The sequence below is a fragment of the Xyrauchen texanus genome, chromosome 35, assembly GCF_025860055.1.
Source record: "Xyrauchen texanus isolate HMW12.3.18 chromosome 35, RBS_HiC_50CHRs, whole genome shotgun sequence".
Lineage (NCBI taxonomy): Eukaryota > Metazoa > Chordata > Actinopteri > Cypriniformes > Catostomidae > Xyrauchen > Xyrauchen texanus.
Window position 1 is genome coordinate 6,388,483 of NC_068310.1, and position 117,223 is coordinate 6,505,705.

At 40.5% G+C, this 117,223-nt stretch overlaps 1 protein-coding gene and 1 pseudogene across 1 annotated transcript; one reads left to right on the top strand and one right to left on the bottom strand.

Moving 5' to 3' along the window:
• Positions 1-12,551: 12,551 nt before the first annotated feature.
• LOC127629325 (syntaxin-binding protein 3-like) lies at positions 12,552-33,522 on the bottom strand (annotated as a pseudogene).
• Positions 33,523-50,382: 16,860 nt separating this feature from the next.
• LOC127629326 (fibronectin type III domain-containing protein 7) lies at positions 50,383-74,960 on the top strand. The gene is made up of 13 exons (XM_052106490.1): positions 50,383-50,410; positions 57,304-57,567; positions 59,487-59,747; positions 62,097-62,354; positions 63,337-63,588; positions 63,718-63,972; positions 65,286-65,543; positions 65,776-66,033; positions 69,991-70,245; positions 72,154-72,414; positions 72,576-72,605; positions 73,373-73,434; positions 73,858-74,960. Exons 1-12 carry the CDS (start codon positions 50,383-50,385, stop codon positions 73,393-73,395), a joined length of 2,403 nt encoding a protein of 800 aa, XP_051962450.1. The 3' UTR covers positions 73,396-73,434; positions 73,858-74,960.
• The last annotated feature ends 42,263 nt before the right edge of the window (positions 74,961-117,223 follow it).

A 117,223-nucleotide genomic window follows, 5' to 3' on the forward strand; every position in this document is an offset into this window, starting at 1 on the left:
TGGTACTTCTTTGGCACTTCGTCTATAAATTAAGGTTTTTAAAATGACCCTACTATTTTTAATATTCGTAAATACATAAAAATACAATACAATCTAATTAATAATTCTCCTATTTAATTGCTGTTTGCTGGTTCCTTTGTTGGTCATTGCAATGCTGCATCATTCAGACCTTATTCACGCTAACGCCATCTTTTCATCATTTTTAATGTGAATGACACAAAGGCTGTGAAGGATAGAAGTACAGTCTCTTCAATGGTCTGTATTGCAGTTTTTTTGTATTAGAGACAAAACACTGACAACATATCTGTCCAAGGAACTAATTTAAAGAACTTTAAATTAGATGTGATCTAGAAGCTTTATATCATTAGTGTCATTCAGGGCTGGACTGGTTATCTGGCATAGGCTACCGGTCATTTTCCAGGTGGGCCGACCGGACTGGCCATCGGGAGAACCAAGCGGGCCGGTAGGTTGGCCCCGAAAAGCTAAAATGACCCGCCGTTTTATGTAGAATGGACCACAAAATGGTGGTGCGATATGCAGAAAAGGACAGTGAACACCCCCCAAATTTTGGTCCAGTTGCTATATAAAATCCCGGCCCGATTTCTCTTAACAGTCCAGCCCTGGTGTGGCATGCATAAGGTCCATGGGGTTATCTCTACAGGTGTAACCAATCTCTGAAACTCTTTAAAATCTAGCCAATTTTAATTTGATAGACCTTTTTGCTCTGTCTCCCATCGGGTGTATACAACAGCACCCAGCACTATCTCATAATTTCTGTGCTAGAATTGCTATCAAGAATAGCACTCTTCACAGCAGATGAATCAAAAATGTATTCCACCCCTGTGATGCTCCGGCGATCACCGATAACTACTCTTTGCTGTTTGACGACGCTGTGTGGAATTTTTCCTCCTGTGTGTCAGCAGACAGACGGGCATTTTAGGCATTTTCACTGCTTCACATTGACCAGATTATTCTATGGCCTGTGGGCCTGAACGGAAAGTATCCTTTGAATCAATTTCTAATTGAAATATTGGAATTTGCTGTAGCATGTACCATAAGAGCTAGTCTGATTGTGTTTATTTGTATACTGTGCACTAGCGTAAAAGAACCGTTGGCTTAGCGACATCTTTGTAAAGATAAAGATGCAAATGTTTCCACAAGCACATGAAGACAAGCATATTTCCCTCTGTCTGGCAGGCATGAGTGCCGTTTTTATGTACAACAGTGTTCGTTGAGTCTAGTGTTGTCAAAAGTACCGACTTCGGTACCAAGTCGGTACTGAAATTTTAAAAATGTGACGCTTTGAGCGCTGTTGAGCGGAATCGTAAACACCTCTGATTGGCCATTGTGTTCTCGCGCTCATCGGATATGTCTGTGATTGGCTACAATGATCAACGCACGGGAGCGTTTGAGAATACACGAAAGTGTTTGAAAGTTTTTTTTAAAAAACGGGAGTGGGAGCTTTTGAAAGCAAAAGCAGCAGTCTATCAGCAGACCGGTCCTGCTTTCAAACGCTCCCGTGTGTATCTGTGCAAGCGCTGTGTGAAGAGCGCCATTGATGTATATTTACAACATGTTTTGAAGCGCTGATCATTGTAGCCAATCACAGACATATCCGATGAGCACGAGTACACAATGGCCAATCAGAAGTGTTTACGATTCCGCTCAACAGCGCTCAAAGCGTCACATTTTTAATATTTCAGTACCGACTTTGTACCGAAGTCGGTACTTTTGACAACACTAGTTGAGTCTGTGTTCACATTGAATGCATGAAACAAAACGCTTTGCTCTCAGCTCATTTTTCATTCTGAAAGTCACAAGCCGCCCCCCTCTACTCCCACCATACTCCTTCTACAGCGTCCGAGGAACCGCACAAGGACCGGGAATAGAGCATGTAGATTTGAGGGGAATTTTTTGTCGCCTCAACCTGCCATGGTTCCTCACCTATGCAGTACATCAGGCATCTTCACCACTTAAGGGAGGCGAAGCACAAAGTGGAACCAATTAAATCAATTAAAATTGGCGAGATTTTAAAGAGATTTATAGAGGTAATCCCATAGTGTCAGCAATAACAGTTCCCTGTCAAATAGGACTGCATAAAATGTACACTGTAATGAACTGGCCATGGAGAAGGTGTTAGTATCCATGTGCTGGAAGTTTATTAGAACACAAGCAAGCAATCCAAATCGGCAGGCAAATGAAGGTAGACATTATGAAGGCGGTATAATCCAAGAAACCTAAAAGACAGTCAAACAATGTAAACAAAACAAAGGGATATCCAAAAAGCAGAAATCCAGGAAAACAGGCAATGGTTATAACATGCAAACAATCAACAATAGCAATGGAATAACACTTGGTAAGGCAGGGTGAACTGGCAATACTTCGCAATAAGACAGTGGAAACAGCACGGTATCTATATAGTTAAAGTATAATTCTGAACCTTTAACTAAAAATCTTGGATCTTAATACACAGGTTGTGTCTCCAACTTCTGATTGGCATCACCAGCAGGTGGGTGTGTCTTTAAGACCAAGCCTATATTATCTAGAGGGGGTCCAATAAAATCTATGTAAAATATAAAATTGCATAAGGCAAACCCACGCATCTCTAGATGCACACTTGATTTTTTTTTTTTAATCCTAGTCCACACTCCTTCCTCCAATACCAAGTTCAAATCTTTATCCCATAATCTCTTGACAGAAGTTAAAGCTCCATCTCCCAGGCTCTGAATTAGCAGGGAGTAATACACTGATGCCTCATGACCTTTTCCAAAAGCATTAATCACCTCTCCCAATGTATCTGCCGATTTAGGGGTGTGTGTGCTACTCCCAAAAATGGTACCGATCATGTGGCGCAGCAGTTAATACCTATAAAACTGAGATCATTTTGGAATCCCAAAATGAGGACCCAAATTCTCAAAAGATATCAACACTCCACTCTCATACAGGTTGCCGAATGTATTAACCCCCTTACAATCCACTCTGACCAGCAGAAAGAGGAATTGTTAATTCATAATTTGGGGTTCAGCCATATGCTTGAGGCAGTATTTAAATGCTCTGGCCAATCTTGTCCAAATCACATGAAAATGTGAAATAAAGGGTTGTGACTTAACTTCTCCGGTTAGTTTGATAGAAAGGCTTTACAATGGTGAAATAGGAGCAAGGACGTCCTGTTCAATACAAAACCAATGAGCCAAATGCGTGAGACTGAACACATAATAATAAAACAAGATCTTGGGTAGGCCTAGCCAACCTTTGTCAATCAGCCAATGTAATTTGTTGAAATGTAGTCTGGGACATTTACCATTCCAAATGAAGGACTTCGCTATGCTATCAAACTGCTTGAAATAAGAGAGGGGGACATCTATAGGGAGTGTCTGTAGCAGGTAGTTGAATTTTGAAATAAAGTTCAATTTAATAACTTTAACCTTCCCAATCATCAATAAATGTAATGAATCCCACCTGTACACATCACTCGAAAACCTTATTATTAAAGGGTCAAAATTAACTCAACTTAATTTTCTGGGAATAAAATACCCAAATACTTAATGCCCTGTTTTGGCCACTGGAAGGCGCCCTGCTGGAAGGCCATTACTGGACAGTATGCTCTTAGAGCCAAAGCTTTGGATTTAGACCAACTGACTTTGTATTCTGAGAACTTGGAATTAATAAATTCTGTGGAGGCAAGGATAGAGACGTATAATAAAATATAATCTGCGTAAAGCAGAAGTTTATGCGCTACACCTCCCGCCATCACCCTTGGAAAATAATTATTATTTCTTATCGTGGCTGCTAGTGGTCCTTGTGGTGTAGTTGGCTAAAGCACATAACTGTTAATCAGAAGGTAGCTGGTTTGATCCCCACAGGCACCACCATTTTGTCCTTGAGCAAGGGACTTAACTCAAGGTTGCTCCGGGGGGAATGTCCTTGTAATAAGTGTACTGTAAGTCACATTGGATAAAAGCGTCTGCCAAATGCATAAATGTAAATGTAAATGGATCTAGGGCAAGACAGAACAATAATGGGGAAAGAGGGCAAACCTGCCGAGTGCCCCTATTCAGAGTAAAATATTTTGAAATGAATGCATTTGTTTGTACCGCTACTACAGGGTGTCTATAAAGTAACTTAATCCAACCAATAAATGTACTACCGAACCCATACATTTCCAAAATCTTAAAAATCTAATCCCATTCTACTATGTCAAATGCCTTTTTGGCATCAAGTGAGATGGCAGAAACCAGAGACTAATCATTCGCTACTGACCACATGATATTGTTGAAATGCCTAATGTTATCAGAAGAGCTAAGGCTCCGGATAAACCACCTGATCTATAGGTGTAAGAAATGTCCTAACTTTACTTAACCGGTCATAGTTTTTTCTGGTGTGTGTTTACATCGCTCCAAACGCATCTGGGAATATAGCGCTGCAACAGCTGGCTGATCAAATCACAGACACCGAACAACAATACCCAGACTCAGTTATTATTATTCTTGGGTATTTTAACAAAGCAATTCTCACACGTGAACTGCACATTACATGCCCCACCAGAGACAGGAACCCTGCTACACAACAATAAAGGATGCATATCGCTCTTTCCCACGTGTAGCTTTGGGACTCTCTGATCACTGTCTGGTTCATCTTCTTCCGACCAACAGGCAGAAATTAAAATCAACAAAGCCACTTGTAAGGACAGTAAAGAGATGGACCACTGAAGCAGAGCGGGAACTACAAGCCTGCTTTGACTGCACTGATTGGAGTGTTTTTTAAGCTGCAGCTACAGACCTGGACGTGCTCACAGATACTGTTACATCATATATCAGTTTATATGAGGAAATGTGCATCCCTTCTAGGACTTTTTTTTATCATTCAACAATGATAAACCATGGATTACAGGAAAACTCAGACAGCTTCATCATGCCAAAGAGGATGCTTACAGGGGTGGGGATAAAGTTTTGCAAAATCAGGCCAGGAACTGAATAAAGAAATCAGACTGGCTAAAAGAAGCCACTCTGAGAAGCTGGAAAACAAGTTTTCAGCCAACGACCCTGCATCAGTGTGGAGTGGCCTGAAACAACTTACTAATTACAGGACTCCTACCCCCAACCCCGTGGTGGACCAACGACTGGCTGACGACCTGAATGTGTTTTACTGTAGATTTGAAAGGCCCAACATCACACCCCACACCAACTCTGACCTTCACTACACACAAACACCAACACCTCCTGCAACCCCCCCCCCACCCCCCCCGGAGTCATTCAGGTTCCTGGGCACTACGATCTCACAGGACCTGAAGTGGGAGACACACATTGACTCCATTGTGAGAAAAGCCCATCAGAGGTTGTACTTCCTTCACCAGCTGAGGAAGTTCAACCTGCCACAGGCGCTGTTGATACAGTTCTACGCAGCAGTCACTGAGTCTGTCCTCTGCACTTCAATAACTGTCTGCTTTGGTGCAGTTACAAAATCAGACATCAGAAGAATTCAGAGGACAGTTCAGACTGCTGAGCGGATTATTGAACTATACACTTCCAGAGTGAGGAAAAAGGCTGTAAAAATCACTCTGGATCCAACTCACCCAGCCCATTAGCTTTTTGAACTGTTAACTTCTTGCTGACGCTTCAGAGCTCTGAGCACAAGAACTGTCAGGCACAGGAACAGTTTTTTCCCTCAGACTATCCATCTCATAAACAGTTAAAGCCACCCCATTGAGCAATAATTAAGTGCAATACACAGTTTAAGTCTATTTATATTATCTATCATAGCCTCTTCTGCCATTACATACAAAGGAAAAAAAATAACTTTTTGCACTGTACATAACATACTGTATTTTTGTACTTTATACAACAGATATGTTTTAGATTTGCACTACATATGTGTATGTATGAAGGTGTGTGTATGTACGTATATAATTATATATTTATTTTTTATTATCTATGTCTTGCTGCTGTTTTTGTATTGTTTTTTGTATTGTTATGTACTGGATGCTCCTGTCACCATGACAATTTCCTTGTATGTGTAAGCATACTTGGCAATAAAGTTGATTTTGATTCTGATAAACTTCCGAAAGTGGAACCAATTCTGTAGCATGAGATCTAAACAATTAAGTGGCAAAACCATCTGGCCCCAGAGCCTTGCCTGTAGGTTAGACCTTAATTACCTCATCAAGCTCCTCCAAGTTTATTTCAGAATAAAGTTTTTTCTCAGTCGTCAATTTCAGGAGTTCTAATGGATTCACAAATTGTCTAATATCATCATCAGTAGACGAAGACGTGGAACTATAGAGATCAAGATAGAACTCTTTAAAGGCATTATCAATATCAAGAGGTTAAAATGTCACCACCAGCAGATTTCACTGAGGGAATGATAGAAAAAGACTCTGCTTTGCCCCCCGATTCAAAGTATGACTGTCTTGCCCTGAATAACCAAAACTCCACTTTCCACGACAAAATAGTATTATATCTGAATTTCAATTGGGTCAATTCTCTGAGGCCATCAGACGACATTCGGTGCTTCAGCTCTGCCTTGGCACTTTTAATATTCCCTTCCAACTCTTTTGGATTTTTTGGTAGATGAGCCATACTGTATGATCTGACCTCTAATAACCGCCTTAAGTGCCTCCCAAGCCACGCCCACAGAAGATATTGAGGACCTGTTGGTCTCCATATAAACATTGGTTTCAGTCTTTAACATTTGTTGGAAATGAGGATAATGAGGAGCAGAGAAACCGTGGGAAACAAATACAGGTGCATTCTGGGCCATGTGTGTGCCATCGCATCCAGACCCAGGGGGGGGTTGGGTGACTCAGAGAGAAGTAGAGGGGACATTGCGCTGTCTGTTGAGAGGCGAAGAGGTCCACTTCTGCCCTGTAAAATCTCACCCAGATTTGTTCCACTACCTCGGGTGGAGTTTCCACTCCCCCATCGGTATTTTCTGTCTGGACAGTAAATCTGCTCCCACATTCAGGCATCCAGGGATATAAACTGCCCTGACTGACAGGAGCTTGCCCTGGGCCCAAAGGAGAATCTGATGTGGCAGTCTGTTCAGCTGGCATGAACGTAGACCTCCTTGATGGTTTATGTAAGAGCCTACACTGTCTTGTCCATCTGCACCAAGACATGGCAGCCTCTGGAGGAAGTATTTCAGGGCCGGAAATACAGCCGCCAACTCGAGATAGTTGATGAAATAATCGAGCTGATGACCCTCCCATTCCCCTTGAGATGGACGACCACTTAAGACCACTCCCCTGCCCATCAGGGAGGCGTCTGTTGTTATCAACTTGCGACGGCAAGACGCACCTAGAGTGGGACCCAAAGGAAGGAACCGGGGTCTGAACCACATAGAAAGGTACGAAGCACGCAGCGCGTAAACCTTATCAGCCTTAGGGGACTGGCCCTTGGATGAAATCCCCTGGCTTTGAGCCACAACTGAAATGGTCTCATGTGCAGAAGGCCCAAAGGGATCACAGAGGATGCAGATGCCATGAGACCTAGTATTCGTTGATTATGACTAACAGTGCAACCTTGGCCTAGCCTGACTTTGCTCAGGGTGTTCTGAATGGACACGATTCGAGCGGAAGACAATTGTGCTCACATCATGATCGAATTCCATACAACGCCCAGATAGGTAATTTCCTGAGTGGGAGAGAGAACGCTCTTTTTGACGTTGAGTCTCAGACCCAGAGAAACCAGATGAGCTAAGATGATATCCCTGTGCTGAACTGCCAGTTCTTGTGACTGTGCTAGTAAAAGCCGGTCATCTATGTAATTCCGAATGCAGATGCCCCGGAGTCGCAAAGGAAACATTGCATGAATGTGCGAGGTGATAGGGCTAGGCCGAATGGAAGAACTTGATGTTGGAAAGCTTCGCCCCCAAAAGCGAACCTAAGGAACTTCCTGTGTTGTGGCAGAATTTCTACATGAAAGTATGCATCCATGAGATCGATCGTGACCAACCAATCGTGATGTTGGATTTGGGACACAACCGTCTTGACAGTTAGCATCTTGAACTTGAATGCCCTGGCTGAGCGTTTTATGTGCTTGTAAACAGGACACAGGAGCAGATGAAAACGATGATGAAGTAAACCCAAGTGCAGTTTATTTAAAAGATGAGTGAAATCCAATAACCATAAATTCAAATGTGAAATCAAACATAAACTTGACTAAATTTGAAAACCAAACAAACATAAACGACTTGACTTTGACTTGAAACACTCATGAAACGACATTACATCAACAATACTCGATAAAGGACAATGGCAAACACGAGGGCTTAAATACATGACATGGGGGAACATTAACCAATGAACAAACATAACTCCAAACAAGATAATTAAACAATAAACCAATGAAAACAAGACACATGGACATGGAGGGAAAACAGGACATCACATGACTAGGAAACAGGAACTTAACTTTTCAAAATAAAATACATGGAAAACAGGAACCAACAGAATAAGTATGACAGGACTAGAGGTCTGCTTTCAACCCAATAGAACCCAACAAAATGTCAGTTTTCAAGCACATTAGTTCATAAAAACAAGTCTTAAGATGGTTATTTTACATCTGATTATGCTTTAGTGTTTCAATAGGAAATATGCATTTTAGATTTCAAAAACATTGCTTATGCAAATAGAAATGATGTAGGAGGAGGAGACATGCAACAGATGATATGATGGTATAATGAGACAGAAGCAACCGAGACAGCCTAAATACATTGAACTGTAGCAAGTTCTCTAAAAAGCTCAGAACATCTTTGAAAAACTGTACTCAAGTATACCAACGAGAACTGGTGTTGTTTTAAAAGGCATAGGGTGCTCTACACCAAATATTGATTTAGTTTTATTTAGGTTCACTGTTTTATGTTTACATATGTTTAAATGTTTTTGGCTAAAGTGTATGTAAACTTTTGACTTTAGCTGTAGGTAATTTTGTGTTCAGATACATTCACTTCTAAAGGCAGTTCACATTGACAGTGATTAAAATGCTGGAGGTTGCATGATCTCTGTGCCGCTGGTTGATAGTAGGTGTTTCTTATCAAAAAAGTATCCAACTGTACAATATCAGGCAGATTGTGATGTGAACTTCACTGTCTGCACTCCCATTGGTAGACACTGCATTGCGTTGCTGGGCATTTTCATAAAGTTGAACTCAGCTCAGCTTAGTTGGATTACCAATGGCTGCTGTCAGTGTGAACATCCCTATAAATTATGACAGTTCAGGCACTTTTCTGCAGGTGTGGTTTGGGCTTCAGCTTAATACCCTTGCAAACCTCTGCAATGTGCACGAGGCAAGAAAAAAAAAGACAATGTAAAAGGTAAACCATTTAAACAATACAAAAGCACATAAGTAAAAAAATTGCTGGTTTCATTTCAATATCATTGAAAATAACCCTATTACTGACCTGATTCCATCTGTACTATTTTTCATTGTTGGTCTTTGTAATCATGCGCCAGACAGACGCTTTTGGAGCGTTTCACTTTAGCTGTGTTGCGTCACTAATTTTCAGCATCTCTAGTCACAAATGTTGTTTGTTTTTTAAGATGAGAGTCAAGTTAATTGTAATTTGAAACTTTGAAAACGTGTACAGAGCCCTGCATTTTGTGCTCAGTTGCTTGCTGCTCTTGTTCTTTTGATGAGACATGTGAACTGTACAGTTGGCGTGCTGACTACCCCCTACTGGTACATATTCATAAAACATAAAGGTGGTACATCAAGCATGAATTGCTCCGATGGTAGGAACTATTGAAAAAGTAATAAACTAGTAAAAAGTACCGGTTCTTTGGTGAAAGGAAATTTGATAAATTAAAATAAAAAAGGTGCCACGATACCAGTGTTTCCGCAGTACCGGTAGAACAGAGGACCAACTCAATTCGGTACCCGCATTCTGTCTTACACAAAACTGCTTTCAAATGCTCACGGCTATTTTAGTGTGTTCTCTGTTACTACTTTTACACTGAAATTGACATTTAATCAAATTAAATCTTGATGTCCTAGAGTGATTATTACATTGTGAAAGTCTGACTACTTATTTATGTAATTAAATCACAGCATTTGTGCTTTAACGTTCACACTGGGCAATGTAGCGAACTGTTTAACCAGAGTGAAGTGAAGTGAAGATTCTAAGAAAAACACATGTCAAAAAAGCTCATTTAAAAATACAAGCATCGAGAATAGATTTTTTTATATATATCTAAGTCCCTTATTTCATCTGTTGTGGATTGCTCAGTTGGAAACATCTTAGTCTCAGATCATGCCCTGGTGAGTTTAGAGGTGTTGCCACATACAGAGAAAATAAATCATATAGTTGGTGCTTTAATGTATCCTTGTTGAAAAATCCTGATTTCCAACCAGTTTTAAAGACTGAAATCAATGTTTATGTGGAGACTAACTGGTCCTCAGTATCTTCTGTGGGCGTGGCTTGGGAGGCACTTAAGGCAGTTCTTAGGGGTCGAATCATACAGTATGCCTCATTTACCAATGAGGGAATATTAAAAGTGCAGAGGCAAAGCTGAAGCGCCAAATGTTGTCTGATGGTCTCAGAGAATTGACCCGATTGAAATACAGATATAGTACTATTTTGTTGCAGAAAGTGGAGTTTTGGTTATTCAGGGCAAGACAGTCATACTTTGAGTCAGGGGACAAGGCAGGGAAGATTTTGGCTAGATATATAATGCAGATAGAATCTTTTTCTACCATTCCCTCAGTGAAATCTGCTGGTGGTGAAATTTGTACCTCTGCCATTCCTATTAATAATGCCTTTAAAGAGTTCTATCTTGATCTTTATAGTTCCACGTCTTTGTCTACTGATGAGGATATTAGACAATTTGTGGAACCATTAGAACTCCCTAAATTGATGACTTAGCAAAAAATTATCTTGATTCTGAGATAACCTTGGAGGAGCTTGACGAGGTAATTAAGATGTTACCTACAGGCAAGGCACCATGGCCAGATGGTTTTTCTACTTAAGTTTTTAGATCTTATGCAACAGAATTGGCTCCACTTTTGTTAGAAGTTTACACGGAATCATTAAAGAATGGAAAGCTTCCCAAAAACATGACACAAGCCCGGATCAGTCTGATTCTTAAAAAGGACAAAGATCCATGTGAGTGTAAAAGTTACTGTCCGATTTCCCTGATCCAGTTAGATGTAAAAATTTTGTCATACAATCTTACCGATTAAGTAATGTTATGACATCAAATATAGATCAGGTGGGGTTTATTCGGGGGCGTAGCTCATCAATATTATGTGGTCAGTAGCTAATGATCAGTCTCCAGTCGCTGCCATCTCACTTGACACCGTAAAAGCGTTTAATATGGTAGAATGGGATTATCTTTTTAAGATTTTGGAAATGTATGGGTTCAGGAGTACGTTTATTGGTTGGATTAAGTTACTGTATAGACACCGTAGAAGCGGTACAAACAAATGGATTCATTTCAAATTATTTTACTCTGAATAGGGGCACTCGGCAGGGTTGCCCTCTTTCCACATTATTGTTCTGTGTTGTCCATTAGCAGCCGCGATAAGTAAGGAGGATGGTTTTCCAGGGGTGATGGCGGGAGGTGTGGCACATAAGCTTCTGCTTTATGCAGAAGATATTTTATTATTTGTCTCTGACCCTACTAGATCTACTCCTTGCCTAACAGAATTATTAATAAATTTTCCAAGTTCTCTGGATAAAAGTCAATTTGTCTAAATCCGAAGCTTTGCCTCTGACAGTGTGCTATCCAGTAACGGCCTTCCAGTGGCCCAAACAGGGCATTAAGTATTTGGGCATTTTATTCCCAGCAAATTTGTCTGATTTAGTTAGAGTTAATTTTGAACCCTTAATAAAAAGATTTTTGAACGATGTGGGCAGGTAGGCTTCATTAAATTGATCTATGATTGGGAAGGTTAATGTAATTAAAATGATTTGTTCAATCTCTCCCTGTAGATGTCCCCCTCTCTTATTTTAAGCAGTTTGATAGCATAGTGAAGTCCTTCTCAGAATACATTTCAACAATAGGCTGATTGGCAAAGTTGGGCTAGGCCTACCCAAGATTTTGTTATTATTATGCACTCTTTTGAAAGTATTTACAGCTGCGCCACCTACTCTGCACTGTTTTTGGGAGTAGCACACACTCCCCTAGAGTGGCAGATACTCTGGGAGTGTTGATAACTGCTTTTGGGAAGGGTCATGATGCATCAGTGTATTACTCCCTGCTAATTCAGAGTCTGGGGGATGGAGCTTTAAATTATCTCAAAAGATTATGGGAGGAAGATTTAAATTTGTTATTGGAGGAGGGAGTGTGGGCTAGGATAAAAAAAAAAGAAGTAAAGTCTACATCTAGAGATGCAAGGCTGTGCCGTATGCAATTTAACATTTTGCATTGATTTTATTGGACCCCTTCTAAATTGTATAGGCTTGGTCTTAAGGACACACCAACATGCTGGCGATGCCTTTCAGAAGATGGATTCACAACCCATGTGTTTTGGACTTCATCATAAGGATGAATATCACATTTATAAATTATTTGAGTTGGATGACTAAATTGTTAGTGTGAACGAAACTCTCAAAACCTACTTTATAGCACATGCGCCGTTCCATGCAGACGAGCATTCAGACTGATACAGCCAGTCTTTGGGGTCCAGTTTGTTTTCGATTGCCTCCTACCATTCACAAACTATTATAACAGTACAGATTATAAGTACAAAAAGCTGATCATTTCAAAACTCACATAAGCACGGATCTCTTGCCTTGTCAGATTAAAAAAAAATAAGCAGATTTTTGGGAGTAATCAGCGTATTGGTGTGCAAGTAAACAGACTCAATGAGGATTTGCTGCAACTGCGAGAATACCTTGCAATAATTTTGAAGGCATCCGTAAGAATAGATTGAAACAAACCAATCAGTAATGATTTGCATTGCACAGCTAGTTTTTTTTTTATAATGAAAAAATAACATTTAATTAAAAATATAAATACTATTCCTGGCACCTACATACAAAAATAAATAAATAAATAAAAATGTTTCTTCTTTGTTTGTGGTGGGGCCAGTAAAACACATATATAAACTACTGGACCAGCAGACAAAATAATCCTCACAGTTGAGCCCTATCATTGCTAAATAGGCTTCATTAAAGTTACATTTACTTTAACATATTTGTCAATGAACCAACTACTGTCCGACTGTTATACCAGTTTCGTGTGTCTGGCTTGTTATTAGTGTGACACTCTAGTGTTCACTCTTCCGTGAAAACCCAACCGAACCATGCTGCATGGACCAGTTCTTACCATAGAAATACCAGTGGGCATGAGTGACCGCAGAGTACAGAGCCTATGCCCTGAGTGGATCAAATATCTGGACAGCACTGCATAAACCACACAACCTGTGCGACCCATTTCAGTTCATTTAATCATACAATCAAAGTTTTCTTATTTAAAAATACACTTATATGAAGAATTATTATGCATGTAATTGAGCTGTATTTATTGTGCCATTTACTGCTAACAGGAATGTAAAACTTTGGATTTCTGGGAATATGACATTCAATCTGTCAGTCAAAATCTGGGTCATAATGTTAATGGCTTTGTCCCTGAGCAACACATATAGCATGTATCGGGGTCTCATTCCAGCACATCATACTTGTAAGGCAATATCCATTTCTATTGTTTGTGTGTGTGTGTGTGTGTGTGTGTGTGTGTGTCTATACGCATCTTATTGCATGTGTTTCCTGTGATCTTGAACATACAGTGACCACATATAGATCAAGAACTGATTGCCCATTTACAGAGAGGTGGGGTCTGAAATTTAAGTGTCACATTATCTGTCCAGTTCTTGGAATACTTACTAAACTCTTTAGCTGTTTTAGCTCTGTGCGAGCTTTCCATGTCACTCCGTTCATATTTCTGATCTTTTAAAAGGTTTTATGGATTGATAAATCAAGTATTTCATCAGGCTTCATAGAGGTCCGTTTACTAGATTGCAGAAACATAAGTATCTCAGCAAAGAAAAACAAGGTGACAGCAGGTGTCTGATGTTTATGAGTGTGTGTAACCCACCTCCATCACATCTTTGATAACAGGTGTCCACACTTTATAAGTCTCCTCGTCTGAACGATCTCACCGGGATGGTTTACAAAACAAAAACAGACTTGACTGTTGTGAGGAGAAATGAAGATGAAAATAAAAGTGAATAACTCCTGAAATAAAAACGTATCACTTATTACCTGTATTTTATATGTTCAATTAAGAATTTCAAAATTACTTTTCTACCAAGTTGATACTAAAATACAAAAATTGTATTATACTATTTATTTTACAGTATTAGAAAAAGCAGAAAGAGGGCAGTTTCTTATTGTTTTTTCACTGAGTTGCTTATTTGTAAGTCACTTGGGATAAAAGCATACACTAAATTAATAAATGTAAATGTGCAAAAACTGCAATTCAATTAGGGCTGGGCGATATATCAAATATTAACTATATGATCATGTTACTTTAGCTGACGATGACAAATTAACCAATACTGTGAATATGTTATTACTGTGAATTATTTTAATGTGATTTTATATGGCCATTATGTTTCATAAAGTAAACTAATTTCACGATCCTTCTGGGCTGCACAATTAATCAAAATTAAATATGAATCACAAAAGTCTGTGGACTCACTCAGGAGATGATGGGAACTCTCAGATGTTTCCAGTTCAGAATGTACATGCTCTCACCCTCGATCTTCACATACTGAATCAGTTTTTTAAGGTTCTCCTCAGACGTACCTGCTCATCACACACAAACACACTTTCAGCTGAAATATACAAAAACAACAACAACAACAAAAGAGGATTAACTGGATAGTAAAAGGTGCACTAAGGGATTAGTTTTTTCTTTAAAAAGTTATACTCCTAAAGAAATGAATAACAATTTTGACACATGTATACAATCATGAGGACTAACATGAGATGAAGACTCCAGTCACATCAATAACCTTATACAAGATGTTTATTCTATATGGTTAGGGTCCTCTCATGGGGGCCATGTTAGAATCACATGACCACCTAAATAAATACTACTTGCTTAATGTCAGTAACTGCTCTGTTATTGTACATTTTCACTATAAGATTACATTAATCATGTGTTTAAATTATGCTTCATCCCAAACTCTTGGTGTCACTGTAAGCCCAAGATGACAAACAAAATAAATACTGTGTGCACCTTTAAGATGTCTGGAAGTTTCCAAATGACAAGAGCAGAGAAAGATTCACCGTTAAGGCTAAAGATGTAGAGTAGAACGGCCCGGATCTTATCATGGGTTTCATGGGGATGTAACAACACAGGAAGTAATGTCCTCATGGGGTCCTTAACCTTCTGACCTTCGGAATCTGCACCTACAGACAGATCCTATGTACAAAACAGCAATCAGTGACACAAGGAGACAATGGGAGACATACTCTGACCAGAAAAGCCTAGAAAGAATTAATTAAATAATCCAGACATATTATGTTCAGGATTTCCCCTCTTGAGCTGTGAGAGCATTTTTTTTTTTGTTGAGTAAAATTATTTGCAATTTTAGTCAGATTAAAATTGAATATATTTAATGAATATGACATGATGAAACACTGACTAAATATAAAAGGCAAAATAAAAATTATGACTAAAATAAAAATTGAAAATGTACACTATGAACTATATTTTGGTGCAAATAAGAACAATATTTAAGTACTTTTTAACTATAATCCAATGCTTCACGAGAGGGTGGAGTTCAAGCGGTCTCTTGTGTGATGTATTCACATTGCCATGATAAGGATGTAATCTCATGTTTTCCTCTCAGTTGAGACATCCAGGATGAGCAAACAAAAGCATCATTGTAAGGAAAGAAACATCTCGTGCATTGTAAGTAAGATAAAAATACAGCTCTAAAACAAACCAGTCAATCTACTGTACAGCGTTCCTCCTTGCTTGTAAACAGCGCTGCTCTTCCGGCTGTGACTCACATGTGTCAGTTCTCACATGTTTCAAATGCCAATGCGATTACGTTACATGGGCATACCTGATTGGAAGCATGATTTAGAGTTAAAAAAGTTCTTAAATATTTATCCTTTTCGCACCAAAAGTGATCGTGTTGCTTTAGAAGACATTCATTTAACCGCTGGATTCATATCGATGTTGTTTATGCTGACTGTCTGTGAGTTTGAGCTTCAAAAATCGGATCACCATTCACTTGCATTTTAAGGACCTACATAGCTAAGATATTTTCTTCAAATGTGTTCTGGTGAAGAAAGAAAGTCATACACACCAGGGATATCATGAGGGTGAGTAAATAAGAGAGAATTTTCAATTTTGGGTGAACTATTATCCACAGACAACTATAAGTAAGCCATTAGCCATATGTACATTTTCTTAAAACTGTGAACACGGTCTCTGCGGCACTATGAAAGTTACTTTAGTTTTAAAGTAACCCGTCTATGGAGACACAACATCATTGACTCGACCCATAGCATGAGTTGTGGGCAGGACTATTTGTTTGTTTGACCATGGAAGATTTTTTTAGAAAGCTGTTTTGAAAACAGTTTATTTTTGAAAATCCGTTTGGTTGCATAAAAATTACTCACTTCAGCTTTAAGATCTAGTTTCACTAAAAATGTTCCAAACATTTGCCGATACTTAAAATTCTGCCGTAATACGATTTCGATTTGATTTGATTCAGGGCCCTGCAATCGCTATTCCGATATTATTTGCCTATTTTTCACAATCAATTAAAAATGTTTTGCCCTCAAATGCAACCAAAATATACTTGTAATATTTTGAGTTCTCTGAAAAGTGCACAATTAGTATCCACATTGTGACATCCACAATAAAATAAGGTACTTTAGATGTTGAAAACAATTATACAGATAAATAATATAAAAAATAATGTCACACACAAGTGGATTACGCCTCTGGATTACGCTCCATAGTGCTTTTTGTGTTTTTGTTTATTAATGCTGTTTTCTGCCGTCCGTCTCTGGTAACATTTAAGAGAGAAGAGCTCTTAAATATTGGACTTTCAACTGCTCATACTATTCCACCGCTCTTTATCGAACCCGGAACTTTCCCGGAGTTATTAGTTGGAGGAGCAGCAGCTCTGTTTGGGATCCTCCGGAGACGCCGAAGGGGAAAACGTGCAGGCGCACTGGTTAAGCTGAGACAGCGGGGTTTTCGCAATGCTCCCTTCTATCCACCTGGCGAATGTCCACTCTCTGGCCAACAAAATGGATGAACTGCTTCTCCTCAACAGAACTAACTCAGACTTCTGCAGATCTGCCGCCCTCTGTTTTACCGAATCCTGGCTCACCCCGCACATCCTAGACAGCGCACTTCACCTACCAGGATTTCATCTCATCTGCGCGGATCGCGAAAGGGAGCTCATGGGAAAAACAAGGGGAGGTGGACTCTGTTTCTATATTGTGGCAGCGGGGGCGTGGTCAAGCGCCCGTCCGGGAGAGAAAAGCGGTAAGGGCGCTTACACCTGAGCTAAATTATACCTAACACCTGTGTCTAATTTCAGTGAGCACGGGGAGAGCGGGATAAAAGTGGCAGCCACAGAACCTTTAGGAGGAAGAGTCTGACACAAGGAAGCCTACTGTGTTCCTTAATATGTTTAACAGAGTGTGTGTAAAGTACTGTGTATGTGGGAAGTGTGTACATTTAAAGTTGCACCTTGAGTTTGAAGAACTGTCTTCTCCTGTCATCCTTGCTGGAAGGTTTTACATATATAAAGGAAGGTTGGTGCACAGATGTCACAGTGTTGAAAAAATCATGCAGCCCTCACTTAGAGACATTATTTATAAACTGTAAACCTTTTTATTCACCGCAGGAGTTTTGCTTGTTTGTTCTGGTCGCTGTTTATATTCCACCTCAGGCCTGTGTTAGTGAGGCATTACTACACCTGGCCGACCAGATAACTAACGTGGAGAAAAAACATCCAGACTCCCTGCTCATTGTTCTTGGGGACTTCAACAGAGCAAACCTCAGCCATGAACTCCCAAAGTACAGACAGCATATTAAGTGTCCCACCAGAGACACTAACACACTGGACCACTGCTACACTACATTAAAGGACGCTTATCGCTCTGCTCCCCGTGCAGCCCTGGGACTCTCTGATCACTGTCTGGTTCATCTTATCCCGACACACAGGCAAAAACTGAAATCTGCTAAACCTGTTGAAAAGATTGTGAAAAGATGGACCAACGAGTCAAAGCTGGAGTTACAGGCCTGCTTTGACTGTACTGACTGGAGTGTTTTTGAGGCTGCAGCCACTGACCTGGACGAACTAACTGACACTGTGACATCTTACATCAGTTTTTGTGAGGACATGTGTGTGCCGACTAAAACCTTCTGCACATACAACCACCAAAAACCCTGGTTCACAGCGAAACTCAGGCAGCTTCGTCAGACCAAAGCGGAGGCCTTCAGAAGCAGGGATAGAGTCCTGTATAACCAGGCCAGGAACACACTGACTGAAGAGATCAAAGCTGCAAAGAGGAGCTACGGCGAAAAGCTAAATAACAGCTTTGCAGCCAGCGATCCTGCATCAGTGTGGAGAGGCCTGCGGACACTCATTAACTACAGGACCAACCCACAACATTGCTGGTACTCAACAACTGGCAGACGAGCTGAATGGCTTTTATTGTAGGTTTGAAAGCCCACAGTCACACCTCTCCCCCACTCCACAACCATCTTCAAACAACCACCTTCCCTCTCTGACATGCTGTCACCCCCCCTCTCTGACCCCTCATCTGCGCTTAAGATATGTGAAGAGGATGTGAGCCACCTCGTCCAAAGGCAGAATATCAGGAAGGCTCCTGGCCCTGACGGTGTGTCACCATCCTGCCTGAAAATCTGTGCAGACCAGCTGGCCCCCATCTTCACACAGATCTTTAACAGATCACTGAAGCTGTGTGAAGTTCCCTCCTGCTTCAAACGCTCCACAATCATCCCGGTCCCCAAAAAACCCTCCATCTCTGGACTAAATGACTACAGGCCTGTCGCCCTAATATCTGTAGTCATGAAATCCTTTGAAAGACTGGTTTTGGCCCACCTGAAGGACATTACAGGCCCCTTGCTGGACCCCCTGCAGTTTGCCTACATGGCTAACAGGTCAGTAGATGATGCAGTCAACTTGGGACTGCATTACATCCTGCAACACCTCAAGGCTCCAGGGACATATGCAAGGATCCTGTTCGTGGACTTCAGCTCGACGTTCAACACCATCATCCCAGACATCCTCAGCACCAAACTCACCCAGCTCACTGTGCCAGCCTCCACCTGTCAGTGGATCACAAACTTCCTGAATGACAGGAGTCAGTAGGTGAGACTGCGGAACATCACATCCAGCACCCGGACTATCAGCACTGGCGCACCCCCAGGGGTGTGTGCTCTCTCCACTGCTTTTCTCCCTCTACACCAACGACTGCACCTCAGGAGACCCATCTGTCAAATTCCTGAAGTTCGCTGATGACACAACGGTCAACGGCCTCATCCGGGACGGTGCTGAGTCGGTCTTCAGACGGGAGGTTGATCAGCTGGCTCTGTGGTGCGGTCAGAACAACCTGAGCTTAACATGCTCAAAAGTGTGGAGATGACCGTGGACTTCAGGAGGAGCCCCCCACTTTGCCCCCCATCACCATACTCAACAGCCCTGTGTCTGCTGTGGAATCCTTCAGGTTTCTGGGTTCCACTATATCCCAGGACCTGAAGTGGGAGCCCAACACTGACACCATCATCAAGAAGGCCCAGCAGAGGATGTACTTCCTGCGCCAGCTTAGGAAGCTCAACTTACCTAAGGAGCTGCTGATCCACTTTTACATAGCCATCATCCAGTCTCTTCTCTGCACCTCCATCACTCTCTGGTTTGGACCTGCCACCAAAAAGGACAGGAGCAGACTACAACGGAGAGTCAGGACTGCAGAAAAGATCATTGGTTCCAACCTGCCCTCCATTCAGGACTTATACATTTCCAGAGTCAGGAAACAGGCAGGAAACATCACTGCAGATCCATCTCACCCCGGACACAACCTGTTCCAGCTTCTCCCCTCTGGTAGGCGCTACAGAGCAATGTACGCCAAAACCAACAGACACAGAAACAGTTTCTTCCCACAAACCATCACTCTGATGAACAGCTGATTTTTGACTCACAGTGTCAGGAACAATTCCTGTGCAATAACCCAGTAACTCTGTCTCTAGCTGTTCATACTGTTCATATTGTATATACTGTATACCAATCCACCTACCTCAAGTCACAACTCCTGCACAAAATACTTATACCATTTATTCCAGCATCCTTTGCACTATGCTTCATCGCACTGTGTACATGTATGCATGTATGTGTACCTGTATATCGACCTCCGACATGTACATAATAATGATAATAATAATTTTACTCCTGCATCCTTTGCACTCTGATCACTGCAATATCTGTCAATATGTCTATATTGTTTTTGTTCATAGTGTGTATATTTGTGTTGTCTACACTGTAGCCTGTGTCTGATTTTATTTTATTATTGTATTTTTGTATGATTAAGCACACCGTGAGCAATGTACAATCCTGAGTCAAATTCCTCGTATGTGTACACATACCTGGCAATAAAGCTGATTCTGATTCTGATCATCACTCGTTTGATTACAGCTCATTTTTCAGTTTAATCCAGTTTAAAGTACTTACATACCCATGACTTTTTTAAGGAGCGCTTGGTTGATGTGCTCGCCCTGATCCTGTCACTGGTCTGGAGCTTAAGCTTGGTTGATGCACGCGCACGGATAGCAGAGTGCAATGTGGCTTCACAGACACTGCGCACATCCTTGTCCCACATGAAAAGCGTATTTAAGACTCATAAAGTAAAATGTATGTAATAAGGTTGCTTCATTGCCTGATAGAAATGCGCACGGACGTGGCTGACATGAGAGTATTAAAATAAATGTACATCTTAAATTTTTTTCGATGTATAGATATTTTTGCATTGTATTGATAACATTGGATTGTTGGTTATTGGATCGATGCATAGATCCAGATCCTTGAATCACTACACCCTACCCGATAGAGCAAGAGACAGTTCAATCAACTGGCCTGAAATGCTCTCTCACGTGCCGTGGGTCATTTTTATTGTTAAACCCCAGAACCAAAGCTTCACCTGTTCAGCTTTGCAGAGTTTTTCCACATTCTTCTGGAAATGACCCATCAAATCCTCATCTAGACTTAAGTCAACATATTTCTGTGAGAAAGAACAGGAAATGTAAAACTGCCTTCCACAGAATTTTAGACAATCTTTGTCTTGAATACAAGATTAAACACTATCTTATGGCGAACAAATCTTCAGCAGTAAAATATGTTATGTGATACTGTGCCTCTCAGGGCATAAAAAAAGGCTTGATTACCTTAGACACCTGCTTGCGGAAGGCTGGCATATTTTTCATGAGATTTGATAGGGCTCCAATGTAATAGAGGTGAAATATTACATCAGCATGAAACTCCTGACATGAGGGATCTCAAATGAGAGAATCTGTAAGTGGAGACTGGGAATGTTTGGGTGCTGTAATTAACTGTAAAGACACACTGTACCTTCCTGTTGGCCTGCTGTTTACTGGCAGAGATTTCCATCACAAGTTTGGGAATTTGTCTCTGGACTAAATACATAAGTATCGGTCACATTAAAAGATATTTTTAATTTAACTTTGGCTATATTATTGTTGTTTTGATAACTTAAGGGCTGCATGGTTTGCTTCTACTTAAAAATCATAATTAAATAGAGCATCAGCACAATACAAAGAAATTGAAGCTGTTTTAAAAGCTAGTGAGCTTCCTAACAAAGCAGCAATTAAAAGGGTCATGACATGAAGAATCACATTTTCAGTGAAATTGTATATGTATTAGAAGACATTGTTACGGAATCTCAAAGAGGCCTTGCGTTATAATAATTTTTCTGTCTAGTTTTCTCGTGATCTCGACATAACAATAAGTTGTTTTCTCGTGATCATGACTTAACTTTCTCGTGATCTCGACATAACAAAAAGTTGTTTTCAATAAGGCTATCTGGAGGCAACAGCTAAATGCACTGTATGAAGGACAATGAGAGATCCTTGGCAGAAAAGTAACATTTATTATATGCAATATGTAAATGTAATGTTATGTTAATTCATTACACTTTGGTTATAAAATATTCACCTGCCCTATCCAAGATTCTTCTAAACCAGTCACCTTTCACATAGGCTAAATCAAACATTAATAAACACCAGAACGTCACAAACACTTAATAAACACTTTTTCATCAATATAGGACGACTTGCTTTCTTCTGCACTCAACAGGGGTCAAGAAGCACGTCTTTCTGTGCTTTCCACAAAGTACCATCATTACTGCAATATGTGCACACTCAGATCTAAATCGCGGCTGGCTTGACCGCAGTCATGCAGACGTCCCGGTCCCTCAAGTTGGCTGGCAATGAAATTGACCAAACGTACAGGGTCACTGTATTGTCTACGACAAAGTTGTAGACGTGATAGTCTTCTTCTAAGGTGTCTGACACTAATCTGGAAGTTGTCAATGACTGAAAGACATACAGCTATTTCAGCTTGAGTCAGTCCTTGATCAAAGTAATGACGTATTCGGTCAACCGTAATGCAAGAGTGCGTTTAGCTGTTTCCACCAGATAGTCTTATTGAAATCAACTTTTTGTTATGTCGAGATCACGAGAAAATTAAGTCATGATCATGAGAAAACAACCATTGTTATGTCGAGATCACGAGAAAATTAAGCCATGATCACGAGAAAACAACCTTTGTTATGTCGCGATCACGAGAAAACAAGACAAAAAAATTATAATAACGCAAGGCCTCTTTGAGCTTCTGTACATTGTACAATGAAAACATATTGTAAGTTACAGAACTCAAAACTTCCTCTTCAGCTTAAACAGAGCATTTATTGTTTCCACCTATCAAAAACAACTCATTTTGTAATTGGCCAAATAGTGACATTACAATGTGGTGTTCATTTGAATAGCCCTGCCTCCACAACATAGTCAATCAATGCAGTGACTGAGCATCTGAGATACTTAAATACTGAAAGAGGTACTAATTTCACTGTATTTTGCTTTTAACTAATGAAAATGTTAATGTCATTTAAAGTTAATGTGTTCCGGGTTATGGAAAAACTGTGAAAAAGAGGCGTTTGCTCTGTAAAGATGTTAGTCAACCACAATAGCCGTGTCTAAAAGGTGAGTGTGGCATGGGGGGCGTGGTCATGTGTCGGTCTGCGGGAGAGAGAGAGAGCGGTAAGGCTTGTCACCTGGTTTGTAATTATCTCTAACACCTGTGTCTTGTTATAGTCATACGGAGAGAGACATTTAAGTGTCGAGAGGGAGAGAGAGAGAGTGTCCAGAGAGCACGACAGCCCGAGTGTGCTACTTTTGTGTTAATGTTTCATTTTAACGGCGGTTACCGTCGTATGTACCGAGAACCTCAAACTCAGAACCACTGTCAACTGGTTGGTTTGAGCAATGGAGGAGTCAGGAGACAGCGAAGCAGGTTCTCTCTCCCTCTCGACACTTGTCGTTCCTTAAATGTCTCTCTCCATATCACTATAACAAGACACAGGAGTAGTAAGTATTATATACCTTGCGACAAAAATGATTGATGGGTTATGATTGATGACATAATTGGTGTACCTTTGACCTTTGCTTCAAAAATGCAGATACATGTGTTAATTTCCTACAATATCTCGACATTGGTTGATGTTGGTGTTTCTATTTTAACTATTTAAGCATACATTTTGCTGTGTGATTACCCCTGATTTAAAATAAAAGGAAATTATAGAATCACTGTTTCATTATTTAGGTGGTGTCTGATCTGATAACATGACCGAGCAATTGCATAAGGTGTACTACACACCATCAAACCCTGGCTCTTCAGGGGGTGTGAGTAGATTAAAACGTGGTGTATTAGAGGAAAGTGGTGATTTGCTAAGTGATAAAGAAGTTTCAGACTGGCTAGCCAGTCAAGATGCTTATACGCTCCACAGACCACTACGCCATCATTTGAAAAGGAATAGGGTCATTGTTTATGGTATTGATACACAGTTTCAAATGGACCTGTTAGATATGTAAATATATTCTATGGAAAATGACAATACTAAATTTCTGCTTACATGTATAGATGTGTTTAGCAAATATGCATGTGCACGTTGTATAAAGAACAAGACTGGAATGGTGGTGGCCAATGCATTTAATTCAATACTACAAGAAGATAGAGTTCATCAAAAATTCAGACTGACAAGGGGAGGGAATTTTTTGACAAGCATTTCCAACAACTAACTAAAAAACACAACATTTACCATTTCAGCACAGGGAGTGAATTGAAGGCAAGCATTATTGAACGCTTTAATAGAACATTAAAAGGACAGATGTAGCGGTATTTAACAGCTATAAACTCTAAACGCTATATCAATGTTTTACAAGACATTATTCAAGGATACAACAGTAGTTATCACAGAAGTAATAAAATGTGGCCTGTAGCTGTCAACAAAGAAAATTAACCGGTCGTCAATGACAATTTGTATGGTAATGTGTGTAAGAAGACACCTGTATTTAAATACAAAATCGGCAACGTGGTTAGAATATCAAAGATGAGGGGGTCTTTTACCAAGGGGTATGAACAAAACTACACAGATGAGTTCTTCACTATAACCGAATGTATACCATGTCAACCAGCAGTCTACAAACTATCTGATTATGATGCCGATATTAGCGATGGCTCGTTTCATGAAGAAGAGCTACAAAAAATTATTGTGGACAAGGACAAAGCTTTTAAAGTGGAAAAGATATTAGAGAAGAAGAAGCACGGCAAAAGAACCATGGTGCTCGTACTGTGGGTGGGATGGCCTCCGAAGTTTGACAGATGGGTTAATGAAAAAAAGGTTGTGGATCTAAAGAGCTCTCAAAGCATATAAAAATATACATTTGTCACCCGAGTTCATTTTCTGCAGTAAACGGTCATGGATGAAGCAGGGTTTTATTTCACATTGCCATGCAATGCTTCATTAGCTCTTTACCCCGAAAACCAAATTTCAAATTACAGAACAAGATTAGCCAGACCTATAAACTTAAAAGGCAAGTGGGAGGTGGGTCTAGCGGAAATTTGATATCCTAGATCATAGTACACTATTGCTGACGATGATGCGAAAGACCACTTCAGAGAGGTTATCGACAGAAACAGCTATTTTGAGACCATGAATCTGAAAAGCGGATATTATGATGAAGTGTTGTTTGTAATTAGGGAGATAAATGCTTTGCTACTGCAACATGTACGTCTCGGTTATGATCATGTGAAAAACAAAGTGTACGTGACAGCGCCACCAGGAATATCCTTAACATTCCACGTAAACTAGCCATTCTTTGTGTGTAATACCGGAGATACCATTGGAAGCTGCAAATGAGCATATTGAAAACAAATTTACATCAGTGTACGCGCCACACCAATCCTACATAAACGGAGGATTTTACACCATGTACCTGTACACAGATGTCATCGAATACCAATCTGTGGGGGATGGACACGCTCCGCTTTTGAGATGTGTACATATAACTGGATCAGATCGTGAAATGGTCAGTGTGGCATATGACAGAGTGCACTACGTGTCGGTGAATACAAATTATATTGGAGAGATTTGTATTGAACTCAAAGACGACAGAAACAGGGGAGTGCCGTTTTCTTACTGTAAAGTTGTCGTTAAACTACACTTCAGACCTGTGAAACAACCGATTCTTTAAAAATTGTTTATTATAACCCGTACCAAATGGATCCCACTCATAATGTAAACTATTATATAAATCAAGCAGGTGGAGGAATGCCGGGGTATGCGGGCGGAGGCGTTATGTGTGGGGCGGGGCTCGTAGGACTTTTCAAGGGTTTGTTTCGAATGGCTCTTCCGTTGTTAAAAAGAGGTTTCAGTATAGCCAAACTACACATTACAAATGCTGCTAAAAATATAGTCAGCGACGTTGTCACCAATGCTATGACACATTCCTTTAATAACGATAAATCTCAAGATGGCTCGGGTTTAATGGTTATGTTACGTAAACGGAGGTCTAAACCACCTGGAGTGAGGAGGGGGAGGAGTGGTCAGGCACTAAAGAAAACCAGGAAATCCCCTAAGAAGCATGCAGTTACACAAAAAAGACGAAAGAGTGCTGTGAAGCGTGTCTCATCTGGATCGGCTAAGAGATCTGTTAAAACTATATTCTAAACCATGGCTCTGCTACACACCATGTCCGAAGAGTGTATTAAATCTGAACTGGATCTGTTTACAGTACACATACATTGAAATCCCTCCTCTATCTGCAATATCGGACAGCGCACCACTGGAGTTTTTAGTTGGGAATGGTGAAGATTATATATATTTGAATAATACTCTACTTTACATGTGTGTTAAAATCACAAATCCGGACGGTTCAAATATCAGAGATGGGATGCCTGTTGGACTGGTCAATTATCCAGGAAACACTATTTTTTCACAGGTTGATGTATAACTTGGTGATAGGTTAATTTCACAGAGTACAAACAAGTACCCTTATCGATGCATTATAGAATGCCTTCTAAACTATGGTAAAGATACACTGGAAAGCGTTTTCTCAGCAGGTTTATTTTACAAAGATTCTGCAGGACATATGGATGTAGGCGATCCGGCAGGGGCTAACAATGGTCTGACAAAGAGGGCCTCCTTTAGCAAAGAAAGTGCAATAGTTGATTTTTTATCACCTATATACAGTGATATTTTCTTTCAAGAAAAGCTAATGCTTAATGGGGTGGACATTAAAATCCATCTGACAAGAGGCAAAGATGAATTTTGTCTAATGAGGAGTGATGCTATAGCATGCAAAATAAATATTTTTGTCAGCATCCCTGTTTGTCAAAAAAGTGTCTGTATCACCAGGAGTGAGACTGGGACACACTCAAGCACTACTCTCAATCACTGCCAAATATCTCATTGATAGGGTCTGCATGAAAAATTTCTCCATACCAGCTGGAGGCCGTGTATCAAACCAGGAAAACATATTCTTAGGCACACTCCCCAAATCTATCATACTGGGTATGGTCAATAATGATGCTTTTACAGGGGCATACGATAAAAACCCTTTTGCATTTAAGCATTACGATCTGGAGTTTCTAGCTGTTTATGTGGATGGGCAGCAACACCCTGCCAAACCATTACAACCTGACTTTGGAGCAGGCATCCGCCGTGCGAGAATTTTACCAGCTTGCACTTTCGTCTGGAAGACATCTAAAAAACCAAGCGTCGATAATCGAAAGAGAAGATTTTCTACAGGGTTATACCCTTTATGGTTTTAACCTCACTCCTGACGAAGATTGTGGCCAACACATCTCGCTTGTTAAGTCTGGGAATATCAGACTAGAAGTACGGTTCAGACAACCGCTTCCAAGAACCATTAATCTGATTGTTTATGCTGTTTTTGACAACATCATTGAAGTTTCTAACCGAAGGCAGGTGCTTGTTGACTACTATTAATTGAAAACATGAACACCATACAACTTACCGCGGCTATGGAGAGAATCACACAAAACACACATTTTCTTGGCGTACTACTGTGTGATCATTTACCAAAGGATCCGTTAAGAACACTACCCACGGCTGCCATAATCAACACACATCCTTCACAACTCCCCAGGGAACACTGGCTGGCTATTTACATAAATAAGGATGGTTCAGCATTTTTCTTTGACAGTTTCGGTAATAGTCCTGATTTTATTTGTTTTCCTGTATCAATCATTGACTTTCTAAAAATGACTTCAACACACATTCAATATTCAGCTAAACAAGTTCAGCATTTTATGTCTGTCACATGTGGTCATCATTGTGTTTTCTTCCTATATCATATGATTCGAGGTCATGATTATGATGATGTTATGATGCTTTATAGCGATGATTTAATAAAAAATTATGAATTTGTATCACGCTTTTTGAAAAAACTAAGGATAACTCATTGTAATAGTACTGCATTTAAGTGTATTCAATGTGTGCAAATGGGTGAAACGTTTATGTTAAATACATGATTTGTAAATGGATGTTTCTAATAAATAAAAAGAACACAATACCAAAACGTACTAATGCCATAGCTTTATTGAACATCACATGATTAATTTGTACAAAAATTTTTTTAAAAATAAAATAAAATAATATTGACATAAAAATTATACAACATCAAAATGACAACCATACGTTTTGATCAAGAGACGGTGATTTAAACGCTGACGACTCTGAACCCTTAGAAGAAGGAGTACTTAAATACATTCTTTGTACCATAGTGGGCGATGTAGACGGTTTGGTTTTTAATTAATTTATTACGCGTCTAACCGTATGGTTTGGCACTGTTGAATAGGGGATGTTTAAGGTAGCAATTGCCTGCAAAAACTCAGTCCATCCATGAGGTCTACGGTCATCCCTAATATTATATGGAGCCGTAATACTCTTTACAAGATCCATCACGTATGACCCCTGTATAGTAATACCTTTAAATACAAACTATCCCGAATCATTCCAAGATGAAACTTCTTTGGCTTTAGACATTTTATCCATAATGTATCTTGCGTTTTTCACACTTCTCAATGGTAAATTTTTCAACACATCGGCAACAATATCTTCAACAGGGGTAACAGATGGCTCTTTGTGAGGCGCATCGGGGGGTGGGAATGCAAGCATTATTGTGTTACTATACCGATCACCCTGTTTAACTACTGTTAAAAATCTTTGTAAAGCTGAGGTGTAAAGCTTAGCCTTCTGATGAGTATCCAAATTGTCTTTATACAAAATATTTCTTATAGCAACATCCAGTTCGTCTTCCACGGTTTGTTGAATAGATTCTCAGGTATTGGACATCTTCAACCTTGTTCAGACATTATCAGATTGGTTATATAGGGGACTGCTATGCTCAAGAGCGAAAGAAGAAATCCTCCGTTCTGGTTGATAATGCATTTTTTTCTGGACACACCAATCTTTTTATTGGCTATGCATTTAATTTCAGTCCTCCTCCTCTTCAACCGGCGATGTTGCTGGGTCGTTAGCGGAATTGTGCCATAGAGAACATTAAGCGCAACCTCACACGATGTTAAAATGAGCTCGTCAGATGCTGATTGCATAATAAGATGCCTTTGCATCGGGGTCGCTTTAAATAGCATTTTTAACAGGGTAGGTTTCTAGATAGTCTAGCAGACGTTTTACCAAAATCACTGTTTTATTTTTTGAATGTAAACTACTGGCTGGTTTGAAAGTAACCCCGTTCTGAGACGAAAATGTTCAGGGTTTTTGCTTTATAGTCTATCATGAGGTATCCAATAGGCGGGTTGGTAGCATATTGATAGCATTCCATAAAATATTTTGTATTTCCGGGGTACATTTGTTTTCCCAACACTTAAACAATATTTAATAATTTGTATTCAAACTGATGGTTCTGCTGGATTTACCTTGTAAAAATAAATTCTGCACAATATAAATAGCGCTGAGGTTTCTATGTTGAACGTATTGCGTGAATAACTTTTCCACTTCAGAGTTTCCACTCGCCTCCTTCATCAAGTCATCAATTATCAACAGATTCATTTTATTGACAGGTAATGAAACATCATCATTCAGAGATTGCGGTAATCCTTCCACAAATGTAATATTATACATTTTATACAGTTCATGCAATCATATATGTACACAATGTTTTCAATCTTTTTAGAAATCATATTTACAGCATTTTCCAACAACATTTTTACAAAATAAGACTTTCCAGAATTTGAAGGTCCACTTATTACACATGAAAAAGGATGTTGTCAAAACCTAAATCAAAACCATCAACCTCCTGCACACTGCGGTGATTTAAAAAATGATCAGTAGCCATATGGTAGCATTGTATATTCAGGGAATAGCTGCCTTTTATTATACATGTCACGATTCCCTCGTTGTCTGCCCCGTGTTTCACTTGTCTTTGTCTAAAAACTACACTTCCCACAATTCCCGGATCTCATCACTGCCATCATTGTGTCATTGTTCGCACCTGTTTGTCGTTTGTGATCCTCCTGTGTCTGTGTATATAAACCCTGTTTGTTCTCCACTCCTTGTCGTTCGTTAAATGTTGATGAATGTTGTACGTGTTCCGGATGTTATGGATGTTTCTCCTGTGTTTCGCTGTTCCTGTTTATGCCTTGTTTCCCCAGTCCGTGTTCCTTCGAGGTTTTCTTGTTTCTAATGTTTACATTTTTGTTTATCCCCTTGTGGATGTTTTATTTGTTCCCAGTGTTTTGTTTTACTCGGTGTTTTCTTGTTTATTTGAGTAATAAAAACCGCGCATAGATCCAACCCCTTGTCTGCCTCCTCCTGCATCATAACAATATACCACTTGAAACTTTTTAACAACTGACTTGTTTTGCAAAGTGAAGTTCTTTTTATTCCTCATGATTTTGTCTGTGTAGGCTAGGATGTGTCTGGCGTCATGCAATTTTACATAACTGTCAACAAGACCGATCAAAGTGTCTAATCTAATTGCCATGGAATTTTCGGCATTCAAAGTAATATCCTTTGCTTTCATACATACTTTACCTTTCAAAGTGCGATATCCATATGTTTTAGGCCCTCCTGAGCAAAACTCTGTGATGTGATCATCATTGCCTATTTCATCAGTTAGATCTCCTAAATAAGGACCCAGAGGAGGTTCCCAATCACCGTCTCTAGAGATAAAGTTAATGCTGTCTGTCGCTATACAACAATCTGTCACCCAGTTTATCCATAAGGCTATACAATTCTAACCGTGCGTGTTCTGTTGTAAAGGCCCCCAGAAATATATTCACATCCTGTGTGTTGTACATGGCGCCATTGTCATGTCTGTACTGTGCCAGCGCAATTTCATCAGACACAAATGTGAAATATTTAAGGTCATACTGACAGGCAAATATGATGTGAGCAAAAGTCTTCTGGGTCTTTCAAAAGTCTAGAAGTGGGTAGATTTTCTCTACCCTACGCCCCACAGACTATTCAGCAACAATTTGTTGATAGATCTCTGTGCAGGGTTGTGACAGATCTTTGCAGGATCGAGTTTAGTCCCTTCTTTTTTAAGTGACTTTGTTGTGTTTACCACCTTGATACAATTTGTTTAAAATACGTATTAGCCTCTGGTAAAAAGTAAAATAATCCTTTTGCCTTTGTTAACTATTTTTTCATTATTTTAAAGTGAACACACATCTGAATGAGTTTGCTTCAGTCACTGTTTAGAAACACATTTTAGCCTCTGGTAAAAGTAAAAAAGTAAATCCTTATACCATCATTATTTTAACATCTCAGTTTTGTCACCAAACATTATTTTAACATCTCAGCTTTGTCATCAAGCATTGCGCCCCATTAAAGACACATCATTTAAACACATTTTAAACGTAATACTACTTTTTATGTCCTGCAATAATAATAAAAATAAAATGACCCCACACACATTACTTTATCATGTTTTTGAAAAAACATCTCAATGATTACATCAATTAAATATTTAAGCAATCACTATTTATTGGTCTGAGTTGAGAGAAAACAATTTTTATACCATTATTTTTGGCATCTCAGTTTTCCATTAAACATTGTACATCATTAAATATTAATATTTTGTCTACTATTTTTAAATACACAGATGGGCTCTGCTACAGCATGGGGATATCAGAACAGCTAACCAAACACTTCATACTACTTCCTGTACAGAACAGCTGACCAAACAATTCTGTACAACTGCCGGAGTTAGGGTGGGGAGGGGAGGAGGAAAGTAAGCAAAGGTCAAAGGTACAACAATTATGTTATCAATCATAACACATCAATCATTTTTGTCACAAGGTATATAATACTTACTACTCACAGGTGTTAGAGATAATTACAAACCAGGTGACAAGCCTTACAGCTCTCTCTCTCCCGCAGACCGACACACAACCACGCCCCCCATGCCACAGTGAGGTACACAGAAACCGAGCATTTCAGACAGAGGGCCAGAGACAGGGTGGAAAAAGGTAATGTAATACAAGATTATGACTGCTTTTTGTGAAAAAAAAAATAAGAATTATTAACATTATAAGTGAACCTCAAGGAAAATAATAATAATAAAATATTGCATGACATGACGCATTTTCATAGATAAGTTTCCATCATAAATGTTTTAAAACATCTTACAATTCTTTCTTTTGTTTATTTTGTACAAACAAAAGGGGAATCTGAGAATGCAATAATGGCAACCAAAAAGTATATATATATATATATATATATATATATATATATATATATATATATATATATATATATATATATATAAATACATTACATTCAATACAGGTGAATTTAAAAAAAATATTGTTCAAGCTCATTAAAAGGCACTATTTCTCCCAATATTTGCATCTGATATGTACTTTTACTACACAGCTCTCTGGAATAGTTGATTCTGATTGGCATCTAGAGGTCATATATTTTTCAGTAACAACCGCACATCCAGGGATTAAGACATATCAGACCACTTATCCGGGTATTGCGAGCAGGAAAATTTGGTCTGTATATTATCCCTTACTTAATGCGTAATACAGGGTTAGGTGTGTTAAGCATTGTGTTTTGGCTTAGCAACATGCTATCATAAAACTCCACCTATGGGGTTCTATTTTGAGTTATAATGCTCCCTTAGAAGGCAGCTGTCTATACAGACAGTAGACACTGAGGAACAGAGCTATCACATGTGACTTCTAGGATCAATTTCCAGGAATAATTACTTAATAGCAAAAATCAAGACATATGAAGCAATGACATCTTGCTGCCTAGGATGTCCGATGGTTCATATAATGAACTCAATACTAAAAAAATTCTACTCACTCAGAGACCTCAGCAATGTGCATGTGACACAGTTTGACCCATAATTGATCATCTTTATTCAGCAAGGCATCTTTTTTGGAAACTTACTTCCTCTGGTAGCATCTGGACCAATCAGACACACAATTATTCATTATTTAACATAACAGTAATATTATTTAATAACAGTTGTCTCAAGACTGAAACAAGCAACGGTCCAAGTAGGCTCAAGCCGACTCCGTTATGTCTGCTCCCCCACCTATCATTATCAAACCTTTACACTGTCTTTACAAGGTCAAGCAAACACACACATAGGACGGACAGCTGACCGTAAATTTATTCTCCCTCTCGGAGGCTTGATTAGCATGATAAGAGGCCGGGTGTGTAAAATCACGACCCAGCCCAACCCTGTCACAAATACCCAAATACTTAAAGCCCTGTTTGGGCCACTGAAAGGTGCCTGGCTGAAAAGCCGTTATCGGGCAGTACATTGTCAAAGCCAAAGCTTCGGATTTAGACCAATTAACTCTGTATCCCAACAACTTAGAAAAGGAATTAATAATTCTGTGGAGGCAAGGCAAAGATCTAGTAGGGTCGGAGACGAATAATAAAATATCATCTGTGTAATGAAAAAGCTTATGCGCCACACCTCCTGCCTTCACCCTGGAAACTCATCCTTCTTTTTTATTGCGACTGTTATTGGTTCCGGGGCAAGGCAGAACAATATTAGGGTTAATAGAGTAACCCTATTCAGAGTAAAATAAACTGAAATTAATCAATTTGTTTGTACCACTTATACAGGGTGTCTATAAAGTTAATCCATCCAATAAACGTACTCATGAACCTATACATTTCCAAAATATTTTCTACCATTCTACCATATTAAACGCCTTCACAGTGTCAAGTGCCAATTCAGTTGCATAAGATCTAAAAAAACTCAGCGTCTAAGCCATCTGGCCCCGGAGCCTTGCCTGTAGGCAATGCCTTAATTACCCCTCCAAGTTCCCCCAAGGTTATCTCAGAATCAAGAGAATGTTTTGCTCATTCATCAGTTTAGGGAGTTCTAATGGTTCCACAAAGTTTATAATATCTTCACCAGTACACAAAGACGTGGAACTATAGCGATCAAGATAGAATTCTTTAAAAGTATTATTAATATCAAAGGCCAAGGTAAAAAGTTCACCACCAGCAGATTTCACTGAGGGAATGGTAGAAAAAGACTCTTTGCTTTATATATCTAGCCAAAAGCTTCCCTGCCTTGTCCCACGACTCTTGCCCAGAATAGCCAAAATTCCACCTTCCGCGACAAAATAGTATTATATCTGTAATTAAATCGGGTCAATTCTGTGAGGCCATCAGATAACATTAGGGACTTCAGCTCAGCCTCGGCACATTTAATTTTCCCTTCCAACTCCACGAGTTCTCATGCTTTGGATTGTTTGATGAATGAGGCATACTGTATGCTCCGACCCCTAAGAACTGCCTTAAGTGCCTCCCAAGCCACATCCACAGAGGATACTGAGGACCAGTTGGCTTTGTTTTTCCTGCCGCTGAAAAACACCCCTACAACATGATGTTACCACCACCATGCTTCACCATTGGGATGGTATTGCACAGGTGATGAGCTCTGCCTGGTTTCCTCCAGACATTACGCTTGTAATTGGGGCCAAACAATTCAATCTTTGTTTAATCAGACCAGATAACCTTGTTTCTCACAATTTGAGAGTCCTTTAGGTGCTTTTTATGTGTCTTGCACTAAGGAGAGGCTTCCATCTGGTCACTCTGCCATAAAGCCCAGATCGATGGAGTGTTGCAGTGATGGTTGTCCTTCTGGAAGTTTATCCTATCTCCACACATGATCTCTGGAGCTCAATAAGAGTGACCATCAGGTTCTTGGTCACCTCTCTTACCAAGGCACTTCTCCCCCGATTGCTCAGTTTAGCTGGGCGGCCAGATCTAGGAAGAGTCCTAGTTGTTCCAAACATCTTCCATTTAAAAATTATGGAGGCCACTGTGCTCTTGGGAACCCAGCCAAAATGTTTTTGTAGCATTCCCCAGATCTGTGCTTCAATACATTCCTGTGTCTGAGCTCTGTAGGCAGTTCCTTTGGCCTAATGGCTTGGTTTTTGCTCTGATATGGATTTTCAGCTGTGAAACCTTATATAGCGTATCGTCCAAACCGTTCAACAGACGACGCCACCACCCTCCATCTGGCCCTCACCCACCTAGATAAAAAAGACTCGAAATACGTTCGAATGCTGTTCATAGACTTCAGCTCAGCATTCATTTTCATTTCATTTATTTATTTATAAAGCACAAATAAACACAACAGAAGTTGACCACTGTGCTGTACAAATGAAGAAGTATAAAACAAACCACACACAATATAGTAATAACAGAAAATAAAACACTAGGTTAGGGTTTACAGAAACCAAAGTTATGAATAAAATGCAAGAGTAAAAAGATAAGACTGTAGCTTAGATTTGAATTCATGTACAGACGTTGCAGACCTCACAGATAAAGGAAGACTGTTCCATATCCTAGGACCGGCCACTGAAAATGCACGATCACCTCGCAACTTCAATCTTGATCTTGGATATGACAGTATAATGAGGATTGCAAGCCTCTTGTTGACTTTTTCACATTTACAAGATCTGACAGATAGGATGGTGCCAGACCAGTCAAAGCCTTAAAAACTAGCAGCAAAATTTTAAATTCAACTCTATAACACACTGGCAACCAATTTAAAGACAATAATATCGGAGTAATGTGTTCTCGTCTACGAACCCCAGTTAAAAACCTGGCTGCGGCATTTTGGACCATCTGAAGCCGTGACATGGAGGATTGGGGTAATCCAATATATAGTGAATTATAATAGTCCAAACGAGATAAAACAAAAGCTTGTGTGACAGTTTTAAGATCATTAAAAGATAGAAAAGTTTTAACTTTGGACAGAAGTTTAAGATGGAAAAAACAAGACTTTACTACAGAATTTATTTGTTGATCAAACTTGAGAGATGAATCAAAAAGAACTCCCAAATGTTTCACAGTGGGTTTGATATAAGAGTTTAAAAAATCGTAATCAGTATTCGGGTTTGCTTTTCCCACAGAGGGGCCAAAAACAATTGCTTCAGTCTTACTCTCATTTAAGTGCAAGAAATTCAAGGACATCCAAGATCGTACATCAGTTAAACAGGCAAGCAAAGTTTCTAGGCCATTATGTTTCAAAGGGAGATAGATTTGGGTGTCATCTGCATAAAAATTAAAAGACACTCCATGCTTCCTAAAAATTGAGCCTAGTGGTAGCATGTATAGTGAAAATAAAATGGGAGCCAGAATAGACCCTTGAGGAACACCACAGGTAACTTGTGCTACAGATGATACCAATACCCACTGAAAAGGTTCTATTACTAAGGTAAGATCGGAACCAACTAAGGGCAGTTCCTTGAATGCCCACACACTTTTCAAGACGCGATAAAAGAATGTCATGATCAACTGTATCAAATGCCGCACTCAAATCTAATAGCACCAAAATTGCTGAGTTCCCAGAGTCAACGAATAATAAAATATAATTTAAAACTCTTAGAAGTGCTGACTCAGTACAATTTTTTTTCCTAAATCCAGATTGGAATTTTTCTGCAATATTGTTTGTTTCCAGAAAGCTCTGCAATTGCACAGATACAGCATTCTCTAAGATGTTTGCAATGAAAGGTAAATTTGAGATTGTTCTAAAATGTGATAAGATAGTTGTATCCAGACCTGGCTTTTTCAACAATGGTTTCACCATAGCATGTTTGCAAAAGGATGGAACAATCCCAGAAAGAATGCTCTTATTTATAATTGCTAGAATCCAATCCCCAACACAATCAAGTACCAATTAAAAAAATTGGGTCGGAACAATATCACATGCAGAGGTGGTAGGCTTCAGCTTAGCAACTGAATCCATTAAACCCAGCAATGTGATCGGCTCAAATGAGTTTAAAAGCTTAGTGGGAATTAAAAAATCAACAGGGTCATCAGTACAAGGAATAATGGACTGTCTAATTGTATCTATTTTATCCTTAAAAAATATCAAAAAGTTTCACACAAAGTTGAGGACTCCGCTAAACAAATTTTGCCATTTGGATTAAAAACAGAATTCAAGATATTAAATAAAGCCCTGGGACTATTTGTACTTTTGCAAATTATCTCAGAAAAATAGTGAGATTTCGCAGCTTTCACTGCTTTTTGGTATGTCATTAAAGATTCCCGTAGAATGTCATAGGATACTTGGAGTTTATCCTTTTTCCACCTGCGTTCTGCCCTTCTGCAGGCTTTTCTCAAACTACGGGTATTGCTGTTTAGCCATGGTTCTACTTATGTTTTTTTTGTTTCATAGGGGCAATAATATCTAAAACACTAGTGCATAAATAATTAAACGTATTAAGAAGCTCGTCCACATTTAATGCATTAGCAAGATAATTTGAGGAAAGCAAATCACAGGTCTCTTTGAATGCTACTGAAAAATTTTCCACCGAGGTTGAAGCAAAAAGGCCAACACATGACCATTTTTCAGGTCTAATAATTTCAGTAGTGTGACAAGAAATATCAGCAGTAAAAATTATAGGCTTGTGATCCGAAAAACTTAAATCACCTATATGCACATCTGAAATAGAAAGGCCATGTGTCAACACCAGGTCTAAAATATGACCTTGTGCATGTGTTGGTTCTTTCACCCACTGGACAAAATCACACGCCTCTATGAGACTAAGAAACTATTTCACTAACACTGTGGAGTCACATCAAACCTGAATATTAAAATCACCAACAATTAAAATTCTATCAAATTTAGGGGTAATATCCCCTAGAAATTCTGAGAACTCGGAGATAAAGTTTTTATTTGTTTTTGGTGGGCGATAAACCACTGCCACCAACAACGAGTTCATCAAGTCCAATGCAAAAATTTGAACTTCAAAACTTGTGAAAATGTCGGTTTCTAAGATTCGGCAACAAAAACTGTCTCTAAAAACAGATGCCAGTCCTCCACCCCGGCCAGACAAACGGGGTGAATTAAAAAAATTATAATTAGGAGGGTTAAGTTCAGAGAATGGAATATTATCTCCAACAGACAGCCAGGTCTCAGTCACAAATAAAAAATCTAAGTTGCCAGAGTTTATAACTCATTAAAAATAAACGTCTTGTTTCCCAGCGACCTTGAATTTACTAAAGCCATTTTAATCGAAGATGAGTCACAGACCTGTTGCGAGTAGATGTGCGATGCCCGACAGAGTGGACGAAGATGATGATAATCCACTCCACCGCGCCGAAGACGTGGGGAGCGGCGACGGCGAGGTGGCACTGACGAATCCGCTGACAAATGTACAATCCATTGATAAGGAATTTCCAGAGAGCGTCTTGAGATGTAGAGGCCGCGATCCAACTCCGGCCACACAGCATCCAGACGAGATTGACAGACCAATCGAGAGGAGGCCAGGCAAAATCTTAGCCTAACAGCAATGCCCCAGCGCTTTCCTCTCCTCCTACGCCGTTTCCTTCAGGAAAACGCACGGCACCCAGCGCAACCATAGAGGTATGTTCATCAAGAGGGGTGGAGGTGGTAGGCTGAAACTCGGACCAGTCGTATCCTTGGTGGAGTAAAGCGCTATAGTAGATCTAATATTAAGCAGCATTTGGCAATAGTATATTAACGATGTGGCCTCATTTTGACTTATTAAAGACGAGAAATGTATAAACACAAACAAACCAAGAAACAAACGAAAATAGCAGAGGAGCTGACGGCATGCCATTTCAATCGGCACCATTTTCACTCATTCATCCATTCGATGAATGCCATTCATTGAGAGCCATTCAACACAATAATTCCTCAGCACCTGATTGGAAAGCTGAACCTGCTGGGCCTGGACACCTCCCTCTGCAACTGGATTCTGGACTTCCTGACTGGGAGACCTCAGTCAATCCGGATTGGGAACAGCATCTCCACCACACTGAGCACAGGGGCCCCCCAGTGCTGTGTGCTCAGTCCACTGCTGTTCACTCTGCTGACTCACGACTGTGCAGCAATGCACAGCTCGAATCACATCATCAAGTTCGCCGATGACACGACCGTGGTGGGTCTCATCAGCAAGAACAACGAGTCAGCATACAGAGATGAGGTGCAGAGGCTAACGGACTGGTGTAGACCCAACAACCTGTCTCTGAATGTGGACAAAACAAATGAGATGGTTGTTGACTTTAGGAGAGCACAAAGTGAACACTCTCCGCTGAACATTGACGGCTCCTCTGTGGAGATCATCAAGAGCACCAAATTCCTTGGTGTTCACCTGGCGGAGAACCTCACCTGGTCCCTCAACACCAGCTCTATCACCAAGAAAGCCCAGCAGCATCTCTACTTTCTTCGAAGGCTCAGGAAAGCACATCTCCCACCCCCCATCCTCACTACATTCTATAGAAGGACTATTGAGAGCATCCTGAGCAGCTGCATCACTGCCTGGTTTGGGACTTGCACCGTTTCGGACCGCAAAGCCCTGCAGAGGATAGTAAGGACAGCTGAGAAGATCATCGGGGTCTCTCTTCCCGCCCTCAAAGACATTTACAAAAAACACTGCATCCGCAAAGCAACCAGCATTGTGGATGACCCCACACACCCCTCACACAAAACCTTCACCCTCCTGCTGTCTGGCAAGAGGTACCGAAGCATTCAGGCCCTCACGGCCAGACTGTGTAACAACTTCTTACCACAAGCCATCAGACTCCTCAATACTCAGAGACTGGACTGACACACACACACACACACACACACACACACACACACACACACACACACACACACACATGTTGTGTTTCCATGTTTTATGGGGACTTTCCATAGACATAATGGTTTTTATACTGTACAAACTTTATATTCTATCCCCTAAACCTAACTCTACCCCTAAACCTAACCCTCACAGAAAACTTTCTGCATTTTTACATTTTCAAAAAGCATAATTTAGTATGATTTATAAGCTGTTTTCCTCATGGGGACCGACAAAATGTCCCCACAAGGTCAAACATTTCGGGTTTTACTATCCTTATGGGGACATTTGGTCCCCACAAAGTGATAAATACACGCTCACACACACACACACACACACACACACACACACACACACACACACACACACACACGTGTCCTGAGTTGCACTTTAATTATTTTCACTTTATACCTGTCTGCTACCTCAATAACTGCTATGTGCATAGAACACTCATCTCATAGTAGGTTATGTTTACATTTGGCATTTTTAGAAACGTAGTCATCTTTTTGCACTACTGTGTACTGGTCAGCACCGCACTGTCTCTCACTGTGCCTATTGTCCTGTTCATTTTTAGTAATTTATTGTACTGTCCCGTACTTTTTGCACACGTTTGCACGTGCAGTTTATATAGGTATGTTATTTAGTCTGTGTAGTCTCATGTGGTTCTGTGTTTGTCCTATGTTGTTTTTATGTAGCACCATGGTCCTGGAGGAACGTTGTCTCGTTTCACTGTGTACTGTGCTAACTGTATATGGTTGAACGACAATAAAAACCACTTTACTTGACTATAGACAGGTGTGTGCCTTTCCAAATCATGTCTAATCATTTGAACTGATTGATCCACCGGAGGACTTCAATCAAAGTATAGAAAAATCTCAAAGATAATCCAGAGAATTTCAAGTGTCACGCTAAGGCTCTGAATACTATGTTAATGTGATATTTTAGTTTTTTATACATTTGCAAAGTTATCAAAAATCTGGTTTTTGCTTTGTCATTTTGGGGTATGGAGTGTAGATTGATGTAAAAATAAATAAATAATTAAAATAAGATATGACAGAAACAGATAAATATTTAAATCCTTTCTTGATCTAAATCTTCACTTTCTCATCTGAAAGAAAAACTTAACCAGTGCCACGTGTGACTTTTAGATGTGAAAGTAAAACTCTCAAAACTATAGTAAAAAAATAAAATAAATATTGATGTGTTTCTAAATTTTTCTCACCTTCACAGTCATTTAACCACTGGAACCATATGGATTACTTTTATGCTGTATTTATGTGCTGTTTGGAGCTTCAAAGTGTTTGTCACCATTCAGTTGCATTGAATGGACCTACAGAGCTGAGATATTTTAAGTATTCTGGAATCGCATGGGACTGAGCAAATGATAAGAGTATTTTCATTTTGGGGTGAACTTTCCCTTTAAATGTTATTTATAATTCTAGTGTCTATTACTAAATAATACTTATGTAAGGAATTCATTAAATCAATAAATGTATCTATTTGCAGGCCTGTTTTGCAGAGTCTAGGATGTAGGGGAATAAGGCCTTGACATCTCAGCCTGCTGGAGGTACTCCATCAAATTTGTTCCCACCTAAAAGACAATAAGAAAGAAGAGCAAAAAATTTAAGAAAGATATCAACCCATAATGTTAGCAATCCCTTCAGTCATCAGAATAATGGAAGCATGGTTAATAAATGTAAATGTTTCTGTTCAATAACAGGTCAAAGTTTTTAAGTACAAAGAAAAATTCAGACTTTGATTCGATATGTGATGGCTCATAATTTATATGAAGTTAACAAGTTAACTAAAGTTTGAGACCAGGCCACGCCACAACCAATAAGCTACTTCCCATCAACACAGTTATACTGAACCAACTTCCTCAGCTCCGTTTGTCTGTTTCTCGACAGACTCACTTAACATGGATCCCGAGCTTCAGATCAACCCTTCTGCCTCAGACGATGATTTATTTAGAATAAATTCTCCTTCACCCAGGAAATCATCTCAACAGTCCTCACACAGCCAAATTCCACACCAGCTGTGTTCCGCCGTTCTTATTTTTCAAACCTGCGGGCATTCTCATCCAAGCTCACTTTCTGAGATTTCTCCAACACCGTCTAGATCACAGGATCACTTCTCCACTCACGAGAACTAAAATCAGAGATCGCCACAGGCATGGAAGCCGACGTGATCGATCTCCTCGTGAACAGCGTTTCTCTCATCCATCTGCCTGCAGTCCTCCAAAGTGAGTTTGCGTTCATGTTCACTGCATGTCTCCCAGACCAAAGAACAGCATAAAGGATTGGACCATGGCTCACCTTCAGCGAGCCCTTAAGGATAAAGGCATCCACTTCAGCCACTCCGACAATAAATCAAGATGATTTCAACTTTACACAGCATCCAACAATACGTCTGCATCTATAAACTCCAAGCTCTCAACACATCCGTCATTCTCACTCGATCCTCCCACCGTAATTTGTGACGTCACCACGCATCCTCCACAACGGCCACAGTCAACAGCATTCATGCCACCTAATTCAAGCATTATCTGCTCCTTCAACCTCAGACTTATCCTAGATCATTATATCCTTATTTTCATCCCTATGCTCGCAAACAGCTCCAAATCCTCACGCATTTACATCCTTTCATCCCACCATCCATTCCTCTACCATTCCTTCAGCCATAAGTAGCAGCATTCCTATTCCTCCTGTCATTCCTAGTTCCTCTCTATCAACCAATCCAAATTAAGTTTCCTTTGCAGTAAACCCAGGAAATGTATCTCTCAATGGATATTTTCAACCTCATCCTATTTCTTCTTTCTTTCCAACTAATCTATCCCTTTTCCCCACCCTCACCTATCCTAACCCCTTTCCTTCCCAATACCCTCACATCCTGCCAATAAACAGTAGCCGATATTCCCTGGCTACAGCAGCACCACCTCCTTGCCCAGCTTCATCAATTAATCGGCCCTCCCTCATTTCTTCATCCTTACATCTACAAATCCAATCAGGTAACTACACTGACCTAGCCCAACTTCTTCAGCCATCCCTCTTAAATATAAGCCAGCCCAGAGAGCTGAAAACCAGCCAAGGCCTAATGCAGCTCAGCCACACAATAAATTCCCGCTCTAAAGAACTCACACCTACCGAATTCACTTTAGCTTTCAAGATTTACCACAACATAATTTGCTCTGTCTATCCAAATCGAAGGACCGATCTAGATGATTACCTTTCAATCATTCTAGACATGGCTGTACATGTTAGAGGGACAGGCTTCTACAACTACCACGTTCTTTTCACCACTCAAGCAACAGGTTGGTTATAGCAGTTCAACCAATGAGCATACTTGGGGCACCCTTGACGCTGAACTCTACTGCCGCATTTTCGCAGCCCGTACTTCACTCTCCTGCGAGCTATGCGGAGCACCATCACATCCAGCCTCAGTGTGCACTGTCATCACACACTTTCACTCTCAAACCTCCTCCTCACGCAAAAACTCTGTACTCAACTGACTATATACAGCAGCCCCACCTCCTCCTAGTATTCCGAAACCCCTCGACATGTGCCCCACAGTTAATGTTACCATACCCAAAGGCATCAACAAAAGAGGATGACCAATCCTCTACCAAGGAGGTAGAATGGTATGTAACAACTTCAACCATCTCGGCAGCTCCCTTTCCAACTGCAGACTTCTTCACACCTGCTCCTTCTGCGGCGGCACCCATGCAAGGAACTCTTGCCCCCACAACCCAACAGCTCTACCATACTCACTACTTAAGTATTTCAGCACACTAGTTAAGGTAAAAGCCCTAGCCACCGCCATACTAGATCATCCCGGCAGAGAATTCGTCAACATCCTTATCAATGGGTTCAAAAACGGTTTCCATCCAGGTATAGAAATAAATCTGGAAATGTTTTGTTAACCTATAACCTCCAGTCCGCCCTCTCTGAGCCAGACACCGTTGACACACTAATAACCAAAGAAGTCCAGCAAGGCTTCATGACAGGCCCATTCAAAAAGCCTCCGTTTTCTACAGAAAAAAGACTTAATCGTCTACCTCTCTTCCCCACATGGCACTAACGTTCCTAGCATCAATAGCATTATTCCAGCTCCTGACTTCTTTATGCAACACGCAAACATCGACCATGCCATCACCCTCATCCTCAATGCAGGCTGTGGAGCATGGCTCTCTAAAGCAGACATCACCAATGCTTTCAATGTCATGCCCATTCGCCAGATTTCTGGCGTTACTTCGGAATATTCTGGAAAGGAGCTTATTATTTCACAGTGCACCTCACCTTTGTCTGTAGAAGTAGCCCCAAGATCTTCGTTCTTCGATCTTCAAGGTCTTATGCTGGATCCTCATAAATAACTACAAGCCTCCCTACATCCTCCACTTTCTCGACGACTTCCTCATCATCCCACCTCCATCAGCACCTCCTCACTCAGGGCTTTCCACCCTCATCAAGTCTTTTCCAAACTAGGTGTTCCCCTAACTTCTATCGAATTTCTAGGTATCACCTTAGACTCCGTCTCCTTCCAAGCATACACACAAAAATACATCGCATATCTCTTATCAAATTATCTTCTAGCAGACATGTGTACAAAGCAACAACTGTTAGCGCTCCTTGGTCACCTTAACTACGCCATCAGAATAATCTCCCAAGGAAAATCTTTCCTTTCCAACCTCCTAACAAAAGCAGCAACAATCCCCTCCCTACACGACAAAGTCACTCTGGATGAAGCTTGTAAACTGGTAATGTACCTCTGGCATAAATTCCTGTCTTCATGGAATGGCATATCCTTCTTTTCTAATGACTACATTACTCAACCCGAAGACATTCAGCTGTACACAGATGCAGCGCCTTCCACCGGCTTCGAGGGATACTACAGCAGTCGTTTACAGTCGATACTATGCTTCCGAATGGCCTGCCGAGTTTAGATGCTTCATCCAACAATCTGACGTTCCCTCATCATCCACACTCTACGAAATGTATCCCGTCATCATAACAGCTATCCTTTTGGGGCACGAATGGTCCAGACACTCCATACTCATTCACTCAGATAACTCAGTAGTTGAAATCATAAATAAAGGCCGATCTCGTTCCCAAGCCAACACACCATTCGTTCGCAGACTAACAATAATATCTGCCCAACACCAGTTTCTCATTCAAGCAGCTCACATTCCTGGCTACCACAATACCATAGCTGACTCTTTGTCTCGTTTTTCCTTCCAGAAGTTCAGAACCTTGGCTCCAGAATCAGACATCCACCCCATGCCAGTTCCACCGTTTTCAGCCTCCATCTTCAACTAAATCCACAATTGGAACATCTTTCAAATGCTTCACGAGAAGAAATCCTTGTAGGCCTCGCCCAGAGTACCCTCTCTGCTTACCTGTCTGGTTGGAACTGTTTGAAGGCATACCACTCTTTGTTTGGTCCATTTGCAACTTCGTCACTCATGCCCATTCCATTCAAAAAATCTGTGCATCCTCCATTCAGACCTACAGTACCTATCCGGAATCAACTTTATCCACAAACTTGCTACCGGTAACCCATGCCAGTCCATTTCTCATTCTCATGTGTCGATGCTCATTAAAGGTCTACGGAAACACAAACCAGTCCCCATCACTAAACGCTTGACATTAACTTCCGACCTTCTTAGTCAATGCATCCTCACGTTACGCTCAGGCTACTTGGGTCCTTCGGTCGAGAAAACACTGGAGCCCATGTTTCTCCTCACATTCTTTGGCTTCCTGAGGTGCTCGGAATTCGCCCTATCTACCTTTGTCTTCAACCCCGCCATTCATCCCAGCCTTTCAGACATTACACCTCATACTTCGGATTCTCTCATATACACACCGAAGAAAAGTAAAACTGACCAACTTGGAGAGTCATTTCCCATCTACTTTTTTCGCCTCAACTCCTTCCTCAGTCCATACGAGCCACTTTCGGAATACATACTTTCCAGATATGCCAACCATTCATCACCTCAAGAACCACTCTTTCTCGCAGAGAAGAAAAAATTGGCTACACGGTTCTGGTTTAAATATTCAAAATATCCTCAGCATCTCCGGCATATCTCCCGAACACTACTCCATCCATTCCTTCCGGATCGGAGCAGCCACCATGGCCGCCAGCACAGGTATAGGTAGAGTCCTAGGTTGCTGGTCATCCGAAGCATCGTTCATACATCCACAATAATCTCAATGATCTCCGTCAAGCTCAAGTCCCTATCTGCTCATTCAAAAACTTGGGGGTTTTCTAGTCACCTGGCTTGCTACCTACCAAGACGAAGCCCCCAAACAGAGTCTTCCTGGCCAAGACTCCCTGATCAGCCGGATCGATGACCTCAACAACCAATCAGCTACTTCCCGTCAACGCACTTATACTGAATCAACTTCCTCAGCTCCGTTTGTCTCAGTTTCTCGACCCCATCCAACCCTCCCCTCCTAACTCACCCTTCAACCCCTCTCTCCTATCTCATCCCCCCTCCACGCACACACACTTTCCTCCCGTCTTTAAACATCCCCTCTCTACTCCACAGTCTGCATCACTGATCAGCCGGATCGACGACCTCAACATCCTTTCCCTCCCTATTTCATCCAAACATGACAATTTCAATAAAATCCTTTACCTTCATCGTTGTGGCGTGGTCCTTGCTAGTGAATTATTAATTAATAGTTGCCTTTTTTCTACTCAAAACTCAAATATGTTTTCATTGTTTACCATGCACACCAATGCTTTTCATGTGTTGGACAAAGCTCCCATGACACGAGTGTTGTGAAACAGCCTTCGTATCAGCGACGCACCGCTCGTGTAGACAGGTTGATACAGTGTTTGAACTAAATTAATCATGTTGGTGATATATTTTGGATACAAAACTGCAAATTTCGCCGAAAGGAGACATTTGCATTACTATAAAAAACTGAAAAAGTAAATAAACCTATTCTGTATCCAGTGGGCAATACAGGCTAGCAAAGTCAAAGCTCATGAAGCTAGCATGACATCTAATAACAGTTGATGTCATATGAGCTTGCCAGTTCTGATTATGGAATGGTGCCTCTGCATTTTCTGTTGTACAGTAATGATATTATTGATAAAAACACTGACACAAACCTTATTTCACTGAACTAATCCTCCAATTTGTACAAGCTGAGAACAGCTCACTCTTGAAGACGATCCATTCCTAAATGTAACTCATCAGCTGGGCTGTTCTAAGAGAGAAAATAACCCTATAAAATTACCCAACCCAGCGTTTGGGCTGAAAAAAATAACCCAGCCTTTTGAAAGTGCAAATATTAAGTCATAATGGCAGAGCAAAGGTATACGGTTTTTTACTATTTTAACTACATAATTAAATACATAGTTTTGTAATTATTTTGGTGCTGGAGGCTAAGATCTACTCTTTTTACACAATCACTGCTTTGTTGATCAAATGTGCATTTGCAATGTTTCATTTATAATCTGTGGGTTGACCATTGGGGAGAAAGCAATAGGGCAGTGGAAGCACAAACATAAGGTAAATGTGCAAACATTAACTGATTAAGTGGAGATCTGGCTTTGCACCCACACTGATACCAGTGACATCAGTGCATAACAATGTGAGCGTGACAGCACCCTTCGGTGTCAGACAGCTCTTTTCTATGCAGACATTTAATGGCCACAGCAGTGTTCACAACTTTTATATTTTTACAGCATTCAACAAACATGCAGGTCCTCTGTACACGCCAACACTAGACTGACGCGTCTGCTCTATTTCTCCTGTCTGGAGGTTCTATGGCCGTCTTTATGCCGCTCTCCCCATGCTCACTGAAATTAGAGACAGGTGTTAGACATAATTTGGCTCAGGTGCAAGCGCCCTAACGCTTTCTCCCCCGGAGGGGCGCTTGAACACGCCCCCGCTGCCACATACCCCCACCGCACAACTCAGGCCGGGGCGCCATCCGGCCTGCCTACCACTCCCCCCCATTTCTGGAAAGGAAGTCAGCGACAGCCAGCACCCCCGGTCTGTGGACCACCTCGAATTTAAAGGGATCCGAGCAGAGAGTGAAGGCGTGAGGACCACCCACTTGATGGCTAGACACTCCTTCTCTACAGTGCTGCACTTGGTCTCCCTTAAGGAGAGCTTCCGGCTGATGTACAGCACCGGGCGCTCCTCCCCCGGACGGACGTTTGACCACGCCCCGCTGCCACACTCGTTATACAAGAAAAGGCACTCTGCAATGCTGAAGTTTCTTAGTAGAATTTAAATTAAGGATAATTAGACTTGTTCTGGTCAAGAATTACTGCTTTTAATTCAATGTAATTACTTAAAAGGACATTTGGCACCATCTACAAGCGCAAAGGCCTGGTCAAATATGGTCATTGCACGTATCAATGATTGAATCTGAACAAAGCTTTTTGGTGAATGGTATCTAAAGAAGTCACTGAAATGAATCAAGCTCCACCACTAAAAAACACCTCTTGCGCGACACAAGCGTTTGAGCCTCCTCTGCATAGATATTCATATGTAGATCCCATATTAGCAGCTGTTTGGACCGCAATACTGTTTATGCAGTGGTCTGTGGCATCTCCTGCACTAACTTTCATTCAAACTGATTCAAACAGCTCTCTTTGTTGACTGTTCCAAGATGGCGGTGCAGTTGACATATCCAAACCAGCCGAACGAGGCATGTATGATTATCTATGCTCCTCTGTTGTAAACAACACTGCACTTCAGTTGTTTTCCAAGTATTTCATACATCAGTTCTCACGCACCTTTAAAAAAAGTTTTAAATATTGATCTTTTCTTATACACTGAGCGTTTCACTTCAGAAGATTTTAAAGGGCACCTATTATGGCATTTAAAATGTTCCTAATATTGTTTTGGGAGTCCCCAACAACAGTTACATTACATGCATGCAATGGCAAAAAACACTTTTGTTGTCATATAATATGCATTTATGTTTACCTGATTTGCTCACCGACTCCCAAATGATTCGTTCAACGACTCATTTTTCCAAACCCCTCCTTTGCGTGACGCTAATCTGCGGTGATTGGTCAGATGACCCGGTCAGCTGTGATTGGTATACTCTGTGCAGAGATTGTCGGAAACGGAATGCCCATCACCGCTTTGTAGTAAAAAAATCAAAATCAGAGAAGGAATTTGAGTTGATTTATGTTAGCGATCATAGCCCAAAGTTTGGTGGTAAACACCCAATTAGTTATTGTTTGCGTTAGCCCAACGCATAAACATATTGGTAAAGCACTGCATTACTACAAGTTATTGCTCTATTCTTTATGACAACTCCAATAACATCGACAAACATTTCACATATTTCAACAAAATTGACATTGGAGACCTAGAAGCTGTGCTGAGCGTAGCACACACACAAATACTTATTAAGCATGCTAAAAAACACATAAAAGCAACAATTATTAATAATACTTACAGGTTGTGATTCGGAGGAGGAAGCTGATCCAAATAAACTTGGTACTGAACCTTCCTTCAGTATCAACCGACTCATGAATCCACACTTGAAAGCATTCATGTTCAGTAAAGCAATCGTCATTAAAATGACGCGAACACAGCACAAGGTTCGGGCTATACTTGTGTGGTATAGTTGTAAATATAAACTCTAGCCACTGATTCTTCACATGCTCGTCCCTGGGCAGTGAAAAAAAGGTCGCTTTTGATATGCACTTCAGAACACAGCGTCTTGTTGACGACATGATGTTTTCAAGTTTTCCCTGGTGTCTGCGTGCGCAATGAGTGGGCGCGGCCAATTTGATAATTTTTCATCTTGACGTCACAATGAAAAGGAAAATGACTCATTGGAAAAACGATTCATTAAATTGACTCAGAGTCGACTCCTACTTTTGAGAGATAATAACTTTTTTTACGGTGAACTTTCATATATAAAACTTTGCAGGATGTTTTTGTTCACTTAAATCTGTTACACACTATATGAAAGGTAATTTTCAAAATTCCATAATAGGTGCCTTTTAATATAATAGTAAATTATAGTAAATAGTAAATGATGTGAGAATTTTCATTTTTTGGGTGAACTATTCCTTTAAGAATTATTTGGACACGTAAATGTGTTGCATTAGATAACCCTTTTAAGCCCAAAAATACTTTGGTCAGATGTACAGGATGTGTGACACAAATTTCCTCATCAGCACAGTGCTCAAGCACATCCTGATTCTTTTATCTGTGTCTCACGCATCTAAAAAAACTTTTAAATATTGATCTTTTCTTATAAACTGAGGGTTTAGCTTTAGAAAATATTAATTTATCCACTGGAGTTGTATGGATTATTTTTATGATGGCTATATTTGCTTTTTGGAGCTTCAAAAATTTGGCACCCATTAACTTGTATTTTATGGACCTACAGAGCTGAAATATTCTTCCAAAAGTCTTTTTTTAGCAGAAGAAAGTCATACACATTTGGGATATAATAAGGGTGAGTAAATGATAAGAGAATTTTCATTTTTGGGAGAATTATTTCTTTAAGAATTATTTGGACACTTAAATGCGTTGCATTAGATAACCCTTTTACGCCCCAAAATACTTTGGTCAGATGTACAGGACGTGTGACACAAATTTTCTCATCAGCAGAGTGCCCAAACACATCCCGATTCTTTTATCTGTTTGTCTTTTACATGCAGAATGTGCATGCTCCTGGAACTATTTGCGCTAATAAGTTGGTCCACAAGGTGGCAACACTCACATTTAAGCCATTGCTGTCATGTAGAATCGAAGATGAAGCTAGAAGATGATGTGATCACCGGTAAACATCAGTAGCAACAGTAAAAACATTAACATTGGATGTGAATGTCAAGAACATGTGTGTGAATAGGTCAGGAGATACATGCAAATGCATATAATTTCAGTCTGAAGGACTATAAATACATCTTTATGGGGGCCTCGGTAGCTCAGCAAGTAAAGAAGCTGACAATCACACCTGGAGTCTTTGATTCAAATCCAGGGTGTGCTGATTGACTCCAGTCATGCTTTCTAAGCAGCCAATTGGCCCAGTTACTAGGGTGGGTAGAGTCACGTTGGGTTAACCTTTTCGTGGACGCTATAATGTGGTTCTCGCTCTCAGTGGGGCACGAGGTGATTTGTGCGTGGATGCCACAGAGAATAGTGTGAGCCTCCACAAGCCCTAGGTCTCCAAGGTAACGTGCTCAACAAGCCACATGATAAACTCAGTGGATAGACTGACTCAGACGCAGAGGCAACTGAGATTCGTCCTACACCACCTGGATTGAGTCACTATGCCACCACGAGCACCTAGAACACATTGGTAATTAGGCATGCCAAACTGGGGAGAGAAGGGGAGAAAATCCCCTCAAAATAAAAATAAAAATAAATAAATAAATAAATAAATATTTATGGATCTAAACTCCTGAAGATAAAAAGTTAGGTGTACCAGTTTACTATCCACAACTTTAGCCAACTTCTTGGCATAACCGAGAGCTGAATCTCTGCACAGAATTAAAACTTCAATGCCTACACGTGTATAAAATGTCCATTCAAACATGAAGGGTAACTTGAGTGCACTAAGTACAGGTGTAATCTAGTTTGACTGTCCTAACTGTTAGGGCTGTAGATGCTCTTGAAGGCTTCTATGTTATCACAAGTGAACACCTGCACAGGGTCAGTGAATTAACAGCTTATGAATTAATAAGTCAGACTATCTAAACATGAATACTGGTATTTACAGAAGACAGACTCACTTGTGCTTCCCGTGGCAGAAAAGTAATGTTGATTTACTTAAACACTTTAATGTACTTGGCACAGTTCTTTTTCATTTTGTCAAAGAGCTCATCAGGACAGTCTGGGGTGAGAGTTACTAAGGGTATGTTAAGGATTGTGTGCAGAAATCCAAATAGTTCTTCATAAATACATATGGACAGTTGGGAGAATCTCATGAAAACGTCACAGTCACTTTTGTAATCTCCGTTCCCTGAGGGAGGGAAAGAGATGTTGTGTCAAATGAAGTGACACAAAGGGTCTTCCTTGGGAGTCTCGCAAACCTCTGAACTTGAGAAAGGCCAATGAGAAATTGGTAGACAGAATTTGCATGTCCCGCCCCCAGACATACATATAAAGTATAAAGGGTTATAAAGGGGTATAAAGGGAAGCGGGCATGTGTCTGTCAGTAAGGTTTTTGCACTGAGGAGCCGAGAATAAGTGGTTGGTCTAGTGTCATGGCAGAAGGGAAACAACATCTTGTTCCCTCCTTCAGGGAACGGAGGTTACAACAGTAACCGTGACGTTCCCCTTCTGTAACTCACTCAACGTTGTGTCGAATGAAGTGACACAAGGGGTCCTGTTCAAAAGTGCCATGCACTAGCCATGTTACGTGAACTGCTGACACAGGTGCAAGCAGGCTGCTGCATGCTAGAAGCAACTGTATCGGCCGCACGTAACCCTCCCCAACGCCATATGGCATATACAGACCTTAGGTTCCCAGCACCCTGAGGGGGGAACAGGTGCTGCATGATCAGCATATGCAAGTCTATCGCATAAAGAGGCTGGTGCTTAAAGCTATGAAATGCGTTGGGGAAGGTGGTCTTCGGGGAAAAGGCCACATCCTGCCCAGACTAGGGGGAAGTAATATGTAGCTAATACACCACGTGGGTTGTTAAGCCACACGTTGGAGCAGCACGGTGGTAGGTCCTACCTGATTGGGGGGGTCGGTCCAGCTGATTTGGGAACGGTTCGGCAAGGCTCAGGTAGACCTGTTCAGCCTCCCAAGAGACCTCCCACTGCCTGATATGGTATGCCCGAACAGAGACTCACCTCAGGGCAGATGCACTGGCACACTGCTGGCCCAAAGGGCTGCTGAAGTATGCATTTCCCCCAGTGAGCCTACTTGCACAGGTGCTGTGCATGGTCAGGGAGGATGAGGAACAAGTCACTCTAGAGGCTCCCTATTGGCCCACCCGGGCTTGGTTCTCGGACCTCGTACTCCTCACGACAGCCCCTCCCTGGCAAATTCCCCTGAGGAAAGACCTTCTTTCTCAGGGATGGGGCACGCTCTGGCATCCACACCCAGACCTCTGGAACCTCCACGTCTGGCCCCTGGATGGGACGTGGAAGATCTAGCTGATCTACCACCTGCCGTCGTAGACACGATCAACCAATCCAGAGCCCTTTCTACCAGGCAACTTTACGCCCTAAAGTGGCGCATGTTCGTGAATTGTTGTTCTTCTCGGGCCGAAGACCCACAAAGGTGTGCAGTCAGGTCAGTGCTCTCATTTCTGCAGGAGAGGTAGGACGGGAGGCTGTGGTGGTACATATACCTTGAAGGTGTATGTAGCTGCTATCGTAGCCCACCATGACGCAGTAGACGGCAAGTCTTTGGGTAAGCACGACTTGATTATTAGGTTCCTAAGAGGCACCCGGAGGTTAAACCCCTCCCGACCAAGCCTGTTCCCCTCCTGGGATCTCTCAGTTGTCCTCTCGGGCCTTCAGAGACCCCCCTTCGAACCGCTAGAATCAGTTGGACTCAGGACCCTCTCCCTAAAGACGGCCCTGCTGATCGCGCTCGCCTCCATCAAGAGGGTCGGGGACCTGCAAGCATTCTCTGTCAGTGACTCTTGCCTGGAGTTCAGTCTGGCAGACACACATGTGATCCTAAGACCGCGGCCGGGCTACGTGCCCAAGGTTCCTACCACGCCCTTCAGAGACCAGGTAGTGGACCTGCAAGCGCTGCCCTGGGAGGACGCAGACCCAGCCCCTTTCGTTGCTGTGTCTGGTACGTGCTTTGCGGACCTATTTGGACCGCACTCAGAGCTTTAGATGTTCTGAGCAGCTTTGTCTGCTTTGGTGGACAGCGGAAAGGGAATGCTGTCTCCAAATAGAGGCTCTCCCACTGGGTGGTGAATGGATCCAGGCCGTCTACCTACTGTACATTACACATCACAACTCAAGAATTGGTAGCTCAGCGATTATTGATGCTGACTACCATCCCCGGAGTCATGAGTTCGACTCCAGGGCAAGCTAAGTGACTCCAGCCAGGTCTCCTAAGCAACCAAATTGCCCGGTTGCTAGGGAGGGTAGAATCACGTGGGGTAACCTCCTCATGGTCACCGTAATGTGTGGTTCTCGCTCTCGGTGGGGTGCTTGGTGAGTTGTTTGTGGATGCCACGGAGAATAGGTTGGACCTCCAAATGTGCTACATCTTGGTAACATGCTCAACAAGCCACATGATAAGATGCGTGGATTGACGTTTCAGAAGCGGAGGCAACTGAGTTCGTCCTTCGCCACCCGAATACGAGCACTTAGAGCGCATTGGGAATTGGGGAGAAAAGGGCAGGGAGAAAAGGGCAAAAAAAAAAGGATTTGATATGTTTATAACATTTAGCCAATAATAAAATCTTTAACTCAAGTGACAAAATCTTTGATCCTGCTTGTGAAAACATTACACAGGGCAGAAAAGTTGACAGCATGACTAACAGGTGACTGAAAATGCATAATCTGCTCCACTGAACTCCACTGAATTCTTTGGCTGAGCTTATGTATTTATAAATTCATGTCTTTAAAGTGCTTATATGGGGTTACATAAAGCATAAAGCTGTAATTTACAGCTATGTTGTAAACTATAGATGTGAAACAATTTTGAGTGAAATTGTCTTAAAATATATGTACATGTATATATAAAAAATATTTAGCTTCTGACACATTATTTTAAATCCACTCATGATGGTAAAAACAGCTATTTTTCATTTTTGTGTTGGGGCCAGCCCAACCGGGCCAGTAAAAATAATCCTTAGAGTTGAGCCCTGATGTTTATAAACGTCATTTTAGTTCGTTCTAACCAGTTATCAGTTGGAAAGGTGAAAAACTGAAGTAAAACATTTATTTATTTATTTATTTATTTTGGTCCCAGTTCTTACTTGTGATGCCCTCAGACATGAGATCAGACATTTGCAGCAGGAGGAGAGAAGGCGGGTGTGAAATAGTCCAGTATGAGGATCTGTGAGAACAATTAAATTTAAAACAGAACTCACAATCCATGTTATCTGATGTCTAAGCATCAAGAGAAACTACATCTTCATACAGTGGACCCAAATAGTATTTAGACACTTAAATGTATGAATTCCATTGCACTGGATTACAAAATATTAAATAAGTTTCATCTGTAAACAAATGATGATACATTTTTCAATAACTTTAAACCAACTGGTTATTGTTTTGTCATTAAAAACCTATGAAATGTATTTTGTGACAAATTATATTAATACCATTTTAAGTGTGACTTAAGTCTTCAAATACTTTTTGGGACCACTGTATGGATTTTTGTAACTGCTGTCCTGTAGGTGCCCAGAGACTCGCAGAGACTCTGTGTTTAGCAGACTATTATTACAGAAGCAAACAGCACATTGGCTCAATGATATATCACTCAAGCCACTGGGGCATGATGAGATATCAGATGTGATGTAATCACATGCAAGAAACAAAAACTAACCAAAACAAAACATAATGCACACTGAACTTCTATACTCCTGACTTTCTGCTGTCGGCAATAATGGTGTCCTTGATTCCTGTAACGTCACATAAATGAATCTAGTTACAGTATAATCAGGGTTCTTATACCTTTTGAACAATCAATTTCCTTGACTTTCCCAGTGGATAGGGTTTACTGCATGAAAGCTTTTAAAAAAATTTGCCCTCACAAAGAGCAATTTTGAGCCAATAAAAAAGGCCGAACCTGATGAGAAAAAAGATATGCACTATAGAAATGTCGGTAATATGGTTCCATTTGTTCACATTAGTTAACAACATAATTTAACAATAACTAACTATAACAAGAATAATTTAACAGAATTTATTAATTATGGTTCATGTTAATTTCAACATTTACTAGTAATTATTTGTATATAGTTGTAATTGTTAACATTAGTTGATGTAACATTTTTATTTTTATAACCTAACATAAACAAAAATGTATAAATTCTGCACAAAATATATTGTTCATTATTAGTTCATGGTATTTAATGCAGTGTTACAGAAATGTTCATGAGATTTTAAGATTTTATACATTTCCATTATCACAATTTAATTGGATTAACTGGTTATTTTCAGGTTTTCCATGACTGTGGAAAATATCTTGGAAATCGGCTAATGAATTATTCAAACGAAGAACATTCATTTCCTGTTTAGTTCTGCTGTACATTAAGCTAAATGACAAAGACATTTAAACGACATTTGCTGTTTATTCGCATTCACGTGTTGACTCAAGGTATAAACAGAAGACCGAAAGTCATTGATAAAAATAATTCACATCATGTTGAATGATACTCGGCACGGGAAAACTGAAGTTCCATTATGACATCATCATAATCTTCGCACGTCATCGAAATATCGGCATGGAGACCGCACAAATATAAACCTGTTCGCCTTTTCAACCAGTAACAACTCTTACAGAAGTGCAAAAGTCAGTGAGCAGTGAAGCATGAAGTCAGCATCAATACTCGCTGAGCTACCCAGGCCCCTGAGTGCATCTTTAAGAATAATAATGTTCTATTTGCTCGAGTAAAGTCAGTGAGCTGCATTAAACTTCAACCTGTCTACCGGCGTTTCTCGTCTCCTGATCTGATTGGCCAGCTCAATCTGAACTCTCATCTGATTGGCCAGTGCAGTCTCATCTCCAGTTCTGTTTGGTCAGCTTTTTCGAGGAGGTGGAGCTATGTTAACGTGTGATGTGGAGCATTTGCCTTTACCATTTATAATGATCTTTTTATTTAAATTGTAACTAATCAGCAATGACAGAGGGAAAAAAATCTGTCGTAAAAAAATTAACTTTATTTCTAAGAATGTTGACAAAACATTAATCGATAAATCTGTCTTTATCAGCCAGTTTAATCAATGGATCAAAAATGTCTATACACCACTAACAGACTTGCACTTTTTTGCCCATGCAGTTTTTTTGGTCACACCTGTCTGCAGGTATTTCACATTTCCAGCTCTAATTGGTCAGCTCTTTTGAGAGGGTGGGCCTAGATGAAAGTACCTGAGATGCCTTCAAGAAAAACTGTAAATTCCACCACAAACAGAAGAAACAGAAGAGAGTGCAGAGTTTCAATTTTATAAAGAGCTGTTAGGATTTCAATCTGAGATGACAGACCTTGGAGGAATCAAGTGGCTGGTATTTGTGCTTGGAATAATCTCACAGGTAACAGAATTATGAGTGTCATTTATTTATTCACTTTTAATTTCCCTTTATTCATAAAATAAACCAGTGAGTAAACAGAAGCACAGGAACATAATGTGGAAACAGAGGAAATTGTTAAAGTAAAAATAATGATGATAATAATTGTACTATTTTCTAATTGTACTAAAAAACACCAAACTACTTTAAATAAACTTTTTTCATGGTTTTGTCATATATCTGTAGCTGTGAATTTTAAATTGAAACAGGAAAAGCTGTTCAAAATAATAGAAAAACAACAAAAATGTTTAGCACATGTCTATTTGATGAGTGTTCAAAATCTAATACATTTCTTTGTTTATTGTTTTATTTACAGGCATTAGGTAAACTGCTCTTCTGGATCAAACATATCAGTTCAAATTCACATTTATAAATAAAATGGTTTTGGTTACTATGGTTTTTTCCAGCAACATAGACTTCTAACCAAGTTTCTTGTATTTTCCCACAATGTTTCTCAGGCAGCACCATTTCTGTGAATATTTTCACGGTGACATCAAAGAGCGCAGTGGTGCGCTGGAGCAGATATGAAGGTGCACAGTCCTACAGAGTAACAGCATCCCTGCGTAACTCTCCAGTCCCCGTGGTCTTCGCCAGCTTTGGACAGAACACCGTTATGGGCTCTGTTAATTCACTGAGCCCCAACACTGCATACACCTTTCGGGTAGAGGCCCTGGGCAGCTTCATGAATGTGCTGGCAGATGATATTGTGGATGGATCTACTGGTATGTACTGAAAGCTGATGATTGATGATGACCATCTTGCTAGATTATTGATGTGATGAGGGAGGTAAAAATAAAATTTGTGAGAAAGTTTAAAGTGCCATTTTTTATATATTTCACATTTCATATATTGTTATATTTCATATATATATAATATACATATATATTGAAAGATTACATTTTTGTTATTTCTTAAAGAATGTTCTGGGTTCAATACAAGTTAGGCTCAACTGATAGCATTTGTGGCATAATGTTGATTACCACAATACATAAATAAAAAAAAGAATAATTTCAAATTGCCACAAGACATAAACATTATACATGTTATATAATGTATGTATATACATACATACAGTATATTACCACATTGTTATGTTAATTTCATGACATAATATTGATTTAATTCAGTGAGTAAATTTAACCTAAATATCTCAGCAACTTTTTCTTATAATTCTGATGTACACGGTTTTAAAAAATGTAAATGGACAATTTACTAGAACATTCCACTTTTGAACCTTCATTACTATGTTAAGTAATTTCCTTCATTACTATGATAAGTAAGATTTCCACAGCAAATAACTGGCAACAAGTTTACAGCTTGGAGTTGGGCACACAGACCTCAACACTTTGTGAACAAAACACAATGATGGTAACAATTAACAGATTATTTTTATATACATGAACCATTAATTTTGTGTAAAATATGAACTTCACAAAACAAGAAGTTACTAAACATAACAACAAAATCAACATTAAAAGAGGTGTAAATAAACTTGCAAACAGTGTAACCATGCAAGCTAAATTATTATTAAATCCCAATGCTTGCTGGGAGCAATAGCTTCAAAAAGTTAAGTAAAATGTAATTATTTTATTTAGCAGGGGCCTGGGTTGCTCAGCGAGTGAATACGCTGACTACCACACCTGTAGTCGCAAGTGTCTCCAGCCAGGTCTCCTAAGCAACCAAATTGGCTGGTTGCTATGGTGGGTAGAGTCACGTTGGGTTAACCTCCTTGTGGTCAATATAATGTGTGGTTCTCACTCTTGTTGGGGCACGTGGTGAGTTGTGCTTGGATGCTGTGGAGAATAGCGTGCAGCCTCCACATGCGCTTTGTCTCCATGGTAAAGTGCTCAACAAGCCATGTGATAAGATGCACAGATGGTCGGTCTCAGACGCCGAGGCAACTGAGATACATCCTCTGCCACCCGGATTGAGGTGTGTCACTACGTCACCATGAGGACAAAAGCATTGGTTTTTACTTGTTTTAATTAAGCGCAAAAGGTAGAATTTACTTAATTTTAAATTTAATTTTAAATTTTAAATTTAACACACTTAAACTAACTCAGTCGATATAGAAAGTAATACTTTTTTTCAGTGTATCATATGAGCTACAGGAACACTTGGCCCAATTCAGAAATCCCAGTTTTTAAATGATCTGATATTTCCAGGTTTACAGGTCCTTTGACTGTGTGAACCGTTTTATCCTAATCTAGGTTTAGTGCATTGATTGAAAGACGACATGAATGCTCCAGTTTCAATAAAAGTTTGGCTCAATTGATAGCATTTGTGGCATAATGTTGGTTAGCACAATTTAAAAAAAACAATAATAATGATCATTTAAATTTGCCACCAGACGTAAACATTATACATGTCAGTGCAGTAAAATCCTTATCCGTGTGAAATGATATCCAATACAAGGACCGCAGGCTTTTGTCATGAAAACAAATTTGTAATATATGATTGAACCCTCAACATTCCTTAAACATTTTTTCCCCCATTCTATTCAATTAAATTTTGATTTTTATTTATTTTTTGCAATATTAATTGCAGTAAACTGCAACATGTGTTGGCTTCAAATTATAATAATGATGATGTGTAAATTTAGTGGAACTGTTAAACTTTAATATACTCTGACTGTCTTTAGCTCCTGATGTGCCGACCATTCAGGTGGCCTCCTCCAAAGAAAGCCAGAGTGTTACTGTGGAATTCACAGAGGAATCAGGCGCAACTTCATACATCCTGCGCGCTGAGACCAGTGATGGCTCTTTTTTCTCCGAGACCCCAGTTGTCATCTCTCCCGGGACTGTCACCAACCTGCAGCCATACACAGACTACACTCTTAGTGTCATGTCTGTCAACAGTGCTGGCAGAAGCCAGCCATCCATCTCCGCGCAGGCAAAGACAGGTATGTTTTTCTCCTCTCCACCCTCTGTGACCCCGAGGCCAAAGAAATGATCCATTCATGGAGGGACAGAGTTGGCTATTCTCTAACACTCACCCAATGCTGTAACCTTATCCTCTTATTGAGAAATAAAGAGGAAAGATCAGGATAAGCATAGCTGATCTCAAGGGCTTGATTTTTTTAGCAGCACGCATGGCTAGTATTCACATTTCCACTGAAAAAGTTCTCACGCATATGTAAGTAACAATACCCAGCTTGGCTCTGTAGGCAGAATATGAGAAGTTGAACCCTGACAAAAGGGCTGCCCTCCCCAAGGGACTGGGCATGAAAAACATTTCTTCTGCTTCTTCACCTGTCGGCCCTTGGCAGTTTTGTGTTATTGTTTTCTGTCTGAGAAGGTCACACAGGAAGTAATATCAGCCTTAATCTGAAATCATATCACAAATGTGTACAGAATTACATCATGGCATGATTTACAATGGCACAATGGGATAGGACATTTTTGGGATGGGACCTAAAACCACTGAAGCAATCTGAGATTGCTGTTTTGAGGACCAAAAAATTCAATTCTCACTCACATCTGCCCCCTCTCTTACATACCTAACTTCAAGTCATTTTAGAGTCACCTAAATCTAAGTAATGACATATCCTGTTCTGTAATGTAAAATGCTTTTTTTTATCATACATGTTTGGTATCATTCAAGAAGTCTCAGTGCTACTGGTAAAACGGCCTCATTCCCTTTCAGCAAAGTCAAATCACAAGTAATATTTAAAAACTGCATTTTATCAGGGGCATATCCCCTCCCAGGTCTCTCACAGAGACCAGATGATGTATGCAGATTAGATGCATTCTTTGTAAACATCAATAGATCTACTCAATCATAAGTTTCACAGGTCCAGCTTCAAACAACTAAATTGTAAAACCAGATCCTGGATAACATCACACATACACATCTGAAATAACAATAGAATCACTTGGTATTTAAGGAGACAAAGGAATCGGGGTCTCTGTAGTCAGATGATCCCACACAGAAAATGTGTGTAGTTTTTCTATACCAGGTAATTGCAATTTGACATTCTTATGTTTGAATGGAATGCAACTTTAATTATATTACTATGCTTGGTTCATTGATAGCTTTGAGTTTGATTTATTATTTTATTTGGATTGTTTGAATGCATTACTATTACCTGGTAAAATAAATTGTTACTTTTTATTCATTCTGAAAGACTATACCTTTCTAGTGTATTTCTTATTAACTACAAATCTATGGTCAGAGTTGACTTAACTAAGCTACTTCAGAAGTAACCCATTAGTTAAGTATGTACTAAAAGGCTGGCGAACCAAGAATCTATAAGGACTTATCAAGTAGAATTAAACGGGAATACTAAGAGTAGGACCGAGAATCTGTAAAATAGAACTTAATTGACTGGGGCTAAACGGTGAGTTGAGAATCTATATGAATTTAGCCAAATAAGACTAAACGAATCAAGCCGAGAACCTATGGGGACTTAGTCTAAAACTTACTAATATCTGAAACTGATGAGTTTTGTAGTTAAAGGACCTGCATCTGGCCGGCACAGGACCCAAATAACATTGAAATAACAAATGCAGTCTAAAAGAGAGAATTACAAAAAATAATAAGATACAAAACTTACATTTAGAGCATAGATACGTCAACAAGGTTTTTCATAATTGGAGTCAGATGAAATAAAGAAAAGAATAAATAATATGATTAAAACATGGAACTCAAATAAAATAATCAAAGTATTATTTAATGCGCATGATAAGACAGAACACGCAGAAGACCTTCAGCCAAGCTATTGGATACTGCCATTGGACCAATCGGTGGCCTCCCCCTTACAAAAAGCCTAGTGTTTTTTTTTTCTTTCTTTTTTCAATAAATTAATCTAAAAATTGAAGGGAAGGGAAGAGAAGAGGAAAAATGGTAAGAAAAGGAAAGGAGAAAAAAGAAAAGGAGAGAAAGATAAGAAAAGGAAAGGAAAGAAAAGGAGATAAAAGAAGAGAAAAGGAGAGAAAAGAAAAGGTTGAGGAAAGAAAAGAAAAAAGGAGAGAAAAGATAAGAAAAGGAAAGGAGATGAAAGAAAATGAAAGAAAAGAAACAAAAAGGAGAGAAAAGAATAGAAAAGAAAAAAGGAAAGGCTGGTTACTTTCAGTAATTTCACACACCTCACAATTTTCTCTTATGCCAATATCACTATTACGAAATGCACAGTATCTAGTATTTAACCTTAAGAAAGACATTTTTGTACTAATTTATCAGGCTAAAAGCAGCTGCATACTTTTCCTTCTCCATCCTCTCCCTCTATTTTCCTCTTCCTGTTCGGCCGAAGTCCTTCCTGCCCCACAGTTCAATACCAGCTCTCCCAGTAACAGCAGTATTCTGGTTAAGTGGGAGCCTGTGAATCACGCTGTCCTCTACAGCCTGAACATCATCAAGGATAGCTCATACAACCGGAGCCGCTACAACACCACAGACACTCTGAAGAATTTTGAAAACCTGGAGCCTGGAACCATTTACTGTATAAAAGGAAATGCCTGGAGTCCTGAGCAGATTCCCGGAGATGACTACACTGTCTGCCAGATCACACGTAAGAGAAAATTTATGGAATTGACTTAAATATGTTAATATGTTTGCACTATTGTTGTTTTGCTTATATTACTTATTCTGACACTACTTTCTGTCACATATTCCCTGTTGTCTTTTGTTTTTTTGCTTTTATGTTGAAGTTCTTGTTTAGTTCCTGTTCCCTGTTAGGTATTTGTAGTTTCATTTTATGATTGGTTTCCCCTGATTGTTTTCTGTGTCGAGGCAGGTGAGGAATGAGAATCTATATGCAGCTTTATTAAAATAAACAAGAAAGCTCAGAATAAAGCAAAACACAGGGAACCTAGCACAGAGCATAACAAAACATGCAAGAACTGACAAATTAACTGGGGGAAACAAGGAACACCTGGGGAAACAATCAGGGAATGAGAAATAATCAGGGGAAAACCAATCATAAAATTAAACTACAAAGGACTACAAAAACCAAACAGGAACTAAACTAAATTTCAACATAAAAGCACAAAAACAAAAGACAACAGGGAATATCTGACACTTTCATTGTTTGCAACTAAAAAAGCTATGCAAAAAAGTGCAACCGCATGGTTCCGTAAGGAGAACCATAGAGAAACACATTCTTATTGCTTTAAACCAAATATTGTAAAATAGTGATTCTTCTTGGAGCTGGTTGGTTTGGTTCATAGCTTAGAACTCTTTATTGTAGAGTTTAAAAAAAATCCATATTGAGAAAATGAATGGAACAATACTTCCAGAAATCAATAAAAATATACTGTTTTTGTCACGTCAATAAAAAACATTTTAGCAAATATATATAGAGAGAGAGAGCCAACAAAGCATACACAAAGTATTTACACAAATGTACAGATTTTTTTGTGATAAAAATCTACAATAGTTTTAGGATTACTATATTAGTAACCTTTATTACTAAGGTTACTGTATGTGCTCGTGTGTGTGTGTTTGTTTGTTTGTGTGTGTGTGTGTGTGTGTGTGTGTCTTTGTGTCTGTAGGTCCTTCCACTCCTCAAACCACTGAGGTGTTGGTGTCATTCATCCCTGTGGCTGGAATTGTGGTGTCATGGGATCTAGTCCAAGGTGCAGACCAGTATGTAGCCTTGAGCTCGACTGGCCAGAACTGCTCCTCATCCAGTAACTCGTGCACTCTGAGCCCTCTGGTCTGTGGAGAAGTACATTCTATCACAGTGACCGCTGTTAACCAGGCTGGACCCAGCATCCCTTCGCTGCCTATACAGTTTATCTCTTGTGAGTACACTGATACACAGACATGGCAATGCAAAGTAGTTTGACAGTTATGCATTGAGGAATACTTATTGTCTGATTTGCTGAAATGCATTATACTGCACACTCACTGTCTCACTTTTTGTTTGTCAGTCCCCTGTCCTCCACAGCCCATCTGGGTGGAGGAAGTGGTGGCCGGCAACTGCTCTGTCAGATGGAGCTCCGTCCCTCATGCGGAGTACTACACCACCTTCATCAAGAGTGATGATGGCATCGAGGAGACGTGCAACTCCACCCAGACATCCTGTCACTTTTACTGCCGCTGCGGATACTCCTACATCATGAGTGTGTTTGCACACAATCAGGCTGGACCGAGTCCCCCAGGACCTGTGCTCAACTACACCACCTGTGAGAACATTTCACACTCATGTTATGTTTGGGGTGCAGTGCCCAATCAGAAAGCATAGTTTTCAGTTATATTTTCTTAGATGAGTTGAGGCATTCTTTGTCCATAAACCATTGTGTGAACTCAGCTAATCTTGTTAGATGCAACAGGCAAATCCACATGGGTCACTATATTGCGAGAAAAGTTTACATTTATACCGTTAAAGTCCCCAGATATGCAAGTCAGACATATGAGCTATCATTTGAAAGCTTAGAATCTTAACTGTTTAGATAATTCTGCATTCGTATTACAAAGTAAGGACCTGAAAAGCATCACAAATTAGTGCCCCCTAGAGTTAATGGGGTAGAAATATTAATATGAATAAAAAGCCATATATCAAATGAAAGCTTGAATTCTCTGGATAGTTTAAAGAAAAGAATCACAAAGTGAAATATGATTTCTGTAAGACATAAAATTAAAATGTCACTTAAGCACCGATCGTTGTTGCATTGAGCCCCAAGTAGCCAAAATCTTTGGATGAGCATCTCAGCTTTCTAATTAATAAGTTATGCTTAGAATAAGTTATGCTTAAGAATAAGTTATTTCTAATCTAAGATTGAGCTTGTGGTCCACTCAGAGGCCGATATATTTGATGAAACAATAGGGTTGTATCATAAACTCAAAATTAGACTGAATGTCTATGATGAGCACAACTGAGAGGGCTGAAATGTGTAAAAATGGAAAAATATTTTTTCCTCCATCACAATATACATATCTGAAATGTAGGAAAAAATATTTTCCTAGTACTTGCTGCTATCAAGTGGAATGAAATAAGACTTTTCAAAGTGACCTAGAGTGAAGAGAACCATAATTACATGCATACAGCCTTTTTTGCTAATTTTTATCAAGGGTGTCAATATTTTTGGCCATTACTGTATATACAGTATATACTTCCTGACACACAGGAAATAATTGGACTTTAATTTCAGGTAAATAATCCCATTTTTTAATTTTAAAAAAGGTTGACATACGTCAAGCTCAACTATACAACTAAAGTTATTATAAGAAAATAATTTCCTTCAAAATGTTATGATAAACTGGCTAGCACCTACTGAGTAATAGCTTAAATTATGACAAATCTGCAATCCTGTTATCCATTCTGGCATACTGTATTTTTCCAAATGTACTTATTTACATATTTGTTTATTTTAATTTATTGAATTTGTTTTATAGCTAGAAAATAACAAATTCATACAAATCAAAGTATTAAACTGTATTAACACATGGAAAGTATGAGTGCAAACTCCCCTAATTTATCCTCTCTCTCTACCCACAGTGCCTTGCTGTCCAGAGCACACAACAGTTTCTCTAGTTTCCTGGGAGACTCTGATGATAAAGTGGGATCCTGTACGTGGGGCAGATCTGTATGAGACTCGTGCTGCCGTTGCATCGCAAGTGATCCTTTGTAATGACACGGCGCCCGTGTGTGCCCTCTCTGACCTCACCTGCAACAGCAGGTACAGTGTAGTCGTCATTCCTTGTAATGACCTGCGCGGGTGCAACCTCACCTGCAACCCACAGTCACATGAAACAGGTATAATGACATACATAAACATGTCCACAAACATGTCCACACAATTGAATTAATTCAAATACATTTTAATCCAGAAATTAAAAAAACATTTTCATCATAAAAGACATACTCAAGTCATTGATTGTATGAATTGCATTTTCATTCAGATTAAAGGAGCATCACATCATTAATCCATGTACATACATTTTAAAAAAATAAATGACACAGGCTCTCTTTCTCTCTTCCCTAAAAGCTCCATGTATGCCTGAGATCATTAGTGTGAGTCAGAGTAACACCTCTAGTGTGCTGGTCACCTGGAATTCTGAAAACAGTGCTGCAAACTACACTGTCAGTGTAATTGGCACAGTGGGCGACACACACAACTGCCACTCAAATGGCACTTCCTGTCAGGTGTCCAACCTGTCCTGTGGCTCCATCTATGAAATCACTGCCATTGCCTTATCCTCCGCTGGAGAAAGCATGCCCAGCTACACTGTTCCCCTGGAAACAGGTCAGGTTTTCATGATGATACAGACATAACTCAGTCAAACTAAGAGCCTTTTCCTAAGTACTGTAGATAGCATAATTCTGATATTGTAAAAAAATAAAACGTGACCGTGGTGACATTTTTGCAAAATTATATTCTGTGGTTCCTTACATGTATAACAGCAATTCTAAATTGAATTTTCCACTGAGTGGCACTAAATCAAGTAAAATTGTATTCCAAACAGATGAGGTTTTTAAAGTTAATGCTCAATCAAGTTTTAAATAAAAACAACCTACCTCCCTACCCTAAACCTAACCAATAATTTCATAAAAGCAAATGTGAGAGAAAGAAATGCAATTTCTGAAGCAACTACGTAATTTTGTGTTATTTATATGACATCATTATTATCAGCTCATGTGTCTACTCGTACACCCTTCAGGACTCTTACCCAGGTCCTTTGCGTTGCAAGTGCAATGCTCTATCAGTTGAGCTATTGTGCAATTTAATCATGCTCGAACAAGCTTGTAAATGTAGTTGGTTATGTTATGCTAATGTTAAAATGTATTTGCTTACAAGACATGTGCTATAGTAAAAGTGTTTTAATAATATCAGAAGCCTTTATTAGATAATATTGTCATAAGATTGTGAGGCATTATTTGGAGAACATGGCAAAAAGCAAGTGTTTATGAACTGTTAATCTGCCCTTTTACTTGTGATTAGTGTAAAAGAAAATAGTCATTGCTGTTGTTTGTTGTGCCTCTAGTGTTCATTTCACCAGGAAACTGCTGCTATTCGTACAAAGAGCCCTTTAGGAATCGTAAAGATCATTTTGCAAAAATGTTGGTACAGTAACATGGGTCCTGAGACCAGGTTGTTATGCTTCCTTCTAAAGGCCTGGGTATACTTCGGTTGTCAGCATTGCTTTCTGCTACGTGCACAGTATATGTGACGAAAATTTCATCATCAGCACAGTCTGTGTGACCTGACTGTGCGTGGCCCATATTTTCTCGACCTACGGTCATTGTCTGTGCGCATCGTTGGTGCATATGCCGGCCATTGACTTTACTAAAAGAGTATGACAATGCAGCTGTAAGAGCTATGCTTTGAATGCATGCGTATTAGTTCAAGGTCTGAAAAGCAACGTGGTTGGAACGCAAAAAAACGAAGTATACCTGGGCCTGAAGTGACCTCTCTTGACCAAATTCTAAGACAGCATGGCATGCATCTGACAAGATCAAAGAAGCAAATAAAGGTGATTACTTAAGTACTTAGAATTAATTAAATATTTAAAAGTTTTGATGAAAATACGTAGTTCTAATAAAAATGGACTGCTTTACTGTTTGTGTATTTTAATGCTTAGCAGACTTTTGCATCATTAGCTTAGAAACATGTTAATGCTAAACTCTTGTTAATGAACTTAGTCGAATATCCTGTGTGCTTGACATAAGGAGCCCTGTTTGAATGACTAATGCCAATGTAGAACATTTCAGATCATTCACTTTTGAGGTTCCATTTCAGTTAAGATAGTGCTTTAAGGCCTTTTCACACTGAAGACGACGCGATAATGAGATACGAATCACAGACGAAAGGCCCTTTTACATAGAAAGCGATACGAATGACCGCCATTAGCACATTCACACCTTTACAATAGGTGCTGCTAATCGACAAGCAATTTTACCCAGGTATGGTAGGTGGCTCAGTGCACCTTTTAGCTGGTCTGCACTCCGCCCATCACAATGAGAAGAACCAATTGACAAGTTATCAAAACAATCAAGACAAGCAAACAAATTTGAGTTCTCTTGCAAACAGAAAGATAAAATTAGTTATCTAAAAGCTGTTCTAGTGATGAAGAGTTTGTTGTTGAATAGCTTAACGAGAAAGATAACAGAAGACCCTAAAAACAAACTATTTCAGTTCACCAGCTGGATCCTAACTGGGAGTATTATCATGTGTTCACAGTCTGAGGGGTGATTCAAACCAAGTGTAAAATAATAATGGTTAAAACATGTTATCGTTAGAAATAATAAAGATTATATGCCATAAAGGTTATACTGTATACTTGTGTTAGGTGCATTTGTTTAAAATAACTGCATAATGCAAACTCATAATGACTGTTAAAACAGATGTTGTCAGTACTGTTGGAACAATGCTGATTGTATCTTATTGCCATGAACTAGGGCTGTCAATCGATACAGTTAATCGAATTAATTACATGGTGTCCCAATTTAATCGTGATTAATCGCATATACAAATATTTGCTGAGAAAGCCCCTCATATAACAATAATTAAATATATAAAGATTATACATATTTATATCAATATATAATTATACATAGTTATCTTTAAATATTTAAGCATGATATATATATATATATATATATATATATATATATATATATATATATATATATATATATATATATATATATATATATCATAAACATAAAATGTTTAGGTCACTGTTTCAAGTTAAATATAGTTTAATACTCAATCTTTAAGCACATCTTGAGATCCCTTAGATCGCATTTGCGCTCCTTCAAGTGTTTTGAACGCAAGAACGTAATGCATGTTTGTGTTGTGGGTTGTTTTCTTCACTGTATAAACTGTGCGTTGCTCATACAGCTGAAATTTCACTTACTGCCCTCTGGAGTAAACAGGTAGTACTACAAGCTTGAATTTCTCAGGAATCTTCCTTATTATGGTGCGATTAATTGCGTATATTTTTTTAACGCGTTACTTTTTGTCAAATTAATTGCACTGAATTAACGCGTTAAATCGACAGCCCTACCATGAACATTTACATGTGTTTGCTTAATCACAGGATGTTACTAATAAAACATGGCAACATTTAAACGCTCCAAGAGTCTATATGCACACAACAAAACAATTTTCAACCAAAAAAACCCATCTTCAGTCTGACCCATAAATAGATACTTTAAAATTAAATACTTTTGTGAAGGCATCTCTACATTTTTGTATACAAATTAATTTTGAAACAAATACATATAGCCTATGCAAAGTTCACTGCAAGTCACAGCAATAGTATTAATATTATTAATATTTGGCGAAGAAAAACACTTAAGATGCATAAAATTGATTATTAAAAAGGTGATACAAAGGCAAATATGCTGCAATATATAATGTATATTAGAGATATTAGAGAACTCATGTAAGATTAAGGCAAAAAGTCAGCAATATTGAATACATTATGTAGACAAGCCACGTAAGATCAGAGAGTTTTTAAAGGGTATATAATGCAGAGATACAGCATATAATTTACATGATAAGAGAACCTAAGTGATACAAAAATATTAGTTTTTAAAGGTGCACTCAGTAATTTTTTCCCAGTATAAAATTTCACTCCTAAATAAATGAATAGTACTTTTGAAACATGCATATAAAATCATGAGCACTCACATGAGATGAGGACTGCTGTCACATCAGTAACATTATAAAAGCTGTTTTATTCTACTTGGGGTAGGGGCCTTAATAAGTGCACCTTTAAGGTATTTGATGCAAATGAATCACACATCCTCACTGCTGGATTAATATATCTTCCTCGAGTTCCTTCAGTTTTAAATGTTGGTAGTCATAACAGCTTTCTGTGCTTCAGTGCTACCTGTTGCGCCTGTGTTGGTAACTGCAGTGCCACCTGTTGTGATTCAAAGCTTATATTTTATTGGTGAGGGCATTTCATTGGCAGGCAAAGAAAAGAAATTGACACACTCACCTTAAAAAAAGTTTCATTTTGCCGCTGCACGATATGGCGTGAATGTTCGCTGTAGGTGAAAATGGCTTGTTAGGGATCTTTTGTTTTGATTCAAAATGTTAATCGCAGTGAGAAATTGTGGCAAAGATTTGCGTTTGGTGTGGAAAGGCCTTTAGAAGGAAGCTGCCTTATGTAGTCAGTCAACAATCTGTTTTGGAACAGAGCCTCAGTCTTTTTAGTCATATATAATATAATATTATTTGTTTTCTTAGCACCTTGTTGCCCAGCCAGTCTCACAGTGAGTCAGGTGACCCAGGCCATGACCAACGTCACCTGGTCATCTGCTGTCGGTGGCCAGACCTATATTGTCTCCCTGTCTTCACCAAGGGGCAATGCACAGTGTCACACTGTGGAAACAGAATGCTTGATGGGATGCGTCACATGCGGCAATAACTACACAGTTTCCCTGGAAGCGTTCAGTCGTACCGGGCATAAGGCGGATTGCACTTACCATGGCTTCTCTACCAGTACGTTCTCATTACTGACTGTGATGCCACTATTGGTAGAACAAATACAAATGCCTAAAACACACAACATTTCTTCTAAATATCTGGAGTGATTATTAAGTCAACATGAAATCAGTGCAAGTTATTCTTTTATTATAATGTGTGTTATTCAAATACTTTAGTAATTGTTCTAGATCCATAACACAATCTACTAAAAACTCACATTCGGGTATGGCTCTCTTCTGAAATGGACAAGGTCGGGAGGGTTACTTTTGAAATGTATTCCACTACAGATGACAGAAAACATGCTGTAAAATGTCATTTGTAATGCATTTCATTCGATTATTCATGGTCAGTAACGTATTCTAAATACTTTGGATTACTTTTTCAGCACTGCTATTTTGTAAGTGATTTTTTTCACTTACAAAATACTGCCAGTACAGTAAGACAATATACACATGTTAAAAATACATTCTCTGAAAAAACTAAATATCTTATGCAGTGTTGTTTCTAGAACAAGTTAAATCAAATTGATCTTCTTTTAAGAATTGTAAGATATTTTTACAAGAAAACAATACAAAAATTATTGTCAAGAATATGATTTTTGCCCTAATATCAAAGATTGTACTAGAAAAAATTAAAATATGATCCAGCGTGACATTTTTTTGATAAAAAAAAATATGATTGTTCCTAGTAATGTGCATGTAAAATGGCTAGAAATAGCATTTTAGCTTAGCGTAAAGCTGACAATTTACACAAGGTTTATTTCTATTTCTTGTGCTCAAACTTACTTCTCTGTCTGCTCGAATGAATGTCGTGTAAACACATCATAAGAAATTGTTTCACTGCTGTTCAAATGCACTTTGGATCGCATCATTTATATGGATAAATGTTTTCCATCTGAAAGGACTAAATATTAAATTAAACAAATGACAATAAAATGCAAAGTAATCTCTTCAGTAATCAAAATAAATTTTGAATGTAACTGTATTCTAATTACCAATTATTTTAATTGTAACCATAGTGGAATACAGTTTCTTATATTTTGTATTTTAAATACTATGCATTCCTGTTACATATATTTCCTTACTCCCCAACCCAGGGTATGGAACACCCACTTTTCAGGATCCAGTTATACCTGATTGATAAAACCAAGTCCCGCACCACATTTTGTCTCATTGAATACCTTATTTCACACTAAAATACTGTTTGTCATTTTATGTAAGTAAAATGATTGCAAATGCTGTTTCATGTTGACTATAATATTGAAGATACTATTATTAAAATTAAAGTGTGTAATTTTGGGGGCCTGGTTAGCTCAGCAAGTATTGACACTGAATACCACCCCTGGAGTTACGAGTTCGAATTAAGGATGTGCTGAGTGACTCCAGCCAGGTGTCCTAAGCAACCAAATTGGCCTGGATGCAAGGGAGGATAAAGTCACATGGGGTAACCTTGTGGTTGCGATTAGGGGTTCTCACTCTCAATGGGGCACGTGGTAATTTGTGCCTGGATCACAGAGAGTTGCATGAGCCCCCACATGCTGTGACTCTCTGCGATCTCAGAAGCGGAGGCAACTCGGATTTAGGCAAGTAACCACGCCACCACGAGGACCTACTAAGTAGTGGGAATTGGGCATTCCAAATTGGGAGAAAAGGGGATACAAATCATTTTTTAAAAAAGGCCACTAGCACCAAGTGGTAAATGTTATGCAAGTTTTCCCAAACACTCCTCCTTCTGCCATTGGTTTACTCATAGCTGTCTATCCACATTAATCTAGGATTGGAGAAAGTAATTAAAAAATTACACACATCATCTTTAAATGAATTAAACACTAGCTTGATTTAATAAACACTTAAAATAACACTTTAATAAAAACTGTTGCATCACATCATTAAATGCATTGAAAATGTTCTTGTCTCTCTCGAGGTGAGTGTTGTCCCTCTGGTATTCGACTGTTCAGAGGAGCCAATAACACACTACGTGTGTATTGGCGGTCTAACAGCATCCTTACCAACTACACAGCAGAAGTTGTTGGAAGTGGCAGCACTCACGTGTGCAGCCCAGAGCTTGGCAGCAACATGTGTGATGTGTCTGAGATTGTGTGTGGTCAAGTATACTCAGTGGTTGTCGCCCCACTGAATCGAGATGGAACCAGGGTCCAGTTCTGTTCAAGCAGGATTTATTCAGGTAATGTTTATATATATATATATATATATATATATATATATATATATATATATATATATGTATATATATAGTTAATGATATGGGCTGTTTGTAATTCTAACACTAAATAACATAATTGGTGTAAAAAATATATTACATTGGTGCTTGTTTTTGTCTTTCAGTTTCATGTTCAGGCAACAATGTTGGAATGGGTAAGACTTAGAATCCTTGCACAAATCAAATTAAAATTACAATTTATTTAAATCAAAACAAGACAACAACAAATAATGAAGTATCAAAATTTGTAGAGATCAACAGTAGGGTTCCTGAAAGAAAAATCACATAATTGATAATATATGAACTTTCTTCAAAGTCAGTGTGATGTCAACTTCTATTATTGATGAATTCCTAGTGAAGCACTACATTACCCAGAATCCTGAAAAGCTATCCACCAATTAGAGAAGTCGCTGTTACCTTAGAAATGCAAACTATTTATCCAGGGTCATTCTAAACCCTGGGGTAATATAATCTTTTCCATGTTTCACACTGTTTATACATTCTAACATTGCATCTTTTCACACTATAGTATATACCTTTGGCAGCACAGTTCAGGGTTATTTTAATAACTTTCATGAAATAAGTTGAACAAACTAAACGTTTTAAAGTAAGTTTCAGGATAGAACCAGACCTGATTAGATTGGGTTTGTTGATCTCAAGATGCTCATTATAAAGTATAAGCCTTCTCTGTCAACTAAACAGTTTGATCCTTAGTTCATGATTAACACTGAAGTGCTTGCACATGAATGAGTAATGTTTACCACAAACAGCCAATGTGTGAAGCTTGGAGTGTCTTGTGAGAAACTCAGATTAACTTCTCCACTGAAGATCAGGAGATCATTATGAAAATGTGAAGAATTGAAATATTTACACAGCAAGAAGAAAGACTTTCCTTGATTGAACCCTCTCTTTTTATTCTCAGTTCTTTATCGAGGCAGAAGATAATGATGATAAACATATGTGTGTTCTCCACACCAACATGAGGTATGAGCAGTACAAACACCTATATCTTTATTACAGTCACTAGATAGCCTCCCTTTCTGAGTCAGGACAACCAGTCCTTATGCAGAATAATCTGCACTATTAGTAATACTCTTGTGAGGATAATGTATCTACAAACCAGCATTGTTTCATTAATGGATGATTGGGAAAAAAATCACATGTCTGTTGCTGGTGTGAAAACATTACTTCAAAAGGTGGCAGAGGAAAATCATATGAAAATGTGTCAAAAGTACATGGCATATATCTCTATAATACACCGGTGTGTTAAAATTGGTCAGACACTTAAAAATATTATCCATGCCCATTACACTGAAGCAATAACTTTCAGCCATATTCACATGTATACCATCAGTTCCAGTGTTTTATATCAGTTTTATTTATTGTTTGTTTTCTTCTGCTGTACAGCTTCTGTTAATATTGGACAACTGGACTCTTCAAAAAGACCCCACCTCCCCCCACCCCCCAGACCAGGAACAAAAATGTACTGAATATTTTGAAACAAGCTTATTGAGGTCTCTGCTTATGAAGTCAGGCAATATGAATGAGTGCAAATGTTGTAACACCTGAGAAATGTAATTAGTTGGGATTCAACATGTGTCTAGTCACTGATTTTTATAAATTTAAATTGAGTACTTTAAATAATTGTAAGATATGCCATTAATTTGAACTTCTTTGAAGGGTTTCATTTGAAAAACCACTATTAATGTGAGACATTCACATTTGGATTTCACTTTTAGAGTTTGGTGAGTTTTTCCAGCTTTTGCGTGGAATTAATCTATGGCCAATTTAATTGAAAATCAAACACCAAATAATGAATATTAACATTAACTTAATATTCAGGGATCCCTAATGTTATCTCAGGAATTTAGACTTTACAGACAATTCATGCACTTGGGTGTCATATTATTTTTGTACCTCTACAATTGCACCTTAAACAATTTCCAAATTAATTTCTCTTACAGTCCATAGTAAACAAAATTCTTATGAGGCAGATATGTTCCATCTGAGAGAATATTTTTGCTTTGAAACATACAAACATGACATTCCACCACATTCAAAACTGTATTTTGAGTTTTGTTAGTGGTAAAAGGGATAGTTCACCCTCTATGAAAAATTTAAATTCTCTCATTATTTACTCAACCTCATTCTATCCAAGATGTGTATGACTTTCTTTATTCTGCAAAACCCATGAGGTTGAGTAAATGATGAGAGATTTTTATATTTGTTGAACTATCCCTTTAAATCCTGCCACCATTTCCAAGATCAGATTACAAAAAGTGAAACTCCTGATAATTTTGCAGTCAAAAAAAGAAGAAAAAAAGGGTACATGTAATTGAATGTTAACTCAACTCAAATTTGGTTTATAGTTAGAGTCTCTATGTGTGGTGCCTTTGAGGGAAATGTAGCATCAGTAAAGTTTGATAAATTATTAATTGGACTTCCCTTGGATGTTTGTAAAATACATTATTTGTTGGGATGTGAAATAAAATCCATTGACATTAAAATTATTTCCCTGCATTAATAATCTGTGTCAGTTTCTGTTTTGAAAAATAGTTTGTGCTTCTCCATTAGTTAAAAGAAAGGAAGCATGCAGTGGTCACAACTGTTCACAGCTATAGGGATTAAATGTTTATGATTCACCTTTTAGAAAAATATAATTGACTGAAGAAAAATTAGATAAAGCGAGGGAAACACATCAGGATGAGCCAGTAAAGATGGGTCAAAATCTATAGGAGAGGTGCTGTACTGTATCAACTTATGAAGAATATACTTCAACCTGAAGGAAATAGAAACATGTGCTGACTGCTTAAGGAGATATTGTCCCTTTTCTGGAGTAGGAGCTTAAATGTCAGTCTAAAGTCCCTCTTAACAGTTAATAGGAACTATAGTTTTTAGTGCATGTGTACTATTTGTACTCTGTGACTATACAAAAATATAAATTTTAATGGATATAAGTAAGATGTTTACCGAGAGTGGGTTATTGAACTGTATTTTAACCTCCTGAGACCCACGCATGACTGCTGTGTACATTTTACATTTCCATTTTGTATTTGTAACTAGCAGCACCTAATAAACAAGCAAAAGAAAATGCCTAAAAATTGATGTCCACATACAGTATGCGAACAGCAGGACTAAGCTGTGACATTTCAAGTAATACCAACCTATATAATGTCAGATTTTTTTTATTATGTGTCCAGAAGTGTTGGTTATTCATGTTTTTGAGACGTTACAGACATTACAGCTGATTTTTCAATAAAGCTATAAATAATTTATTCTCAATGTGAAAATGCATATTAAATATACAGGAATGCAGTTACTAATTTTAATGAAAAGAACCATATTGTACAGTTATAAAATAAGATATAATAAAATGTATATTAAAATAAAGCAAAATGACATGTTAAAAATTTCAACTTTTGAGAAAATATGGTCCTAATTTCCACATATGTGGACTTTTTCTTTGTCAGCATGCTGATGCATGAAAAATGAATAGATTTTTTAAAGCGGCATATCAAACAAAACTAGAGACGCTGCTCTTTACAACCAAACAAGTTTGAATGAAAAAAATGCAAGAGATTTCATACCAGATGCACTTTTGTTGGTGCTGCGCCCGTAGGAGCGCTTCATGGATATCGATGTCACACTGTTGTTTCACGTGACTCAATGCGTCATAAATTTACCCTTAAATGACAGTGTAGAGTCTTGTGAACAATATTCAGTCACATTAAATTAATTTAAATGATGTGTTGCTTATAGTGAAATCAAAATACAATGCCCACACATGTGGTCGTGGGGTTGCACAAGGTTAAACTAAACCATCATGAAGATTAATTTACATGAGGACAGTGTTGTTTGACTTACTGTGTTGTTAACTTGCATCAAAATGTCTTTTTTCAATCAATAAATTATTTTTTCAGTACAGTGTTTTATGTTGTGTCACAGAAGCCATTATTGTGAAATATTGTGTTGATAAATGTGCAGTTTCAACATGTTGGCTGAGTCCGAAAACTGGAAAATGCTGCCTTCGGAGGCTGTATAAGGAGGCAGGATGAAAATAAAGTGCTTTTCAAACTGTTCAAAGACCAGTTTCCTTCAGAGTTTCATTCATTAAAAAATGCTGTCAATTAAGCCATTCATTGATTAAGCAAGGCAGCTGCTCACATGTTCGGATGCAGCTGTTGATTTTGATGTTGTTTTTTCTATTGTATCACATGTTCAAACAATGTCAGAAGAAAAATGGTTGACACTAGATGATGTCACTAGAGGGATTACTTTTGTGTGTGCAAATGCAAGAGGGAAAAGTCTCTTTGGATGTACTGCTCATTGTAAATCATTTTTGTTGTCTTGACAGTATTATTGCTGTATTTCCAACTGCAACTTACTATACAGGTACATACAGTTTACATTATGTTGCTGTCAATGTTGTTGTTTTTACAGTATTATTGCTGTATTTTCCACCATGCCTTACTGTAGAAAATTTTCACAGCATGTTACTGTCAAACTGAGCTGTATTCTTTAAGGAAAATATGAGTGGGAAAATAATTACAGTAATTTACTGTTAAATTGTATGAACTGGCCCAATCTCAAACCTGCACATACACAGTTTAGAGAGGAAATATGTGGTATAATTCAGTGATCTATTATCAAAAAATACAAAATCCAGGAGATGTTTTCTCTGCATTGGACTTACTCATACAATCGCTTAAAAAATAGATCTGCATTATGAATTCACCTGGCAACCTATTAACGTTGAGCCTGCACTCGTCACTTCAGCCTTAATATGAGCAGGAGCAAAGCAATCTCTTTACAACTGAACCAAGTGAGCATCGATATCGCACAAAAACATCTGTTAGCAGATTATAATAATTTTTTCAAACACTCATCATTTGACGATGAAGATCTGCATGTAATTTTTGCATTGTAATGATAACGTTTATGTTCTACAGATACTAGCATTAGTTATAATGGCCATTCTGTTTAGTACTGACTAAGCACTTACAAGTTTTGAAGTATTAAGTAACCAAATTACCTTGTTTTTACACTAGTTGAACATGCCCTGTTTTTTATTTTGATATGCTGCTGGCCACTTTATTTGACCTGTCCATCTAAAATAAAATTATGTTACATACAAATATAACATGTGTAAATGTTTTACTCAAAATTGTATTTGATATGTATGTAAGTAACTACCATCTCAATCCTTTCTGAATGATGCACAACCTTGGTTGTTGAGAGTGTATTCTCTCTCTTTTAGCTTGAATGACATTTTGATATATAAACAAGACTGAAATTACATGATATGAATTGATTTTTGTATTTTGTTCTCTAGGTCTGGATAGGCAATAATGGAAAAGTGTTCTTTCAGTCATTTGGACATCTGGTGAACTTAATCTAAATTTTTTTGAATGGACTTCTATGTGTGTAGTCATAATTTACCTTTATGAGTAACTGTGTCTGCCCTTTACGATGGTGCCGAAACCCGGGATCCCTGGAAGATGGAAGGAAGTCGCCCCATAGAGTCCTCCCAGTTGATGAATGTCCTCCAGTCCCTCGCTAGCCTGCATCAGAACCACCAACAAACCCTGCTTGATCTCCGGCAAGACCAAGAACTTTGTATTTTTGAGATCCTATGGGCTCAAACAGATGAGCGGCATACCCAATTATTTGGACGTCACCAGTCTGACTGATCTCACTAAAAAAGGAGCTCCAGACCCGGTCCAGGTGGACGGAGCAGATTCAGCAGGCATTCACGCAAGTTAAAGCTGCACTTTGCAGGGGGCCGCTTTTACATTCACCCGATTTCTCTCTCCCTTTTGTTTTACAGACGGACACTTTAGACAGAGGTTGGTGGAGGGGGAGTAGCGCCCGGTGCTGTACATTAGCCACAAGCTCTCATTGAGGGAATACAGCACAGTAGAAAAAGAAATGTCTTGCCATCAAGTAGGTGGTCCTCACTCTCCAATACTACCTGTTGGGGCGGGCCTTCACTCTCTGTTCGGATCATGCCCCACTCTTATGGCTCCACCGTATGAAAGACACCAACGCACGGATTACCCGTTGGTATCTGGTTCTTCAGCCATTTAAGATCAAGGTGGTCCACAGACCGGGAGCGCAGATGGCTGCTGCCGATTTCATTTCCAGAAATGGAGGGGGAGTGGTAGGCAGGCCGGATGCCTCCCGGCCTGAGTCAGGCGGTGGGGATATGTGGCAGCGGGGGCGTGGTCAATCGTCCGTGCGGAGAGAGAGAAAGCGGTAAGGGCGCTTCCACCTGAGCTAAATTATGTCTAACACCAGTCTCTAATTACAGCACGGGGAGAACAACATAAAAGAGCGACACCGCCAGCAGAAAGAGAGAGAGAGCTACCCCTCTGAAACAGACTGACTGAAGCTAATGTGTGTGACGCTGAAGAGTGATTTTGAGTTTTGTTATTAAGTATGTGATACTCTGAGTCAAAGTATCAAGTTACAGTAACATTTATGCGAGTTGTCATTGTGTAATAATGTAAGGTTTGCAAAAAGGCTTTAATTGTTTCATTCGTTTTTTTACTTGTAATAGATAGAAGTGAGTTATTCTAACTCTGTAGGCTAAAACTGTGCTTACTGTGGCTAGTTCTATGGTATGGGTACTGCAATTTAATATATAACATGTAAACAATTACTGTAATTAATTTTACTGTACAGCTAATTTACTGTATTATAATATACATCATACAAACAACTACTGTTATACATTTTACAGTACAGCACATACTGCAAATCATTATACAGTATGCTGTAACTACTGAAGATAGTTCTACAGTAATTTGACTGCGGTATGGAATACAGCAGCTTGCTGGCTATTTGTTGCCAGTAAGTTACTGTTGATTTTATATCACATTTTTTACAGTGCTCTTAATAGTTCTCATCTATAAAACTACCAAGGCAACAGTTCTGGGACTGTGGGAAAGGGGCTATTTTATGTCAGATATGCAGATGAGGGTCTATGCTACTCAGTGCTTGAGTTGAGGGGGGTTGCGAGGGGATGCCATCCCCCTTGTTGAATAAGAGGCGAAACAATTCTCCTTGTAAAATTGAGTGGTGGTGGTGTAGTGGCTAAAGCACAGGGCTGTCAATCAGAAGGTTCTAACCCCATGGCCACCACCATTGTGCCCTTGAGCAAGACACTTAACTCCAGGTTGTTCTGGGGGGATTGTCCCTGTAATAAGTGCATGGTAAGTCGCTTTGGATAAAAGTGTCTGCCAAATGCATAAATGTAAATGTACATCCCCCTTACTCACCCCTTTAAATCAATTGCTATGCATTACTCTGAACTATTCGTGCTAATGAATTTCTCTATGTATGATAAATAATAAGTAAAGATGATCAGCCAAACTAATGATTATTATATGAGCAGCGAGGTAAGAAGAGTAGATGTTTGGGGTTGCCAGATAACAAGAGATGCGATCCCCAAAAGAGTTTTACACTTACTCAGTTTAGAAATGTCTGCCCATTGATTCTCTAACATTATGAAAAATGTTGCTTTCAGAGGCTTTATATGGAGTAAGGATTCAAATAATGTGCATTTCAAACTGTTCTTAGACAGACAGCACACTGGAGATTAAGTCATTCACTAAACAGGGCTCAAGAGAGCATCCTATAACTTTGCTAAGCAGCCAAGTACATTCATTCCAAACTGCCGACCAAAACTTTAGTTTCAGGCTGCAGATGATGTTTGGACCACTCAACATGTTTGACAGACATGGGACAATGTTAAGCAGTACATAGATTCAGAATTTATAATGCAAAATGTTATTTTAACATGGTTGGCAGTGATTAGATGATACTGACCATTACTTTTAATCACAATAATTTATTCTAATTTCTGATTGGTAATATGCCTCAGCACTGGCTTTCACTTGTTTGTTTGTTTGTTTGATTGACAGTGCAAAGAGGTTTTGTTGCCAAAGTAGAAAAAAAAAAAAACTTAACATAAAATTAAAATCAAATAAAATAATTTTGATTTGTATAGTTTTTATTTATGCTTGTCCCAATGCACATTGTTCCAAAGCAGCTTTACAGAAAATCAGCTGTAATGTCTGTAACATCTTAAAAACATGAATAACCAACACTCCTGGAAACAATATGAACAATTTGATAAAAACAAAAATCAGACTTTCTATAGCTTGGTATTATTTAAAACTTCAGAACTTAGTATGAGGTTTTTTCCACATATGAGGAAATACATTTTTAGGAAAATTATTTGCTGTATTTATTTGTTTATTTATTTTGAATGTATGTTAGAGGCTACAAGTTATAAATCATAAAGGGTGGAAATGCACACAGCAGTCACGTTCGGGTCTCAGGATATTAACAGGTTTTTCATGTTCATACGAACCATGAATACAGGACTCAATCTCACTCTGAGAATCTGAGAATCTGAGATCTGAGACGAAACATCCAGTTAAATTACACATCTGAAAATTAAAAAAACCTAACAAAATTTACTTCATGTGGTAACAACTAAAACGTCTCGTTACTGTCATAACCTCCATTCCGAGATGGAGGGAACAAGATGATGTGTCGATGTAGTGACACTTGGGGTCGCTCTTGAGAGCCCTGAAGCACCTCAATCTTTAAGAAAATGTCAATGTTAATTGGCGAATGGAATTTGCATGCCACTCCCCCAGACATATGGGTATAAAAGGAGAAGGAATACCCACTCTCATTCAGGTTTTGTGCTGAGGAGCCGAGACGAGGTCCCGGCCATTTCAGCGGCTAGTACAGCATTGTAGCAAGAGGGCACAACGTCTCGTTCCCTCCATTAGGGAACAGAAGTTACAACAGTAACCAAGACGTTCCCCTTCTGTCACTCACTCGACGTGATATCAATGTAGTGACACTAGGGGTCCCTATAGAAAAACACCACAACATCTGAACCGTGTTACATGAACTGCCGTTGCAGGTACAAGCAAGCTGCTACGTGCGTAATAGCAGGTGCATCAGACTGCACGTAACCTCCCCCAATGCCCCAGAAGACGTCATGTAGTTCCCCACATCCCTGAGGGGGGGAAGCAACATAGCTAGCATGGGAGCAGGCTGCGCCAGCCTCTGTCTTTTCTCTCTATGTTTCCTCTCCACAGAGTATTAGATTCGGCTGGGGCCATCTAACACTATTACATGCAACAGGGAAGGTGTTATTTTCCTTTCCTATTCTTTCAGGGGGAAAAGACCCCACGGAGACCACATCTTGCCCAAAAGGGGAGGCCAACATGAGGCAATATGACACATGGGCTCACCAGCCGTACATGGAAGAGGCGTAGTGGTAGGTCCTGCCTCGAAGTGGCGGAGCTCTACAAAAACAGCGACTGGGGATAGAGAGATTTCTGCCCAAGGGAGATGTAGGTCTGCCGACAGGGAGACTGTAAATACAACACAGTGGGTTACTGGAGTAATCGGCACCTGTGGGGCACCTATCTCAGTACAGGGAATATTAGTACCCTTAGTGGGTCTGGCTGCAAACTCCTCCACTGTATTAGTGAGCCACAGGGCTAGGGAGGAAGGACATCCAGGGTCCACGACTTCATGAACTCGACTGGGGGTAAAACCACACGTGTTTGCCTCAGGTGAGGGGAAAGGTGCTATACGCAAGTGATACACCTGGCCAGCTGTTCCATATTACCAAACCCCACCTGTTCGTACCTGAAAGAACATGGGACAAAACCGGTTCAACCCGGAGATTGTAAAATCTTGCGGAGGTATTGGGTGTTGCCAATCTTGCTGCTCTGCAGATGTCTGCTAGTGAGTTGCAATTGGCCAGTGCCAATTGGGCAAGCCTCTGTTTGGAGACAGCATTCCCTTTCCGCTGTCCTCCAAAGCAGACAAAGAGCTGCTCAGAGCATCTAAAGCAAGGGTTGTGGGAACCTTGGGCACATAGCTCAGTCAGGGTCTCAGGATCACGTGAGAGTCTTCTGGACCAAATTCCAGGCAAGTTCCGTTGACAGAGAATGCTTACAGGTCCCCGACCCTCTTGATGGAAGTGAGCGTGGTTAGGAGGGCGGTCTTTAATGAGATGTCCTTTAAATCGTTTAAATCTAGGGGCTCGAACGGGGCTCTCCGGAGGCCAGCAGGACCATGGAGAGGTCCCATGTGGGAAAGAGGCATGGCCTAGGAGGTTTCAGCCTCCAGGCGCCTCTCAGGAACCTGACGATCAGGTCGTGCTTACCAAGGGACTTACCTTCAACTGCGTTGTGGTGTGCTGCTATAACAGTTACGTACACCTTCAGGGTGGAGGGGGACAGCCGCCCCTCCAGCTTCTCCTGCAGGAAGGAAAGCACTGAACTGACTGCACATCTCTGGGTGTCCTCACTACGGGAAGAACACCGTTAGCGAACACACGCCACTTCAGGGAATACAGCTGCCTTGTAGAAGGAGCCCTGGCCTGAGTGTTCGTGTTTACCACTGCTGATGGTAGACCACTTAAGTATTCCACGTCCCATCCAGAGACCAGACGTGGAGGTTCCAGAGAGTCTTTCCTCAGGGGAATTTGCCAGGGAGCTGCTATTGCGAGGTCCAAGAACCAAGTCTGGGTGGGCCAATATGGTGTCACAAGGGTGACTTGTTACTCATCATCCCTGACCTTGCACAGGGTCTGTGCAAGTAGGCTCACTGAGGGGTATTTGCATATTTTTGCCGAGGGGTGCTCCCGTCATTGCATACCAGAGTGGGTAGTTGGAGGATTCCCTAGAAGCGAACAGGTTTAGCTGTGCTTTGCCAAATCGACTCCAAATCAGCTGGACCACCTGGGGTGGAGTCAGACATTCTCTGCTAAAAAAACACCTGCTGCGACAGCACATCTACTGTGAAGTTGAGGCTGCCCAGGATGTGATTGGCCTGCAGCGACCTTAGCCGCTGCTAACTCCAGAGGAGGAGATGGCGGACGAGTTGCGACATGCAAGGAGAATGTACGCCGCCTTGGCATACACGCTACTGTCACTGTGTTGTCAGAACCGACCAACACATGCTTGCCCCGGATCAATGGCAAAAGCCTCCGCAGGGAGAGCAGTACAGCCAGGAACTCTAGGCCGTTGATGTGCCAACACAGCCGTGGTCCTGTCCAGGAACCAGCGGCAGCCTGCTCGTTGCACGCGGTGCATCAGCCTGACTTGGATGACCATGATGCATCTGGACACTTGCTGTAGGGGAACTCCTGCCCATAGAAATGCAAGGTCTGTCCAAGGGCTGAATAAGTAGAGACAGAGAGGCGTAAAAGCCACGCGATGTGTGCCATGGCACCAGCCCATCTCAGGACTCGAGTCTGAAGCCAGTGCTGAAGCAGTCTCTGATGCATCAACCCATCGGGGAAGCAATGGCGGTGAATGGGAAAACAAATATGAATTGATAGCAAGAAAAGTAATTGCTTTTGATCCATTTATGAAGGTCTAAAGCCCAACTATTGTCAAATATTACATATGGTTTTTCAGTGGAACCCCTGTCCTCCACCTGAATGAGTTCAGGCAGTTCAGCACTGACTACGTGCGCTGGCTTGTGAGGTGCACAATCATCGACACAGAGTCTAACTCCATGCTGAGAAAGTGCTTGCTCTTTTCCCAGTTGACCCGAAGCCCTAGACAGCTGAGGTGCATGAGCACCATATTCCTGTGTGTGCACAGCCACTCTTGAGAGTGTGCTAGAATCAGCTAGTCATCGAGGTAGTTGAGTATGGGGATGCCCACTTCCATTAATGAGGCAAGAGCTGCCTCTGTGACTTTTGTGAAGATGCGAGGGAACAGCGACAGGCTGAAGGGGAGGGCCTTGTACTGATCTGCCCAGCCGTCAATAGCAAATTTTAGGAAGGGTCTGTGTCGAGGTAAAACCAAGATGTGAAAGTATGCATCCAGGTTTACCACTGTGAACAAATCTTGATGCCGGACACACTTCAAAAAGTGTTTCGGTGTCAGCATTTTGAACGTTTTTTTGACAATGTAGGGCGAACACAACACAAAAGGAAACAAAAGATTTACCTTCTGGCCCTCCACCAGAGGAGGGACTGGTCTGGGTTCCAGCTCAGTAGCAGACATCTCTCTCCCTGGGTTGTCCGTCTCAGTGGCACTTAGGAGCCTTTCGGGTCCACGTGCCAGGCCGTGAGGCGGGGGGCATCTGCTTCCTGCTGGGGGCTCTATGCTGGGGCCAAGAACTGGGCTCGGGCTGTGGGCTTTCGCCGCTGCAGGGGGATGCCCTTGGCGAGCAGACGGGGTATGGGATCTTGAGCCGTGCTGGGGCAAGATGTGCTGTATAGCCTCCGTCTGCTACTTCATCACCGAGAACTGCTGGGCAAAGTCCTCAATGGTGTTGCCGAATAAGCCGATCTGGGAGATAGGTGCGTTGAGAAAGCGAAGTTTGTTGGCGTCCCTCATCTCGACCAGATTCAGTCACAGGTGGCGCTCCTGGACCACCAAGGTGGGCATCACCTGCACGAGTGCTCGACGCTGTGACCTTCGTCGCCCAGAGGGCGAGGTCGGTGGCTGAGCACAGCTCCCACAGCGCATCGGGATCAGGACTGCCCACGTGCAGCTCTTTCAGTGCCTTGGCCTAGTGTACATGCAGAGGTCGCCATGGCATGCAGGGCGGAGGTGGCCTGTCCAGCAGCACTGTAGGTTTTGGTCACCAGAGACGACATAGTCCTACAGGCCCTGGAGGAGAGTGCTGGACGAACCGGCCAGGTGGCAGCATTTTGTGGGTTCAGGTGCACCGCAACTACCTTATCCAAATATGATTCTATAATTCATATTGGAGTCTAATGTGTGACTGGCGAGTACATCATTGTAAAGTTCTCTCTCATTCAGAAGATACAAATGTGTTTGTGTTGTTTTCTGGTTGATTTGGTCCCAGTTTTACAAAATGTCTGTGTTAATTCTGTCTGTGTGAACTGATTTTAGAGCAGCTGAAATGACGGTGAGCTCATGATGAATACACAGAAATCAACTGACTTGAGCACACTTATGCAAGTATAGCTGGAGTATTTTGAGCACTTGAATTCAGGATAGGTCCCCCTTTGAACGTGGTAATTTCAGCCAGACATTCTAAACTTTCTAAAATGGTATAGTTGGCACTCCTAACTTGGAGTTTAAGTACTACTGTGTTGTACTTATGTTGTCATGCATTTGAAAACTTTTTTTGTCTTTTCTTTTTTTGGGCATAGTTAGTCTAAAAGTAAATTTTGTTATAAATTAATAAAAAAATATACAGTTGTGGCAGGGCGGAGGGCGGGGCCGGGTCGTGATTCTACACACCCGGTCCCTTATCAGGCTAATCAAGCCTCTGAGAGGGATAAAGGCCGATTGCGGAGGATTGTGCGGGAGAGATAAATAGTTTACGGACATGTCCGTCGTGTGTGTTTGTGTCTTTTGTTTCAGTTGATAATTCAAATATAATTTATATTGACAAGCCGGTTCTCGCCTTCTCCTTTCCATTGAACTACGTTACAACAGTATTATCCATATCAACTTGCTGTGTAAATATGACTAATATGTGTAAATTTTTTTCTTGTGGTGTTAAAAAAGTCTGCTTCAGAATCTTATTATGCATTGTTTATAGGTTAACATTAGTAGGCTATATAAACATTAAAGATATACTGTCCCAAATAGCACACATACATCTCTAAGATCTGGAAACATCACATTTTAATTAACATCTGCTAAACATCTGAAAAAGGTCAGATTTACAAAAATTGTAAATCATAAATGTCTCAAAGACATCTGCTAAATGTCGTATTGATATCCGAGAGGAAACATCTTATAGACATATTGCAGATGAGCAAACAACCTAAAAAATATGTCTTTCAGATGTAAACACACATTAAATAGATGCCTGGGTGATGTATGTGTGCTATCAGGTGTATATTGACCGTATAGTGCTTTTACATGTATAAAAAATTTGTTAAAATTATCACATACTTTTATTAACATTTTAAAGTCTGGTTGTTCCGAATGTAACATTGTTTTATATGCATTTCCAGTTTAATTGTATCTGACACAATTATGTTATAAATTTAATTGACACATACTGACAACTGACATGTAAAAGTTTAGGTAAAATTTTGAAGCTAATCATTTTCTGAATACATGAGTGTCTTATCCTTGCACTCTCCCTTCATTACTGCTTGAATACGTTAAATGAAGACATGTCACTATAGTTTTGGCTTTGGTGAATAAACAACGGTTTCATTTTATCAAGCTTTATAAATAAAGGTTCATTGAGCTGAGGGACTCATGCACAGCTATTTCAAAGGCAAGCTGTTATGTTACTTCTGAAGGGAAGATACAAAATAATTTTTTTAATCTTTTGTCTCTTTTATTTTTGCTAATTCTGCAAGGGGCATGCAAATATATGCTGTCAACTGAAAGTGTTTATTGTTTGATTATCCTATCTATTTCATATAATTTAACCTTCTCACAAAGAAAAACAACGCAAATGATCAAGGATTCCCTTGGGGTGTGGGAACAAGAACATGGCAAGCATGGGGCCATCTAGCTATAACATGCATCGGGGAAGGCGTTCTTTTCCAGTACTATTCTTTCAGGGGGAAAGACCCCGTGGAGACCTGCCCAGGTTGGGGGAAGGTAAAATTGTGGCAAATATGTCACATGGGTTTTCAGGCCACATGTGGAAGTGGTGCGGCGGTAGACCCTACCTCGCAAGGGAGGAGTTGCTACAAAACACACCGACCGGGGGGGCAGAGAGGACTGCCCAAGGGAGACACGGGTCCGCTGGCAGGGGGACCGTACCGTGGAAAATACACACAGGGGGATTAATCCATGATGGCCAAACCCTGTTTAGCACCTATACCAGTACAGAGTAATTACTACCTGTAGTGGATCTGGTCGGGAAGTCCACCGCTGAATTTGCGAGCCAGAGGGCATTGGAGGAAAAACATACAGGGAGTGTGAGCATTTGTGGACTCGCCTGGGGTAAAAGCACGCAGGTTCATCTCAGAAGAGGGGTCAAGACCCAGTCAGATGTCCTGAAGAAACACGGGCCAGGGCCGACTCAATCTTTGGAGGCTATTGATCTCACAAGTGTATTGGGTGTTGCCCAGCCCGCATCCCATTCCGCTGTCTGCCGCAGCAAACAAAGAGCTGCTCAGAATCATCTAGAGCTCCGTTTGTGGTCCAAAATAGGTGTGCAAAGCCTCCTCCTGGGGCAGTTGCTTGCAGATTCACTGTCTGGCCCTGAAGGGGGGGCCGTAAGTACCTTGGGCACATAGCCCAGACCGGGCTCCAGGCAAGTGTCGCTGACAGAGAACGCTTGCAGGTCTCCAACCCTCTTGATGGAAGTGAGCGCAATCAGGAGGGCCATCTTCTGGGAGAGGGCACCTAGATCGACTGATTCTAGATGCTCGTAGGGGGTTTTCTGGAGGCCCGTAAGGACGACGGAGAGATCCCATGAGGGGAACAGGCATAGCCTGGGAGGGTTTGCCTCTTAGAAACATGATAATCAAGTTGTTCTTTCCTAGGAACTTACAGTCCACCGCATCATGGTGGGCAGCTATAGTGGCAACATATACCTTTAAGGTGGAGGGGACAGCTGCCCCTGTCTGCAGGTAACAGAGGTCTGTCCAGGGGCTGAATAACTGACGGCAGAGGGGGGTGAAGATCACACGATATGTGCCACGGTGCCATGACCATCTCGTGACTCGAGTCTGATGTCAGTGCTGGAGCGGACTCATATGCATCATCCCTAGCGGCGGCTAGACCGTGGCTGAGGATGCCATATGCCACATTAGCCTCTGGAACTGTTTTAGAGGGACCGCAGTGCCTATTTTAAATGACTAGAGGCAATTCAGCACTGACTGTGCATGCTCGTTTGAGAGGCGTGCTACCATTGAGACTGAAGCTAACTCCATGCCAAGAAAAGAGATGCTCTGAACCGGGGAGAGCTTGCTTTTTTCCCAGTTGACCTGAAGCCCTAGACGGCTGAGGTGCCTGAGCACCTGGTCCCTGTGTGCCTCTCGAGAGTGAGCTAAGATCAGCTAGTCATCGAAGTAGTTGAGTATGCGGATGCCCACTTCCCTTAGCAGGGCAAGGGCAGCCTCTGTGACATTCGTGAAGACGCGAGGGGACAGGGACAGGCCGAAGGGGAGGACTTTGTACTGATACGCTCGGCCCTCGAACGCGAATTGTAGAAAGGGTCGGTGTCGGGACAACATCGATACGTGAAAGTACGCGTCCTTCAGGTCTACTGCTGCAAACCAATCTTGATGCCGGACGCATGTTAGAATGTGTTTTTGCATGAGCATCTTGAACCGGAGTTTGTGCAGAGACTGGTTGAGAACTCGCAGGTCCAAGATTGGCCTCAACCCACCTACTTTATGGGATACGATGAAGTAAGGGCTTTAGAAACCCTTCTCCATCTCGGCTGGAGGGACAGGCTATATCGCATCCTTTTGCAAAAGTGTAGCGATTTCCGCAAACAGGGTGCTGGCTTTCTTGCCGAGAAACGGGGCGGAAACGGGGCGGACGCCTGGCGAACTGAATCGTGTAGCTGAGTTGGATGGTCCTGGCCAGCCAGCACGATGGGTTGGAAAGCGTAAAGGGACAATCGTTTTTGACATACCCAGTGGGGTTTTGCAGCGGTGGGGAGCAGGTAGAAAAGTGGGAATATGCAAATTCTGTTTGCCAATTTGGCATTGGCCTTTTTCATATTCAGAGGTATCCGAGGCTCCCAAAAGAAGCCCCAAGTGTCGCTACAGTCGACACAACATCGAGTGAGTGACAGAAGGGGAACGTCTAGGTTACTAGTGTAACACCCGTTCCCTGATGGAGGGAACAAGACATTGTGTCCCCCTTGTGTCACTACAATCGACACAATGTCGAGTGAGTGACAGAAGGGGTACTGAATATTACTTCACATGGAAAAGGTTAGTTAGCGATTTTATCACACTAAAATCATGTTATTGCACATATTATTTATGTCTTGTGACTATACTTTTGAAACAGTGAATATTTAAATGTTTACGGATCAGTCCCATTCACTTCCATAGTAATGCCTCACTTGGACCCCAGATTTTTGCTTTATTTATTTACACATTTTTAAAGAAAAGGAGAGATTAGTTTAATTTATTATTTATTTATTTTGTGCTAATCAACATTACGACACAAATGCTGTCGATTTTGCTCAACAGTATTGAACCCCAAATATTCCTTTAAATTCTTTGGACAAAAGGTCAGTCTTCCTTACTTTGTTCCAAAGAACATATTGGCTGCTTGAAAGATTCTCAAATCATGCTGGAGAATTAATCATAAGGTTTTACACAAACTGGAATACAAATTGTTACGTTAATAATATTACAATGACCAGATTTGTAATAAATTAGAAAAGAATGCAAAATAAAAAGCATTTTTAGAAGTGGCCTCAGACTTTTGGACCCCACTGTATCTTGTGAGTTTTATACTCAACCACCTACTAACCCCTCTTGAGGTGAACTAAGCTGAATACAAATTGTATGTTTCAGCATGTTTAGCCAACCTTGGTGTGGTACTGAGGAGAATAATAATGAGTAAATATCCATGTCCACTGCCTGTGAAGTTATACATCAATTTATACCTGACTTGCTCACTATGCTTGCAGAGTGTTTCTGACAGAAGAAATATCCTCAATCTCACTTATATATGAACATACTGTGTTTAGTCCACTTTGCTGGTCACTATTGGGTGATTGAAGATACCCCAACCTAGGACATGTACATGATCTCAGGTATGATAAAAATATGGTGTTGAATAACAATAAAATGCTCCACTTTAACAGACTTAAAGTATATTTACATCTGTCTCACATTTTTAAACCATCCATTGCATATACTGTGTTATGAAATAAATCTATACTTTCCTTGTCTTGCATAAAACTGACCTCATAACTAAAATAATTAAACTGCTATTAAAAAATGACATTACACCTAATATCAGGGTACATGACATAATCAAACAGTATTGACTCTGAGCTAACTTTTTACATTCATAAAAAGAATGTTAAAGGTGCTGTAAATGATTTTTTTCATGGAAATGTGTGCAAAGAATTTCCCTACTCCCTTAAAGGTATTAAAGAAGCGTCCTGAGATATCTCACCAGTCTCTGTGACAGCTGTAGACTTTGTAAAGAGCAAACAAAAATTTTCACCTGTAAATAATTTTGCTCGTTTGCATAGTGTTGTGTTTCAAGCGGATCAATGAGGCTATGATTCATAATGTGTGTCAGTTGAGGGCGCTATTGTGCCACTGTTGAATTTGACAGCCACAGGAACAAACAATACTTATCTTTTGCTCAGTTTTGGTCTCAAAATGTTCTTTGGAGGTTTTGGAATGAGGGGGCGAGGCTAATTCAACGGCTCAGTCCCGTGAAATCTTCAGAACGCTAAAATAGCTTAAAGCACCTTTAAGTGAACAGTAAAAAAAGCTCACTACTATAAAAATGGATAATACATTTATTATGACAATTGCAATATTCTCTATTTGTCTGCATGTGTGAAATTACTGCACAGGTGAGCTTTATTTCCACATGGTACACTGACTGCCAGGACACAGTGACCAAGAAAATGCCTTTTATTTTCATTCAAATTCATACCTTCATTGTCAACCATTTTATTGTCATCTCAAATTTATCATGAATTGAAGAAAATAGTTTTGTTACCATGTGGCAATATTGTGCAAAAGAAGATCTCATCAAGGCAGATATAATGGGTTAAGGGCTTTATTTAATTGAAAATTAAAGAAGTGTTGTGATTTTGGTCATATCACATTCCTGAATTTTAATCAATTGTTTGTAATATAACTTTAACATTGTCATATAAATTTGCACACATTTGACAAATCACTGCAGGTGAATAGGATTAACAAAATAACTATATTATTTCACCACCTTTTATTGTAATGATTTTAGTTAAGTTGATGTATTTTTGTATTTTGTCAATAATGTTTTGCGGTGTTTAATTATTTTTGCAGTTTTTTTCTCTAAAATTAACAAAATAGCAGCAACAGCCTTTTCCAGTTCAGTATGAAGATTTGTGTTGATTTTGAAGTGTTTTGTATTCCAATAGCACCAAAAGAATTAAAACGATTTATTGCCTTTAGTGCTAAATAAACAAATTATTAGTGAAACTATGTCCATCTCCTTAGTGCAGTCATTTATTCTAAATATATACTTTATATTAGGGCTGTCGATTTAACACGTTAATTCAGTGCGATTAATTTGGCCAAAAATAACGCGTAAAAAAAAATTAACGCAATTAATCGCACCATAATAAGGAAGATTCCTTAGAAATGCAAGCTTGTAGTACCACCTGTTTACTCCAGAGGGCAGTAAGTGAAATTTCAACTGTATGAGCAACGTACAGTTTATACAGTGAAGAAAACAACCCACAACACAGACATGCATTACGTTTTTGCATTCAAAACATTTGAAGGAGTGCAAATGCGAACTAAGGGATCTCAAGATGTGTTTAAAGATTGAGTATTAAACTATTTTTAACTTGAAACTGTGAACTAAACATTTTATGTTTATGACGCAACGCACCCAAGACGCTACACAAGCATGTCTGATGCAGGTGTAGATTGACGGGTCCTTAAACAAGCCCCCAGATGAGTGGTCTGATATGTGGATGTGCGGTTGTTACCAAGAAATATCAGACCACTTGATGCTGCCATTGACCAATCAGAATTGAGTATTCCAGAGACCTGTGTGATAATTAAGCAATATCACATGAGCAAGAGTGCAATATGGCCCTACATCAGCAATGTTTTTGTATTTTGTAAAACATAAACAAATGTAAAAATAGGTTCAAAGCAAATGATGCATCCAAGCCTTCATTAGTAATTCAAAAAGGTCACTTCAGAAATAGTATCACAGCTTGTGCTGTTTCTAACAAATCATTGGATAAACAAGGATAGACAGATGGATGTGTGTGTTTGTCTGTGTGTGTGTGTGTGTGTGTGTGTGTGTGTGTGTGTGTGTGTGTGTGTGTGTGTGTAGAGAGAGAGAGAGAGAGAGAGAGAGAGAGAGAGATGGAGTGTGTGCGATAACCTTCGACCCCCAGCGGGCAGAACGCCCCTCCGCTTTTCTGGCAGCAAATGGAGACACTCCTCCGCCCCTGGCAGCGGCCCTACCACTCCGGGAAGTCGGGGCGTTTCTTCCCTCCTCCCCTCGCGGACGGCGGTCTCCCTCGACCCCTCCGCGTCTCTGGGGATGGCAGGGTACTCCTCCGCCCCTGGCAGCGGCTCCCTTGCTCCAGGCGGTCGGGGTATCCAGTCCCCACTTGCCCCGCGGACGATGGCCATTCCCCGCATCCGGGCGGTCGGGCTACTCCGTCACCCAGCAGATGGCAGCGGCGCACTCACCCGGCCACCTTTATCCCTCGCGCGCCTCATCAGACCAATTGGGGACCGGCAGCGCGATATTCTGACCCGGCCCCGCCCCCCTCCGCTCCACACTGGTAATCAGAAGGACGCTGATTCGAGCCCCACAGTCACCACCATTGTGTCCTTGACCAAGGCACTTAACTCCAGGTTGCTCCAGGGGGATTGTCCCTGTAATAAGTGCTCTTTAAGTCGCTTTGGATAAAAGCATCTGCCAAATGCATAAATGTAAATGTAAGTAAGTGGTTTACGAGGACATTTTTTTAGGTGGGTCTAAAAAGTCTCTAGAAAATGGGAGAGAAGAACGAAGGGGTTGAACACAAAATGGCCTGCAGAGGGAAAATTTGATGTAAGTGTGTGTAGAGAACTGGAGGCACTGATAAAGAATCACAAGCCAAAGGATAAAAGACAGAAAGGATAATGAAGAGAGACAGGGAAATAATGATGATACACCTATTCAAGAGTAAAGGGATCAAATTGATAAAACAGGAGAGACAGGATGAGAAAAAGATGGAAGAAGAAAAAATAGAGAGACCACCACCATATGCACCACCACTTGAGGCAGATGAAAAGAGTCAGATGCCTGTTATACAGTTCAAGGGAACAGTGCAGGTGGCAGGGGAATTGGACATAGATGAAAAAACACCACCAGAACCACTGGAATAGCTAGTACAATCAAACCAAGAAATTGTGTATCAAAGAGCACATAGCCAACAAGAGGAAGAGTCAATACAATCAGACCAAGAAATTGTGTATCAAAGAGCATCAAGCCGAGAAGAGATAAGTTGTGAATTAGAAGAATATAAAAAGCAGCAGATGGAGAAAATACTTAGAGAGCAGAAAGAGGCAAGCAATACGGCACAATGCCCCAAGATTAATGCAAGTAAACTGACACAACAACAAATGGAAGAAAGTAGAGCCAGACAACAAAGGATCATGGATGAAATAGAGACCATCAATGCTGAGGTGCTAGAGATGTCAGACTGCATAGAGCATGAAGAAAGGGAAGCCTTAATGGAACTAAGAAGATCGAAAATAAACAGACAACATGCATACCAGAAAACAAGTACCCCCAGGGGCAGGGCCAAGGCAGAATTCAAGAAAGTCTCGGGAAAACTTTACCTGGAAGACCTGCCAGCAAAGCCAGAGCAGAGGTGGAAAAGTAGTAAGGCAGGAAGATTGAGCAGAGACCGGGACAAACCAAGGACAAAATGGGATCCTCAGATGATGAGGATGAAACAGAGCAGTCTGTGCAAAATCCTCAACAGTACGAGCAAGTGTTACAATAACCTATTTTAATAAAAGGGAAATATGACTGCTATGTACCATGGGCCAATCATGATCTTGAAGGATTGCTGGCTGCCCTCCCAGACATATATGAGGGAGTAGGAAAATGGATTAGAGAAGTTGAAGAGCGTGCAATAGGGACACGCCTGGCGCTGGGAGACATTAAAGCCCTGATTGCCAGATGCATAGGAGGGACCAAGCTAGCAGACATATTGAACAAGGCAGGATGGGGAGCAGCAGTAGATGATGCAACAATGTATGAACGTAATGCCAACCCCAGGACAAGCGATGCAACATCCTATGTGAACTATAATTTATAATTTCCCAGAACAACCGAACAGAGGCTGGAATCGACCGCCTCAAGGAGGAAGGGGAAGAGGAAGACAGAACAATGGGTCTAGAAACATTGACACCTGCTGGGGATGTAATCAACTAGGACATAGAAGAAGAGACTGCCCTGTGAATCCTTGGCTCCTGGAACAACAGGCAAATACCAATACCTGCCAGCAAGTTTATCAACAACAGGCCGAAGGTCTACTCAACCCATGGTGTGGACCACCACAGGGCTACTAGGGATGCCCAGAGAATCCTATGAGGAGGGGTCAGCTTCCAATGATATCAACTGATGCTGATCAAGAACCTATACTGCAGGTTAAAATAGTGGGCAAGACAACACCAGTTATTTTAGAAACTGGAGCCACATTCACTATCACAAGTCCAAATTATGCCTCTCCCCTCCCCTAGTCTGGTAAATATGTGATTTATACTCACCAAAAAATAGTAGAACTGCTAGAACAAGGAAAGTTTGTATTGATGCAGGCAAGAAGCCTAACATACTCAACATTGAGGGAAAGCCCTCTAGTGAATACAATAGATCGACAACTGGAATATGAATGCTTTAAAAAATCTAAAGGGGAAGTAAATGTGGGAAAATTTAAGGGAAACTGTAAAGTAACGTGGCACTTAGACGTAAACATTTATTATAAGGAAGATGTAATTAGATTTAGTGGGCCACAATACGCAACAGCAACAGTAGGACAAAATTTCACCACAATTATAGCCCCAAGGTGTCTGGGTGTGCTCACAGGAATTTGTCTTATAAACTGTAAAAACCAGACTTTGATCTCTCACATGATAAGAATTTATGAGGAACAAACAGAAACGGTAGCAGATTAATTTTGGCTGTGTGGAGGAAATAGGTTACAAACTACCCTTCCGAGAAAATGGAAAGGAATATGTGCCAGAGTTAGGTTAATACAAGAAGTAACCATGGTAGCATGGGACCCCTTTGAATCTGAAATCCAAGCTGCACCAAGGAAAATTGTCAAAGACAGGCACAGAGTGAAAAGAGCATATGCTCCAGATCCCAATGTTTATTTAGATGCATGTGGGCAACCTAGAGTGATACCTCAAGAATTTTCCTGTTCTTTTCAGGTTAGTCGCTAGCAAAAAACCACAAATGTGGTAAAAATAATGTCAGTATAATGTATGAATCCTTTCTGTGTTTTATACTGGATGAAGATTGTAGTTAATTGTTATTTAGAGAAACACAGAGAAACGTGGTCGGAATGCGACAGCTACAGCCTAGCAAGTTAACTTCACTTACAGAACGTGTGTGTGTGTCACGTTGGGTATATTTTCCTATTTTGAGGCTCCTATGTGATTTTATTTCGTAAAGTCCTGTCATGTTAAATGCTGTTTAAGCAGTGTGTGTGTTTGAAATACTGTTAATATGTACAGAGTTAACTTTTGCTTGTGTAATGTCTCACACCAGCTGTACACTTTTGTTAATAGAATTAACAGCATTTTGCTAATAGGTTAGCATTCAGCCTGTGCATCTGGAATCTTATTTATAATGATTAACATTGCAGTTATTAGTTATTAGTACAGTTATCAAAATTTTAAGCAGCAGAACAAAGTTTTGGAAAAAGTGTATTTTACTTTCATTTGGAAATGAAGACAAACAGAACACATGGATTCTGAAAATTATGTTTATTTGGGAAACTGAATTCACGTTATGTGGTGATTATGGTAATTTACTTAAATATGTACTTATGAGAAGGAATGTGAACTTGAGAACATATTAAAAGTACATGTTTATGTGTAGGGGAGAGAAGGAAACACAATACCTGTCGCCGGTCTCATCATTTTCCTGTTCTTTTCAGGACAACATTTTAATCTGACCACAGACCTCACTGGGGCCTGTTACAAAAGCATTAAGAGATCAATTAGCAGCCACTAGTAAAATGGTATGGCAAAACACACAGGCATTGAACTGGCTATTGGAGGATAAGGGAGGTGTCTGTGTAATGTTTGGAACCGATTGCTGTACGTATATTCCAAATAATACAGCCCCAGATGGCTCCTTTATACAAGAAATGAAGAAATTACACAAGTTAAGAGAAGAAGTGAATTCCAATGCAGGAAGAGATCAGATGTTTGGTAACTGGTTTGATACCCTTTTTGGGTCATGGGAAGCATGGCTTGTTAAAATTGGAATAATGATAGCTATAGGTGTGGCCTTGTTTGTGTTATTGTTCTGTTGCATTATACCTGTTCTCAGATCAATAATGGCTAAGACTGTAAATAAACAGATGATAACTGTATCTATGAAACCATCTGGAACAAGTGTAGAGACCACAGTATATACCATGGGGCCTGGATTGGATGAGTTGGACGAATTCTAGAAATTGATTTAAAGAAACCATACCGAGAACGAAGGAAGGGGAATTCTTTATTTCTGTTGTTTTCGATTACACACTTTTCTCCTGGTTTGATCGTAAGGGAGATGTTTGTTGTATTTTCTTTATGTGATAAATTAGATAATAATACAAAAAGAGAGGAGTTAGAGTTTGTTAGTTTGTTTGTTGTTTTGACATATTCCCCTTCCTGGATAATACTGCTTATTCATATCAAAGTTTAATTATCACTGTTATAGAAATATATTTGCAATAACAATGTAATGTACTTAATCAAATATAAATAGTAATGTTGATGATTGTGTTTAAGTGAAATATGCATGTGAAAGTGTTATGAAAAAGGGCTGTCCAGAAAGAAGACGTGTGTAGGAGAAGTATGAAGAAAGGATCGACGAGCACCTCAATGCTTGGGTACAAGAGCAAAAAGACTCAACTGGTGGTTTAAAAACCTGCTGTCTGCTCCAACACACCACCAGATAGTGCTCCAGGTTACCGGAAAGGCCAGAGACCTTCTCTGGCACCGAAGGATGCATATTCATATGCTAAACCTACTAATAATTTACTAAGTATGTATAACTACTGAGATAAGTGTAATCATTTGTATTCTACATCATGCAAGGCTAAGACTGCATGCACATGCTTCATACAGAGGTTGATTTGTTTTCAGAAAACCCCCAGAAAGAAGTTAGCTAGGGGATTGGGGTCTTTTACTTCTTCCTAGCTAAATGTGGAAGAAGAGGTTTGGTCCTTTTCCCTCCGGAGTGCAGTTCCATAAAGGCAGTTGTGGGTAAAAGACTGTGTGGCCTACATTGGCCAATTAATGGAAAAAAAAGGGACTGCCGTGTGAGATTGCACTGTGGGAGAGGGTGATAGGATGAGACTGTGAGGAGTCTCAGAGGAGGAAATATATGGTATATTTTCTAAAAAGAATTTATTAATATTATGTGAAAACAATTAAAGGTAACAAATATGATGTTATTATATAGTAAAAGAAGGCGCAGAGGTGTATCTGGGTCACCATTAAGACTATGTGTCATAATTATATTTATAACCTAATAATATTTAGTTACTATTTTTATTACAAACATATATCTATAAAACTACAGACTTATACCCCCCCCCCCCTTTTTATTTTTTTTATTTATTTATATTTATTTATTTATATATTTTTAAATAAACCCTTTTATTTTCTTCAGTACATACTGAATATAGATGTACACACAACACAACCTCACACCTACACTTCACATAATATCATGCAATATATGTTTTGTTTGTTTTTGGTTTACTAGTTTGTTTATCTCGTATTTATGTTGTTGTATTTCCATACTTTGGGACAGGGAAACAAAATGGTTTATATGTGTCACGATCTCGCTCACCTGCACCGTGTCTCGTGTCGTCTGCACCGTGTTTCGTGTTGTCTGCCCCGTGTTTTCTGTTTCACCCGTCACTAGTCACTTTCCATGTCACGCTCCCTTGTTGTCCCCTGTCTGTTTTACCGTCACGCTCCTGTTGTCCCTGTTTCTGTTTTACCGTTCACGCTCCCTGTCATGTCTTCCTTGTTGTCCGCCCGTGTTTCACTGTCTCTGTGAAAACTACACTTCCCTTCTTCCCGTCGTTTCCGGCCCTGTCTGCGTGTTATTGTCCGCACCTGTCTGTCATTTTGTCATTACCGTGTCTCTTTATTTAAACCCCGCTGTTTTCCCTTCCCGTTGTCGTGCGTTAACGTTTCATGTCTCATGGTGACGTTTCATGTTTGCGCTATTTCTGTGACCACGCTCTCTCGGTTTATGTTCCCTGCCTGTTGTTCCCTGTTCTTTGGAGGTTACCCTGCTCTTCGTGTTCCCTGCCTGGTAACCCGTTCATGTTATCCCAGCCCTTCGTGGATGTTCTCCTACCTATGTTCATCTGTGTGTTAGTTTAGTTTTTCCCATCGTGGACCTTTCTTTTGTTCCAGTGTTTGTTTACTTTATGTTAACATATTTATTAGCAATAAAAGCCGCATTTGGATCCACACCCCTGTCTGCCTTGTCCTGCTACCCTCACAAAATCATTACAATATGCTATAATATATTTAATTTATTTTCTTTGCATGTAAATTATGCATGTAATTGTTATAGTTAATGCTATTATTGTTATTGTTGATGGGGTAGTAGTGGTGGTAGTACTGATATTTATATTAGTATAGAACAATCTATCATCCCTCCCACCTGCCTCCCTTATAAAATCCAATTGCAAAAACATTCTATTTATACACTTATAATTTACACTCACCTAAAGGATTATTAGGAACACCATACTAATACTGTGTTTGACCCCCTTTCGCCTTCAGAACTGCCTTAATTCTACGTGGCATTGATTCAACAAGGTGCTGAAAGCATTCTTTAGAAATGTTGGCCCATATTGATAGGATAGCATCTTGCAGTTGATGGAGATTTGTGGGATGCACATCCAGGGCACGAAGCTCCCGTTCCACCACATCCCAAAGATGCTCTATTGGGTTGAGATCTGGTGACTGTGGGGGCCATTTTAGTACAGTGAACTCATTGTCATGTTCAAGAAACCAATTTGAAATGATTCGAGCTTTGTGACATGGTGCATTATCCTGCTGGAAGTAGCCATCAGAGGATGGGTACATGCTGCCCATAAAGGGATGGACATGGTCAGAAACAATGCTCAGGTAGGCCGTGGCATTTAAACGATGCCCAATTGGCACTAAGGGGCCTAAAGTGTGCCAAGAAAACATCCCCCACACCATTACGCCACCACCACCAGCCTGCACAGTGGTAACAAGGCATGATGGATCCACGTTCTCATTCTGTTTACGCCAAATTCTGACTCTACCATCTGAATGTCTCAACAGAAATCGAGACTCATCAGACCAGGCAACATTTTTCCAGTCTTCAACTGTCCAATTTTGGTGAGCTCTTGCAAATTGTAGCCTCTTTTGCCTATTTGTAGTGGAGATGAGTGGTACCCGGTGGGGTCTTCTGCTGTTGTAGCCCATCCGCCTCAAGGTTGTGCGTGTTGTGGCTTCACAAATGCTTTGCTGCATACCTCGGTTGTAACGAGTGGTTATTTCAGGCAAAGTTGCTCTTCTATCAGCTTGAATCAGTCGGCCCATTCTCCTCTGACCTCTAGCATCAACAAGGCATTTTTGCCCACAGGACTGCCACATACTGGATGTTTTTCCCTTTTCACACCATTCTTTGTAAACCCTAGAAATGGTTGTGCATGAAAATCCCAGTAACTGAGCAGATTGTGAAATACTCAGACCGGCCCGTCTGGCACCAACAACCATGCCACGCTCAAAATTGCTTAAATCATCTTTCTTTCCCATTCTGACATTCAGTTTGGAGTTCAGGAGATTGTCTTGACCAGGACCACACCCCTAAATGCATTGAAGCAACTGCCATGTGATTGGTTGATAAGATATTTGCATTAATGAGAAATTGAACAGGTGTTCCTAATAATCCTTTAGGTGAGTGTATATACTTTATTAACTGTCTGGTTCTGCGGGCTGCTCTAGTACTGTCGGAGGGAGCGTTTGGCACAATGTCGGCATAGGCATTACCTGTGCAAATTTTGGTTTGCCTGGCCCCTCCCTTTGCCGTATATGCCGGCGGTCCCTTCTCTTATTTTAACATGACTGTGTCAGAGTGCTATCTCGGTTGGATGTGGTGTCTCTGGCTGGGGAGATAACTGGTGCACACCACAATTCCAGCAAAAGATTGTAAACCAAAAAAGGTCAACCAAACAATCATTTCTGGTCATCTGCCGGGTCACAACCAGACCAGGTGAGCTTGATTTGGAGGTGCCTGTTGTGGTGCCCCAGTATCCTATGTGGAGGAAGACATAGCGGCTCACAGAGCCTTAACCGCTGGTATTGGATTGCTGGTGGCGGGGGAGGGGTGCCGGGGGGTTACAGTTGGGGTTGGTGTCTGTTTCGGGCGGGTCTTGTGGATGTGCCTGCCGGCAGTGGTGGAGCTGCTCCCAGACCTAGAGAGTTTTGTATATCGGCAATCATTTTATTGACTAGTCTAAAATTTCATAAAGCTGAGATGATATTATTGTTAGCACTACTACTACTGCTATTATTGTTTTTATTATTATTACTGCTACCACTACTACTATTATTGTTATTATTATTACTAGTATTATACTACTACTACAACTATTAAAATTATTATTATAACTGATTTTTCCAAATCTATCTAAGTTTACATTTATATCTTTCTTTTTCTCTCTCTCACCAACATCACCAGACATTTTTGTATTAATAATAATGATTACTATTATATGACATTAAATTAACCTAGCCCTTAAACTTATCACAATACATTTAGACACTACTATATCTATACATATTGTTTTTTTTGTGTGTGTTTTGTTATGAGTGTATGTGTATATATTTCACTGGTCCCTTACTTGTATAAGCTGCTATGTCTTGTTAATCTGTGTTTTGTTCAATAAAAAAAAAGAAAAGAAAAGTCCCTTACATAAGGTGTGAAACAGCACATTATATGGGAAGTAGATAACTGAATATTCTATGGAGGAAAGATATCCTTTTTTTAAAATAGGTAAGCAAAGGACTTTCCACCAATAGTTACAAAGTAGAAGGCCTGAAAGTGGCGAGTGGAAAAATGCTGAGTGTGGGCCCATTGGTCAGAGATAGTGAACTTGAGAGATTAAGGGGCCCAAAAAAGATAACTAAAAGGTATATAACTGAGAACTTATAGCTGTGTATTCAGAACGGACAGCTGACCTTCTCAAGTTTGTTGGTGACACAATAAACTACAACTTTGGCATCTGGAATCCTGGACTCTTTCATCTTAGAGAGATTCTTCAAAGATTTTCCACGACAATATCAATCGTCATTTAGCAACATATTTTCCAAGTTGAAAATATAGGTTGACCACAGCTAGACCACACAACTAATATTCACAAGATAACTTACTTGTAAGCAAAGTTGGGATTAATTCGACAGACTGTACACTGCCCTACAAAGGCAAAACGCTGTAACATCATGTTTGGTCAAAAATGAGTTAATATCATTTTTGGGGTATTCAAGACCTCCTTTATCATGTGAATAAATATTGTGAGTCAATTTGATTGTTTTAACGAGAAATTAAAGGGCTATGACAACCGTAACATCCAAAACCATACGAGAAACCACAGCAGAACGCCGTAACAGTTGTTACGGCTCTTAGCCTTTGTTCCAGCACGCTTAAGTTGAGTTAAGGTGTTCTGACTTTGTTACGCCTGGCATCAAGAGAGATGTTACGGTGCCGCTGTTATGTTACTGTACTCTGGCTTTGTCATACTGTCAAAGATTACCGCTCTTTTATTGTCACCAAACCGCGTAACATACACACGACACATCTTTGAAATAAAGTGTAGACTGCCGACTGCTTGTTTGTATTATTACTCTGTGATAGCGATGTGATAGGGCGATGGTTCAGATCTGTCAATGTCAGTGACAGCCCGGAGTTTGCTAAATTTAATCTGTGTCACGTAAATTAGCGTGAACGTTGACGCTGACACTCGCCTCACATCAGATGCTGAATACCAAATATTAAATACAGAGGCATCCTACCTTTCCATGCAATCCGATATAATCCATAGAAGATATAATCCATAGCAATGCACGTCATCTGCTGTATCCACAACAATCCATACGTGTTTGAGCCATATTTCCTTCTTGCAGGTGTTCACGTCAGATTTTACAGCTGGTTATCGCTAACGTCCGTACAAAGTAGGCTAACCTAAATACTAAAAGTAATTCCAACTTTTTTTCGGTATACTCTGTCTATATTATCTCAGAATTAAAAAGTAGTAATCCAAGTCGAGTTCGTTGACTGAGCATCTTGAGCAGTTTGGTGGCCCTTAACCCTTTAACTGTCACCCCTCCCCCTTTTTTCGCATAGACATGAAAATCACTATCCAAACTTAAATGGTTGTATTTCAAGAATGCTTTGTCATATACTGTATACCTATGGACAAGTTGTGTTCCAAATTTTAGGTTGATATCTCAAAAAATTTGCTTTCAGTAAGATTTTATTTGGGCGCAGTAAAAAACTTGGAATGAGCAGTCTCTAATCTCTAATGTGTTGGTCCAATGTTTAATTAATTATTACTCTATATCTTGCATTTAAATACATATACCTTTGTATTCAATTATAATTAAATTATCTTTATTGTGAAAATATTTATTGTATTTATTCATACTGTACATACTGTACTGCAAAGTAACTTATCTGTTATACTGTTTAACTGTGTTAGTGTTGCCGCACTATCCTGATCATTATAGCACTAAATAGGAACAACCAAAGGTCTTCTATATAATTTAAAACAAATACCATGATGACTAGACCTTGGTTAGGTGTTCTTATAATGGATGTAAGTATGGTGAACAGCAAGTAAATATTGATTATATGTCAGTTACGGCCTTTTGCCTTTGCATGACTCCTGATTTTTGGCACATGATACAAAGGCAGACTACAGTAACTGCCAAACAAGGGTCAAAGGTCAATTTTGAGCTCAAGATTTTTTGCATACAAACATTTCTTCAGTATAGCAACTAGTTGTGAAATTTTGGGAGTCCTACCTATAATACTTTTGTCTAGACAAAACAGAAACTTTAAAGTCATTTTTCTCAGTTTCACACTCTAGTGAGTTAAGGTCTTTTGCTTTTGCAGGGCAGTACAGAAGACCAGTACAGTCTTCCTCCTCATAGTAGACCCAGTCAAATTCCTCCTTTCAGGCTGGGATTTATTTCCTCTCCCTTTTAATTTCATAAATGGGTGTATTTGAATCAGTGGTTCTTTTTGTAGGTTTTGCCGTTTTACTAAGTGCTTGGCTGGACTGCGGAGGCTTGATAATCATTGCTGTACTAGCTCACTAGCTAATTAAAATATAAAAAATATGCATCTCGCTGCTGCTGCTTGAGGTAATGTCAAATCGTATTATGATACAGGGATTGTTGTTTTGAAGTGATTGTTCTCACCTGCACATTTGAAAGATACCGCTGGCTTCCACTCTGAGCGGTAGCCTACTGTATGTGCTCTAGATATAGATGGTTATTTTTTACTTGGCCTTTCAAAAATCCACTTGTCCTGAACAAGCGAACAAGCATTCATTTTGAGCCCTGCATACAATAGCTTTGTGTGAAGAACAAAACACAATTTAAGCTAATTGCTGAAAATCTTGCTCTCCGCCCTAGTGTACTTTATCTCATTCACACTTTTGCATTTTCAAACATGTAACATCAAATGCATCGCTCCAGGTTTGACGTCATTTACACCAAAACCACTGGTTATTGCATGACTCTTTGTATTGATGCTGTACTGTGATATTGTATGTTTAATTTGGTAACACTTTACATTAATATTACATTTTTAAAGGTTCATAAAGGGGTTCATTAATGTCTAATAAGCCATTTACAAGTGTAAAAAAAGTGTTTTTACAGAGGACTTTAGGTAACCAGGACTAGGTAATTTGGGACAAAACTTGGAGTACCACCATTCTTTTGAAATCAACGTTACTAGGAAAGTGATAACACAAGTGAGTGAAGACATTACACAGTAATTAACAAACACAAAGCATACGGCAGCAAAATGATATGTAAAATGAACAATTCTTCTTTTTATCTCACTTTAATTAATTAAATCTATTTTTGTTGCATTGTGACATAAATCATAAGGATTAATAAGTGTATTTTCAAAAAATTTAAACATGTAAGTTATAATACTATATAATGAATTATTTGTCATTAATGAGCCCCTTCATAAACCCTTTACAAATGGAACATAAATGTGAAGTCTTACCTTTAATTCTAGTGGTATAGCTGTTTGGTGTGTTGTGTTTATCTGTGTGTTTGTGTGTTTGTTGTGTTGTGTTTACCATGTGCACTCTTTCACCTCACATTTGGCATGCAGAACTGTGTTTGTGCTGGAGTGTCAGCACGCCTGTCCGTGTTTGTGGATATTTATGGCTTGATAATGAAGGTTTGGAGGGGGCGGGAGGAAAGAGGCTGATTTATTTGAGCAGTTATTAGTTGCTGAGTTCACTCTTTCCACATTTCTCAGTATTTCGCCCGCTCCCTTACAGACTGTCACATCCTAGTGCATATCTATTCATGAAAACTCCTTTCTAAGCTTCCATATGTTTATAATCTATATACATGTAAAGTGGGATAGACAGCTGTCTCCCATTATAATTTTCTTGGTTTATTTATTTGTTTTATATTGTGTTATATTGGTGACTATCCCTTTACACACCCTATTCTAACTCAAATAAGACCTATATTTATCCAGGAACAGTGACGTTTTATTATACCACATCCCTTTAGTAGTAGGTGGGTTTTGGTAGCCTCTCATAATGCACTTGTTGGGTACTGTATATTAGAAATGTGTCACTGTCTGATGACCATCCCTTTCTGGTATTTGATACTTCTTGTGAGGTTCATATCGCACTTCGTTGGCTGCTGCCTTCCTCCAGTTTGTGTGTGTATTCATGGTTGTTCTACGGCTGTAGCTCCAACATTTAGGGTGAAATAATCTGCACTATTGAATGTGTCCATCTGCATTTACATTTATTCATTTGGCAGATGCTTTGATCCAAAGCGACTTAAAAAAAGAGGAAGAATACAACATAAGGGATTCATCTTAAGGAGATATTAGTAAGAAAAGTGTTGCATTACAATGTAATATATATAAATATATATATAGTTTTTTCTGATGCAATTGAAAGGAAAGAGCCAAATGAGCAGCGGTTCTGTGGATGAAAACACCTTGTTGATGACAGAGGTCATCGGAGAATGGCCAGACTGGTTCGAGCTAACCCCTCCATACAATTGTAGTGAGCTGAATAGCATCTCAGAATGCACTTGTCGAACCTTGAGGCAGATGGGCTACAAATTCCCAGATGACATGCTTTACATGAGGGCTGACACTTCAGCGAAAAATGTCCACATCAAATGTACAGTATCTCACAAAAGTAAGTACACCCCTTACATTTTTGTAAATATTTGATTATATCTTTTCATGTGACAACATTGAAGAAATGACACTTTGCTAAGTGAAAATGAGCCATTTTCCCTCCCCGATGTCATGTGACTCATTAGTGTTACAAGGTCTCAGGTGTGAATGGGGAGCAGGTGTGTTAAATTTGGTGTCATCGCTCTCACACTCCCTCAAATTGGTCACTGGAAGTTCAACATGGCACCTCATGGCAAAGAACTCTCTGAGGATCTGAAAAAAAAGAATTGTTGCTCTACATAAAGATGGCCTAGGCTATAAGAAGATTGCCAAGACCCTGACACTGAGCTGCAGCATGGTGGCCAAGACCATACAGCGGTTTAACAGGACAGGTTCCACTCAGAACAGGCCTCGCCATGGTCGACCAAATAAGTTGAGTGCACGTGCTCAGCGTCATATCCAGAGGTTGTCTTTGGGAAATAGACGTATGAGTGCTGCAAGCATTGCTGCAGAGGTTGAAGGGGTGGGGTCAGTGCTCAGACCACACGCCGCACACTGCATCAAATTGGTCTGCATGGCTGTTGTCCCAGAAAGGAAGCCTATTCTAAAGATGATGCACAAGAAAGCCTGCAAACAGTTTGCTGAAGACAAGCAGACTAAGGACATGGATTACTGGAACCACATCCTGTGGTCTGATGAGTCCAAGATAAACTTATTTGGTTCAGATTGTGTCAAGCGTGGGACAGCAAATTTACACTGTTATACTAGCTGCACACTCACTAATTTACATTGTAGAAAAGTGGCATTTCTTCAGTGTTGTCGCATGAAAAGATATAATCAAATATTTACACAAATGTGAGGGGCGTACTCACTTTTGTGAGATACTGTATATGCTGGTGTTGCGTTGTTAAGTGAAAAAAGCTGCACACGCTTTACTATTTAACACAGCAAAGCTAGTGCACGGCATTAAGGCTCCAGGGCTGAATTCCTGACGCTGCTGTTTTCTTGCATTTTGTTTTGCTTCGTTTGTTTCTGTTTTGTTGCGGTTCTTTGCTGATTTCCATTAAAGCCCTGTCACTGGCTCTGAAAATGCTGTTTTGTGACTTGCTAAGAGAATCATGATCATTCTCTCTGAGTATGTATGGAACCAGTGACATAATCTTGGGTTGGGAAACCACGCTATTTGTTCCTTTTGGGACTATTTTATTTTTTCATTTTAAGTGTCAAAATTATCGTAGCAGAATGATTTGTGTTATTAAAAAGAGTCCAGTAAATTAATGGAGAGAGAATGAAGAATGGATGACTGTGTTTTACAGAAAATCGGTTTAATTTAATATTACCCTCATTTGTTAAGTGTTAAGTAAGTACATAAGTTAATTTGTTAAGTACATACATATATCCAGTAAGTACATAAATATGTAAGTATAAGTTGAAGTTTTAAGTAATAAGTAAGTATAAGTTTTAAGTATATGTTTTAAGTAATAAGTACAAGAAAGTGGGAAAAAGTGGTAATTTCTACCTAATCTAACCCATTAAATTGGTTATGTTGGTGTAATACAATGTGTTCAGTTTGATTTATTGATGTTAAATAATATTTACAGTATGACTGGAATAAAACCAATTCAGTACACTAAAAAAGGGAAGCAGCTCTACTGAAAATACTAAACCAATGCACTTAAATCAATGTAATACATTTATGTTTGAGATGAGTACTTAATCATATTGCGTAAAGTCTATGGGAAATCAAAAACTGATATGATTACATTTCTATAAATTATTCAAATAGATTCAGACTTCTAACAGATGGTATTCATGCAAAATGTTTTTTACTGCTTGCTCAATTAACTCGAACAAAATGGGTTATCGAAACAACATTTGGTCTCAACTTCATTTAATTGTGTACAATCCATCTATGTTTTTAAAATCCAATTGTGTTGGTATTGTGTGAATAATATTTGTTATATCAATGTATTACTGAAACCGAGCAGGGAATTTACATTTCTCTGCATGCTTTGGATGGGGCCAAATTGGGAGAGGACATTTTGGAACTAAGTGTCATTGTATTATAGTTTCTGTCATGTTGGATAATTTTGGAGGGTTACCATTGTGGAAAAGAGTAGAGATAATGTTAGAGAGAGGATGGGTAAATTACCACTTAATTATCAGTGAGTATTGATTTACTCACAAAGCAAAAATTAAGGAACAATCCCAATTTAGTCGTAATACTGACAGATTTGGGATTCTGTAAACCCTCAGCAGTACCGTACATGTCATACAATACAAAAATATAAAATATGCAAATATGTTTGTTGCTAGCTAGCAACAATTTAATAGGTTCAATTTAGTTATTTGCACAGATCATATTTAAGTTAGGTACGTTTTTTCAGTGCAAGATGTTACCTCATGAAGCAAAGTTACCTTTTTTTTAGTGTAGGACTGGGAAACATTGACTTAATTAATTTATGTTTTCTCGGCGCATGAATGCAAGAAAGGAGTTATAATATACCTTGAGATAGTTGTCCATTAGCATCCCCTATAAGGCAGTTGCTCGGCTGGCATTGTACCCTTGATTCTTGTCCTTGAAATACTTAAAGGCCCTTCCACAAAAAGTAAAGTACCACAAACTTGCCACAATTTTCCCACTCATTATTTTCACATCCACATTAGCTTGTTATTCAGCGCAAATATTTTCCAGAAGTTTCCTGATCTTAAACGTTAGTGGTGAACCTGCAGCTAACCTTTGGCAACAATGTTTTCTGTAAATATCATTTGTATGTGAAAATAATGAGGGGTGAATTTGGGCAAGTTTGCAGTAACACTAGATTTTTTTGTAAGGGGAGTCACGAAACACTAAACTACATTTCCTTGATGTTAACTAATATCTTCACTGGACAGTATGTATTGCATATGATAGAAGACAATAGGTGCTTTCACACAACCTTTTCTGGAAAATGAATGCCATTTTTATTTTTATTTAGAGATGTTTTGTTGGATGTACTGATGTACAAAGTCTACTTTGGCTGATTAGAATGTCAGAACTTTGTAAATAGACCAATCGTGTGGCAGCAGTGCATAAAATCATGCAGATATGGGTCAGGAGCTTCAGTTAATGTTCACATCAACCATCAGAATGTGGGAAAATGTGATCTCAATGATTTGGACAGTGGCATGTTTGTTGGTGCCAGAAGGGCTGGTCTCTGCTAACTGCTGATCTCCTGGTATTTTCACACACAACAGTCTCTAGAATTTACTCTGAATGGTGCCAAAAACAAAAAACATAAAGTGAGGGGCAGTTCTGTAGAAGGAAATTATTTGTTGATGAGAGAGGTTAAAAGAGAATGTCCAGACTAGTTTGAACTGACAAAGTCTACGGTAACTCAGATAGCATCTCAGAATGCTATTCTGAGATGCGGGTTGGCTCTGTTTTGGTGGCACAAGGGGGACCTATACAATATTAGGCAGGTGATTTTAATGTTGTGGCTGATCGGTGTATATTGTAGAGACTGAAAGGCAGGGAGATAGCTGTTTGGTCTGAAGAATCAATTAACTCTTATTTTCACAGCTCACAAAAAGAAGAAAACAAAAAGCTTGCAGCAGCCAAAACTACATCATCCACAAGTGCTGGGTAAACATAACCAGGACAACCAACAGCAGACTGAACAACGACAACACAAACATAACATCGCTGTCCGATTTAAAACACGTATCTCCACTTTTGATAATTTTAAATGTTTTACCATAGATGGAATGTGCCGAATGACCTCTTCCTACTGTTTGAATTGTGCATCAAAATGGCCAATGAAAAGATTTAATCAGGCCATATGGTTAACAAGTATCTCCATTGGTCTTGAGAAATGTCCATCAAAACATATGTCCCACCCTTATGTTTTGAAGAGCATCAACTAATTTATCTCAGCTGTCCGATTGAAGCATAGTGAAGAGATTGCATGTATAGCACTGGCTCTGTGATTTCCGTGACAACCAAAGCAATTCATGCATTCACAATGTCAGGTGGTTTTAAAAAGTAGATTATACCAGCCATATATGGTTACCAGATTTCCATCTTTGTGAAACCGGAAGTGAAAACTAATTCTGAAGTAGTCTCGAAACCAAACTGTCCAATCAACAACTGTACAAGACATCCTAGTCAGGCACAGATTAATGCACAGACTTGCATAGGCTGCAGCCTAGGGGCCACACATGTGCAAGGCCTGTGTAACGGTGTTGACAAAACAGGCAGAAACAATGATGATAAAGTTAAGATGAACCCAAGTGCAGTTTATTCTTATAACGTGAAACAGTATCCCTAACTATGAAAGTGAAAGAAAACAAAACAAGAAACCAAGGACCAAACTAATAATGACAAAACTAGACACGACATGAAATAACTAAGGCTAAGGCTGGACAGGACTGGAACAACACTACAAGGTACATGTATACAAGCTGGACTAAACTATGGCTTGACAACTAAGTTACATGTACACAGGCGAGACTAAACTATAGCAGGACAACAAGGTTACAAGTGCAATACCTGACAACTTACAAAAGAAAACATGAGGGTTTAAATGCACAAGACATGGGTGACAAAGGCCAATAAACAAACAGAACTCTAAAACAAGATAACAAGACAATGAACTAAAACCAATGACAAACTAGAACTGAATCAAAGTAATCAAACAATAAACCAATGAAAACCGGACACATGAACAAGGGAAAACAGGAATTGACAAGACTAGGAAACAAGGAACTAAACAGAAAATTTCTAAATAAAGTACAAAAACAAAAGTCAAATGAGAATATTACAGCCTGACAATTATTTTTATATTTTAAATTTACTTCAGCGTAAACAAAAAAGACCCTCATTGGCCCATAAGTAACATGAAAAAAAAATAAGCAGGTGATTGGATAGATGTGACTTGGGTCACATCTGTCCAATCAGCTGCTGGTCAAATCATGTCAATAATTTTCATTTACGTCACTATTATTACTAGACGGCATAGCGGCAAAATGTCTGAAAGAAAGTACGATAGTGGAGCACAAAAACAGAAAATACAAAGGTTAAAGGAACAACGTGACCAAGATATACTAAACAAATTGACTGGATACTCCAAGGCTGCTGAATCTTCGTCCAGTCGATATTCAGCAGACATTCAGATTTTTGAATGAGATCCCATCCCTCCCCCTACAAGATCCTCACACAGGAGCAGCTTATCTGCAGAAGAAATATGCAGGTGATCTAGAGGAGGGTTTTGTGGAAGAAATTGGACAATTCAGACAATTTATCAAAGAAAACGAGGACACCTCAGCAAGGTCACTGCTGCAACGTATAAGAGCAAGGAAACTACAATCAGTGTTTCCAAATGTTGATATAGCACTCTATTATATGCACGGCTATTTATGACTTTGCCTGTAACCACCGCCAGCGGGGAGTGCTCTTTTTCAAAACTGGGACTAATTAAAAATAGACTGAGATCCACAATGGTCCAAAACCGACTGAATCACCTGTCTCTGATGTCCATTGAAAATGAGGTTCTGCGCAAATTGGATTTTACCAGCCTCATTAAGGAATTCTCTGCCAGAAAATCAAGAAAGAAAAAAATTGTACAGGTAGGAATATGCAACAATATATACATATTTATTATTGTGCTGCTGCTGTGCTGCTGTTTTTATTATGGCTTTGTTTTATACACACACGATACACTTAGTGTATTCCACTGTGGTTTGTGTCCCAGTAATAATGTTGTGATTTTGTCTCATTAAAACAGGGTGTTCTGCACTGATGCAGATGCTGTAACCTACCTGTTGGTTTATAAAGCTAAAAACGGTTACCAGCTTGCAGTTGAACTGTGAATGCAGGGAATTCGGTTGCTTTGCTGTTTATAGTTACATATTTCCTTTGTAATTGTTTTGTGGCTGTGGTTGCATAGGGTAATATCTGGTATTCTTTCCACTTACATCTTTGTTGATGTTAGTTTTGGTTGTAGTGCCAGTGTTTCTTGATCATAATAAAGGGCTGCTTCTAAGCAATGGGCCTTGTGCTTTCTTTGCATTTGTGTTTTGTTTGTAATGTTCAATTTCTCATTTTACCTATGTGGTGTGGTGGTAATTTTCTTACTGTGGTGGTCCACCACTTTAAGGAATGTAGAGGAAACACTGTAGTATTAACTGTCTCAATGTGTGTGTGTATGCCAGTTCACCTTATTATTTGCGTGTGGACAATGTATGGCACTAAATAAAATCTTTCCTTACAGTTCACTAACAGATGTGTAATGGTAGACCGTCTAGGTTACGTATGTAAACTCCGTTCCCCAATGGAGAGAACGAGACGTTGTGTCGGAGAGGCGACACTAGGGGTCTCTCTTGAGCGCCGATATATACCTCTGTTCTATGAAAAAAGGCCAATGAGAAGTTGGCAGATGGTATTTGCATATCCCACCCCCAGACATACGGGCATTTAAGCGGTGCAAATACGGGAGTTCATTCAGGATTTTTCTGAGGAGCCGGAAATGGTCTGGCCACAACAATGGCTCGGCTCAACGACGTGGCGGGGAAGAAACAACGTCTCGTTCCCTCCATCGGGGAACAGAGGTTACATACTTAACCTAGACGTTCCCCTTCTGTCGCTCTCTCCATGATGTGTCGGAGAAGCGACACTAGGTTCCCACTTCAATCATGCCATGCGCTAAGCCGTGTACGTGAACTGCTGATACAGGAGCGGACAGGTATTCTTACGCGCAAAGGTGACCAGCTGTATCAGGCTGCACGTACCCTTCCCCAATGCCCCATTAAAGTCATCAGAATCCTTCTGGTTGCCCTAGTTAGGGGAACTTGCTTGATGCTTGCCAACCTGGGAACGGGCCAAGCCTGGCTAGGCTTCTTTTCTTTCTATGTTTCTCGCATAGAGCTACTACAGCCGGGGCCCTTACATGCATTAAGGGAAGGGTGTCTTACCCCGTTTCCTATTCCTTCAGGGGGAGAAGACCCTGCGGAGACCACACCTACCCTGCAGGGGAGGCAAAGAGTGGCGAATACATCACATGGCCACTTGGGTCCTATGTGGGAAAGTTGGCGCAGTGGTAGATCCAGCCTCGTGGAGGGGGAAGCTACAGCACGGCGACCGAGGCAGCTGGAACTGCCTAAGGGAGACACGGCGGTCCGCTCGTGAGGGGACAGTACCGCGGAATTACACACAGGGGGAGTCCGAACAGGAGGCCTTAACCTGTGGAGCAACTATTCCAGTATAGGGTAGATTGAGTACCCATAGTGGCTTGGGTCGGCGTGTTCCTCTGCTGAACTGCAGACCCAAAAGGGCTAGGGAGGAATCAACCAGGGATCCGAAGATGGGGTCTCCTGGGAACAAAGGCGCACTATTTTACCTCGGCTGAGGGAAAGGGCACTAGGCGCAATCGATTCACCCGACCAGATTGTCAGCGTGTTACAGAGTTCTACGGGCTCAGACCTGAGAGAACACAGGACGATACTGACTCAATTCAGAGATTTCACGAAAGTGTTAGGTGTTGCCCACCCTGCTGCTCTGCAGATGTCTGCTAGGGAGGTGCCCCTGGCCAGTGCCCATGAGGATGCAACACTCCTGGTTGAGTGAGCTCGGACCCGCAAGGGGGGCAAGGCCTGGGTGTGATAAGCCAGTGAAATGGCGTTGACAACCCAGTGGCCGAGCCTCTGTTTGGAGACAGCGTTCCCTTTCTGCTGACCCCAAAGACAAAGAGCTGCTCAGAACGTCTAGAGCTTTGCATGCGGTCCAGATAGATACGCAAAGCACGTACCGGACACAGCAACGAAAGGGCTGGGTCTGCCTCCTCCCGGGGCAGCGCTTGCAGGTTCACTACCTGATCTCTGAAGGGTGTGGTAGGAACCTTGGGCATGTAGCCCGGTCACGGTCTTAGGATCACATATGTGCGGACCGAACTCCAGGCAAGTGTCAATGACAGAGAACGCTTGCAGATCCCCGACCCTCTTGATTAAGGCGAGTGCGATCAGCAGGGCCATTTTGAGAGAAAGGGCCCTGAGTCCAGCTGAATCTAGCGGCTCGAAGGGGGGTCTCTGGAGGCCCGTGAGGACGACCGAGAGATCCCAGGAGGGCAACAGGCTTGGCCGGGAGGGAGTTTACCTAGAGACTTGCCATCTATCGTGTCGTGGTGAGCCGCGATGGCAGCGACATACACCTTGATGGTGGAGGGGGACAGCCTCCTCTCCAGTCTCTCCTGTAGGAACATGAGCACTGACCTAACCACGCACCTCTGTGGGTCTTCAGCCTGGGAAGAACACCAATTTGCGAATAGGCGCCACTTTAGGGCGTAAAGATGCCTGGTAGAGGGGGCTCTGGCTTGGTTGATAGTATCTACGCCAGTCGATGGTAGACCAAGGGCCAGACGTTGAGGTTCCAGAGGTCTGGGTGCGGGTGCCAGAGCATGCCCCATCCCTGAGAAAGAAGGTCCTTCCTCAGGGGGATTCGCCAGGGAGGGGCTGTCGTGAGAAGCGTGAGGTCAGAGAACCAAGTCCGGGTGGGCCAATAGGGGGCCACCAAGGTGACTTGCTCCTCGTCCTCCCTGACCTTGCACAGCACCTGTGCAAGAAGGCTCACTGGGGAAATGCGTACTTGCACAGCCCCGCGGGCCAGCTGTGTGCCAACCGTCTGCCCCGAGGGGAGCCTCTGTCCGGGCATATCAGTGCGGGCAGTGAGAGGTTTCTTGGGAGGCAAACAGGTCTACCTGGGCCTTGCCGAACCGGTCCCAGATCAGCTGGACCGACTGGGGGTGGAGCCTCCACTCCCCGCTGGGCAAGGGTTGTCATGACAGCGCATCCGCTATCGCATTGAGGTTGCCGGGGATGTGAGTGGCACGCAGTGACTTGAGTCGCTGCTGGCTCCAAAGGAGGAGACGACGGGCGAGTTGTGACATGTGGTGGGAGCGTACTTCACCTTGGCGATGTATGTAGGCTACCACTGTGGTGCTGTCTGACCTGACTAGGACATGTTTGTCTCGAATTAACGGGAGAAAGTTCCTCAGGGCAAAGAAAACAGCCAGCAGCTCTAGGCAGTTGATGTGCCAACGCAGCGGGGCCCAGTTCTAACGGCCTGCGGCTGTGTGCCCATTGCACAGGGTGCCCTAACCCAGTTTGGAGGCGTCGGTTGTGACCAGGACACGTAGGGACACCTGCTGCAAGGGTACTCCTGCCCGTAGAAAGCAGAGGTCTGTCCAGGGTTTGAAGGTTTGGTGGCAGGCGTTGGTGATTCTCACACAGCGCCGCGGAGGATGCCATATGCCCCAGGAGCCTTTAGAAACGTTAAAGGGACCACAGTGCCTGGCTTGAAGGATGCGAGGCATTTCAGCACTGACTGTGCACGCTCGTTGGAGAGACGTGCTGACATTGAGACTGAGTCTAACTCCATGCTGAGAAAAGAGATGCTCTGAACCGGGACGAGCTTACACTTTTCCCAGTTGACCTGAAGCTCCAAACGGCTGAGGTGCCTAAGCACCTGGTCTCTGTGCGTGCATAGTAACTCTCGCGAGGCAACGGATGAGCCAATCGTCGAGGTAATTGAGTACGCGTATGCCGGCTTCTCGGAGCGGGGCAAGGGCTGCCTCTGCGACTTCCGTGAAAGGGTCAGTGTCGTGGCAGGATCGAGAAGTGAAAGTACGCGTCCTTCAGGTCTACCGCTGTGAACCAATCTAGATGCCGGACGCCAGACAGAATTTGTTTCTGGTTGAGCATTTTGAACGGGAGTTTTGACAGAGCCCGGTTGAAAACTCACAGGTCCAAGATCGGTTGTAAGCCGCCGCCTTACTTGGGTACAACGAAGTAAGGGCTGTAGAAACCCTTCTTCGTTTCAGTTGGAGGGACAGGCTCTATCGCGTCTTTGCTTTTTTTAGTAAAAGAGAGGCGATTTCCTCACACAGGGACTTGGCATGTTCGGCGTATACTGTGGAAAAATTGACACCCGCGAAGGGGGGCGGATGCCTGGCAAACTGAATTGCGTAACCGAGTCGAATGGTCCGGTGCAGCCAGTGTGACAGGTTGGGCAGTGAAAGCCACGCCTCTAAACTCTATGCTAGGGGCACCAAGGGGACGAGTAATTTGGACGTACCCGGCGGGGCTTCGCAGCGGGGTGGAACAGGTAATACGGCATCCTGAGGCAGTGAAGCGTCCCAAGGCTCTGGTGCTGAGAACAGACTCGAAGCACTTACCTTGCTCCGTGCACCTGGCAGGGGGTGGGTTCGTGACTGAGGAGGAGGTCTGATGTTGGCGTCATCTGGACTCGTCTGAACCGGCCGGCCGGGGAACAGTCGTGAGTCTGAAGGTGGACTGTGGCCGCGTCCAGCATGCCGGGACTGTTGAGATCTGGAAGCAAAGTGCCAGGAGAACGGCATTTGCGGGCCAGGTGACCCAGAGTCAAAAGGACATAGCTCTATTATTGAGAATGTAATGAATTTAACAAAAGATTCTCCTCCCGGCCCTCCACCGGGGAACGGAGCGGTCTTACCAGCTCCTGAGCTACCGCCTCGGTCTCTGGGTCAGTCATCTCAGGAGCGCTTGGGAGCCTTCCGGGTCCTTGAGGGGGTCTGTGAGACGAGGGGCGTCCAACTTCTGCGGGGAGCTCGACGCTGGGGCTGAGAGCTGGGCCCACTCACTTTTGTTAGTTGAGGCAGAGAACCACTTTTTTTCTTTCTTGAAAGCCGCAAGAGGACGCCCTTGGCGAGCAGACAGGGCATGGCCCCCGGCGGAAGGTTTGCGGCAGGGCAAGATGTGTGAAATAGTCTCCGTCTGTTTCTTCACCACTACGGACTGCACAAGTGGTGTCGCTGAATGGACGGAGCTGGGAGACGGGAGCGTTTTGAGAAAGCGTGCTTTGTCTGCCTCTTGTACTGCGACCAGTTCCTGTCCATGTGTTGCGTTTCTGGACCACGGGGGGTGGCCATCGCCTGTTCGAGTGCAGTTCCTGCGGCACGTCAAGAACAGAACTACCCAAGTGCAGATTTTGAAGTGCCTTGGCTGCAATCCTTTATAAAGGAGGCGAGGCGCGGGAAGTGGCTTCCTCTCACTACAAGAGAAAGCAGAGATCGCAACACTGCCGCGGTTATGTTCTCACACTGAAAACATAACCCATTGGAGAGAATGCTCATCCCGAGCTCGGACGGAAACAAGCAAGCGTGCCGGGGAGGCGGGGGGTTTCGAGGGGGTTCACCCGGCGAAACAGAGCCCGTCATTGTCCCCAGATCGTCTTCATCGCCCGCGGCGCCTGCCTCAATCCCGTAGGAAGGAGGTGAGGTGCGGGGGGGCAGCTGAAGTGGCTTTCTCTCACTACAAGAAAAAGCCTACGATCGCAATGCTGTCATGGACCATTCATAAAAACGCTGCCTGCGTGTGATCGCAACCCAGGTACGCGAGGCAGTTTTTATGACCGTCAG

Excerpts from the sequence above, each read along its gene's own strand:
- LOC127629326 (XM_052106490.1), top strand. The coding sequence starts at position 50,383 with ATGAAGCTAGAAGATGATGTGATCACCG. Across the intron at positions 57,568-59,486 it reads TATTGTGGATGGATCTACTG|CTCCTGATGTGCCGACCATT; the intron begins GTATGTACTGAA and ends GACTGTCTTTAG. Across the intron at positions 63,973-65,285 it reads TGTGCTCAACTACACCACCT|TGCCTTGCTGTCCAGAGCAC; the intron begins GTGAGAACATTT and ends CTCTACCCACAG.